Genomic DNA, 144,179 nt, shown 5'->3' on the forward strand with positions numbered 1-144,179 from the left:
GACTGCTAGTCTGTGAAGAGTGTGAAGTACTGTCTGTACTCTGATTGCTACTCACTGAGGGTGGTGAGAGTGATAATAGTAGTGTGTGACTGTTACTCTGTATAAGGTATAACAGTGATGTAAGCAGTGTGTGACTGCTAGGCTGAGAGGGGTGTGAAAACGCTATCTGGATTGTGACTGCTAATCTTAGGAGTGTGAGAGTCTTGTTGGTAGTGTGTAACAGGTAGTCTGTCAAAGGTCTGAGACTGTTGTCTGTAGTCAGCAGAGGAGAACTGAGGCTGCATGTGTGTCAAGGAAAATCAATAGTGCTATTGCAGACCGGAACTACTTTTTTAGCTTGCTCACCCACGCAAACACACAGGGCAGAATGTATAACTGCGTAAATCAACACTGAAAGTACCTCTGTGTGCTCTCTTTGTAAAAGACTGTTCACAATCTGTGCTGTTATCCCCTTTCAAATCTCCTAAGGTCTGACTAACCTGTGGTGTTCCACAGGGATCTTCCCTGTCTCCCAATCTTTCAATTTTTACATTCGTCCATTGGTGCACTCTCTAAAGAAGAGGCAAGTCAAAGTGGATGATCTGCAGTTGCTATTCACCATCATTCATTCCCCTGAAACTATGCAAATCGTTCAGAACACTATGCTGTTCATCCAAGAGTAGATGAATAGCAACCAGCTGACACTTAACTCTAATAAAATTGAGATTCTCAACACTCACAATAAGTTGGATATGTGGAGTCCCTCCTTCTGCCCCCCTATGATGGGCACCCTCCCAAAGCCCAAGAATTCTGTTAAGAGTCTCGGAGTCCTCAGTGATGGGAATCTGACTTTGAAACCCCAACTGGCAGTCGTCATGTCCTCGTGTATTGCACAGCTCTACAAAATTAAGAAAATTGACAGATTCCTCACATTTGATGCCTTGATCCAGGTCATTTTGGCCTTAGTCATCTCCAGGATGGACCATGCCAACTCTCTTTATCTTGGCCTCGCGAAAGGCCTTAATTGGAAACTTCACCTGGTCTAAAATCAGGCAGCTAGGCTTATCTTTCAACAGCCTAGATGTTGCTACATCAAGCCCTGTTCAGCAAGCACCATTGGTTACCAGTCGAGCAACAAGCTATTTTCAAGATATGCTGTATTGTCTTCAAATCCATTTATGGCACATGCCATGCTTTTTTAGCTTCTCGAATTTAAAATATACCCCCATTCGCAATCTAAGGTCCACTCACTTGAATCTCCTCATAATCCCCCAATCAAAAAGAAGAAATTAAGGGGCATCAGATTTCTGTTCTAGCCTTTCACATTTAGAGCTCTTTTTCCCAAGAGATCAGATTCACCTCCAATTACATGAGATTTCTGAAGCTGCTGAAAAATTATCTCTTTAGACTAGCCTATGACTAAGCCGTCATAATATTGTGTTCTGTCGTCTGTTGCTAATCAATGTAAATTACCAACAAGAGATTTGTTTATAGAAATACTTTTTTATTTGAACAGATTTAAAATGTCAAGTTATGACTTCGATAAAATACTTCAAAGTTATTTAGAAGAATCAATTTGCAAAAAGATATTCCTTTCAAGAAAAAAATAATTCAATGGCAGGTGCTGTAATTCGATATTTTATATTCCAAAACGTTTCAATAGAAAAAATGTGTGCAAGGTGTTAACACAGGATCAGTCTAAGATAAAAAAAAAACATATTAACCATGGTTATAATTTCACTTTCATCATTTTTCGAAACCACAAGTCAGTGTTTTTAAATGTCTAAATCCTATCCAAAGTTTGAAACTGACTCAAAAGTAGGGGTAGGCGGAATTTGCGTAGTCGCACTACGCAAAGCTCCACGAAACGGGTGAGCACGCAGAGTTCCGCGAACACGCGGAATTGCTTGTTCCGCCTGTTCTCTATGCTTTTTTCCTGTTCGCGAACGCTGTTTGCATGCTCGGTGGGAAATATATCGCGCACACACATTTTGAAAGCGCGAACAAGCAAAACATTTCGCGGATCGCTGAATTTTTGGCAATTCCGCGTTCTCCGCGGAACCCGAAATTACCCAAATTCCGCAAATTCCGCAAGAGGAACGGAATGTACCGCCCAGGCCTACTCAAAAGACTTCAGTTGCAAATAACACATATGTCAATAAATTCAAAGGCAATTGGACGCCATGTCAATGTTTAGGTCTATGTAGCAGCAAGACCAGCGAGACTATCTTTAGGGCTGCGGATATTTCAAGAGGATGTAAAAAGACCCCTCCTATAAAATGTTCAAAACATATTATAACCAACAAGGTTTATACAAATTGTGAATACTTTCAAATTTACAAGATGTACAAAATAAGTTTTAACACCTGCCGTGTTATAGAGTACTGGAGATAGCGTGGGTATAGAAAACCAATGTCCCCAGAAGGATTATAATTAATTTAAAAAGATATAAGAATATGGGGGGCGTGGCTTGCGCGCCGCTGCGTGATGGCGGTTTGTGCTTGAGCTCTGCGCTGGAGCAAGAGCCGACGGAGGTTTAGCTGTCGCTTCGGTTTGCCCCGGTCATTTCTGAAGTTGGCCTCATAGATATGAAGCTGCCAAGTATGCCATGAGGGACTTTTCCTGAACTTTGAGGCTGCCGGTGACCACATTTCGGGCGTTTTTAGGTGGCGCTCGGTGTTTTCGCGAGCGGCCGCCGGTTTGTTTTCTCAAGAGCGGGATGTTTTTTCTCCTCAGCACGACGCCGACACTGCTACGGATTTGCCAGGAATAAGGATGGACAAGAACTGGTGAAGTTGCTCACATTTCCTACGTTTATATTGTTTTTTTTTTTTTTTTTATGTATTTCCTCCTGCTGCTTTGCTGCCTATTAGGACCATATTGTTTGGTTTACTGCTGATATACCTCTAGTCAGAGCGCCGCCATTGCCCTCTTATGAGGTCTCTTTGATCGTTATTTCCCTGCTTCGTGGCTGTTTCTGGTTGTTGGATGGTGCCTTTTTTGATATCTGCAGGGCATGATATTTTTCTGAGGTGGTTCCTTTCCCTGCCCTGGAAGACGCCATTATTATTGTTCTCTTGATGTGAGCGCGCTCTCCATTTTTTGCTCGTTTCCTTTTTTTTTGCTCCTGCTGAGGTGGTGTGCTCTATGGCTGCGAATATGGGCCCGTCACCAAATGCTAAAGACGCAAAAGACTCTAAAGCGTCTCTTAAAAGGTCCAAACAGATATCCCCTACACCTGAATCTGCGCAAAAGGACCCTAGTGCCACTCTTGAGTCTTTCCTGACGCGCCTTAATGAGGTCTATGAAATTGCGCAGTCTACCAAGACTAACACAGATTTACTGCAAGTAGAGGTGTTAGCCATCAGGAATGATTTCAAGGCCCTTTCCCTTCGTGTTTCGGACACAGAAGCACGTATTAGTGGCGCAGAGGACTCCATGCAAAAGCAATCTAGATCTCTCTCACAGTTAGAGCGCTCAATGGCAGCATTGCGGAAAGACCTTACTGAGCAAGAAGATCGTAACCGCAGGTCTAATCTGCGCATTTTTGGTCTTCCGGAGGATGTTGAGTAAGATGCATCTTCTATGATTGATTTCCTCTATCAATGGATTCCTTCCACACTGCAAATTTCTTTTCAAAGGGATTTTGAACTGGAACGTGCACACCGTGTTCCCACATTTCATTCTAAGTCTGCTACGCAACCTAGAGCGATAATTTTCAAGCCACTGCGCCATCAACATACAGAGCAAATTCTGGCTCACATGCGGAAGGTTAGAGTTGTCTCTTGGAATGGCCATCGCATTTCAATTTCTCAAGACTTTGCCATAGACACGGTCATTAGGAAAAAGGGCTTTCTTAATCTCCGGAAGCGTTTAGCCGAGATGAATATTCCCTTCTCTTTTGCCGGCCCTTCAAAATTCCGCATTACTTTCAAAGGGCGCTCCAGAATTTTCGATGAACCTGCTGATTTGGCCTCGTTTCTGGATAATCAGTTGGAGTCGCAGATGGAACTTCAAATGGAGGCCTCGCCTGTTCCTGGCTCCTCTGGCACCTGATATGACTATACATACTGCAATGAGTTTTTTTTGTCTTTGCCAGGTCTATTAGGTTTACTCTCTCTTAGATCTGCGTGGTGGTCCTAATGTCCAATGTTCTGGACGTGCTGTTGTTGTCTTATGGTTTTCCCTTCCCATCGTTATAGTGTAGTGGTCTTTTATTGTCGTTAGTCCTACTGTATGATTCGTCCAATATTTCGTGGTAGTGTTTCTTGATGGTTTTATTTCACTCATGTACACTTGTCGTCCTTATTACTCTTTTCATCCCCAATTTGACCTTCTATATTGGTCCGGGTCCGTTTCTTCGCCCATTGTAGGGCTTCTTAATTTTCTTCAAACTTGTGTGTGTGATTTGGTCTTCTTTTTTTCGTTTATGGTCTCTCTGTCTGATCTTCGTCTTCGGTTGTTTCGTATATCTGGAGTACGCCATTGTTTATTAGTGTTTTGGTATATTGATTGGTTATGTATTTGATTCATAGTATGCTTTTTAGATAATTAATAATTGCTGTTATTAGGGATAATCTTTCTTTTCTGTATAATTAGTGTCTATATCTTTCTTACTGTTATATCATTGATTGTTTTGTTTAAGTATTATTATTAATTGTCTTCTTCCACTAGATTGGAGTTCTATCGTTGTATTGTGTTTGTTGGGCTTATGCTTCTTTATTTTCATGCTCATATATTTACGATATTCTCGCCTCTTTTAGTTACATTAAGTGCAACGGATTCTATGTATCAGTGGTCAGTTATTTATAAGCTTATTTATAGAGTTTACATATTTATATATAATCTCATTTCTCTTATTTATCTGCCATAGGGCTTCATTGACTGTTATACTTATCTTTACTACATTCCGTTCTCTACTATGTTTCACTTTTGTACCATATAATATTCTTTGTAATGTATTTCTTTCTCTTTATTCTTTTCTGCTCTTGGTAGTGTCCACAATGGCTTGGCTATAACTATAGTGTCGTTAGTTTTTGATTCATTTTTCACTAGCTCTTATTGAATTGAATTTTTAGATTACTGTTATGAATTTCTGTTCATATCCTTTAGATGGTTCTTCTTTTTAATTACACATAATCAGCTATGTATTGGTCTGGGGCTATATATGCTGATGGGTTTTATTCCTCCTGTTGGTTTCCTTGCTCTTTTTCCCATGTTCCCCCTGATATGAACTTGGTCTTTTTCAGACCTTCCTTTTGGGCTCTTATCTCTCTTTCTCTGTCTATTTACTTGCTTTCTTTTTCCTTTTCTTTCTCCTTTTCTTTTCGGATTTCCTCCTTGGATTCTCCTTGTTTCGTGTTGATGTCTAGTGTCTGGAGGCGTGTCTTTTTGGAAGTTGTACTTCATATATCATATATGCAATATCCTTTTTTCCTGTTGCTAGCTCTATGTCTGGTTTGAATATACTCTCCCTTAATGTTAAAGGATTAAATCACCCAGTTAAGAGGTCAAAAATTTTAGACTACTTTTTCAAGAGACAAAGGTCTCTGTCAAGGAGGCGTCATTTCTGAAGAAAGAATGGGTTTCTGATGTTGCGTGTTCAGATGCTTGTGGTAAACGTAATGGGGTAATTACTTTAGTTTCTAAACACTCTGGATTATCTATCGTTTCCTCTGAGCAGGATACAGAGGGTCGTTGGTTACTATCTAAGATATCCAATGGCAATGCTGTTCTCTTTGTCATGAATATTTATGCCCCTAACAAGGATGATCCGTCTTTTTGGAAAGCAATCACCAAAAAGCTAAATAACACTCCTCACTCTGGCAATCTTATTGTAGGGGGAGACTTTAATTTACCAATGGATCCTATTTTGGATAGGAATTCTGCCTTTACCTTTCGTCCCCCTCAGGCACATAAACAAATGATTAATATGTGCTCTCTGACCCATCTCCAGGACGTGTGGCGTCTTCATAATCCCACTGGCAGTGATTTCTCCTTTTTTTCTTCCCCCCATTCGTCTTTTTCACGCATTGATTATCTTTTGGTTCACTCCTCTCTTGTTCAATCTTCCTCTTCTCCGCTTATCCATCCTATCTTAATTTCAGACCATGCTGCGGTGACGTTCACGCTTTTGTCTTTTGCCCCTAGAGCAAGGTCTCGATCTTGGAGACTAAATACAGAAATTTTACATGATGATTCCCTGATTCGAGAGTTTTCTAATGATATTGAGACGTTTTTCCTTGAGAATGTTGGCTCAGTTAGCTCCCCTGTGGTTCTCTGGGATTCTTTTAAATGCACTTTCCGTGGTCAGGTCATTCAGTGTATGTCAAGGAGGAATGCTGCCATTAAAAAGGAACTCACGGATTTAGCAGATGAGATTAAACGTCAGGAATCTCTTTTTCGCAATTCTAAGGATAAGTCATATTTACAATCTATTAAAAATCTAAAATACACGTACAATACCATAGTTACTAAGAGAGCTCATATTGGCCTTCAGGCTCAAAAATCTAAGAAGTTGTTGTTAAAAAATCGTGCGGGCAAGATTCTTGCATCTACATTAAAGTTCCAGGAATCTTCTTATAAATCTTCCCAAATCTCTTCTATTACTGATCATCTTGGTACGAAAAAATTCCAGACTGCAGAAATTCTTGAGGTCTTTCGCGATTTCTATAATAATTTATATACCCCCTCTACTCAGGCCTCTTTTGAACGGTGTCAGGAATTCTTGAAGACGGTTCCTTTGAAAGCTGTATCAGAGGAAGATAATAATTTTTTTAATTGCCCGATTACCTCTGATGAGATCATTTCCGCGATTAAAGCTACTCGTTCTGGTAAGGCTCCGGGTCCTGATGGGTATCCTATTTTGTTTTATAAGACCTTTCTCTCCATGCTTGTCCCGAAACTTCAATTGGTCTTTGATGCTTTTATTAAGGATGGCTCGGTGTCTGGTTCTGCTGCTGATGCTACTATTGTAGTAATCCTCAAAGAAGGGAAAGATCATTCAGACCCCAAAAATTTTCGCCCTATTTCCCTTCTTAACATGGAAGCTAAGATTTTTGCTAAAATTTTAGCTAAACGCTTAGAATCCTTTATTCCTCAATTGGTTCATCCTTCCCAAACAGGTTTTGTGAAGGGTCGTCTTGCAAGTGATAATATCCGTACTTTCTGTCACATTCTCGGTGCCACCAAGCGACCAATCTTCCGGCGGCGGCCTTGGCCCTTGACGCTGAAAAGGCCTTTGATAAGGTTTCGTGGCCTTTTTTACGAGCCGTTTTATGTGCGCATAACCTTGGTGATTCCTTTATCCGTATGGTTATGTCTCTGTATTCCCGACCTCGAGCTAACATAAGAGTGAATGGAGCTACTTCGTCCTTTTTTAACCTTTGCCAGGGTACTAGGCAAGGTTGCCCTTTGTCCCCTCTTTTATTTTTGCTGTCCATTGATCCTCTTCTCAGAATGATTGATGTTCATCCAGACATTAGGGGGTTTTCTTTTGGATCTCATCAGCTTAAAACAGCTGCTTATGCTGATGACGTTCTCATTTTTTCAGAAGATATTGCACGCGCCATCCCTGCTATTTCTGATACAATTTCTCTTTTCTCAGAGGTTTCAGGGTATACCCTGAACAAAGATAAGACAGAGATGTTCGCCTTAAATGCTTACTGTTTCTCCTCTCATATGGGTTCGGCGGGTTTTAAGTGGCAATCTAAGCAATTAAAGTATTTGGGTATTTATTTTTGTTCCACTCTTTATGCTACGGTTACTTATAATGAATCTCAAACTATTATTAAGGTGCGACATCTTTTAGAAAAGTGGTCTCCGAAACATATTTCTTGGTGGGGCCGACTCCAAACTCTTAAAATGATGATAACACCTATTATTAATTTTGCTTCCTCTATGTTTCCAGTTCAGCTCTCTGATGCCTTCTTTCATGAACTTGATTTAATTACTTCCAAATTCTTATGGAATGACAAAAGGGCTAGAATTGCCTATAAATTCTTGAGGAAATCCTATGATATGGGAGGTTGTAATCTTCCTGATTGGGGGAAATATCAGTCTGCTTTTCTGGCCTCTCAGGGGGCGCTCTGGTTTTCCTCTCCCTCTATTCATGTTCCGGCTTGGTTGCTAATAGAACAGGAATTGGCCTCTCCTCTTCCGACTGCCTCTTTCTTAACCACAAATACCCTTTCTATTCCATTCTCTAGATCTATTATTCTAGACACTATTGCTGCGGTTCGCAAGGTTGATAAGAGAGTGGCGATTCCATTACATAAAACTAGATGGTCATCTATTTGGCGGAATTCCAAAATTAAAATTACTATTGATCCAGACTTGGTGTCTTATTGGTCGGGGAAAGGTATCTCACTTGTTAAACATTTATATGATTCCAATAATGATCCTCTCCCTTTCTCTTCCCTGGCTCAGCATTTCTCTTTATCTAATGTAGATTTTTATACCTTTCTTAAGATAAAGGTAGCACTTGCTAAAGTACACCTTCATCCTTCTTCCCCTACGATTACGCTTTTTCAATTATGGATTAAGTCTGGTCATGTAGCATCTAGGATTTATAAATGTTTGTCGTCCTCGACACTTCCTTCTCAAACTGTTACACAGCAAAAATGGCTCCATCATTTCGAGCATGGTGTTACAGATCATATTTCTTCAGACACTTGGCAGGATATTGGTAGGCTCTCTCTTCGTAATAAAATTGCCCCCTCTTTAATGCAGTCTAAGTTTTTCTCTATTAATCTTCTTCACTGGACTCCCACTCGTTTATATTCGTTAAATCTAAAGGAAGATAATTTATGTTGGAGTTGTGGTCTTGCACCAGGCGATTTCCAGCATATGTTCTTTGACTGTTCCCTTCTCCAACCCTTTTGGGGTTTAATTCATAAACACCTCATGCTTATCTTTAATATTAAGTTTCAACTTTCATTTCCATTAATCCTTTTAGGCCCGCTGGTGGCCTCGGTCCCATTGCCTTTAGACTCCATGGAGTAACAACTGTTGGACCTTTTACTAACCATTGCAGTCAAAGTAATTCTCATGGAGTGGAAATCTTTTTCTTCAGTCTCTTACCATACTTGGTGGGCATGGGTTTCTTTTCTACGTAGTGCTCATACTTCAGTTGATCATGCTCATCTTTCTCCGTGTATATCTTCTGGTGTGTGGTTGGCGCTAGATACGTACATGCAATTGGCCTCAGAGGGGTTGGTGGATCAATATCCTTTTGATTTGTCTAATTAATGTTGTCTTGGGTGTTCGGTGAATCCTTTGGAAATCCCTCTCTTTTCTCTCCCTTTGTCTTGTCTTTCCTCTTCTCTATCCTGTCTCTTTTCCATCTTTGCTTTTTTCCTTTCTTTCCTTTTATCCCCAAATTAATATCTGATGATGATACTTTTGATAGTCACTTCTCCCGGTTATTCATTGCTTCCTCCTTAATTAACGTATGTCTCTGATACTTTCAGAATAATGAATTTTAAGATGATATTTTTATTGGTTATTATCAACCTACCATATTGTGTATTTCAGCTGTTATCAATTGTATCATTCTTGCCTGTATATTATGCTTGCATCTAATCTTTTAAAATAATAAATTCTTTTGAAATAAAAAAAAAAGATATAAGAATATTCATGGTGAGAAAAGAAAAAGCTACCCACCTTATAAACAAATCCCAAAGTGATGCTTACTAGTGAACTTTATATAAAACAAGAATTGCTCACTTAGTTCTTCTACGACTAACCAGCAGAATTGTAATGAAAGGGCTCTCATTTGAATGACCAGTATAGAATACTGTAAAAAAATTAAAATACAAATAACTAAATATTATCAAGACGTGGTTAGTAATTCACAGGTTGTCTAGGCATGGCAAAGGATAACCTACAGTTTGAGGTAAATATTGAGTAAAAACCACAGGGACAAACTCGTATTTATAATTTAATGAGCACACATTTCTTATGGCATCTGTCAAAGAGAAACAGATTTAGAAAAATTGATGGTATATTTACCATCCAAGCAGGAAGTATAAAGAAGTATAAAGAATATTGAAAATGGAGCAATCTCTCTGTTGTTAGGTAAAAGAATGATTTAGGAGAAAGGTTAACGTGGTTTAACTCACTCGACAAATCCACATGGAAATGCCATCATTTAGATCTTGCAACAGAATTAATTTTAGCGCACTAATTAAATGCATCATTTCAGTATCTGTTGCTGGCACCCAGAAATCACCCCGGTGAACGTGCTTTTTATAAAAACCCCGTAACATAACCTAGCATACTATAAGTTTGCTAAAGGCTAGTTTGAGATTTATCATACGCAGTGAATATAGAAAAAAGTCATCATTTATCAATGTCGTCTCTTAAAAGGGAAGCCCTGAAAAATGGGGCATGACATGCAAAGGATGCTGCTTTCTGCTCTAAATTCGCATGTCTCAATATTTACCAGACATTTTTTCCCAGTATATTGGGTCAGCTGACATTTATCAGGGTAAAAATCCAAAGGTGTGACTTTTATTACACCCGGTATTTAGCGGGTGCAGTAAACAGCGCACCGGGTGCAATGGCAGTTCAAGCACAAACAGGTGTTTTTTGTGCAAGGTTTGTAAACGAATGACCCACTCGTCATCGAGGTCTCTGTATTCTGATTTTGCTATGAAATTATTTACGGCCCCAACTAAAGCTGTCTCTAGCCAGACTTAATACGGCAGCAAAGTGGTTAATGCCTACTGAGGAAGCAAGAAGTAATGTGTGGTCACTGGGACCTGCCAGGAAACTTATTACAAACAGAGCAGCGTTCTGGCATGCTACGCGGATCTTTGCACACCAGAGCAGGAAGTATATGTCAAGTTATTTAACAAAACACCGTGACACTTTATCCCCTAGGAAGGCTCATATTTACTGCTTGTTTATGTTCAGGTACCTCTCTCAGGTGTTATGTTTAGAACGTGATCCTTCTCTTATACATTTTTTTTAATGGCAATACAAATTTACTATCCTAAAAGCAAACCACTCTTTACTGAATTGTGCAACAAGGAACAGAGAGGCGAAGCTGATGACACAATCTGTACGCAGTAGTAAAATTCCCATATCAAGCAATTAAAAAAAAAGGGTTGGGCAAACGGCGCTACAAAGCAGCAGAGAGGGGTATTTACTGCGCTGTCACAGGCGTTAGGAGACAACATTCCGTTTTGCAGTGAAGCCAAACAGTCCACGCGCTCTACACCACTCTGCCAGGGTAAGGGTTTTATTCATGTTACCTATGTTTAAAAAAAAATATATTTATAATTGCGTATACATTCTGGACAGAAATGCTATGATTCACCCGCATACACTATGTTTGACTTGGTAAATATGAATAAATGTCGACGACGTGTGTAGCCTTTCAAAACCAAAGACTGCGGGCAGTTAACAAATACGTAGGTCCTGACGTCTGTCAAAAAAGTGGAGGGTGCCCCGTCCGCCTAATTTAGAATTCACAGACCTCAATGCGCTCGCTGTAAGGGGAGATTACAAGGGGGAGATTCCGGCCAGTGTCTCCACGCATATTTCCACTCCTTTTATGAGTTTTAAATTCCATATTTCCTCCTTTTATGAGTTAAATTCCATGGAATGGGAAAGAACTGTGCAGACCAAACTTTACTGTGCAGAAAGAACTCCGTGCTCTGAGTAGGGAGGGGGTAGATGTGTGCAAGCTGACTGGTGCAGGGTAGGTAGTGTTTGGGTGGGTGGGGGTTGGTGAAGAGATGCAAGATGCACAGTGCCAGATTGGCACAGAGGGAGCATAACAAGCTTGACCATGTCATCCTCAAAGCTACTTTATTCGGCTCTATTTGAGCCATAAATGTGTACACAAACTAGTTCATTTTCTTCCATTTCTATATAATGCTTAAATAAATACATATTACTTAAAAAGGGAAAATGAACATGATGCATGTTTAGTATTTACTACGTATCTTAAGTACAGTTAAAACATCGTTTAAAAAGGCATACATAATATCAGCGTTATCTAGGGATAATAAATAAGCCAGAGTTGTCTCATGATTCCTAATTTTCTCTGCTAATAGTAATGGCCGAAAGAATTGCCTTTCTGAGGAGTATAAAATGTGCAAAACAGGTCAAGTGATTAACCATGTCTTATATTGGGGTTTGGCAGGCAGGGGCCAAGGACCAGGGCTGGGCTTCATTTCAGCCCATAACTGATGTCATTTCACTGACCAGATTTTACAGCCAGTAAAATCTGATCTGGAGCTCCCGCACCTCCAAATTCAGGGTACAGGATCACCAGCCCACTTACAACGGAGCAGAGCTGAATTCAACTTGTAATTGGAGTCTTGATGGGCAAATGGGGCATCTGCTGCTTTTTGGCAGCTGTCGCACATTCGCCAAACTCTAAACCCACCCCTAAGTAAGATGAAGAGTTTTATATGTGGCACAATTCACAAAGGCCTCCCTGCAGATAAGCAACAGAATCGAGCCAGAGAACCTTTGTACCCATAGATCGAAAACCCTACAGTGAACAAGCTGCTAATGTGGAGTCTGGTCGAGAATAGTAATCCTGAAGCTACAAGGGGTATCTGGGAAATTTGTAAGACAAGGCTAATAACACTGGAAATGTTCGCAAAATTTGTTGGCATGCACACACATTTTGTATCTTTTCGCGGATCCTTTTCCAACCTGGATGTTTCTCTTGTAATAAGAAGGTGCATGCGTCTTTTTCGGGTTGGAAAGTGAGAGTAAAGTGCTTTCACATCAAGGAAAATGTTTAACCACTGTTAAATCACGTTATGTTAAGTTATTTTGATCTTATGTCAGGTTGTGTTGTGTTATGTTTATTTGTAAAGCGCACTATCACCAGCGAGGGTATCCTGGCGTCATGTAGGTGTGTGCACCTGACCCTGCATAGGATAGTTTGGTTAATTGGAAAACCAGGTCTTCAGCTATTTGTGTAATTTAAGAAGAGAAAGGTCTCATGTGGAGTGGAAGGTTGTTTTGCGCTTTAGGTAGCGATGTAAGAAAACACCCATACTCCTGATATGGTTCTGGGGCAATAAAGAAAACAAAGGGCTTTTGTAAATTTACATACAATGGAGAATCTGTTGGGTATACATTGCATACAAGATACACACCTAAAAATCTTCAGTTTGGGTATATCTCTATGAACAATATCGGTCAGTGTTATCAAATTGTAGGCCTAAGTTTCTGGGCTGAAGTTTACATGTTTTGTGACCCAAGCTTCCGACCTAAAGCTGGCCATCTCATATTCTCCAACAGTAGCCTATGCCCCAGTAAGTGTTTATGTTCTCTGATCATGTATCAGGCCTGCCAACAAGCACAGTGCTAATGTATGTCGTTGATAAAGTAATGAAACTCTGAGTAGTACATAACTTAATATTATCAAATTAAGTGCTTGCATTACTTAATTCATGCCAATTGACCTGTATTGACTTCTATTCATTTAGATGTTTATGGGTAATACACTAACCATATCTGCAGGAATAAGGCATAACTTTTCCTCTCCTCTCCCCCTAACAAGGCAGTACACACCTAGGCCGTCCAGAGGCCAGACAAGCCGGCTTATTAGTGAAGTCAGCACAATCATACAAGAGTGGGACCTCTAAAACAGACCAATATAGACTCAAGAAAACTTTTGAAAGACCCTCACCCACCAGTATTTACCAGTAGCATGCTTCATTATCGGTTTCCCACGTGGACAACTAATGTCGGGGTGGGCTCATTCTCCACCAGGAGGGAGGGCTTCTAAACTCATACTGTCTTTTCGGTGGGATCTGAAGTCATGAATAAAGGAGGATACAATTACCTCCAACGTCTCATGTTTGCTTTTGATATTGTCAGGGGTTGGGGTAAGGTTAAAAACAGTAAGTGGTATAAACAAGGGTTTGGGCAATGATCCTTTACATCTTATACACATCGTGGTCTAAATGTTTCAGCCTTTATGTGCTCCATCGGGTCATGTGGCTTTCATCAGGACCTTTTAGAAACAGATCCTTGAACTGGATATAAGAACAGTCTCCTATTGTCTATAATATCAATCTAACATTATCAAGTCAGCACAATCACTTACAGTTCCTTTAGGGGTTAACTTGTTGCCCATAACATAAGGAGTAACATGCAAAGGTATGACAAAAACATTGTATATTTTTGTTCTGCATATGATATGTTGAAGACAGGGCTGCACGTCACTCTTTATGTGCCTTATAATACCTGTTTTACGAAATAACATATGAAACAATTTCCTTTTGCAATGCCCAAGTGAGTGTTTTCATTCAAAAAGTACAGAGAACACCAACACAGAACCCGTATAGTGTTGTAGTCAGAGGCTGCACTACATGTTAGGCTTCATCTTAAAATTCACTTAACTCGTGCACCTCTATACACAGTACTCTCACCTCACTCGCCACACTACATTAACTATAACGTGCCCCTTCTCCATCCATCCTATACCCTTGCATAGTACGGAAGTGAGAGAATTTGAAATCACTGCAACAATGGCAACACTTATGACATGTCAAATTACATGATTTGCCTGAACACACTGCATTGTACAGTGGCGAGTTATAGTTAATGCATTGTGGCAAGTGAGGTGAGAAGACTGTGTACAAAGGTGCATGAGTTATGTGAATAATAAGGTGGTGCGTATGTTGACATTTTGGAATCTTACTAAAAGAAATAAAACTCTGTCAGCACATATGGTGAAAGAAAATGTATTCACGTGTAACATGGGGATAGACAGCTAGCGGCTGAGTGTCCAACAAGGGGAAGTCTCACACAAGCTTTTATTGTTGTAAACCACCAAGAAAGGGCATCATGATGTATGATATACATGTCCCTTAAATGTACAAGATTAAGACACTTTCTCAGAAATAAAGGACAGGGGCATCTCCTGCCCATCAGTAGCCTTGGCATGTTACACAAGTACAGAACACCTGGCCATTCAAAAGAGGTCAACACTGAGTGATACCTGCATGATGTAAGGTGGGAGGGCAGTTGCTACCCACATATCCTTTGCTTGTGACACTTGGGGACTTTCTGGACTAATGCAATGTACAATATACTGGAAACAGTTTCTGATGTTGTAATACTTTTCCCATCAGGAACTCACGAGCCTTCCTACCTACAAAAAAGTATGGCCTATGCGTATTGCTACACTAACCTCATGTGACATATTCGTGATGTTTTGGAACAAGACTTGCTTTCAATCAATCAATCACATAATTTGTAAAGCGCACTACATACCCGTGAGGGCTTCAAGGCGCGGGGGGGGGGGGTGCTGCTGCTATTGGTCGAAGAGCCAGGTCTTGAGTTGTCTCCTGAAGGTCAGCAGGTCACAATGCAGCTTTGCAATGGTAGGCTACTTTCAGAAAGTGAAGATTGGTTTATTCAAATCTTTTCTATGGACGTTCTACTGGCCTTCGGTAGTCATTTAGTATCTTAAAGCAAGCAGCCCAGTTATGTTAGAGAATAATTATAAAACGGCTTCCACATCCCGCCATCTGACAATAAATAACTACACCCTACTCACAACCTCCCTTCATCATCCTTTCTGCGCTTTCATTCTCCTTATCAGTCGGGAAAAGTTGTTGTTGATGTGACTTATATTTGGGCATGCAGCGCACACTCTAGATGTTACAGCTGACAAGCATGCAGGGTAAACCTGGATCATTACGCAGAGCGTGATCAACACTGCTATCCCTATTATAATCACTTCCAATATCCATGACACCGGAACCATGTCAACATTTGTTCCCGCATTCTTCCAGACTTTGCTCACCCCTGACTTAGTATCTGAAGTGTACAAGGTAAAGGGACTCCTCAGTAATCAGGGTGTTGTATCTAGTTTCTGTCTCCTTGTGCACCAAGGTTCGGTCACGGTATCCTGTACTCCCAGACTCTATATCCCTAGCCCCTCAGCTCCCTTGACCCTTGGGAGGTGCCAAGCTGCTTAGCCTGTTCCCCTGTAATACCTTGCCTTTGGCTTCTTTCAAAACCCACTAAAAGCAACTTATCCTCCTTAGTGGGTTGCAAGTGCATGCATGTTGTGGTTATAGTGCAGCGTACCCATGTTTATTATAGTTCTATTGTGCCCAGGTGAGGGGTATTGTCCTGACCATAGTGCAATCCACATTGTTGAACACTGGTAACAGGTGCGTGTGTATCTTTCAACATTTTTATGCTATGAATGTCGTGTCTGGCATAGGTGACTGTTCTACCTGGGTGAACTATTATCAATGCTGTGCAGCACTATCTGTGGTGGCCTTTGGCAATATATTGCTATGTATTACATTTTGTGATATTTGTGTCCTATGAAACCTAGTCATTCATTAGCTCCCTGTTTGGTGTGAACTTTTCTGAACCTTCCCGAACGCTATTCCTAAACATGGAAGTCTGTAACATTCTCTTCCTGACGTCTATTCTTATAAGACAGGTAATTTAACTTCCATGTAGGTTTATTTACTCTATAGTTGTAGATGATAGAATGTGATGTACCTTATTACTCTGTAAATCACTATCTACTTGGCAATGTTGGAACAGCTGTGCACAAATACTGGATTACATAATACATGTATACATTTTTATAGTATTTTCGCCTCAACGCATCTTGTACTTTTTATTCTTCTTTCTTTTCCCAAATCAGTGTTAAAAGTTCATAGTTTCAGTGTCATTCAATGTTCCTAGTAGAACTTCTTTAGATGAAATCTGCAGGCACCATGAGCGTTACGGTAGCACAAATAACTGATGGTACACATAGCCATATCTTGGCCCGCCTTGCAGAGGTGTCGGTCATTGGTGCCTTGAAGAATTGCAAAAGAAACCTTTAAAATGATTCAATGTTCCTGTACCTTTTTATTGCATCAGAGTTCACCAGTACTTGAGAAATAGGTACTCTAAAATGAAGGTGAGGTGCTCTAGAAAGGATGCTCCAGCAGAATCTTACAACCAGCAGACGATGAATGGATGAACACTTGCAACTGCCAAGCAGGTCCCACGGTCCTACTGAGGCGGACATCAGCAACTTTGGTGCTAAATTGCGATGAAATGTTAATCTTGTTGGTGGTACCGGATCCTATAGCTCGAGAGGTTTACCAGCACTTCGGCGGTTCAGGTACTGCTAACATGACAAATTACAATGATGGTGTCCTGTTGCAGCTGCTGTGAGCAGGGTGTTGGGGACGGCCTGTCATCGATGATATTCAGGGCCCGTCTGTGCATTCCATTCTCCTGGTGATGTGCAGCACGAGTAGCTCTCTCTAGCACTTGTTTGCTGCTTGGGTGGCGCGGAGGTTGCACCTGCAGGGTGCCGCTGAAGCTGCTGTTGGTGCTGTTAGTGCTTGGTGTTCTTGTTCAGGTCCTGATGTTTTTCTGGTGTGAGGGCAATGGGTCCAGGAGAACAACCCCTCATACTTGGAAGCTGGACAGGCAGTGGTGTCTGATGTGGGTGTAGGCAGTGATCTATTCTCCTTGTTGGCAGTGGTATCCAGTTGGAAGGGCTTGCTGTGTCTGATGATGAGGTATAAGCTACTGAAAGCGGAGCAATGGACAGGTGATCTGAGATGTGCACAGGCCAGCCACAACAACACTCTGTGTCGACTCACTTTGGTCACTCTTTGCATTGTATCAAACAAATGGTAGTGCATGAATCCGGAACAGCTCAGTGGATGCACAAATCTCTTTATGTTCCTTCTTTTCTCTGTACACAGGCACAGCGAGCTGTGTGTGTTTCCAAGCCCTTTGCAAAGACCTTTAATCTCTTCTTTGTAAGAAGGTGGAAACAAATACTTGTATAAATAGAGAATACCGAGTCAGCATCATAGTCCCTTAGCTCCTGAGGGTAAATGTCACAAGTGGATGGAAAACAACCTATTAGCACATATGAAAAAATAGTCACATAACTCCTCCCCTTTGTGCACAGCTTATCTTACAGCCCAAAGATAAAGCTTGTACTACATGTGCGGTATAAAGAAGTGTGGGGCATTAACGCATTCAACATGGAGTATCACTCATCTTTGAACACCTTCTGACTATTATTTGTTGGCACAACAAGACCAACAGTTGTCCAGCAATGTACCGTACATCAAGAGCACAAATGTGTGCAGTGTACATAATATCTGTATGGTACCAGGAATTTCCAAGGGCATATGCTTTTAAATCTCTTTGAAATGATCTGAGGGTCCCTCCTCCGTTCATGGCTGCATCACTTTGAAAGGAAATATTTAAAAATTAGATTAATTGGTACAAGGAAATAAATATTTTCTAATGGGTGCTTGGCGCAACAAGTGTAACAAACTATTCTACTTATAGTGGATAAGGGGATGAAGAGACATAATTTAAAACAACATTCTCCATCAATGTGCAGAACCCAAAGCATGAAGAGGTGCATAATTCCACGCACAGCAACACAGAGTTTAAGGAGAAGAACTTGATGAGTGAATGAAGAACAGCATCATGTAAAAAACAACCTTTATATTCAATGCGTTGTCTCCTGTTGTCGTTTTGGGCTGTCCCTGTCCCTGCTGGAATCTGAAGCCTGGCCAACTCTGTTTCCCGCCATCTCGCTGCTGCCGCACTGCACTGTCCCTCCCCCCCTCCCGCCGCCGTGTTTGAGAACTTCGTGGCCACAGCGTGGAGGGAGGTTGAGTGAGGACTACATCACCCAGGCTCCCCGGGTCTCACATACCGGACGCAGCGTCACCTGCCCGGCGCCCGGAGGCGCTTTAAATACAACACCATAACCGCGTCACGGGACCGCGTGCGGGCTAAGCCCGGGCAAAGGGCGGGCCGTCTTCGGCCGTCCTAGGCCGGAAAAGACCGGGCTGGTCCCTCCCTCTGTCATCCTCGAAACAGTCATCTCAAGTAAGCCCTAACAAAATTCCGTGTCTGTACCCGTATAACATTTTTACCTAGTCCAATTGTTTTACTCTGTTATATTCCCTCATAAGGCTCTGTGGGTTACTTACCATATCCCCTATCCCAGTCTGTCAGTTCCTTTTTCTAAACATCACGAATCATGAGTGTAACGGGTAAAACCCCTTTGGTAAAAAGGGTTATCAAAGGAACCTTGGACTATTTTGTCATCAGGACAATACCGGACACAGACAGGGAGGACTCTCTCGCCGAGCGGCGAGCTGACAGGCGCCGCTCGATTGAGCATATTAAGAACATGCGCACGTCCCCGCACTCAATTCAACCAAGCATGTCGGTCCATGATGGGACTCATATAATTCCAACAGTTTGTGAATCTTCTAGTATTGAAAGCACTCCACTGCTTCTCCGGGACAGATCCATTCCAATAGACTCCATTACTGACCTTATTGCCGACTCTATTAATGAATTAAGTGTCATTATCTCTACCTCTTCTTGTAACCTTCCTTCGCCTGTTGAGTCCCGGGCGCCCACTTCGTCACCTGTGGTAGAGATTGCCCAAAAAGAGAAACACACCCGGAAGTACAATCTTGATCTTTGCCAAGGTCCCCCGCCAACAAAAAGAAGGAGAAAGTGGGGAGGTACAGCGCTAAGGGGTAAATTAAGCAGGCCTATTCAAACTTTAAACCAAAATCCTGATCCTGATAATACCCCTGTACTATCCACTCCGCAATTGCACATGACATCTGCCCTGCCTACCCCTCAACCTATTCCACCTAAGGAGACCCCTATTACCAATATCACTGGGACCATTGAGCAAATAGTACGATCTCTTATTCTCCCAGTAATAGAGAGATTGAATAGAATCACTCTCCAATTAGGGTCACTAGAACAAGTACTTAGGGAGAACGTAGTAGCAAATAAGGTCCAACTTAACAGTGTCCCATCATCTGTAACGGCAGCACCGACCCCTACACCCGTCATTTTAAAGAAAGGGTTAGTACCATCCTTAACACCTGTTTCATTAAAGCCTGCCTTTGTCCCCGTGGAAAAAAGATGTGTAGTAAACAATAATCGATCTTCCCCCCCCCAAAAGGGAGGGGTAAAGAACATTAATCCTTCTAACCCAAAACCTTCTCAGCTAAGTGCGCCTCGTGTATCACGTCTAGCATCTGAGCCCAGGGTGAACATCAAACAGGGTGGTGGGAACCCTACAAACTTAAGATTTTCCCGTGATCAAGGTCCCCATTCAAAATTTGATATAATGAGAGAGCCTAGGACTAGGCTAGTAGACCTCCCCCCGGAAGCGGCTCCGTATGTAGTCATTCTGACAGGCGTTCCACCCTTAGAGGAAGGTAAGACGGAAAATTTTTACCAACTGAAAAACAAAGTGCTTTTTTGGCTTCGTCAAAATTGGCCGCTCCCTTTGTATTTGAATGGTGAAATCATTCATGTTAGGCGATTGCCATGGCTGGGCTGTCGAAGGAAAAACCTATCTGGTGACATTATTATCATTAATTTTTCAGATCGTAGAACTGTAAGACACATCCTAGGTGAATTCCAGGAAACTGAGTCAAGGGGTATCATGACACGTGATTTGATATTTTTCTACCCAAGATTTGCAGTAGAACTTACACCTAATCTGGGACTATTATCTAGCTACCCTAGTGATCGTCCTATGTTCAGCCACAACAACGGTTTGTTTAACAGTAATGGCTATAATGGTTATAATCCATTCTATTGCCCTAAACCCTTTCAAGCTCCCTATAGATTCGACCATCCATCAGGTCTGGACGCAAATGACTGACTGGTTCAATCGTTGCAGTTTTCAGTCTGTGCGACTTGTTCATTTCCTGGAAAAGAGAACCAAGTATTCCAACTACTATCCCCCAGTAGGGCCAGGGAGGAGCTTCAACCCTCATTGCAGGGTATGTCAAATTTTCAACTAGATCCAGGCTCCCCAAGGGCTATGACGAAATCCCCTGTCGAGGATTCTATAATTGGGGGGGTCCGGCTAAACCAGACCTATCCCTCAAATTAATATTCTGGAATGTCGCCAGCCTGCGCTCTAAGGCAGACCATCCATCATGGCTCTCTACCATTAGGGAACATAACATTATTTGTTTGCAAGAAACATGGTTAACTGTTCCCATCCATCTGCAAGGATATAAAACCTTTAATTCATTTGCCCAACCTTCATTATCTGGGAGAGCGAAAGGTGGCTTGGTAATATATCTTTCAAATGAACTCTTAATCATTGATACCAAAATGATTAACAGCAATCCCTATTCCCAGATCCTTAAATTAATACCTAGTAAAACACATGTGTTCTACATAGTTAATTTTTATAACAACTTGACATCAAAGGATATACTCCCAGTCTTGGAAAACATTTCCCTACTCTTAACAGAGGAGCGACTTAAACATCCTAGTACTAGTATTAGCATAGTCTGGGGTGGGGACTTCAATTTAAATCTCTGTAAGGGAGGCGTTACAAACAACTGTGGTATTGTTGATGACCTGGGTTATAACTTAACGCATTTTCCTCATACGAAACTAGGGAACACTTTGACCGAGATAATATTTAATTTAGATCTCGGCTTTGCAAATGATCTTGTTTCCCCCCCAGTTTCTTTTACTCCCACGTTTAATGGCAGGGGACTATCTAGTCTGATTGACTTTGTTTTGGTTTCACAAGCTTCTAAGGACCAGCTACGAAGCTTCCGAACAGGTACCGATCCTACCAGTGATCACTTCCCTAACACTGTAATGATCACTATTCCTGACACGCCAGAATTGCCCAGCAAGCGAACTCTCCTAATACAAGAAACATTAGAGGTAAATAAACTGAACGGGTATGCAATTAAATGGGATAAAGTAGATGCTGAAAAGATTACCTCAGCAGTGTTGAGTCGTACACTTCCACATATCGAAGTATGTTTAAACTCACAATCTGTCCCCGATCAGGTACTGGCTAGCTTTTCTGTTATTACATCCGAAATTAAGAGAGAATTGTTCCGTAAAATTAAGGGTGCAAATCAAACAAAAAAGGGTTGGTTTAATCCCGCAACAAGGAGCGCCTACCTCTTACTGAAGAAAGCTCTGACTAATACCGTAAGGGACAACGTAAAGCGTTGCTTTACGCGGATGACGCGGTGATCATGGCCAGGACCCCACGCCAACTCCAACTTCTTCTTGATAGATATTGTGAGTTCATGGCAAGCCTAGATCTAAAAGTAAACATAAAGAAAATGTTTGTCATGCACCTGGGGAAACGCCTCAAACATTCCGGCGGTATCCAGATAAATTACACCATCCTGGAGACCGCAACTTCATACCCCTATTTAGGTATTCTGATAGACAATACCTCTAGTTGGGGTCCGGCCCTTAGCTTGTGTTAAATACCGTGCAAATTATGATTTATAAAAACGACAACTCGTGATTGGGATCCAAACTGAAAGTAATAATGTGTTATATACTTGGCGTTTCTTTCATTCACATACAAGAACTTTTTCTCGATCTATATTAATTCTTTTTAAGTTTTTAAAACATTTTGTTTTTAACTTCTGTATACTTTTATGGACACAAAATTTGTATCCGAATAAAGTTTTAATTGAATTGAATTGAATCAACGCGTTGTCACCACTGTCAGCCTAAGACCCACAGCCACTCCCACTGACACAGTTAACCTAAAAGGCATTTTAAAACTGTAACACTGTTTTTTTTTAACTAAAACATCAACAAAACACATACCTAAACATAACATTACCACACATTATCCATTCTTTGTCGTCCCTAGCAAATGCACTCCATCAAAAATGCATTTTAGCGCATCCTGCTTACAGTCTAAGGGCACAATTCACAAAGGCAATCTGAGACAAAAGTCTAACTTTACGACATTTGATATTCACAGAGGTCATTTACGAATCATATCTTTACATTCGCAGTCGGACCGGAATCTCTGGCTCGGGCTGTACTCTCCAGCTTGGGCAAGATGAAGTGTAATCTATGGGCCGGAACACAATTTTTACAAAAAGGAACATTAGGAATGTGAGTTAAATGGTAGAGGAGATCATGAAAATCTGTTTAGGTAGGGAAAAGGGTGCAACTAGACACTACGTCGCATTCCAGAAAGGTTTGCTCCTTTGCATCATGGTACATGCAGTCCACAATTTACGCTCCCGTCAGTGTTGACTGTAGTGTTACAACACACTCAGTGTTGACTCCTCCATCATCTCATTTCTTACGTACAGAAGTGTGTCAATTATTCTGCCACTCATCAAAGATTGTAACGTGATCCCTGGAAGCTAATTCTAGAGAGGTTTAATTTGCACACCTGGGACAAGGGAGGTCTTTGAGCAAAGTCCTTTTGTGCTGTGCACGCGGGCCGCATACTCTGCCCATGAAACTAGCCCACACCAGACCCAGCACAGTGCCTCGGTGTGGCTTATCATGCAATCTTGCAGGTTGACTTGCTAAAAACTTGCCCCCACTATGTAATTAAGTAGCTATTAGCGCAGTGCAAAGCGATCTGTCACTCTTCAAAACAATTAATGTCTCCTGTTGTAAGGGACTCTGGGAGGTAGTTGGCCGGGGTGGGGGTCCTTGAAAAGCCGTCACTCGGTGCCCTTACTCGTTGTGTTATCTCCCCGCACTGAAAGGGGTATCAGCTGACAACAAGCACACCATGAAACAAAACATAAACAGATACATACGAAAAACAAACATCTTCTCTTTGGCGTTCTGGCACCTGAAAAATTAAAATGTGAGGAAACAAAGCACTTTTACACCAAAACGTATTAGTAAATTACAAAAATATTTACATTTCCCTTCATCCACTGCATATTAACTTTATACAAACTACAAATTTTAAGAGGATCCAAAACTATTTTATTAAAATACATCTATGTATTTTCAGTCCTTTCCATTCTCCACTACGAAGAATACATGCTTAAACCGACAACACTAACTGCGTGTTTCTGTTCTGTTCATAACCACAGGAAACTATTGCATTATGCTGATTTGTTCTTGGCACAATGCCCAGAGTCAGTGGCCAGACAGGAGTGTAAATACAAAGGCTGCCCAAAAAAGGAATTCTCATTTCCCCAACATATCTCAATATTAAAACCTTTGCTGGACAGAACTAATTTCGGCAACAGGTTCAGCAACCATTGTCAATTCAGCCCCTGACTCTTCCAGTTTAAGGAATCATCAGGTGATTCAGGAGATGTTAATTCTTGTATTTGTAATGTGGCCATTAAGATCTTGAATAAACTTCCTTAAGGTCCGTATTCGGGCCATGGCCTGTTGAAGGTCATGCAGTATTTTGTTTGAACCCCAAGCGTACATTTTGCTAGTATTAAAATAGAGCCTATCAGGCGGTGCATTATATGTATCATGCATATAGTGGTCTCCCAGTTTAAACCCAAACAATACGCCCAATCTTCTAATGTATGGCTCATAGACGCCATAGAAAACACATGAGTCCTCTACCACGCAATCACGTGCAGGGCGTAGTATTTCTATTGACTGATATTGGGAACATACGCGTGGGGGCCAGTCAGGTATTTCAACTTGCAGGTCTGTCATCTTGTCTAACATTGTAGACACAATAGCATCTGTTGTTGTGAGCAAATGTATTGGACTTGTATTTTGAAGCGTATTCTGGTCCCGTTTATTGGCCCTATCCTCATCAAGAATTGTCATTAAATCATTTTTGCATGTTCTCCATTGTCGCCCTTTAGCAGCCATTTCCAAGATGATACTATTAAGTGTAGGGGCCGTCGTTGTGGATAGGGGATATGTGTCATTGAATCTTTGAGGCCAGGAAGTTTTATGTGTTACCCAAGACAAACCTCTACACCTTTCTGCGAACACTGATGAATAACACTGATGAATAACATCGTGTAGGGCATGATATGTGTTGTCAGGTCACCTCGAGTGGTCTGAAACACATTGTCCAGTGTATCCTTGTGTATTAAAAACTGTAAATCAGAAGTGGCCAGCTCCATGCATGTCAATTGAGAGATTATTGCTCGCATATTTAAATCTGGCGCCCTTGGATAAAATGGATGTAGTGGGTGTATATTCCATTCCACCAATTTGTCTCCCTTCTTGTCTCCCGAGGTCTGTTGACTTGATCTTGGGAGAGAAGAACAGATTGGTATCGCTAATTACTCCCCTTTACATATGTTTGCCATCTATTTCAATATTCCCATTGCTTTCAGTGCAGTGTGACTCACTTCCTCATTCGCCAGAAGCATCGTCACCATTTCCCCTGCAGCAGCAAGCTGTGTGCATTCTGTGGCCGAGGCAGAGCACTGAAGGAGGTTGCCATTGGTATATATCTACCTTTCATAATATTCCCTAGCACTAGCACCTGTCCTCTGTCCCGTGACTGTGCACTTCCACAAAAAAGATTCCTCACCTCAACAGCTGTTTGAGTATCCATATCCTACCAGCTCAGGTCCCATGCCCTAAAGGGCTCTCATTACCCTAACCAAATGTTCCTCCCTCCTAGAACCAATAACGGTCATAAATATGACAACAGCGCCGTGTAATATCCGTAAGTCAATGGAAACTGTAAGTCCAGTCTGCTGGCTGTCAAAGCAAGACATTTTAGGTTGGGTTTGGATGAATACTGCTCAAGTCACTTCTGTCTCAGTGGACTTCCCAAGACGTGGTGGGTAAACAACTGATCCTGTAGCAGCTACAAACATTCAGAAATACTTTAATACAGTGACACAAAAGGAAACCGGTAGCTTAGCTCCACCAGGGGATAAGGCAAAGGAGAACAAACAATGCATTCAGTATCACACCTGGCGTTCCTTCGGCCAGCCTTTCCTGTTAATTAAAGCAGAGATCGATACACCTGGCAAGACGACAGTTCAGTTGCTACAAGTTCACCATGGAGCATTCACAAGCAAGAATTGTATAGAAGAGGGGCTATAGGTGCTTGTACTGGCAGTAACCGGCGTCCTTATGCAGCCAGAAAGAAGACAGAAAAGTTAGAAAGAAGGCAGTATTTGAATCCCCTCATGGGGCACCATTCAGAGTTTTAGTGAAATAGTGCTGAACTCTGCATACAATCCACCCATACACATTGAATACAAACTGGGGAGATGCTATCCCTGCACTGTATTCTATTGTACACTATACCCAAGTATCCGAGTCTCAGAAGGGCAATAGTGGGAACAGTAGGAGAACATTAGGGGTGTCAAGTGTGATAACTAGTACCATACAGGCGTAGGGTAACGTCCAATACAAAGTAAAAGTCAGGAGGTCTGCTAGCCAGTCCGTCATTGTTTATTAACATAACATCGTGAGATTTTAAAGTAGCATTTGGAGTAATATGGTTGGTAATCAGTCATGTGAGATCTAACAACATATGAAAGGCCAATCACAAAATAAGAAGAATCCCCATATAACAATTAAGAACAGCACATCAACAATAGCAATACTTCAAATAAATGCAGAGAACACAATACCAACCCCCTCCGTGTGTGAGTAGGTGGACACCTAGTCACAGCTGGAGACCCTCGCAGGTGTCTAACAGGAGGCAGGGTGCCAGAGCCTACTGCCCTTTTGCTACACCGAAGTAGGGTGGCAAGCGCCGCCACCAAGGTTATCACAATTCGTCATCCGGTGCCTATTATCTGTTGCAACAAAGGGGGAACTATTCCTGCTACTACCCCTACTCTATCTTCCAGCACTTATTACCTGTGCCAACCGGGGGGGCGGCTCCCGCTACAACCCTTACTCCGAAGAGGCAGTGCCACCTTCAGTAATCACCTAGTGGTGTCTTACCCAGCAATACTGACAGACCCCTTTGCTACTCACGTGCTGAAGCATTCGACCCTCGACCGGGGAGTCTCCACTGGCAACGCTGGGTGATTGAGGGTGCAGAAAGGTTCCTTCTCTGGACATCTATCATAGAGTTTTACTGTAGGCAAGGAATGAGGCAGAAGGTCGCCCTCTCTGGTACCCAGGGGCGAAGACAACAGCTCGGCAGCTAAAGCCCAAATTTAAATGAACATGAGTGAATAGAGAATGTTGTGGTTAAACAGCATGTTTGGAGGGAATAGCACAATCAAATATTATACATGAGAAGAAACCCAAACCGAGACTCGAAAGAAATTCTCCCTCCCCTTTGAAACTAGCTTGCCACCAGGTACAACCATAGGGGGGAACGCAGCGGGGCACAAAGTGTCCAGCACCTACGCAGAGACACTGCAAGGATGCAGCTCAGCGCCAAACTTAGTAAGACGAAGCGTCATTCACCCAGCGACAACAAACTGTAGCATAGAGAGGCAGCAAAGCAAAGGAAATAATGCATTCAATGCTCACAGTCTCAAACAGCACAGTCTCTGACAGTATGGTGACAGTATGGTGATATATCAAAAACATATACTATCAAAGCAACAAATACTAGGCAAATGAAAGAGACTAAGAAGCCAAAATATCTATCAGAAAGAAGGAGTGACGCCAGAAAGCATGGCAAGTGCAGTTTACAATTCAGACAGCACCCAAAAAATGACCTTGAGAAGGAGGACAGGCAGTAACGAGAAAGAGAACACGACAATATGTACCACCACCATCAATATGTGCTGAGAGAATCCTGGGGAAATGTGGAGCAGGAGCTGTCAGAGATGTGTCAACTACTCACGACCGCAGGAAGCATTCAGCCACAGAACAGAGGGAGAGAGAGAGACGTTAAAAGCAGAAAACGTTTGTGGTCAGACCTCCAAACGAGGGTGAAGGGTGCTGGACCTAGCAGAAGGCAGGGATTCTGTAGTAACGTAGACTGAAGTGTTGTTGACTGGATTGGCGGGGAATGTAGTTTAACTGCAGTAGCATACAGTATATTGTGGTACACTGCGGTGGCGTATACTGCATTTTAGTAAAATTGATTGGCGTAGAGTGGTGTAGCATACACTGGAATAGCGTACACTCCAGTAGTGTACCATAAAGCGGGGCATACTGGAGTAGCATATAGTGGAATAGCATGAAGTGGAGTTGTGTACAGTGGAATAGCGTAAAGTTGGGAACAGTATAATGTGGCAGTGGCGAGTAATGTGGCATGTATTAGAATATGATAGTGAACAGTATAATAGCATAGTGTATAGTGGTGTAAAATGTAGTGTTGTACAGTTTAGTTGGGTGGAGTAACGTACAGTGGTTTGGAGTAGAATGTAGTAACGTATAGTGGAGTGTCGTAAAGTGGTCTGGCATACTATATATAGTGCAGTGGCATAAAGTAAACTCTTACGGATTAGAGTGGTGTAAAGTGGAATGTGTAATTTGATTAAAGATACTGTAAAATTATATGAAAACAAATCAATGTTATATCTCCACAATATCAATTATAATTTTGTGGTTCTATATTTAAATAGTGTATTTGTAAACTTTGAAGGTCTATAAAACTTACTTATATATTGTGCTATATAACACTGTGTACAATTCATGGTACACCATGATACATGGGGCTTGAAACTGGTGATGTGATAGATTGATGGCTGTGTTTACCAAAGGTAACAAACAACCATGTAGTTTTATATTTTGTGTTGTGCAAAACCAAAAGGGGCATTTTGTTTAAATTTAGCAGGATTAAATATTACGTTGCTCAGATGTTTATTTTGTCCAATGAAAGTAAGCAAAATAATTATTTTGTGCTTTTTGATGTATTTAAATTTAGTGATATGTGTTATCGCTTTTGCATTGTTCCAAAACTTTTACTGTTGTTTTATTTAAATTAGTTATTATGGTCCTCAGGTTTTTATTTTGTGTAGTGCATGTAAGGAATGACATTTAAAAAAAAAAGGTTTTAATATATTTAAAGTCAGTGATATCTCTTATTGTAGTATTTTGGTGAACTCTGGGGGTAATTAGCGTTAGTAGCACAGTTCATCAGAAGTCATTATCTGATTAGGTGATCATTAGGTAATTATTGGCTTTTCAAAAGCTAATGGCAGCCATGTTATTTTTAGGTACAATTTCCCTCTGTTGTCCGATAAACCTGCCGATGTAGGTAAGTATAAGGGCCAGATGTATAAAGCATTTTACCGGTAGCGAACGGCCAATCGGGCCATTTGTGACCGGTAAAATGCATTTTCAAATGTTTCAACCTAATTTTGCAAGTCGGCAACCTATTACTGACTCAAAAAATAGGGTTTGCGAGTCACTATTAGGAAGGGGCATTCCAAAGGCATCCCTTGCTAATAGCAAGTCTGACTGGTATGTAAGAATGTTTTGTGACCGCTGATGCGGTCGCAAAGCATTCACAGTTTACCACTGATTTCAAATTGGTGGTAAGCAATTTGCAATCTAGAAGGGGTCTCAAAGGGAATCCTCGTCCTTAAAGAATGGGGGCACCAACATTTTTTCAGAACAGGCAGTTCTTGGACCACTGCCCGCTCTAAAAAAATTAAGAGAAACCTTTTCATTTTTCTTTTTAAAATGCATCCCGGGCTGCATTAAAAAAAGTCTGCTTTATTGAAAAAAGCAGTCACCGACATGGTGGTCTGCTGAACCCAGCAAGTCACCATCCCTGTTAGTGCCAGGTATTGGGTTTCAAATTGCAACCTGCTTCATGAAATTAATGAGGCAGGTCATTTACGACCCATTCGGGAATCGCTAAATGTGTCCAAGACACATTAGTACATTTGATTTTCCGAGCCTCTAAGTGCGAACCACAAAAAATTGCAATTAGAGACTTGCAAAATCAAATAGTCATACATCTGGCCCAAGGTTTGGTATTTCTGCTGTAACTATTACCACTTTAGTAAAGCGATAATAGTTAGAGCAAAATAGATATAAGTTTCAATATATATATTTTTTAAACTACATAGTAGGGCGGGTAGGTGCAGTGGTACCCCAAATTTCTTTACAAAGGTTTACATATTTGTTTCAGATTTTTCTACATTTTTATACCATTGTATGGTGAAGTGTGTTTTTTAAAAGTAGCACAGTAATATTGAGCAATTACAACGCTACTCTTTACAGTTGTATGTGCATATTTAACAATCCAAAAATGTGACAAAAAACGTTAGCACACTATAATACTAAAATATAGTGTTTTACAGTGTATTTTCAATTTCTTTTTTTTTTAGGTACTCTGGTACTCCTGCGATACTCCTTTTATTTTAATCAACATATATATAAACTTATAAATATTTTTCCCTACCTATTACCACTTTGCTAAAGTGGTAATAGGTTTGGAGAAAATAGCAAACCTAATACTTATCTCCATTGAATAGTGTAACGCAGAACACAGGGAAACTCAAGGGGACAACAAGATGGCTGCCTTCAAATTTTTTAAAGGTAGCCAATTAGCGGATGACTTGTCATCGCTATGTATCTCGGGAGTGCCCGTGATATAACGAAATGGAAAACACTTAAAAATCGGGAAATGCTTACCCTGCTTACCTGAAGTACCCCACAGAATCATCTGTGCACCATAATATACAATCCTTCCAAATTACGTCAACATTTGACAGATGGTTTTTGAACTAAGCAAAATACAAAAGTATAAAATGAATTGGATTTGACACCCCTTTTGGGATCCCCCTTTTTCCTTGCACCCCATCGACATATCGCAATGAAACTTCAAGGACTCTGAAGATGAGCTACTGCCACTCTGTAATATATATATAGATGCACCTGGTGTTTGAAGAAAATGAAATAAATACAAATTGAACTACCTTGCCGTGCAGTGGAATCCCTCTGTGCTGTGGATACTCTGGTCGGGGACACTGTCGAGTTACTCTGAAGATATATATATATATATATATATATATATATATATATATATATATATATATATATATATATATATATATATATATATATATATATATATATATATATATATATTCACTGAAAAAACCATAGGTTTCAGGCACGTTATAGTTAGGAATTAGCATTTAAAAAACCTTAGAAATTCACTGAAAAAAACATAGGTTTCAGGGGCGTTATAGTTAGCTGGACTTTTCACTTGTACAAAACCATTGAAATTCCCCCGTAATAGTTAGTTCAGCTAACTATAACTTGTGCGTCCGCAATGCACTGCTGTTGTCATCACATATTACATCACTCATGACATGGTCAGCGATATCACTCATGACATCACTGATGACATCTCAAATGACATCACTGATGACATCACTGATGACATCATCCAGTGAATGTGTGTTTTTCTGAAAATTACATATGTTTTATATATGTATATCTCAAGGTCAATGGAAGAATAAATGGGTATATAAGTGTCTAAATGGATGATTTGTTTTTGAAAAATTGATTGTATAACTGACTGATTAAGTGTATCTTAGTGAATACATGGCTTAGTGAGTAATGATTAAATATGTAAATATCTGTATCAGTCTCTCACTTTGTGTATAAGTGGCTGCATGGATTGGTGAGTAGCTACATGAGTGTCGATATAGGTTATTAGTTGGTTTTTTGAGTATCAGTATGAGTGTCTGAGTGTCTGTATGGTTCGGTGGGGGTATTACATAGTGCATAGGTGCATGAATGAGTGACTCACTGTTTGTATGTGTTGAAGACAGCATGTGTGCAGGACTGTATGGATGGATGAGTGTGTGCATGGGTGTGTTAGTGAGTGAATGACTGTATCAATAGTGTCTTTATGAGTAACTACATATGTTTTAAACTAGTATATGTGACTATTGGTGTATATAAGTGAGTATATGTGAGAGTGAGAGATTGAAAGAGTTCCTGTATGAATACGTATGTGTTTCTATAAGTGATTGTTTAAAAGACTAAGTATGAGTAAGTTTCTGTAGAAGTAAGTGTGGGGGTGTGTGTATAGCTGTATATGCAAGTAAATGGATGTTTGATTCTTTATTAGCATGAGTGACTATGTGTGTGAATAACTCTATGGATGAGTGGCGTTGTGTAACAGGATGTATAGGTGTATGAGTACATATGATGAGTGAGTACATGTATGAGTGACTGTATAGGACTGTTGGTGAATGAGTGGATGTGTATGTGGATCTTAGAATTACTGAATAGGTTGTTGTAACTGATATTGGTATGTCCATTGTTTTGAAAATTTTAGTTTCTATTTTTGAATGTGTGTATCAAAGGTTATATTAGGGGGAGAGGAGGTCTGCCACTCTATCACAAGGATGATGTCATCAGTGATGTCATTTGAGATGTCATCAGTGATGTCATGAGTGATGTCACTGACCATGTCATGAGTGATGTAATATGTGACGTCATCAGCAGTGCATTGCGGGCGCGCAAGTTATAGTTAGCTGAACTAACTATAACGGGGGAATTTCAATGGTTTTCTACAAGTGAAAAGTCCAGCTAACTATAACGCCCCTGAAACCTATGGTTTTTTCAGTGAAATTCTGAGGGTTTTTTAAATGCTAATTCCTAACTATAACGTGCCAGAAACCTATGGGTTTTCAGTGAATTTCAAAGGTTTTTTAAATGCTAATTATGCTAACTATGCCTACAGAGATAGGACATGTGAAGAGAGAAGAAAAAACGCACAGAAAGAAAAACAAGAAATGCAGAAAGAAGCAACAGAAGTCCTCAAAGACGAAGATAAGTGCAGGAAGAAGGATAACGTGCAGAAAGAACAAACAGAAGAGCAGAAAGAAGCCTTGTTGCAAAATCATCCTGTACCCTCAACTTTTTCAGACGGATACTGGTGGTAACTGAGTCTGACTAACCAGTCCTAGAGCCAGTGCTATGTTAAAAGACACTCAGAATACAGTGAAAACACCTACATACACTAGGGATCACTATGCGTTGGGGTCCCCCTGTGATCAGCATGACCTCCTCTGTAAGCCCCTAGTATATAATAGGGCAGGGGATTAAAACTACCTCTTAAAACGCGCCACAGGGCGTGTTTGCACACGTCACCTCAGGCCCCGTCCACTCACTTTCCCACTGTGTAAACACGCCCTGTGGCCGTTTTAAGTTGGGAGATTAAGTCCTCTTGAATCCTGAGGGTCCCAAGGGTCCAACTAGACCACTAGGTACCTCCAGTAAGCGCCACAGAGCTGCGTTGCAGAGAGGTGTAAAAAGTGGCACGGCCTGGACCACCTCTCTGCAACGCAGCTCAGTGGCGCTTACTGGAAGCACCTGGTGGGCTAGTTAGCCCCCAGGGGCCCTCAGGATTGAAGGGGAATTATTTCCCCAACTTAAAATGCGCCATAGGGCGTGTTTGCACACGTCACCTCAGGCCCGTCCCCTCCCTTCCCCACTGTGTAAACACGCCCTGTGGCCGTTTAGTTGGGAGATTAAGTCCTCTTGAATCCTGAGGATCCCTAGGGGCAAAATAGCCCACTAGGTATGTCCAGTAAGCGCCATTGCAGAGAGGTGTAAAAATTGGCACGGCCTGCACCACCTCTCTGCAACGCAGAGCAGTGCCGCTTACTGGAAGCACCTGGTGGGCTAGTTGGCCCCCAGGGTCCCTCAGGATTGAAAGGGAATTATTTCCCCAACTTAAAACGCGCCACAGGGCGTGTTTGCACACGTCACCTCAGGCCCCATATCCTCCCTTCACCACTGTGTAAACACGCCCTGTGGCCGTTCTAAGTTGAGAGATTAAGTCCCCTTGAATCCTAAGGGTCCCTAGAGTCAAACTTGCCCACTAGGTACCTCCAGTAAATGCCACAGAGCTGCGTTGCATAGAGGTGTAAAAAGGGGCGTGGCCTCAGAACACCTGTCTGCAACGCAGCTCCCTGGCGCATACTGGAGATACCTGTTGGGCTAGTTGGCCCTCAGGGACCCTCAGTATTGAAGGGGAATTAATTCCCCAACTTACAACTGGCCAGGGGGCGCGTTTGCAGAGTGCTGCAAGCAGGGGGCGTGGCCTCCGGCGCAATGCCGGTCTTTTATTTATTTTATGTTTTTTAAGAAGGAGTGCTGTGTGGCCCCCCTTCTTTTTCTAATTTACTGGCCCTGGGGACCCCATCCCCCAGGGCCTGCACCCTTATTTTTTTTGTTGAAAAAAATAAATTTGGCCCTCCCAAGGCCTTAATCGGCCCCGGGTCATGGCCTTTTTTTTTTTTATTCTTTAGGAGGGGGCTGCGTTGCCCCCCTCCTCAGGCCACTTATGGCCCCGGGGACCCCATCCCCCGGGGCCGGCCTTTGTTTTTTATTAAAAATATGTTTATAGAAAAACCTAGGACATGCTGGACAAACCGTATGTACCTATCACCATGACGATTTGCGTGATATTAATTAAAAGGCGACTATGCATAGAATTAATCCACATGGAATGTATTTACAACGCTAGTGAAGCTCTGACGTGTCTGACGCCCTACCGTGCCTAATACCGGCGCCCCCGCCGGTGGGTACTCTCCAAGTAGACACCCTTGTCGTTTATTTATACAAACATGGGTAGCTATTGACGGGCACATTTAATATACACGCACACCAAGCCATTCAAAGGGGATTCGACAAAAATTCGACCAAACTATGCAAGAAACCCCCCTCACGGTTAATAAAACACACATCCACCGCCGGATGTGTAATACTTTTTATTTTACTCTCTGAAAAGGAGACAAACCTCACTTGAGAGTCACAGCGTGCTCCTGGCTGAGCCCAATGCTGTGTTACACCCACCTGTGCCCGCCGAGTGCCTCACACCTCTGTGTTGTATTCCACCAGCTAGTGCGTATGCTATGACACTCTCTAGCCCATGTGCACTGTAACACCACCCCGTGAATATGTCATGCCACACTTGCCTTCGCACGGGTTATATTGCCCCATCTAATCAATCAATCAATCAATCAAGGAATTTGTATCGCGCACTACTCACCCGGAAGGGTCTCAAGGCGCTTGGGGGAGGGGGTCTGCTACTGCTCGAACAGCCAGGTCTTGAGCTGTTTCCTGAAGGCGAGGTGGTCCTGGGTCAGCCGCAGGTGGACGGGCAGGGAGTTCCATGTCTTAGCCGCCAGGTAGGAGAAGGATCTTCCTCCGGCGGTGGCTCTCTGGATGCGAGGGACGACGGCGAGGGCGAGGTTCGCGGATCGTAGCTGTCGGGTGGGCGTGTAGAAGGTCAGGCGGTCGTTGAGGTACCTTGGGCCCAGGTCGTGGAGGGATTTGTGTGCGTGGGTGAGGAGTCTGAACGTGATCCTCTTGTTGACAGGGAGCCAGTGCAGGTCTCTCAGGTGGCTCGAGATGTGGCTGCGTCGGGGGGCGTCCAGGATGAGACGGGTGGAGGCGTTCTGGATACGCTGAAGTCTTTTCTGAAGCTTGGCTGTTGTACCGGCGTAGAGGGTGTTTCCGTAGTCTAGTCTGCTGGTGACGAGGGCCTGGGTGACAGTCTTCCTGGTCTCGGTCGGGATCCATCTGAAGATCTTGCGGAGCATGCGGAGGTTGTGGAAGCAAGATGAGGAGACGGCGTTGACTTGTCTGGTCATCGATAGGGAGGAGTCCAGGATGATGCCCAAGTTGCGTGCGTGGTCCGTTGGCTTGGGTGCGGTGCCCAGGGCCGGGGGCCACCAGGAGTCATCCCATGCGGAGGGCGACGGTCCCAGGATGAGGACTTCTGTCTTGTCCGTGTTCAACTTCAGGGGGCTGATGTTCATCCATTCGGCGACATCTTTCATCCCTTCGTGTAGGTCGGCTTTGGCGGTGTCGGGGTCTCTGGTGAGGGAGAGAATCAGCTGGGTGTCATCGGCGTAGGAAATGATGTTGAGGTTGTGTTGGCGTGCGATGGCAGCGAGGGGTTTCATGTAGATGTTGAAGAGAGTGGGGCTGAGCTATGATCCTTGCGGGACGCCGCAGATGACTTCGGTGGCCTCAGAGCGGAACGGAGGGAGGCGTACTCTCTGTGTTCTGCCGGAGAGGTATGAGATGATCCATTCCAGAGCAATCCCCTGGATGCCGGTGTCGTTGAGGCGTTGGACTAGGGTGCAGTGGCAGACAGTGTCAAATGCTGCGGAGAGGTCAAGGAGGATGAGTGCCGCTGTTTCACCTTTGTCGAGCAGGGCTCGGATGTCGTCGGTGGCTGCGATGAGGGCGGTCTCGGTGCTGTGGTTGGCTCTGAATCCGGATTGCGATGGGTCGAGGGATCCGTTCGTCTCGAGGAAGGCGGCCAGCTGCTTGTTGACGACCTTCTCGATGACTTTGGCAGGGAATGGAAGGAGCGAGATAGGGCGGAAGTTCTTGAGGTCGGTCGGGTCCGCAGTTGGTTTCTTCAGTAGTGCGCTGAGCTCGGCGTGCTTCCAGCTCTCCGGGAAGGTGGCTGTATCGAAGGAGGCGTTGATGATGTCTCGGAGGTGGGGTGCGATGGTAGAGGCGGCCTTGTTGAAGACATGGTGGGGGCATGGGTCGGTCGGAGATCTGGAGTGGATGGTGTTCATCATGCGTGTCGTGTCTTCGAGGGTCACTTTGGTCCATGTCTGGAGGATAGCGGCGGGGCGCGTAGGTTCGGTCAATGGGTGCGGGGGTGGAGCGCCGAAACTGTTGTGGATGTCGGCGATCTTGCGGTGGAAGTACGAGGCGAGGGAGTCGCAGAGGTCCTGCGAGGGAGTGATGTCGTTGTTGCCGGTGCTGGGGTTGGAGAACTCCTTGACGATGTTGAAGAGCTCCTTGCTGTCATGGGCGTTCTTGTCCAGTCGTTCCTTCAAAGATTTCTTCTTGGTGGTGCGGATGAGCTGGTGATGTCTGCGGGTGGCGAGTTTGAGGGCGGTCATGTTTTCGGTGGTCTTGTCGAGGAGCCAGGCCTTCTCGAGGGTGCGGCAGGCCTTCTTGGAGTCCTTGAGTTTGTCGGTGAACCAGGGGGCCTTCTTGCTTCTGGGCCTGGTGAGTGGGTTCTTCAGTGGGGCGAGGTCGTTGGCACAGGAGGTCAGCCATTGCGTGAGGTCGAGGGCTGCTGTGTTAGGGTCCGTTGTCCTGACCGGTGGTTTCTGGCTGAGGGAGGTGGTGAGCTGGTCGACGGTGATCTTGCTTCAGTTTCTGTGGGGAACCTGCTTCGGGTGGTGCTGGACCGTGTTCTTCTTGAAGCTGAAGTGGACGCAGCTGTGGTCAGTCCAGTGGAGTCCGGTGCAGTGGCTGAAGGTGATGTGCTTGCTGGATGAGAAGAGGGGGTCGAGCGTGTGGCCGGCGTAGTGGGTGGGGGTGTTGACCAGTTGCTGGAGTCCGAGGTTGGCGAGGTTGTCCAGCAGGGTAGTCGTGTTGCGGTCGTTGTTGTTCTCCAGGTGGAAGTTGAGGTCTCCGAGGAGGATGTAGTCAGTGGAGGGGAGGGCATGAGGGCTGATGAAGTCCGTGATGTCTTCGCAGAACTGTGCACGTGGTCCCGGGGGTCTGTAGATGAGGGTGCCTCTGAGGGTAGTCTTGGGGTCGGTGTGGATCTGGAAGTGCAGGTATTCGGCGGTGTTGAATGCGTCGGTGGAGTCAGTCGAGATGCGAATGGTGCTTTTGTGAGCGATGGCGATGCCCCCTCCGGTCTGGTTGTTGCGATCCCTCCTGATGATCTTGTAGCCGTCCAGGATGGCTATGGCGATGTCAGGGGCTGAGGAGTCGTTCATCCAGGTTTCTGTGAGGAAGGCGACGTCTGGAGATGCGGTGTCGAGGAGGTTCCAGAGTTCCACGGCGTGTCTGTGGATGAAGCGGGTGTTGATCAGAATGCACTTAAGGTGGTTGCTGTTGTCCGTCTTGGTGGGCGTGGTGCTTGTTCGGAGGCAGGAGAAGTTGCAGGATTGGCAGACGAAGGGTCCATGGGTGCGTCGCGGGGACGCTTGGTAGCATCCGGGGGCTCGGGCGGTTTTGAGTGCGATGAGCGTTGCGAAGTCGTAGGTTCTGCGGGGGGGCTGGCGGGCGCGGGGGCCAGGGGGTCTGGCGCTGGGCGCGGTCCAGGCGCGGACGGGCACAGACGGGCTTACCTTTGGCGCACCTTCGGCGCTCAATCGGCGCTCCCGCTGCGCGTGTCCGCTGCGCGGTCGCTGGGGGGGCGTCATAAGTAAGGAGCCGGGAGGGAGGGTCCGCTGGGAGGCGGGAGGCTGGGTGGCCATTGGGCAGGGAGGGGAGGCGGGACTGCGGGGGGTCAGCGGCGGGAAACCAGGAAGGTGAGTGACCGGGGCAGCGGCGGCGGAGAGGAGGCGAGGAGAGTGGCCAGCAGCAGCAGGAGGAGAGCGGCGTGAAGCAGAGGTCAGCGCAGGTGAGGAGGGAGCGGCGTGAGCAGGATCGGCACCAGCAGGTAGGCGAGAGGCAGCAGCAGCAGTACGAGGTGAGCGACTGTCTGTGTGGGGCATGCCTTCCTCGATGCCTATGTTATAACGCACAGCGCTATGCCATACATATTACAATCTGGGATCCATATCTTTGTCACAGTGCATATGCAACGTTACACTCCCCAGCACATATTTTATATTACAACTTTAGAGACTTGTTAGGTTACACAACACTGCCCTGTGCATATTACACTCCAAGGCGCATATCGCATAGCACGCGCTAGTGCTTGTGCTATCTCGCGCTCTCCAATGAATCTGTCATTGCGCACAATGTATTGCATATTATATTTCACGCCCGGTTCATCTTATATCACACTTTTTGGTGCATAGTTTATACCATATACTATATCTAGTTTTTATTTTCAATCGTGCTCTCAGGACTATGTTCTATATAACACGGCGTCCACCTACCCTTTTCACGGGCATTACATTTTGCGATGGGGGGTGGAGGGTCAGGGGGTGTTCCTGAAAAGTGAGCCCGGAGTCACAGTCACAAACGTCCTCTTCTTCCTGAATAAAAGTGTGATTATGCTGCATACTTGTTCATATTTTAAGTAGTTCGCACAGACACACATTTGAAAAACAATAAAGTTCCTAATACCCACATTCTCTGAACAGTTATCATGCTGCCCCATCCACCTCCTCCCTATCCACTGTTGTCTGAATCCATGGACTAGCCTCCTCCCTCCTGCCATGCATGGTCTGATGTGCTGCCACTGCCCTCCATTAAGCATGATGTACCAGTCCACTCCTCCTGCCATCCATTGCCCATCATTGACCTCCTGCTTAGCCTCTGTGCTTAGCTTGCTGCTCCTATTCTCCTTCCCCCTGCCCTCCGATGTCTTTGTGCATGCCCCTGCTCCATCCTTTTTGCCCACCATGTTCCACGGACCTGCCACTCCTATCTACTCTGAGTGTTCTGTTGAGCTGCCCCTCCCACCTGCCTAGCATTGTCAGATGACTGTAACCTGTCCCTGCCACCTCCACCCTGCCTGTCCACATGCCATGCCCCTATCCCCTTCCTCCTGTCCTCCATGGTCCATTTTACTGCCACACCCTTCTGCCCTCCCTGGTCTGTTGTGCTGCAATTGCTCCTCCTGCCTGCCCCGTGTGGTCTGTTGTGAGGCCCCTTCCCCTGAACTCTCTTGTCTGTGCCCAGGTCCTGACCCTCCCTTCTATCCTCAATGGTCCTTTGTGCATGCCACAGCACCCTCCTTCTTGCCCATCATAGCCATTGTGCTGCCACTAACCCTCCCGCTTGCCATGCATGGTCTTCTGTGCTGTCATGGCCCCTCCCACCTTCCCTGTGTGGTCAGCTAGCTGCCCCTGACCCCCTCCTACCTTTCCTCCATGGTCTGTGTGTATGCCATCATAGTCTCATTGTTGCTCTCCATGGTGTGTCTTGTTTCTAGTGCCCATCCTGCCTGTCCTCCATGGTCATCTTGCTGCTCCTGCCCTGCCCCCTTGCCCCCAGCCCTCTGTTGCCATGTGCGGACCCCTATTCCCTCCCTCCTGGCTTGTCTGTTCCATTGTAATGCCCCTGATCCGCCCCTCCTACCCTTTATGGTCTGTTATGCTGCAGCTTTCTCTCCTGTCTGTCCATTATGGTCAGCTAGCTACCATTGCCTCTTTCCCCTCTGTTCTCTGTTGTTCATGTGCATGCTCCTGTCCCCTCCCTATTGCTTTCTATGGATTGTTGTGCTGCACTCCCGTCCCGCATGCGCTGTGTGGTGTATTGTGCTGCTGCAAACCCTGATGCCTGCCCTGTGGGGTCAGTTTGGTGCACCTCTCCATGTCCCTCCTGTACTCTGTTATCGAGTCCATGTCCCTACCCCAAGTCCTCCTGCCTACCATGATCCAATGTACCATACTTGCGAACATTTTGAACTTGGTAAGAGGGAGATTTTGAAAAAAATCTGGGGTATTGATTTTCCCCTTTGAGTTACATTAAAAAAGAGGAGATTGTAGATAGGAGACAGATCAAATAAAACCCATTTGAGCTTAAAAACATTGGATGTTTCCTGGCTGAAACGGGTCTGTTGGCATGCATGGTTGCACTACCACTGCCTCTTCCTTCTGCCCACAATGGTCTATTATATTGCCACAGCCTCTCTTGCCAGTCCTGTATTGTTCGTTTGTTGCCCCTGCCCCCCTTTCCACTGCCCTCCATAGTCTGTTGTGCTGCCACTGCCCTTCCTGCCTGTCCATTGTCGTCAAATTGTTGCATCTGCACTCTCCTACCTGCCTTCAATTTTCAGAGTCCGTGCCCCTGGCCTCTCAACAGTATCCCAATGAACAACTAGATTGCTAACATTCTATATTTATTACAAAAGTGTGGAACGCCTGATGTCATCTTGATGTAATCAAAACAGTAATACCTAGAGTAGTTCCTTTAGAAATTACATATATGAGAGGGTCTTATTTGCATCACAATTATGGTTAGTGCTCTAAAAAACTAAAATGAGGACATATTTTCTGAGTTTTCAAATAGCGACAAAGAACTTTTAAATTATTTGTAATCTTTATGTTTTTTTATCCAGTTGACCACTTGATTAAATGTTGCACCTAGGGGAGAGGATGTGGTGTTACTTCCAGAGCTGCAGACTTTGCAACTGGGGAACCAGGTTGGAGTTTCTGCTTCAGCTCAACATTCTGTGATTCTGGTCAAATCACTTAATCTCCCCATGTCTACAACCAAAATGAATTTGATCTTGTGTGATGTAACCAATGCTCATGTAAAGCACTCCAATACCTGACAAGTCTGCACTATATAAAACAGCAAATACACAAAAAAATAAGTGTTTTGCACACTTCTGTCATTGGGCTACATGTGGGCTACATCTGGGTGATATTTGGGCTACATTTAGGCTCTTTTGTCTCTGGTGGCCATCTTGGGAGATTTATTTGTTATGAAGTTTCCTAATTTCCTCATTTACTGCAGTCTCCTCATTGGGAATACTTTCAGTTTTTTATTTTGGTTCCATCAAGAAGGCATTCAGATGTGTCACACATTTTCCATAAATTCTGAATGTTAGCACTCTAGTTGCTCATTCGATCACTGTAGTAAATCTACTGCTTACCACGGAAGTCTGCTGCTGGTATTCAACGTGCATGTTTCCGTTTGCATGTCAGAATTTTTTTATGAAATAGAAGAGGATTTGGAAGTCAAAATGTGCCCTAATTTTTCTTTCTGCAGAACTAATCATAATTTCTGTGGCAAAATGAACCCCCTCGTTTTGTTCCTTTGTAAATTAAATGTTTTAAGTGTTACCACTTTATTCCAATCAAGATGGCTTCAGGTGTGCCATACTTTTGTCATAAGTAAGACTGTTAGCGCTCTAGTTGTTCGTTAGAACACTCTGGGACATTCTGTCATTGGGCTATACTTGGGCTACATCTGGGTGATATTTGGGCTACATTTGGGCTCTTTTGTCTCTGGTGGCCATCTTGGGAGATTTATTTGTTATGAAGTTTCCTAATTTCCTCATTTACTGCAGTCTCCTCAGTAGGAAATACTTTCAGTTTTTTACTTTGATTCCATCAAGAAGGCATTCAGATGTGTCACACATTTGCCATAAATTCAGAATGTTAGCACTCTAGTTGCTTATTAGATCACTGTAGTAAAGCTACTGCTCACCAGGGAAGTCTGCTGCTGGTATTGAAAGTGCATGTTTCAGTCTGCATGTCAGAATTTTTTTATGAAATAGAAGAGGATTTGAGAAGTCAAAATGTGCCCTCATTTTTCTTTCTGCAGCACTAATCATAATTGCTATGGCAAAATGAACCCCTCATTTTGTTCCTTTGTAAATTAAATGTTTTAAGTGTTACGACTTTATTTCAATCAAGATGGCTTCAGGTGTGCCATACTTTTGTCATAAGTAAGACTGTTAGCGCTCTACTTGTTCGTTAGAACACTCTGGGACATTCTGTCATTGGGCTATGCTTGGGCTACATCTGGGTGATATTTGGGCTACATTTGGGCTCTTTTGTCTCTGGTGGCCATTTTGGGAGACTTATTTGTTATGATGTTTCATAACTTCCTCATTTACTACAGTCTCCTCAGTAGGAAATACTTTCATTTTTTTACTTTGATTCCATCAAGAAGGCATTCAGATGTGTCACACATTTGCCATAAATTCAGAATGTTAGCACTCTAGTTGCTTATTAGATCACTGTAGTAAAGCTACTGCTCACCAGGGAAGTCTGCTGCTGGTATTGAAAGTGCATGTTTCAGTCTGCATGTCAGAAGTTTTTTAATGAAATATAAGAGGATTTGAGAAGTCACTCAAAATGTGCCCTAATTTTTCTTTCTGCAGCACTAATCATACTTTCTGTGGCAAAATGAACCCCCTCATTTTGTTCCTTTTTAAATTAAATGTTTTAAGAGTTACCACTTTATTCCAACCATGATGGCTTCAGGTGTGCCATATGTTTGTCATAAGTAGGCCTGTTAGCGCTCTAGTTGTTCTTTAGAACACTCTGGGAAGCTGCAGTAGAACACAAAGGAATCAACTGACAGTCTCTGCCCTTGTTGGATGTACATGTTTTACTGAGAATGTCATTCTTCCAAACCTCTATGGGATAAGCATGAAAAAATAGTTTTCTCTCAAACATGATTCATGATCTCACAGCAGAAGGCTTTTTCACATGGTAAAATCACCTTAGAACACACCACAATTCTGAAAATGAGTATGGTACCATCAACAAATGATTTATAATGTAACTAAAGTCTTAAAACCTTCTATTAACTGCAATGCTTTTTAATGAGGTGCTATCATGTATATTGGTCCCAAGATGGCTGCCAACACTTCTTGGATGAAGTGCTGACAGCCAATCAGATCTCACGATGAGATATGAGTTAGGCTCCGCCCAGATATAGATGTGATTTTACTTTTGATTTTCTCAGGAACTACTGAACGGATTCACATTATTTGAGCAAAAGGCACGAGTCTGAACTGAGGACTACCTCTTTGCCAAATTTGGTGTAATTCCGTTCAGCACTTTGGGCTCCATCCCACTAAAATCAGGATTTTGGAACTCATGCGGGCAATAGCTAATGGGGATGAGGCCTACCCAGTTCCACGCCATTTTGATAAGAAACATAAACGCAACAGGGATTTGCTTAGTTATTTCTGTCTTTATCATGTGCCTCAAAATCCATGAGGTGGAGATAGAATTTTGAGGCTAAGATGGTTGGAATCCCGTTTTATAATTGATCTCCAGACAAAGGCACCTCAGGGCCTCAATAGCAGTGAGGAGCTGGCAGTACATTTAGGAGAATGTTAAATCTGTCTCTGAGAGTAAATTTAGATAATTTTGTATGACATTCAATTACTTTTATGCTCCTTTTGTTTTCCTTCTTTTGGTTGTGTTTGGATCACGTCCTATTGATTGAAGGATAATGTAATTGTTTGATTTTTATAATGGATTGAGGTAGATTCCATCTAGGCAGGCATTGTATGCCCGTCAATAGGTTTATGTAAATAATGTTAATTTTGTATTAAATGCCTTTCCTGTACATATCCTTTAACAAATGAAATTTTCCCATGATTATCGACATTTTAATTAATTGAGGGGTGATGTCATTTCACAGAGGCCTATGCAGGGCGTAATAACTGGATTCTGGAGAATAGCACCTTGAACTGTGCCCATACAGGGTGATATTGGATGAAATGTGGCACACTCGCAATGACGGTCTGGGCGTGTTTATCAAACGTGTGCCTTTTGCATTGGTGCACACCATTTACAAATTTATTGTATTTTTCTAGGTATGTTTATTTATTTACCAAGAATATGTAGCACTTACACGATGAGTGTTTTTGTTACATCTGAAACAGTTCGAGGTACACAAAGATGGCGCTCCCTCTGCTTCACTGTAAGGGCTTATTGTGATTCCACGCATGGTCCTTTGTTAGTGTCGATAATGGGATGATGGTGGTTAAATGACAGGGAGACCGGTGTTTCCGGTAAACATAGATGAAGGCCGTTGCCGAAACGCGTCTGTTGAAGTGCCAGCGTTTCAGTGAATAAACTTATGGAAGCTGCCCCCACGAGTGCTGTCTTCCTTCGGGATTTCCCGTAAGTTGGAGGAAAGTTGGAGCTTTATATGTATATATATATATATATATATATATATATATTACCTACTGGCGGTCGCCAGTAGGTAGTTATAGTTAGGACCTCTTTTCCATAGGAAAACCTCAACATTCTATTTTGAATAACTTTGGCGCCGGTCGACGAATCCTCGCGAATTTTTCAAAATAGGTGGGGCGCTACGCTCCGCTCCTACCTTGAAAGTCTCGGGGGGATTCGTCAAGCGGGGGCTGAGATAAAAGGGGGGTCCCAAAACGCGTTTTTCCCATGCATTTTTCCATAGGACCTTTAGACACAGCTACAGCCCGAACGGCTGAACAGAATTACTTGAAATTTGGCAGAGAGGTAGTCCTCAGGTCAAGGAAGTGCCTTTTGTAGGTTTGGTGTAAATCTGTTCAGTAGAGTCTGAGAAAATAGCATTTAAATCAATATATATATCTGTGGCAGCTTACCGTGCGCTTACGGTGCGCTTACGGTAAGCTTACGGTACGCGTACGGTGCCGTGCGCGAGCGCGATTCTGATTGGCTGTTGGATCATAGTAAACATTCGAATCGGTCGAAACCAGGAAGCGGCGGCCGCCATTTTCTCACTCGCACTGTCAGGGGGGTGAATAAAAAAGGTGGATAATGTGAAAAGGGGGCAGGCTCGACAGTTCCTGACCCCCTAGCCTTGGTCAGGGGGTCCCAGAAGGACCCTCAAGGGCAAAAATGAAATTTATTTTTTTTTTCGAAAAATCGCCGTATGCGCGTAGCGTACGCGCACGGTGTAATCTGCGAAATGACGTCCAGAGCGCGTAGCGTCAGCTTACCGTACGCGTATCCTACAAGCGCGTAGCGTCAGCTTACCGTACGCGCACGGAAAAAAATGCATAAAAAAAAAACCTTTCAATAATGCAGGATATAGTACATAAATTATTATATAAAAAGGCTTACAAAAAATGACATAAAAAAAATTTGCATTTAAAAACCGTACAAATTCACTGAAAAAACCATAGGTTTCACACACGTTATAGTTAGGAATTAGCATTTAAAAAACCTTGCAAATTCACTGAAAAAACCATAGGTTTCACACATGTTATAGTTAGTGGAAATTTTACTGATAAAAAAACCAGTGAAATTGCCCCGTTATAGTTAGTGCTGGCAACTATAACTCACGCGACCGCAATCTTCTGCTGATGACATATGTGTCTTTATGAAAAAAAAATATTTGTAATATATGTATAGCTAAAAATGTATGGAAGAAGACATGGGCAAATAAGTGTCTAAATAAACTATTAGCATCAGCAGAGGATTGCGGTCGCGTGAGTTATAGTTGCCAGCACTAACTATAACGGGGCAATTTCACTGGTTTTTTATCAGTAAAATTTCCACTAACTATAACATGTGTGAAACCTATGGTTTTTTCAGTGAATATATATATATATATATATATATAATATATATGTATGTGTATATATATATATTTATATATTTTATACATATATGTTTGTGCGTGTGTGTGTGCAAGGTGTATATATATTACATACATAAATATGTGCATTTGTGAACATATATACATACAGTTGGGACATTTTAAAGATCAAGAGTTGTGTTTGCCATTTGCATTTTAATTGAAAAGCACAGAGGACGGCATTTTCACTGAAACTCTTGTGCTACAATTAAAGAGATTACTTACCCCCTGAGTGCTCCATAACTTTTTGGGATATATGTATTATGCATGAGCCTCACCTTCACGATCCTATGGATGCACCCGCCCTGAGTTCGGAACTGGAGGTGGTACTTGCTCTACTGGAATTTTTGTGATGGTGCTTTAACCACCACATTTGAAGTCATTCGCATTGCCTATGCGTCAGTTATTCAAACTGAAGGATGCCCAGTAATTGAACTGACTCCTGCAGTTAATATTTTTATATTGTGCTGCTGTGGCGAGAGGTAATTGGCACACCATATCCATGGCAGGACTATATTATTGGAGCCAGTGGAATGACACCACACAAATATGGCAGTCAAAGACAGCAACACGCAGGGATAGACGGCTTTAGACCTTCATTGCTAGCTACTATGAGAAATCCTCCAATGGGAGTAATAGTTGTTACATTTTAAAGATCAGGAGGTGTATGTGCCATTTGCATTTTAATTGAAAAGCACTGAGGAAGGCATTCTCGCTGAAACACATCTGCTACAATTTAGGAGATAACTTACCCCGTGAGTGCTCTGTAACTGCTATGCGTGAGACTCACCCTCATGATCCCACTGATAAAGTACCCCCTGCTGTACATTATAAGGATATTGCATGTCACAGAGGAATTTCATAACCATATAGAGGAATGAGACGGAAGGCCGAGCTCCTTTATATGGTTAGGGATCTCCGCGGTGACTTGCAATATCCTCATCATGTACTCCAGGTGGTACTTTATCTCATATAATACATGGTTATACCATCACCTTTCCCATAACCCACTACCATTTAAAACATTGATGCGTACCTCTTTCATATGAAAGTGCGGGCATGTTTGTAAGCAAGATTAATAAAAATAAAACCTTTAGTGCAAAATTAAACACAATCAAAAACCTGTGACATATTTGTTACAAACAGATATTAGAAATAGTACAATACAAGTCATGTGTTTTTTTGTAAAAAGCTGCAGTAGTTTGAAATTTGTACAAACATGCAGAAAGATTCTAGGTTTTCTCTAATTATCTAAGAAGTGCAAACACTTAACATATTCTTCCTGTTTGTCATTGCAAGGTAAGAAAAAAAAATCAAAGCAGAAGAATGAAAAGCAACCTTCAGTTTTCATTGCTTTAAACATCTGCTTCAGTTATACTCCGTGGCCTGACCTTCCTTTCACCTCGCCTGCTGAATCTGGCATCAGGCATTGTGATGTCAGAACTCAACTGTAATAACTTATAATAGTTGAGTTGTGACTCTTTTCTTTATCTGCGACTGGGTGAGTAACAAGTCCCTGATTATAAAATAAGGATTGACCTTTATACATGGGTTACAGAATGCCATGTATTATATGTATTTGTCAATAGCATATATCTTACTTCTCACTGGATAGCAAGAAACCATGAATTTGCCTTCTAAAAAGATTGAATTCCAATTCAAAGAATAATAGACTTATTTGTCTGGAATATAGTCTATTTCTCACTAGTGAGCAGAGGATGGGCTTCATCTGTAAAGGAAGCAGAGCTGTAGCAAGTTTGAGTTAAATGGCTTTTCTATGGTTAAGCCACTCCTGCACAAAGTAAATACACACATTTACAAAAGGTCATTATAAATCACAATTCATTCATAGTCACACTGAAAAAGATCTGTCAGCTCCTTGCGACTTGCATAAAGAAGCCACCGTGCTGAACTACTGCTGTCTTTCCTGAATATGGGGTAACTATTTGCACAGTGGAGGTTGTTCCATGGTGGTTTGCTTTGGTTTTGCTTTTAGAAGATGCCCCCAATTCACGGTAGAAGATAGTGGCCCCTGAATACTGCTGTTTGCAGTTTCTCCACAATTTGCTGCGCAATCAGGCATATGGTCCATATTCATTGGCGGGAGAGTGGTCATCATGCTCAGGCATTTAAAATTCCATTCAATTCAATACAATTCAAAATTAAAATGTTAAATGAGGTCTGATGTCCATTGCAGGTCTCCATTCTCCTCATAGCAGAGTATAAACAGTTTGTGACCTATCAGGGGTGCTGTGTGTGCCTCATGGTGCACAGACCATTTGCTCAGTATCAAATGAACATGTCAAAGGAGAAGGTTGCAAACTGGGCAACTGTGCCTGAAGCCAGGACTACACTGTGATCCGGTTAGTTATTAGAATTGGCCAGGGTGTTTTTAGTCAAATCTGCGGAGCAGGTCATAGGACTAGGCAACTGGATGATCTTGTAGCTAAGCTTCTTTTAGGATTCGTAATCTCTTTAAAATATGGGATAGTCAGTCATCTCCATTTAAAATGATTAGTGGGCATTTGAGAGATTAGTGCTATCCACAGGTGCACATACACAAAGAAAATAGCCTATTAACTGATCTGTAAAAGGATTATGAATGGGCCCAATGAAGTCACCACCCAGAATGTCTCATCTTTTAGACCACACTGTAAAACATAGGCACGTGATCTAGTCTTTTCAGTGTTATGCAGTGGTCACTAGTGGGACTAGCCACCAAGAGACCAGACATGACTTTGCTCTGAATCCGTCAACCATAACACAGAGATCTCTTAGTTATGAAATCAAACTGGCCTCCATGCCACAGGCTGGTGGAAAGCACATTTGAACAGGATGCAGCAGGCTTGTGGCAAAGGTATATTGACCCAATCCGATCCTGGACATTAGACATAAATTGGCTTGATACACTGGATCTAGCAATGTCTTTTTTAAGAAAGGCATCATAACCATGGTGTTCAAATCTCTGAGGATTTGGACATGCACACAGAGGTTGTCTTCACATATGTTTACTCCGAGCTAGTAATCTGAGCCCTAGTAGCAGGTCCTCATTTAATAGAGATGTCCACAACATACAGCAGTAATGCTGATGACATAAGACACCATGGGACATTCCATAACCTAAATTAACAGGAACTGTCACTGACAAATTTCTTATGTGAAAATTCACAAGGGAGCTACATGAATAATGGATATAAAGAAGTTTAGTTAAACCATGCGCACTCCCAGCTCAGTATGAGTTTTTGTACAGAGGTGCCCTTTGAGGTTTACGCATTTCCTAATTGTCAACTGGCTCCATATTGCAAGTGTAAATTTCAGCTTAGCCTGGTTTTTGATTAACAGCATTACCCCCGCGCCCATTACTTCGTTCCAGTCATTATTGACTGAGTTGAGTCCACTTCCCCAGACAGACACTATGTGGTTCTACTTCACTTTCTTTTATTACTATATAACTTGTATCCCTCCTAATCAGCTCAGGTGAATAAAAGGAGCATCCAAAGGGAAGACATTCTGTACTGTTTGTCTTCCAGGCAGACATTGCTGGGCCTCTATTCAGGACTGTCAGAGTTAGTTGTTGTATTTCGCTTTTATAAATTTATCATCTTGTTTTGAAATTCTCTTTTCCTTAGCAGCAATCTAGTGCAGTGCATGGGCTGCAAACATCAAGGAACTGTACATTTTTTAATCACCTCAACTACTAAGGTGCATGGGTCGTAAGGTGAGTTGATTCCACACCAAAATTGGGGTAGCGGTGCTGCTGGCTCTGCAGCACAGGCCAGAAGCTGCCGCCTGGCCCAGTCGAGTTCTTTTACCGGTGTCCATAACTTCTTCAGGAAGGTTGAGAGACTTGCGGTCTCTGTCATGCAGGTCTCCTTTTTTTAGGGCGTTTCCAGATTGTTGGTGGTCTTGAAGTTAGGTCCTTTCTTTGTACCTAATGTTCAGTCCCATTTTATTTTAACTAGGAACTAATTTTCCCTGAGTTTATACCCAACTGTTGTACCAAGAACAGGAAGTACTTCATTGTTTGGATTCAAAAAGAGCTATTGTGATTTATCTGAAGCACATGGCTTCTTGTTAACAGGTGGACTCTTTCTTTGTGAATTTTGGTAAAGCTAGGAGAGGGTTGAAGTATTCTTCAATTCTATGAGCTGGTAGACTTGTCCTGGTCGGTTTCTAAGGAAGCTGCAGTTCAGGGTGAATGATTTTTGGAGATCTGTTGCACGACAACTTAGGCAGTTTCTTCTGTTTTGTTGATCATGATTGTATCTGTTTTGTGAGGGTGTAGGATATGGTTATTTTGTGCGCAGAGTGTTTCAATTGTGTCATAGAGATTGTTGTTTTTACACATTACAGAATAACACTTTCACATATTTTGCGTCAATGAATGTTTTCCATGCGCTTGTTTGTGTCAATATTTATTGGTTGCCCGAACTGCTCTGATACTGCTTTGGCATTCCTCAATGAATAATAATTACAGTGAGACAGTGGCGTAAAAAAAGCCCCCACAGCCCCCGCGGTGCGGGGGGTCTTGGTGAGCCCTACGGCAGTGGCAGGCCCCTGACCTAAGAGCTTTGGACTAGGTCCAGAGCTTGGGAGGGGGGTGCATGGACTTTGCAGAGGGGCCCCCTTTCACTGCAGTGAGAAAGTAGACGAGCAAGGTATATTTCAATTACTTCTGACTAATTCCATTATTCAGAGTCCATTCTTCCTCATTACAGTTATTATGACTGAACCTCCCACCCATTTGGTTGCCAATTGTGGCACTTATGTTGAGGGAAGCTTAGAGACACTACAGGATGTCTTTCTGGTGGGAGTTTTTTTTAATTCATCTATGAGTTGATGAGGAGGGATACAAGTTTTGTCTTAAAAGAACGGGAGGTAGAGCAACATAGCGTCTGGGAGGGCCGGGCCTAACCTCAATGATGATAAGGGATCACTGACATAATATCGACGACAACAATATCGACCTACCAACATATTGTGTCAAGAATATCGATGGACAGAATATCGACATCCTATCTTAAAAAAGGTAAGTACAAAAATACCGAAACCAAAATATCATTGTTTAAAATATCGTTGTAGAAAATATCGTTTTTTTTTTCAAATGTCTTAAAAATAATATAAAATTAACTAAATACTAAATATAATTAATAAAAACATAGTTATAATTTTTTTAAATGATAAAAAATAATGTAACAATAAAAAAATAAACATACATATTACTAATTATTTTATTTAATTATAACATGTTAGAGACATAATACAAATTATAAATAAATATATATATATACACACACATACCTGTCATATAAATATATAAATAATATATATACATATATTAAATACAAATATTTAAATTAATAATTATTAGTAAAAAAATATTTTACACTACGTTAACTATAACAGAAATGTTGGATAGCGTAGGGGATAACATTACTTTTCCCACTCCAGAGAGTGCAACAGTAGGGAAAGTGTTGGATAGCGGGTGGATACAAATTACTATTCCCACTCCAGTGAGTGCAACAGTAGGGAAAGTGTTGGATAGCGTGTGGGTAAAAATTACTATTCCCACTCCAGCGAGTGCGCCAGTAGGGAAAGTGTTGGATAACAGGGGGGTAAAAATTACTATTCCCACTCCAGTGAGTGCAACAGTAGGGAAAATGTTGGATAGTTGGTGGATAAAAATTACTATTCCCATTCCAGTGAGTGCCACCGTAGGGAAAGTGGGGGATAGCGGGTGGGTAAAAATTACTATTCCTACTCCAGCGAGTGCAACAGTAGGGAAAGTGTTGGATAGCGGGTGGAAATAATTTACTATTCCCACTCCACCAAGTGTAACAGTAGGGAAAGTGTTGGATAGTGTAGGGGAATTATTTACTATTCCCACTCCAGCAAATAGAGCAGTAGGGAAAGTGTTGGATAGCGGAGGGGAATAATGTATTACTCCCACTCCTGCAAAATAATTAATATAAATGACCAAATAATTAATTTTTCAAAAATTATTTACCTCCCACCATATTCTCCTATAAGCGACACCACCAATATTGGTAAATATAACACAGTTAACATGATTAATTAACAATTAATTAATTTACTAATAACAAATACCAAGCAATTTAAAAACCATCAAAAATAAATTTGCTCACACAATTAACACTATAAAATAACTTTCAACAAATATTATATATAAAAATGAATAACATTTTCATTATAATTAAATTACTTCCCACCCTACTCCCCTATCAACACACAACCCGCTCCTAAAAAAAATCACACAATTAACATATTTACCAATTGACTATCAATGATTAATATCCAATTAATAACTAATTAATACGATTTTTTAACACAATTAACAATATAAAATAATTACATAAATGTTAATTATTAAAAATATTAATTAATTATTTATATTTAAATTACTTCCCACCCTACTCCCCTATCAACCCACCCCTAAAACAATTACACAATTAATATATTTACCAATTACATATTAATAATTCATATCTAATTAATAGCTGATTAACAACATGTGTTAACACAATTAACAATATAAATATTAATTACATAAAGACTAATTATTGAAAAAAGTAAATAATTGTAATTAAATTACTCCCTACCCTACTCCCCTATCAACCCACAACTCGCTCCTAAAACAATTACACAATTCACATATTTATTGATTAATTATTAATAACCAGTTCATTAATAATAAAAGACTAACACAATTAACAATATAAACTATTAAATTCAAAAATTGTAATTAATAAAATGATTTTTTAATTAATTTCAATTACCTTACTTCCCACCCTATTCCCCTATAAACCCACAACACACTATGGAACTAAAACGCAATATTTTATTTAAAAAAAAAATTAATAATAACTTCTAAAAAATTAATGATAAATATATTATAATTAAATTACTTCCCACCGTATTCCCCTATAAACCCACAACCCGCTACGGAACTAAAATACGCAAAAATTAATTAACATAAAATAAATTATTTCTAAAACTTCTAACATACATTAAAAAATAAGCTATACTTTTAACACATATACTAACATACACAACACTAAAAAAATGTCGACATTATAAACAACAATATTTTTACTAACGATATTACTAACTTTGATATTCAGTGAAATGATATTTCTTACCTGCATGTCGATATTCTTGTTGACGATATTCTTGCAGGTGGATATTCTGTCATGTCGAGATTTAAACTTCGATATTTTGGTATATCGATATTTAAAACTCGATATTATGCCAATGATAACAGGAACAAGGAAGGAATGACTCAGAGTAAGGTAATTACTGGTAAGTAATTGAAACATTACTTATGCTGAATTTTGCAGATTCTATATTCCTTTAAAAAAATATTGGTCTTTAGTTCTCAACTTGTTCAGTGCTGCTGGGTGAGTTAGCGCTTTCTATAAATAACTTACCAAAGGGCCGATTGGGTGGAACAGGGCCATGTGAGTCCCAAAGTACGAGGGTCCAAGGCAAATAAAGAAAACCTACACAAGACAACATTCAAAATCTAAGCCATGAAGGTTTATTTAAAATTAAGAATCATTACAGAAAGAAAAAATGTCAATTAGTAATTTCAGATCAGCATATAGAATCAACAAAAGGACCACACTGGAGTCTGCCTCTACAGAATAGACAAAAAGTTATTTCAAAAATATTCCTAGTACAGAATTTAAACTGTAAACTGACATGGAAACCTCTTGGTAAGAAAGCAAGGACAGGTCTGGCACACCAAAGTAGCACATTTTAGAGGTTTTTAAGCATTGAAAGTCACACTCATGACAACGTGTGAATAAAGTAATAATGACAAAAACCAACAGAGTTTCACAAACATATGATCCATTACTGCAACATTGCTAGAGACACCTTTGGATTTCAAAATGAATGCTAACCTCTAACCTATAGACAAGAGAATGACTACGTCTTTTCATGTTTTAAATACAATACCTGTTGGTACAGTAATGCTTCAGAGGACGTTACAAAAGAAATTGCATTTCATTTCAGCACAACACTACAGAACAGATCCCATTTGCACTTTTAAAAGCCACCTTGTCGTCAGATGTAAATGTAAAATAAGAGATGGCAGGTAGATTTGTTTTTCAAGGCCTGGTTATGCTAACTTAAACATACAAAATGAATATTTGAAGTTGAACCTTTAAATCTGCTCTCACAGCTGTAAAACAAAGGGGCATATGTACTATGAAGTGGCGGAGCATGTCGTTAGCCTCCTTGGCTTAGCGACACACTCCGCCACTTCGGAAACGCAAGGTTGCACAATATTTACAAGAATGTGGTGCAGCCTTGCATTTCCCCCTGCGATGGCGCTAAGTTTCACAACTTAGTGCCAACGCAGGCACCCTTGCTCCACAGTGCAAGGGTGTCTGTGTGCAGGGGAGGTTTGTTTATGTACAGGAAAGTGTCCCTTCCTGTACATAAACATAACTAAAATGCCATTTTGTAACTTTAATGTGTGCTGCTTCGTGCAGCACACATGAAAGTTACAAAATGGCATTTTAAAAAAAGGTTTGTTTATGTACAGGAAGGGACACCTTCCTGTACATAAACAAACCATGGCATTTTGCTGCCCTGTGTAGCACACATGGAAAAAGCAAAAAAGAGAGGAGAAATAATGCATTTCTCCTCTTTTTGCCATCTTAAAACCAGGATTTTCCTGGTCTTAATTTTGTGACTGCCTCCTATGTGCGCCATCCTTGTACATAGAGGGCAGCAGCAAATACAATGGGTGTTGCGGTGGAACACCCACCGCAACACCCACTTCACTCCCCTTTAACGCTAACAATAGCGTGAAAGGGTGTCTTATGTACAAGGCCGCGTTAAGCCACGTTAAGTGGCTTAACGCTGCCTTGTACATAAGGCAAGGCCCCTATCGCCACCCCAAAAAAGTGACGTTACCGTGGCGATAGGGGCTTGTACATATGCCCCTAAGACTGTCTAAAAGGCACCCTCCTGACCTGGAGTCATTTGAGATCTACTATCTGAATAATCAAATAAGGGAAATTGAGGTGAGGAGTGCAAGAGACAAGCTAGAGGAAGGGATTGACTTGGAGAATGAGACCAGAATTCAGTAATGTCATTGACACCAAACCTTTGCTTAGAATAACATTGACACAATCATAAAATTCAACTGATTGTTATTTTTGATTCTCCAAATTTCTGTACTCTGCCATAGAGAGTAGGTTGGGGATTATCATCTTTTCACTTTTGTTGCTAATGCACCACAGCATTGCAGGAACAACTCAACATGAAGATTATGATGCGGAAAAATGATGCACGGAGTAGGGGAGCAAAAGCCAAAGCACTACAAGTGCAAGGGTTGGAGTGGGGAAATTTGGGCCACACGAAAATAAAAAGAAAACAGAGAGGGGAAATGGGCTGTAGTTTGAGGTGAGAGTTTTCTTGTAAGAAATGCAAAACTGAGTGAAGAAAACATTAAAAGATAAACAAGAGAGCCACAAAAACCAAAAATTCAGGAATGTGATCAGTATATTTGCCAGCCCACATTTTCCAACCATTCTTTTCACACATAACCAAATAAAACAGGATAGGGGGTTGGTGATGTGATCTCACAAGTAGAGGTTCAGCAAGAGATTATCATTTTGGTGGAGGGCAGGGGCAGCTCCCCAGCTATGGCAGAGGATTGTCGCCCATCTGCCGAAAGGCTGCAGACCGAAGAAAAATAAAATTACAATAAAACTATTTTATTGTCATTTTATTTTTCACTTCCTGTCCACAGAGTCTAGGGCGGGGCCATGCTGCAGCATCCACAGGAGGGGGAGGAGTTGTGGTAGGCACTGAAAGCACATGCCGGTTTGGCTGTCCGTCTTAGGACAGCCAAACCAACATTGTCACTTGGATATCTCCAGGCGCTTCCTTGGAGATATCAGCAGTGCTCAGGGGCATAAGCTCCTAGTCCCCGATGGAGCATGAAACCGGCCCGCTCTGCCCAATCTCAGTGCTTCTCTCATACTGGGAGTAATAGCATGAGAGCAACGTTGTGATTTCGTGTGGAGTCTGGGAGCCTGTGCTCATGGGGATTGCAGTACCGGAAGCAGAAGATCATGGAGGCGGTGGCCAGCAGTGAAAGGTAAGTGTACATTTATTTATTTATTTTCATATTTTTCACCGCGCTGCCCCCACACATCGGATTAGCAGCAGCTGCCCATGGTAAAGGGCTGAAGTGAACAGAGAAACCAACAACCATTTTGGTCCTGATTATAAGGGGTTTGTTGTTTTCCGACCCCTGAACAAACTCTTCTTGGAGCAGTGGCCTGAGTTCCGAGTTCGGTTTTATTTCAAACATCAAGTAATCACTGGATGCTTTAAATACCTCATCCTTTGGTAGATGCCAACAGATTAAAATTTAACAGGTTAAAGGTGTATAATATTTACCTTACCATGCGGATTTTGGTGTGTTAAACACTCAAATCTGCACATTATTTATCAAAACCTCAGGATAGGCGCTATTTATCATACCAGTTAAATAACATAACCTGAGATATCATTTTTTAGAAGGTGTGATAAATATAACCTCGATTCCAATGAACACGTAATCGGGGCCTAAGAGGGGAAATTTTAATGATAAATACAGGAAATACTATCTTGGAGGCCCATTAAGTGGCCGATTCCGATCTCGGTCGGAAGGGCACCGAATCGGGTTCAGCCGGAAAAACTACGAGCCGTATGCGTGTTTTCCGGCCGACTCGTACAGCTGTACGAACGAGCAAGTACGATGCGAGCTACATGAAATTCACCGACCGAGTCGTTTCCGGGTCCGGACCGCTCCGTACGTCCCGGTCGGAAGCTAACCGTGGCGTGCAATGGATGCAAATTACAACCGAGCCAGTACGATGCACGCGTCGCACAGCCTGTGCGAGCCGGAGTGTCCGGCCCACAAAAGCTCCCGGAGTCGGACTATGGGGGTCCGCGTCGGACCCCCTGACACCCGCAGCCCTATGACTCGAACACAGGGGGAGACCTATGGGTCTCCCCAACACAGGCATGTACGGTGCGGGTGGCACCGACGCGTACCCACTGTAGTGGGCGCACTTGTTCGAGACGTACCCATTCAGTCAATGGGAGCCCATGGACGCGTCGTACGACCGGCTCCCATTGACTTCTATGGGAGTCCGACCGAACCGAGTCCGACAGCATACGTGTGCATCATGCGCGGTCGGACTGTAGGGGTCCGGCTCGGTCGGAAAACACTCCGGATCCGACTCGGTCAGAGTGCTTTCCGACCCGGATCGGAATCGGCCCCTAGGTGTAAATTCGGCATCTGTCATTTGACTCTGGGCCTCGTGCTTCTCCAAGGATGTGATATCACACAGGTACACAGTAGCAATGAAAAATCATGTAAAGTCCCACAATTTACACATTCCTACAACAGTAAGTGACAATTTGAGCAACTAAAGGTGACACACGTGTGGTAAAAATGAAAAAAAAATCTATTTTTGCCAAGCTTTTTCACAAAGAAAGATAATAAAATAATTCTTGCAAAAATTCATATGAACACCTTCCAACTATTTCTACAAAGTCATAACAGCGACTGATCAATGGCTTTCCAAGAGCTTAGCTTGCTACAATAAACCCATTCTCAAAAACATCCCACATTGTTATGTGTCTTTTATCCAGCAATACTATCCATCTTCACTAATGCCAACTCTTTCTAAGAGTTTACCTTGCAATGTTTTTCTTAAAAAAAGTTTGTTCATACACACAAACACACACCATACCTTCCTAAGAACTTCTCTATCAATGCCTGCCCTTTTAAGAATTCACGTACCGGTGCTGCGCGCCTCAAACTGAAGATCTCATCCGCCACCAGTGCCGTGTATTGCCAACTGCTTCAGTACCAAAGCTCATGCACCAGCAATGTCCTGCTCCTTTAGAAGTTTGTACACCACTTCTATGTCTACTTCTCCAACAATGACATGAACCTCAAAGCGAATGCTTCATCCACCACTAGGACGCCAGAGTGCTTCTCCAATGACAAGACTCAATAGGAACTCACCCAGTAATGCCAGGTGTAAGCGCTGGCCCAATGGCAAGTCTTTCTTACAGCTCATCCACATGCCTAAGTGCTTTACCAATGACGAGCCTCTCTAACAGCACATTCACCAATGACATGTTCAAGTGCTTCATTAATGACACCCCTCTGTAGCAGATCATGCCCAAGAGCTTCACCAGTAACAGGCTTAATAGCTCATGCACCAATGATATGTCTGAAGACTTTGCCACTAACAAGAATATCTAACAGCTCATCCACATGTCTGAGTGGTTCACCAATAACAAGCCTCTCTAACAGCATATTCACCAATGATATGTGTAAGCGCGTCACCAATGGTAAGCATCTGTAACTGCTCATCCACCAATGACATGCCCGAGTTCTTCACCAAAGGTAAGCCAAAGAGATCATCCACAAATACACTGTTTTTCTATGAGCGTCCTATTTCTTTTAGAGCTCATCAACCGCAACCAGTGACAAGCGGTTCTGAGAGACCATCGCCTAAAACCATGTTTCTCTGAGAGCTCACTCACATCTATGCTGTGTCTTTTAGAGCTTGTCCAGGTCGAGTGACATGCCTTTCTAACAGCTCGTCCTTAAATATCATGTGCTTCGAAGACTGATTCACCTTCACCAATCACCCATAAGAGCTCATCTGCAATTTATTCTGTTTCTGCCACAAAAATTTTTGCCAGTTCACATGAACCCTAGTTTTAGTTGCTCTTTTTAAAGGATTAGGCAACATGAGACTGGAATTAAACAGTTTTAAGGGCTTCTGTGAACGTCAAGTACTTTGCAATACTTATTGATCGTTTTAGAAGGCATTTTTTATATTGCGCCCCAAGGTGAAACTCGCTGCCCCAACCCCACTGCAACAAATCCCAAGGAGATAGACAAATGTCATTAATGTAGTTTAACTAGGGGCGTAGCCTTTTATTCACATAGTCACATCGCAACAGTGAGGAATAATAGCCATAGTTAAGCATACATTATTGTTATGAGATCAAAGGACATAAGATCGGCCAAAGACATTATTGTTATGAGAATACAGGGCGTATGATCAGCAAAACAGCTCAAATATTGTACAAGCAATAAAACAGTTGGCAACACTTCGGAATGAAAAAGTGCAAGCAGGCCCCTTTTCCATATCCATCGGCCACGCCCTCAACCAAGGGCATCTGGGGCATAACTTAGTGACAACTTCCCCTCTATCACTCAGAGGGATGGGCAATACCCCCAGTTCCATATTCACCAGGGCACCGCATAGTGCTTCGTCCATGCTGGGGTACCTGTCACCAGGCAAACCCTCCACAATGTTCAACTGCAGGCACCCCAGGGTAGGGCAGAAAGGTCCAGGACCACCAGCAAGTCAGTCCCCCCTCCTGCCTGCCCAGTGCCCGCACAAAACAACATTCCTCCAACATTTAAGTTCAGTAAATCAGTCCAAATTTTGGGTAGCCCCCTTTTTCAGCTGCAAGAAATCCCGCCACAAGGCGAAGAGGTCCCTAGTGATCTCGTCCTCCCCCTAGCCACCGCCGGAGGGCCTCAGTAATCACCCCTAAGATAGTGCAACTGCCAATGCATCCTTAATCTGACCTGACTTGCCCTGTGTCTCCGTCTACCCCTTGAGAATTGTCAGAACAGGAATATTAATTGCTCCTGGGGCTGAGGGAACGTTGGGGGCGTGGGGTGGAGAGAAAGAAAAGGCTGATCCCTCATCTCGCGATGCTTTATAGGTTGCTGCTTCGGGAAGCCCCAGATGATGTCACTAGTACCCTCATCCTGTTAAAACAGACGAGGGACTCCCTGCTTCGGGTCTTGCTCATGGGCGACTAAGGGCATCCTCCTGCTATTTGCAGGAGGCGCCTGGTCAGGATCTTTGGATCAGCAAAAACTGTACCAGAGCTGCACCCAGTCCTGTATGCTTTTGAATCTTTTAAGAATATATTTTAATGTTAAATGCATGCTCGCTTACACTTTAATGTAATTATTTTGAATTTATTTCAGTGTTCCTAGATTTTAAAGTAGAATTTGGACATCCTGTTTTGTTGTGAAGATACGTAAGGAGTGTTGCAGCTAGAAATTAGAGCTTTAACGAACTGCAAAGGGAAGAAAAGAAGGAAACTTTGTGCATCCTTTCCTCAGCACTCCCTCATCCCCAGGAAATTAGTTGTAGATGTACAGAAAGGCGACCATTTGATCTTCCACATTTCCAATTCTCATCCACTGCCCTTTGACCTTTGGAGTGTTTTTTCACAGTAATGGGCCTTCCCACCCCTCTCATTATATTTTTAGCAATATTTGGTGTTGTTTTCTTCCTAGCAGGAATATATACTGTGGTCCAATGTTGGTGCAGAAGGAGCACATCTGAAAGATATCGACAGCAGTACATCAATACTGTGGCTGCTGGGCCCAACACAGTTCCAAATATAAACGCACAATTTAACCACCCGATAGCGGCACCGACACACACCTTTGCACCTGCAGCAAATTATTCAATGGATCCTGGTCTTCAGTATCCCGTTAACCCGACTCCTCATCCTTATCAGCAGCACCACCAGAATTTCAACAGTGGCGCCGTCAGCACCTACACGTCATCACCCATGACGCAGCCCACGCCTCAGCCTAATGCGCCTCCCAGATATTCCGAAGTCGTAGGTCACCCATAATAGGAAGATTGTTCAAAGCGTGATTGCTATTTGGAGAGAACTGAACCTCGTTGAATGCACTTCAGCTAAAATGTGATCTCTAGCATACTTACCCACATGCCATATCCTGAAGATAGAAGCTGATATTTTTAAAATTTGAAAAAATGTTGTGCGACGACAGTAACGCAAAGTAGCAGCAAGAGACGTGGACAGGCGCTTGAGTTGCTGACCTTTGAACCGACAAAACAGTGGTTTGTAAACTGTGCTTCAGGACTGGACAAAACAATCTTGGCAAATAACACTATAAACCTGTGACTCAAACTGTAAACTTGTTGAAAAATAAGTGTGTTGTCTATTAATGTCTCAATGACAGGTGTCAATCATCCATGGCATTCTGCTTTCAACATATGGGTTTCAACTGGACCTGAATCCTAGGTTGTCTACATAGAAAGAATTCATGATCGATATGCACATGCTGCAACACCAAATACAGACAAAGACAATGGGTTTGATTTTTGTATAGTGCAAACACTCAAACAAAACACAGGAAACATGCTCACAAAACAAACCCACCTACAGGCAGCCACTTCCACAATAGGCACACAGATCAATATCAACAGCGGAGCTCATGGATTGCCAACGTGAAGCAGTCTGCACATGGTGGTGTGCATTCAGGGGGCACTGGGTGATTGCAGAAGGTAAGGTTTGGGTGATGTGCACAAGGAGGCAGTAGTGTTGCACCTCAGGGATGAAGTGGGTGATGCACCTCATCGGGGCACTGGGAGAATCCACCTCACAGGAGTACTGAATGATGTGCCTCCGTGGAGCCCTGGGTCACGTACATCACATGAGAAGTGTAATGTAAAAATGTAACAATCCATTTGTAGAGCGCAAACTGTCACTCCAAGAAGCATCATGGCGCTGAACGGAATCCAGAGGTGGGAAACTCAAAAACCTGGTTGACTGCTAATAGTCTGAGAGGGACCTCAGATCAGAGTTTTGCAAAGACAGTCAGATGCGCTGAAAATCCAGCTTTTTAGGACTTTCCTGAAATGGAACTCAGATGTAATCTGGCAAAGCTGTGGAGGAAGTTTGTTCCATGCCTTTGAGCCTAACACTGTGAGTGATTTTCCTCCCTTCGTTGCCAATCTGAAAGCTGGTATTTTTAGCAGATTGGCCTTTGATGATCTTAAACTTCGGGAGGGAATGTGTCGCTTAAAGCGTGTGTGAAGATATTGAGGGCCCAAGGAGTGGAAAGCCCTAAAAGTAAGGAGGAGGACCTTAAAAAGAACACGTTTGTGAATTGGCAGCCTGTGAAGTGTGTTTAGAGTCGCCAATGCTGATGACTTCCTGGGCCACCTCAGTACTAGTCGTGCATGTTCTGCATCAGCAGAGCAGTGGAGACAATGGATTGACGCCAAAGAGGTTTTCAAGCTGTTTTATGGCAGGCGTAATCTGTTTGCCAAGTCCTATGCTTTTTTTCTCTGCCTCCTGGGATCTGAAGCACTTTCCCATTTATAAATACAGAAGTGAAAGAAATGGAAGGAAAAGAAACGAACATCAGGACCGAATAAAACAACTCATGCCTGACATTTTGTAAGCAAGGCCACTGAAATTATGTGGCAGGAGAGGGCCAAATTATGTGGCAGGGTTCAGTAAATTATGTCAAGAAAAGCCTACTTATGCGGCATATTTTCTGATACTATTACTTGATTATTTTGTCATGTTAACACTGTCTGGGCATTGAATGCACATCATTAGTATCAGTTTAACGCTCAAACATGGCATAAGCAACAGAAAGGTGACCAATCGAACTTTTCAAAGGTCCTCCCATTGCACAGCAATGCGTCACTGCGTTTTTTGCAACTTTTGAACCATTTTGAGATAGAAACACATTTTGGTTGTTGTTAAAATTTACAGATAATGCAGCAAATTTTGGATTGTGTGGCAAATGCAGCAAATCTACAAGTATACAAAAAACGCTGCAGCCGCACAATTGCATAATTCCAGTGGCCCTGGTTAAAGCAGAGTATTTTAGCCTTTATTTAGCACATATAGTGATTCCTTTATAGAAGCCGGAATCTCTGGGTAGATTTCTAAAATGGACTGCTTTGAACAGGCACCCATTTTGAACACAACATACAGACATGCACAACTCACAAATAGGCACAGATGTACACCTCTTGTAGCTGCGACAGGTCTCAAGTTATGCGAGGCACCTCAGCTAGAACCCAAAGTTCCAGAATGCAACTTGATCACTTGGTCGCTATGGACATGGATAGATAGAACATTAGATTTTCTTTTAATGATTTTATTAAATCAACTTGTTTTTAGTTTGTTGCTATAAAGTGTTCTCTTTTTCATCTGTGCCCGTTTCCTCAGCAAAATATCCTTTATCAAAGTGAATAGGCCTTCTGTGTTCAGGTACATTAGTTCATACAATTCGTAATTTATTTTTATGTTGTAATATTTTTAGTTGTGCATGATCAAAATTAGAAGGCCACTAAAAGGTGAAGTAAGGACTTGTTTCCATAAAAAAGTAATACATAATTCAACAGTGTATTATAGAAGAGTACCTTTTGTAAGGTTATCCAGAGAGAAATGGAAATGCATTTTAAATTGATATATAAACTTCCATGGATACCATGTACCCAGTGAACAAAAGGAAAACATTCTTAAGAGAAATATACAACCTTGATGTAATATAGGGTTAGATAGTTTCTAAAATGTTTCTATACATGCTCGACGAGTGAGGGCAGTTAGTTCATGACCAGGATGGAGGTATTAAAGAAACACTCCATCAATCCCCAGTTTAATATTTGTAATCTCTCCTGATGTTTGTGACCATCAGGAGAAATGTAAAGAAAAGCTAACAAACTTGATGACGTGGGAATGCCCGATACTTCAGAACTTCTGGTCAGCCGTTATTGCCATACTTAAAACAGTATTGGGGCATTCCCTCCCTGGTGGAGGTTTGTCCTTTTGGGTTGTTTCCCAGGCCCAGGGCGTGAAGGGTTAGCACCAGATTTATAGATCTCGCCTTGATCGTGGGAAGGCGAGGCATAACCCTGAGATGGAAGAATGGGTTGGGTCACACACTGTGCCGACACAGGAGGGAGATGTTGACATCTGGGCTAGGATGGAGGAGAGGGCCCTACAGCGGGTAGAAACCAGAGGTGTGCCGCACTGGACATTGGCAGAGCTATGGGCGGAGGTGCTTCATGCATGGGATGCCCGCCACGTCACATCAACCACTGCATCGACATAGGATGTATCGGTGCAGATTGACTGATGAATGTCCTTGGCAGGAAGTGGGCCACCCCCGCTGACCCACCAGGGTGGAGCCTTTGCACGTATTGGGGTAGACCCCCCCTCTGCTCCCCCCGGCCGCTAGCTGGATTGCTGTGCTGCCGGGGCCGGATATCCGGTACTGACCCTTTCACCCTCCTACCTATGAGACAACCAGGTGACTTGTTTGTTAGTTGTTACTTTGAGGCATCATTTATCATATGACTTGTTATGTACACATGTATGGGGTTCTCTTTGCTTGAAATATTATATTTACTGACTGAGGGATCACAACCCTGACTTCCGCATATTTAAAGTGTTATAGAACTACATGAGGTATAACTATTTGCTGGTGGGCAGCGCGAAACGGGAACTAATTTCACCATTCTACTGCTCATTGTTCATAAATGCCCTTTGGTAGGTTTTTAATATGTATGTGACTTGGAAAACTTTGCAGTGCCATGGTTGTGTTAAAACATATTGCAGCGTTTGTTATATAAACTCTGCTCTCAATGTACATTGTTGTATTGTATTATGTAAATGTCAATAAAAAGATATATTTTTTAAAAAGCTAAGAGATGTGGCTTACATTTTAAGTTATAAAACAGACCTAATGGCTTGCCAATGTTGCGGGTAGAGGGTAGGCAGAGTCACACACGTAGGCTGCAGTGGGTTGGAGGCACATAGAAGGGGTGGGTTGAGGGGTGAAACAGGATGGCACATAGGTAGGCTGAAGAGTGGGTGGAGCTGGATTTGCAGAGTGACAGGAAGGGGCAGGTGCACACCCACAGGCTGCCTAGCAAGCAGTGGCAAATAGAGGGGCTCCGGGGAGAGAGTGGTACACAGAGGAGCTACAGGGGGCCAGCGGCACATAAAAAGGATGCTGATTACACACAGAAGGGCTGCAATGGGCAAAGGGCACATTAGGCTGAAGGAGTTAGGCTGGGTAGCAAAAAGATGGACTGGTGCGGAGTAGCAGGTACACAGAGGGCTCCAGTGCTACTGGGGACACACAAAGGGACTACAGGGGGCATGTAATCACACAAAGAGTAAGCAGCATAACACAGGAGCTGCAGGGAACATGAGCACACATTGGGGTTGCAGTGACGTGAGATGCAGAAAGAGGGACAGGGTAGGGAGGAACACAACATGTACAGGCAGGCATGAGACGCTCTGTGGGGCAGTAGGGATCTGTGGGCACATAGATGGGGTGGGCAGTAGGGGCCTGTGAGCACATAGATGGGCTTTGGTGTTGGGTGCAGCAGATAGAGGGGCTTTCTGAGATGGGACACACAGAGGTTGTATGGAGATTACTAGAGCACAGAGGGCCTACAGTAAGGTGATTGTGGGTAGGTATTGGAGAAACAGAGAACAGAGAGACAGCAGAGGGGTAAAACACACCCATCATCATAAGTCCACACAACCAATGTCCTAAACAAACATACCCAACATAACACATCCCTGCAGCCAATATCATATGATTACGATAGAGTTACTGGAGACCTGGAGGGGCATCATCCCAAGCAACATCACCTAACACAACCACGCAACCATCATCAGATACCATCACATTCACTATCATACTTACAGGCATCTAGCATCTCACACAAACATGCTCACAATCATACATGCACACAACCCACATAACAAAATACAGATAAAAACCCACAAAATTACAGAGTCAAGACTGATTTGCATATGGCTGGGTCCAAACTGGAATGGCGTGGCTTGCAAAAAAACGATGGTTTTAACTCAGATCTGGTGACTGGGGGTGAATGTTTGATTGATTCAGTATTCCGTCCATCTTCTGTTCTTTTTGCATTTGTCGCCCTAAGTGGGAAGGGTATGCCCAGACGTGGGTTCCGTGCTCGCTATTCCACCAGATTCAGGCTATCCTGGCTGATGAGGGGTGAATCCCCGAAAACTGTCCTAGGATGCTTGTTTCTGGTCCAGGGAGGACCTGGCCTGGCAGTTCTGGCTGGACTGTTCCCATGGGGAACAGAGTCCAGGCTGATTTGCATATGGCTGGGTCTAATCTGGAATGGCGTGGCTTGCAAAAAAACAATGGATTTAACCCAGATCTGTGACTGGGGATGAATGTTTGATTGATTCAGCATTTCGTCCATCATTTGTTCTTTTCAGAATCATACAGACACACAACCCAAGTAGAAAATACAGAGAAAATCCCACAAAATTACCTAACAAAGGCTAAACTTGAATAGGAGTTTTAGGTTCACCAAAATGGTGAACACTGTCTTTTTCTATAAACCTACAAAATCATGAAATTCGTAAGTTATGATGCCACCTTCAATTTATGTTCCAACTACATCGTCGGACGTTTTCAAATAAGCACAGTACGCAATATGAACCATAAACTACAGTATGCTACCCTCTGTCATATATATGTGCACACTATCAACATCATATGTCAACAAACCCACTATAATATGCCAGCACACCCACCTTCATACGTGCATTCAACACTATAATAAAACACCTCACCCATACTCTAGGTGCTCTGGTGTCATTTACAAATCACTTGACCCTCAGTTTTGTGGTTTAAATGTCACTAAACCTCTTCATAGCAATATAAGTCATGTGACACAGTTACCTATAATTATCATTTACATATTGCACACTGCCTATAGCTAGTGTGTAGTGGTAAATAGGTCACAATTTCCATTGAAAAAACATTTTTTGTTTGTGTATTAACTTTGACGCAGTTCAACTAATCTAATAATATTTGCTCAAAACAAACACATTCATCCAATTTAGACTAGCATGGCAGATTTCGTAAAGATCCTGGGTGGGGAGTGCAGGGAGAGAGGTGGCTAAGAGCGGTCAGATAGTGCCAATTCCTATTTTAACTCCCATAGGATACTTTACTTTCCAATACAGAAAAACTTGTCATAAAAGTAAAACTTTACTCAAGAAAAGTAGTTTTGATTATCTATCTATCTATCTATCTATCTATCTATCTACCTATCTATCTATCTATCTATCTATCTATCTATCTATCTATCTATCTATCTATCTATCTATCTATCTATCTATCTATCTATCTATCTATCTATCTATCTATCTATCTATCTATCTATCTATCTATCTATCTATCTATCTATCTATCTATCTATCTATCTATCTATCTATCTATCTATCCATCACGAGATGCCCCAAACATCAGCTCATCAATAAATAGCTTTACACAGTATGAGTCCCGACACACTCCAGATCAATGCTATAACCTTGATTGAATCAAAACGTCCTCCAGTTTCGTCCAAGACTCACAGTCGGGGGCACCTCATTTTAACAAACCCTAGCATGTGAAGGATGTGTACAGCTTCAAAGTGTTGTGCCTGAGGCGATATATTGTCGTGAAGAGACCCACAGGAACTAGAGGTGGGTCAAAATATTGACACTGAACCAGGGGTTGTCTAAGTGCATTAACTTATGCAGAATTTAGGATTACTACTGAACTGTGCAACTTCAAACATTGATGAACATACTTGTTGTATATATGTATCATATTTTATTGTTCACTTCATATGCACCCATGAGCACTGCACTGTCTGCAGCAATGTGAATAACGTTACATCTGTTTGCGGAATTGTTGGCATTGAGGAAGACTTATTGTAATATTTTAATTATACCTTCATGGGGTTACACGAACGAGACCTGCAGAACTGTTGCGCTGACTCTCGTCTACACCTCAAAATGGACAAACCTGTGCAATGCCAACCTTAGTGGAAAATATTCATAGGAAATACCGTAAAGGGACTTGCAGTGCTGGTCAGAGCTTCCAGCCTACCAAAACCATAACCTGCACGCTTATCTTTCACCCTTCTTCACCTACCACACTGCTAAGCGGTGCATCCCACAACCTGATAACTGCACATCAGTGATTATCACACATGACATAGAAATATTTTGCACGCAGGATCAAAACAAATGCAACACTGTTCCAACCACACACCCTATAGAGTGTATCATGCTACCCATGTAGGCAAGCGCTTCAGTGTGAGCGCTATACAAAGGCACATTGCAATACAATACATTAAACGCAGAGGAACAGATCATGATTACGAGAGATACTACATGGTGCCTAGGAACACTATAGCACCAAATGGGGCATTTTGCTGAGGAGTGCATGAAATATATTGTGATTTATTTATTTGATATTTGCAAAGCTTAAGTGTATTTTGAAACTTTTTTTTAACATATTATGGTTGATAGATTTAAATTGTAGCTACAAATATAGGGCCCGATTCACAGAACTAACTTAAGACAAAATCCTAAACTTACTACCATTTTGGTATTCACAGAAGGCACTTACTCATTTTGGTATTCACAGAAGGCACTTACTCATTTCGATATTCACAGAAGGCACTTACTCATTTCGGTATTCACAGAAGTTAGGAGTACTAACTTTCGGACTCCTAAATGCCTTCTGTGAATACCGAAAGCCTTAAAATTAGGATTTTTCTCAGTTTAGTAGTAATATAGTTAGGACTCCTAACTTTAGGACTCCTAAATGCCTTCTGTGAATACCGAAAGTCTTAAAATTAGGATTTTTCCCAATTTATTAGTAGTAAAGTTAGGACTCCTAACTTTAGGACTCCTAAACTGAAAAAAATCCTAATTTTAAGACTTTCGGTATTCACAGAAGGCATTTAGGAGTCCTAAAGTTAGGACTCCTAACTTCTGTGAATACCGAAGTGAGTAAGTGTCTTCTGTGAATACCAAAATTAGTAAGTGCCTTCTGTGAATACGATAATGGTCGTAAGTTTAGGATTTTGTCTTAAGTTAGTTCTGTGAATCGGGCCCATAGTGTCTGTAAAGCGAGTTTTCGCATTTCAATTAGATATTGCCTTGAATTTTGTCCTACCACAATCCAAATCTCTGACTGTTTTTGTATGAAAGTTGTGTAAAGAACTGGCTATTACAATGGTAGCAGTGACTAAAGATTCCTGCACACCTTTTGCAGCATGCAGCCGTATGAAGAAACAGTGTTAGTATTAAAAAAAGAGTAGTATGAGCAAAGTTGACTAGCTCTCACAATTCACACCACCGTGCTACCTAAGGTGTTAGATGTGGGTTACCCCAGATTGGGGGTCCACTACAGGCAAATACACAAAGAAGGTTTGAGCACACGGCAAGGTAAGTTTTTACAGTAGTTACAAAAGTAGTCAAAAGTTTGTCTTAGGCGTGTTGTTAGGGTCATTAACTATGATTATTGTTCTTCAGAGGGTATCACATTTCCAAGGTTGAAGATACTAGCTGGTTTATTCTCATGGGCCCATGATAAGCCAATCTGTATATGTGAGTCGCAGTCATCTAATCGTGCGTTGTCTTGTGTGAAAAGGTAGATGACGTGACTCGCACAAACCAATTGGCTTATCATGGCTGCATGTTAAAAATAATCAAGCTCTACAGCTACACTACAACAACTCAGAGAATCTTAGGATTCACCCGATGAAATGTGTATCTCAGTTTCATGAGTGGGTTTACTACGCATCTTTTCAATATGTGGTTTCTGCATCAATCATAATTTATTTGCAGATTCTGGGCATGAAGTTGCTGGCCTTTCCTTTTGACAATAAACAAACTAGTATCTTCAGCCTTGATAAAGTCCGGTTAGGATTAAACATGTGTCGACTCTTCTTGACTGTTCAACTTTTGCATTTATAACAACATCACAACTGTATAATCATGACGACCTCTGAAGAACAATAAACTGAGTTAATCGACTTAATGAGAAGCCTGAGACAAACATTGGACTACTTTTGTAACTACTGTAAAGACATACCTTGGCGTGTGCTCCAACCTTGTTCGTGTAAATCAATGAACAAGGAAAAAGAGCCTAACATGGAATGAGGTAAAGAGACCACAAGATGGAGGGAAGATAAAGTTAAATCTCCTAAGGTCATTTTAAAGTACTAAAGTGGTGCCACCTTAACACTGTATTGACCATTTATATTTATTACATGCAATCCAGTTATATGTTGTCTCTCAGCAGTTTAATTACAGTATAACCGTTTGCCATTCTAGTGATGTGTATAGAATCAAAATGTATTTGACATGAGGCTGACCTGGCATTGTCCTTATCCAAAGCTTGCCTAGAATTAAAAATGAAATTAGCCTACACTGTAGAGGACTGCCTCCCGAAAAAGCACTGTCCCATCTTTACCCTCCCTACTCACAACCATTTATGTCCCCTCAGCCTTTTTATGTAGCTAAAACAAGGTATTCAGGCACTAGCCAACTATGAGTAGCTTGACCAGGCCCAGTTTGTGACTCCCTACACCTAATACAAAAGACAGCTCTTGCTGCGGAAAACTTTGCTTTATATTTCTGGCAGAACCTGTGAAAGAGTTTTAACTGCAGTAGGTAAAAGCATCTATTAGCAGGCCAATTTGGAAAGTGGAAATATGATCCTCTTGCACACAATATCTTTATTACTCCTAAGGTGCCCCAACTATCATTCTGCACATACATATATATTTAGAAGTATGTTATTAATGCTGTCCCAGGCAAAGGGTCTATAGGATAATATCGGTGCTTATGAAGTTCGAATACAGATGCTAGCAGACCCATAGGATATATTTTAAACTGTACATGGTTTTTATATTGCCAAAATATTGAGCCCAATTGTAATAAATGTATAAATTCATTTGAATGGTTATAATTTACCATCAAATATAGGGTTATTTCACACATACATAAACCCATATTCACGCTAACTTTCCCTGTTTAGATTTCAACAGCTTGCCATTTTCACTACAAGCTTTGTATATTCACATTATTTTCCTTTTTTTTAAAAACTTCCTCTTCCCTAAACGTTCGTCCAGTTTAATTTAATTGAGGAGCAAATAAAGTCTGCTCTATCTCCAACAAAATATCCCTCTTATCTGCTACCAATTGGTAGCACACATGCAAGTTGAAGTCCCTCTCATATTTTATCATCCCACCACGCCTCCATCTCCCTCCTTCATCCCCAAAACTGCCACAGCTGTAGGTTAAGCAAGGAAAAGTCAGGAACACCAGAAGATATATCTGCAGCTGCAGCCCAACAGCTCTTCATCTGCAACTAAGCACAAGAGCTCCTGTTATTAGCCCATGGATTTCGTAACCTCAGTTAACCACTTAATTCACCAAAAAAAGAAGAAAATCGAGAGGGAAGGATTCCAAAAAATAGTCCTGCAGTCCAGAGCATTCTCACCTACTTATCTTCCACCAGAATTCAGACGAGCCAGATAGCAGCAGCCACACTGATCTTCACTCTGCCATCGAGGACCCACATCACCCAGCACCTAAAAGATCTCCTCTCGCTCCCCATCCAGAAAAGATGCCAATTCAAACTCCTGACCCAAGCCTACAAACCCCTCCATGACCAAGGACCCGCCTACATGAACCATGGCCTGAATTTCAACTTACCTCCCAGGAACCTCCACTTTACTCATCTAGCCCTAACACAGGTAACACACATCCGCCGCTGCCACCCCAGAGCGATACCAAAGGGGATGATGGACAGAGCGTTAGAGCAAATCAAACACTCACCCCCAGTCAACTGATCTGGGTTTAATCCATCATCATTCTTTAGCTCACTCAACCACCCCAGTTCAGACATGGCCATATGCAATTCAGTCTGACCCTGTGCCTCATGGGAACAGTCCAGCCCGAACTGCCAAGGACCGGAAACAAGCATCCTGGGACCGGTTTCGGGTTCATAACCCTCATCAGCCATGCTATCTTGAATCCAGTGGCAAAGTGAGCAAAGGACCCACGTCTGGGCATACCCTGCAAACATAGGGCGAACAAAGTGATACCAAAGGGGATGATGGACAGAGCGTTAGAGCAAATCAAACACTCACCCCCAGTCAACTGATCTGGGTTTAATCCATCATCATTCTTTAGCTCACTCCCCCACCCCAGTTCAGACATGGCCATATGCAATTCAGACTGACCATGTGCCTCATGGGAACAGTCCAGACCGAACTGCCAAGCCATGTCTTCCCTGGACCGGAAACAAGCATCCTGGTGGAGTGGGAATAGGACATTATTCCCACCCGCTATCCACACTTTCCCTACTGCTGCACTCACTGGAGTGGGAATAGTAATTTTTAACCAATCGCTATCCAACACTTTACCTAGTGTTGCACTCACTGGAGTGGGAATAGTAATTTTTACCCTCCCACTATCCAATACTTTCCCTACTGCTGCACTCACTGGAGTGGGAATAGTAATTTTTACCCACCCGCTATCCAACACTTTCCCTACTGTACCACTCGCTGGAGTGGGAATAGTAATTTTATCCCCTACGCTATGCAACATTTTCAGTATTGTTATATTTAATGTAGTGTAAAATATTATTTTAGAAAAAAATATTTATTTTAATGTTTTTATTTATTATATAAAATGTATTTTCATACTTATATTATATATATATATATATATATATATATATGTAATTATATTTGAAATTATGTTTTTAACATTTAGGGGCCGATTCCGATCCGGGTCGGAAGGCACTCCGACCGAGTCGGATCCGGAGTGTTTTCCGACTGAGCCGGACACCTACACTCCGACAGAGCGAGTATGATGCGCACGTATGCTGTCAGACTCGGTTCGGTCGGACTCCCATAGAAGTCAATGGGAGCCAGTTGTACGACGCGTACATGCGCTCCCATTGACTGAATGGGTACGTCTCAAACAAGTGCACCCCCTACAGTGGGTACGCGTTGGTGCCATCCGCACCGTACATGCCTGTGTTGGGGAGACCCATAGGTCTCCCCCTGTGACCGAGTCGCAGGGCTGCGGGTGTCAGGGGGTCCGACGCGGACCCATGAAGTCCGACTCCGGGAGCTTTTGCGAGCCGGACACTCCGGCTCGCACAGGCTGTCCGACAAGTGCATCATACTGGCTCGGTTGTAAATCGCATCCATTGTATGCCACGGTTAACTTCCGACCGAGACGTACGGAGCGGTTCGGACCCGGAAACGACTCGGTCGGTGAATCTCAAATAGCTCGCATCGTACTTGCTCGCTCGTACAGCTGTGCGAGTCATCCGGAAAACACGCGTACAGCTCGTAGTTTTTCCGGTCAAATCGCGTTCGGTGCCCTTCCGACCCGGATCGGAATCGGCCCCTTAATAATTAAAAATATTCATTATTTTGTAATATTATTAAGTTAATATATATGAAAAATGCATGCTTATTTCTTTTACATTACATTTATTATTTATTAATTTTAATGTTTTTGAATTATTTTTAAGTATGTTTTACTTAATTATATTTATTATTTAATTAATTTTATATTATTTTTAAGACATTTAAAAAAGTCTATATTTTAGCAAACTTTGTTATTAACAACGATATTTAGGATTCAATATTTTTATACTTCCCTGTTTGTAGATAGGAAGTCGATATTCTGTCACTCGATATTTTTACCTCGATATTGTGGGAGCTCGATATTCTTCTCCTTGATATTTTGTCAGTGATCCGTCTCAGCCCCGGTCAAAGGTAATTGGTCTAATTTTTCAATGTGCAACAAGGTATATTTCACAGCTCTACATGCCATTGTTATCTGTCTTTCAGTTAGATCGTATGCAGAAAAGAGACTTGTACTGTTGATGTAACGCCATGGCACGTGGGCAGAATGTAATGTTTGTAACGTCCAGCTCAGTATTACTATTGTCCGCAATTGTGACTGTCCCTGTTGTAATATAGACATGTCTTGTTGCATTTCATCAATTGCGGAAGACACTATGTTGCCTAGTGAATATATTCTGGATGATAATGCGGTCATACCGTTGTCATCCACAGCTGAAGCCTTTTCTAAGTTAACCCTATCTATCTCGTGTAATCTTTCAGTAGCTTTCTGTTAAAAAAATCTTCTATAGCTCATTGTACATTCCATACAAAAGCGCTTTTGAGGTGGATTTCGGGGGCCTAATAAAAAATCTTGAGACCCATGTCATCAGAAAGAAGGAACAAGTGTTTCACCTGGGAGAGTGTTGAGGTTTGTAGCCAATCTAGGGATAACTTCCCAATACTATATGATGTTACCGCCTGATTGTACTGTTTGTACTTATCGTTGATCAGGCCTATGGATCCTAACCCTTTGGTGTTACCCAGGAATCCAGATGACACCCATTTGTGTCCACAGGCCAAAACAACCAACCCTTCCAATTGGGGTCTGATGCAAGGGTCTTTACACTACCTTTCGGCGTTGTTGGGCAGTGTTCCCATTGTGTGTAGTTTTAAACAGCACATGGGATACTAGCTTTATGTAAAAAAATAGTGAGCATAATGCTGGTAACAGAACATGTCTCTAAAATGACTTGTACCATCATACAATTTACCATTAGAAAATGTAGCTGAGTGCTCTATATCAGAAAGCAAATTATGCACTTTCAGTGTCTCAATCATCAGACAAAGTACTAGAGGTGATGCTGTCAAACTGGAACTGCTGTAATGTTCACCAAGGACAAGTCCCCTAGTTAACGGTGTGTTGATGCATGTGGTTTAAGAACACGAGTTGTACTGCAGAGTGTTCTGGAAGAAAGTGTCCATTCAGAAGTAGAAAAAAGACAGTCACTATACCAATCCAAAGTACCAAGAAAATTAATACAATTGTAATCCAGAGATGTATCCAGAAAACAATGAAGTAAGGGGGCCATTAGCATGGCGGGCGGATCATCACCGCCCGACCAGCGGTGACAATCCGCCCGCCAAAACACCCCTCCGGATGGCCTGTTACCCCCCGCCACATGAGCATGGAGGGGGGTACCGCTGTAGACGGAAAGACCATCCGCCGCTTTTCCGCCGGTAGGCAATCGTCCCGATTGCCTACCGGGCGGAAAAGGCCCATGATATGGTGGAGGTGCCTTGCAGACATCACCATCCATATTATGATGTGGCATTTTCAATGCCTTTCCATGGCGGAGACTCCGCCATTGAAAGGTATGCGGAGTTCCCATTGGGGGCCAGTTGTGGGCTCCCAGGGGGGTGGAGGGGTGGGGGGGCTGCACTTGGGGGTACCCATGGTACCACTCAACATTGGCATGCACAAGGTGGCAGGCACCATGAGGTGCCTGTCACGTTGTGCACGCTAATGCACAACATGCATATATTGCATTGTGGTGAGTGCTGCTTACAGCACCGCCCGCCACAATTCAATATATGCGGGATGCCACCACCACCGTAGTGGTGGCATCCTAATTGCCAGCGCCGGGCCGCCGCACAACTGGTGGCGGGTCCCAGCACCGCTAGGGTGGCGGGCGGACTGAAGACTGCTACCATCCTAATGGGCCCCTAAATCTTGTTCAGCCAAAGATAGAATGGATATACTCGTAGCTTGAAAGGGAGAGGCGGTGTTGGCAGTTCAGGTTCACTTGGAAATGATGGGAAAATTGTCATAATGCACGAAGTGGCCATCCAGTCTATTCTTGGCAGCTCAGCAGGTTTTGTAGAACTGGTAGATGACTCGATCTGTGGCATGTTTACTAGGGGTGGGCCACATTTTCCGTTCCGCTCGCGGAAATTGCGACATTGACATTTTCGCGTTCCGCGCGGAACGTGAAAATGTCGAAACTTTCGCGATCCGCGGCAGGAAGGAACATATGCAGGTGCAGGACAGGATTCATTCTGGCACGATGCTCCTGTCATAAAAATTAAACCTCAACAGGAAGCACTTACAGATATAAATAAAGCAGGGGACTTAGTTGAAGCTCAAATTCAGTAACGCATTAATCAACACAAAACATTCGGGAGCTAGGTCAAGGCTGGGCAGGTGTGCTTTTCTCCCCACATCTACCGTCAAAAATTAGCTGTGATCCTTGATGGAGCTCTGTGCATCCACGACTTTCTCGAGCGCAATCCCCGTGTAGCTCCTGATGCCAGGAGGTTCTGTCTCCTCATCTGCTGCTCTGAACGGTCTCTGGCCCTTTACAAACAAGAGGCATGTGAACTGCGATGGACAGCTGACTCGAGGGACCCCGGGGCCCGTCGGCGTGGTGGCAACGTTAAAGACACACATGGTCACTTCCTGCACAGTAGCGAGAGGAGAGCGGTGCCTACTGTTGAGAATTAGCCACATAGTGGGGTTTGATCAGATCAATTGAGACAAACCTCTTGTCTTGGCGACCGGCAAGTAGCAGAAGAAGTACAATTCTGGTACCTTCGACAGCCAAGACAGGTACAGGCAATCTGTAAGATGGCTCAAATTCTTTTTTGCCCACAATATTTTCTCTTACTAGGTCCCCAATCTTCAGGACTCAGGCAGGTCTTACCGGTACTTATTTCACTTCGCCAGTGGCGATGTGAAATGGATGGTGCTTTGTAAAGCTCAGTATTCTTTAATGTCCTGTAAAACATCAAGCGGTCAATGATGTCAGCAGGGATCTGAAATTCCTATAGCCAGACACCCAGGACATATTGTTTGAGGTCAAGAGCAACACGTTTTCATGTGTATTTTGTCCTTGGGACAGGTAGGCCCAACCCCCTGCAGCACAAACCCTTTGGCTGCCAGTTTGGAGTACCACAATATGATCAGGGAAGGGCACTGTCTGCAGTTAAGGTAATATTTTTGTCCACGTGTTAATGTTGTTCAAACTTGTAGTTATGGTTCATTAATTGAATGCTTTTATTATTAGGGTAAGTGTTGTAAGCTCTGACTGCACTACTGACAGTGGTTCCAGTATAAAAATGTGTTCTCACATTTTCAAAGTTTAGCATTATGAGGCTATGTATAATGCTTCCAGAATGTTCTCTGATTTGATACAAATATTTGCAGAAGCTTGAAAGCAAGATTGATGATTCTTTGCTTTCAAAATAAAATGCTCATAAAAAAATGAAAGCAGTAAAAAAACATTTCACTAAACTACTGTAAACTTTCAGGTACCATTTCTTTGCAGCATCGTTTAGTAACATTTGCTGATGCATGCTAGTATTTCCCAAGATAATTCATAATGGAAAATCAGTGTAACCAGTTCCAATAAGATTATGGAAAACAAAAATAAACAATCATTGGCAAAGCCAGTAGGTCTCAAATTGGTAGTTAGCTTTTTAGTTTTTTCAATGTGTGAATTGTTTTGCCATGGTTTTTGTAAATGATTTGTGTGGGAGCTGCCAGGCCATCACCATTATAACAAACATTCGCAAAAGCAAAAATAGTTTTTGGCTCAAAAAGCAAACACTGCCACAGTAGTTACTGGTACTGAACAAAACTACTCTGAGTGTTTGCAAGCTCACTTTCCCTCCAACCACTTTTTTCCCAACTCTGGGGCCGATTCCGATCCGGGTCGGAAGGGCACCGAACGCGATCCGGCCGGAAAAATTACAAGCCGTACACGTGTTTTCCGCCCGACTCATACAGCTGAACGAGCGAGCCAGTACGATGCGAGCTACATGAAATTCATCGACCTAGTAGTTTCCGGGTCCGAACCGCTCCGTAGGTCTTGGTTGTAAGCTAACTGTGGCGTGCAATGGATGCGATTCACGACCGAGCCAGTATGATGCACGCATCGGACAGCCTGTGCGAGCGGAGTGTCCGGCTCACAAAAGCTCCCGGAGTCGGATTTCGGGGGTCCGCGTCGGACCCCCCGACCCCAGCAGCTATACGACTCGCACACAGGGGGAGATACATGGGTCCCCCCCACATAGGCATGTACGGCGCAGATGGCACCAACGCGTACCCACTGTAGGGGGCGCACTTGTTCGAGACGTACCCATTCAGTCAATGGGAGCGCATGTACGTGTCGTACAACTGGCTCCCATTGACTTCTATGGGAGTCTGACCGAACCGAGTCTGACAGTATACGTGCGCATCGTACCCGCTCGGTCGGACTGTAGGGGTCCGGCTCAGTCAGAAAACACTCTGGATCTGACTCGGTCGGAGTGCTTTCCGACCCGGATCGGAATCGGCACCTCTGTTATGTTATGTTATGTTAAATGTATTTATAGAGCGCACGTACACCCAGCGGTTTCATGGCGCTATGAAAATGACGTACTAGATCAGGAAGTTACTGGTAGGCTTGAATGAATAGAAAAGTTTTGAGAAAGGATCTAAAGTGTGGCAAAGATGTTTCGAGTCTGAGTTCCAAGGGAAGGGAATTCCACATTTGAGGTGCCAGAAAAGAGAAACTGAGTCCGCCGTGTTTTTTCCGGTTAAAACGAAAGGGAGTGATGAGGTTAGCATGTGACGAGCGAAGTGCGCGAGTAGGAATGTAACGAGAAGTTAAGGAAGAAATAAAGACAGGCCCCAGACCTGTGAGGGCTTTGAAAATAGTACAGCCCAGTTTAAACAGGCAGCGTTTGGCTACTGGGAGCCAATGAAGATGTTTCAGTAAGGGGCGGACGTGTTGAGTGCGTGGTTGATGAGCAATGAGACGTGCGGCCTGGTTCTGGACCAGCTGAAGGCGATGGAGTTCATAGACAGGAATGCCAACATACAGAGAGTTGGCATAGTCTATCCGGGAAATGACCAAGGCCATGAGAACCACAGTAAGGGCCTCGGTGGTCAAGAATCTTGCGATTTTACGAATTCTGCACCGATCTGAGGCTTCATGGACAAGTCATTGCAGATTGTAACTCCAAGGCTTTTGACTGATTTGGAGGGTATGGGAGGGTTTCCTAGCGAAGAGGGCCAAAAATTATTGTTCCAGGGATTAGAGGAGCCGGTCAGCACCAGCTCTGTCTTATCTGGATTGAGCTTAAGATGGCTGGTGTTCATCCAGTCCCTGATAAAGCATAGAGTGGCCTGAAAACTGGAAATAGACGCAGTGGTAGAGTCAATGTTGAATACAAGTTGAAGATCGTCCGCATAGTTGAAGCAGGCTACCTCAAAGTGACGAAGTGAATAGATTAAAGGGACCATGTATAGATTGAATAGTAAGGGAGAGAGAGAAGAGCCCTGTGGTACACCGCAGGTGAGGGTGGTCTTTTTGACGGAAAAGGAGGCAAGTCGGACGGCCTGCGAGCGGTCCCCCAAAAAAGAGGAGATCCATTTTAGGGCTATGCCCTGAATGCCTGCATCCCTGACACGGTCGATCAAGAGTTTATAATCGACCATGTCAAAGGCGGCCGAGAGATCCAGAAGGACAAGGGCTTGCGAAAGATTGTTATCAGCCCCCCTGCGGAGCTCGTTCATCACGGCAAGTATGACCAGCTCAGTCGAATGGGCAGGCCTAAAGCCGGCCTGATGGGGGTCGAGAAAAGATGAACGTTCGATAAAAGAGCTGAGACATTGCGTGACATGGGCTTCCAAGATCTTACTCAGGTAGGGAAGGAGGGAAATGGAGCGATAGTTAGTGAAATTGGTGGGATCAGCGTGAGGTTTCTTCAAGATGGGTATGACCTCTGCTACTTTAAAGGAAGCGGGGACAATTCCTGTTTTTAGTGAGTTATTGAGAAGCGCAAGCGGCGGATCGGGGCAGGAAAGAAAGGCTTCTTGAAGGAATAAGGGACAGGGATCTGAAGGGGAGCCCGAGCTGACCTCTGTGAGAAGGTTTACGTCTGCCATTGTCAGGAGTACATTTCCAACATTTCTCAGTATGGGAAAAGATTAGATAAGAGTTGTTGAAAGCCCTTAAAACATGCAAGTTAGTAGGTTTGCACAGACTCAAAAGGGCATTCTAACCCTGGAACTATTGCTTATCACTACCTTCAGCCCCAGTATGTAGATCTGCGAAAACGTGGGAACATAAGGGGATTGCAAACACTACTATGGTATGAGCCCTGGCATAATTAGAGAGGCTACAGGAGAGCTCTTATATAATGAGATTGCTGCCATAATTTGTCACTGCACTACATGGCACCAAATGGACAAGTGGATTTTATTACAGGACAAGTAGATTTATGAAGCACCCTGCCCAATGGACGAGTAGATATTTTATTAAATTCCACACCCCTGCTGTCAAATGGTGTTTCAGCCACCACCGTGCCAATACTATCGAGGTCAGGTACCCACAACGTCACCCCAAACAGGAGTTCATAAGGTGTCCGACCAGGGTCGGACTGGCTACCGGGCGTTTTGGTGTTCTGCCAAGCTGGGGGCTGATTTTGGGGACCTGCGTGTACTTAAAACCAATCATTTTGCTTTGTTTATTTAGAAGCACACGCAGGTTCCCATCAATGAAATCATCCCCCACCGCAGAGAAATCAGCCCCCAGCTTGACATCACACCAAAACACCCAGTAGCCAGTCCGGCCCTGTGTACGATGCACCAGGGATTTTATTGGCATGTTGTTAAGTGCCCTCTGGACTCCCAACTGCTACCGAGCCTAATACCCTCGCTGTCAAGGATTGCTTTAAGTCACAGTTTTTCCTCTCGACAACCGAATTTCCCTCGGCATGGTATGGGGAAAAGTACCGCAAGGCCAGACCCAAACTTCCCATGGCTTGTTTTTAAGCCCAAGAGCTAAACCCAGACCCTGGTCAGAATGTAGCGTGCCAATTGCATATGTACTGATAAAGACTCGCAAATCCTATATAACAATTCCAGCATCAGCCGTGCACTGAGGCCGAACCCACTGGAATCTGGAACATGAATCCACTGCCACCAAGATGTACTTGTAAGCCCCATCTGCGTATAAGGGGCCGCTGTGATCCAAATATACACATGCAAAGGTTTGTCTGAGATCAATAAAGGTGTTTGTGGTAGACGTCTGCTGGCAGATGTCGAATTTGAGAACATAGTCCTTGGTCTGGTTAGTAAGACCTGGCCACCAATAGCGCTGCTTTAGTAGTGAAACAGTGATCCCTGCCTGAGCTGAACCCAGATGCTCGTGTGCATTTAGTATCAATCCCAATCTGCGATCAGTGTTTGGTATTGCTCTATCCCCCACTCCTGGAATCCAAGCATGCAGAATTTTTTGTGCATCTAACTTGTAGGAGTAACTTTCGGCAGGGCTGAGCTGTTGCGTGTGGCATTGACAGCTATCATAGTTGTCCCTTCTATCCTCTTACTAGAGCTAGGTATTGCAGCAACGGCAGCAGTACATACTGCTTTTTGGCAGATGTTGCACTTTTGCTTAACTCTAAATGCATCCCTTAGTAAGATGAAAAGTGTTATATTTAGCACAATTCACAAAGGTCACCCTGCAGATAAGCAACAGAATCACGCCAGGGAACATTTGCACCCATAGATTGAATAACTACAGTGGACAAGTTGCTGATATGGAGTCTTGTCAAGAAAAGTAATCCGGAGGCTACAGGTGGTATCTGGGAAATTTCTAAGGCAAGGCTGATAACTCTGGGAATGCTCGTTAGCATACACACACATTTTGTAGCATTTTATAGATCCTTTTCCAACCTGGAACCTTCTCTTGTAATGAGAATGTGTATGATCCTTTTTGGGGTTGGAAAGGAAAGGACATATCTCAGTGGATGTGAGAGTAAAGCGCTTTCAACTCAAGGAAAATGTTTCATCACCGTGATATGTTCTGTTATACCATGTTGTGTTGTGTTATGTGTATTTGTAAAGCGCACTATAACCGACGAGGGTATCCTGGCGTTGAGTAGCTGTGTGCACCTAACCCTGCATAAGATAGTTTGGTTAATTGGAAAACCAGGTCTTCAGCTACTTGTGTAAATTAAGAAGAGAAGAGAAGGTCACAAGTGGAGTGGAAGGTTGTTTCCTGCTTTTAGGCAGCAATGTAAGAGAACACCCATCCTCCTGATCTGGCTCTGGGGCAATAAAGAAAAAAAAGTGCTTTTGTAAATTTCCATCAAATGGAGAATCTGTTGGGTATGCATTGCATACAGTATAGACACCTAAAAATCTTCGGTTTTCATATATTTCTATGCATAATATTGTTAAGTGTTATCAAATTGTAGGCCTATGTTTATGGTTCATAACTTTATATTTTTTGTGACTCAGGCTTCCAACCTAAAGCTGGCCATCTAATATTCTCCAACAATAGCCTATGCTGTAAGTGTTTATGTTCTCAGATCATGTTTCAGGCCTGCCAACAAGCACAGTGCTAATGTACGTCGTTTATAAGGTAATGAAACTCTGAGTATTACATAACTTAATATTATCAAATTAAGTGCTTGCCTTACTTGATTCATGCCAATTGACTTGTATTGACTTCTATTCATTTAGATGTTTATGGGTAATACACTAACCATATCTGCCAGATCAACGCAAAACATTTTCTCTCCTCCCCAACTAAAAATGTAGTACACACCTAGGCCTTCCAGAGGCCAGACAAGCAGGCCTGTTAGTGAAGTCAGCACAATCATACAAGAGTGGGACTTCTAAAACAGACCAATATAGTATCAGGAAAATGTTCAAAAGACCCTCACCCACCAGTATTTACCAGTGACATGCTTCATCATCGGGTCGCCACCCCGAACAACTAATTTGTCGAGGTGGGCTCGTTCTCAACCAGGAGGAAGTGGTTATAAACTTTTAAGTGGGATCTGAAGTCAAGTGAAAAAAGAGGTTAAAATTAACTCCAACTCCTTGTGTTAGCTTTTAATATTGTCAAGATTGGGGTAAGGTTAAAAACAGTAAGTGGTATAAACGAGGAGTAGGTCAATGTTCGCTTAATCTTATACACAACGTGGTCATATGGCTTTCATCAGGACCTTAAAGAAACAGATCCCTGAACTGGATATAAGGACAGTTTCCTACTGTCTGTAATATCAATATAACTCTGTTAAGTAAGCGCAATCACTTACAGTTCTTCAGGGGTAAACATGTTCCCCATAGCCTAAGGAAAAACATGGGAAGGCATGACAAAAATGTTGCATATTTTCGTGCTGCATATCTTATGTTGAAGACAGGTCTGCATGTCACCCTTTGTTTGCCTATAATACCTGTTTTACGAAATAACAATTTCCTTTTGCAATGCTCAAGTTAGCGTTTAATAACGGTCAGAGAACACCAACACAGTAACCGTATAGTGTTGTAGTCATAGGCTCCATTACATGTTAGGCTTCACCTTAAAATTCACATAACTCGTGCACCTCTATACACAGTCTCCGCACCTCAATTGCCCTACTACATTAACTATAACTTGCCCCTTCCCCATCCACTATCTATACCCTTGCGTAGCACAGAAGTTAGAAAATGTGAAATCATTGGATTAATAACAACACTTTTAACATGTCAAATTACATACTGCGTGGTACAGTGGTGAGCTATAGTTAATGTAGTGTGGTGAGCGAGAACACTGTGTACAGAGGTGCGAGAGTTATGTGAATTTGACGGTGGAGCGTAAGTTGAAATGTGACTTATAAGTATGATAGATATTAGTGTGAAAGTGGTCCTTAAATGATATATTTAGGATAGAACTATCACTGTAAAAGTTCTAATGTTTGTGTAGTTCAAGTTGGGTTTGTATAGTAAACATAAATAACATTTGCCTTACTATAATGTATGTTTAACCTTTGTTTTTTGTGTGAATTTCAATGGTTTTTGTAATGTTGGTAACAAATGTGTAATATTTGTACAGTTTACAGTTCTGGATTAAAGTATTATAAGGTGGAGTGTGATACAATATAGTGGTGGATAGTGTTGTAAAGTCAACTGTGGTACAGTATATTTTGGTATACTGGCCTGGAATTAATTGGAATGGGATTGATTGGAGGGGCTTAAACTAGAATGGCATACAGCGAAGTGGCGTAGAGTGGATTTGCATACAGTGCAGTGGTGTACACTGAAGTTGGATACAGTAGAGAGCTGTATATTGCAGTGGTATAAAGCTGAACAGCATATTGTGTAGTGTTATACAGTGAGATAGCATAAAGTGGAGTGTGGTAAAGTTCTGTAAATACTGTATAGTGTATGCACATACAGTGGAGTGATATAGAGTGGAGTGTTGTATGCTGTAGGGGCTTATATTGGAATATCGTATACTAAAATAGCATGCAGTCGAGTGCCGTACAGTAAAGTGTGGTAGAGTGGAGTAACGTAAACTGGAATAGCGTAGACTGCAATGGTGCAGAGTGGAGTGCCATGCAGTGCAGTGGTGTGCAGCTAAGCAGTGTACGGTGGGCTTGCATAAAGTTGAATGTGGTATAGTGTAGTGTTGTAAATTAAAATTGTGTAAAGTGTAGTGGTGTATATTGCTGTGCCGTACAGTGCAGTAGTGCAGAGTGGAACAGAGTACACTACATTGGGGTACAGTGTGTGCAGTACAATGGCGTAAGTGGAGTATCATAAAGTGTTTAGTGCCGTACAGTGTAGTAATTATTCAGTGAAGTAGTGTTTACTGTTAGAATAAAGAGTTTACTTGTGTTAAGTTTCGAGACGTACATTGCAGTGGCATATAGTGTTGTAGAATTAAATAGGGATAATGATTGAAGCGCAGTGTCTCGTAACATAGACTGAAGTGTTGTTGACTGGAGTAGCTCAGAATGTAAATTTGAACTGCAATAACACACAGTATATTGAGGTACACTATAGTGGCGTTTACTGCATTTTAGTTAAATTGATTGCCGTACACTGGAATAGTGTTGACTCCAGTAGTGTACCATAAAGCGGGGCATACTGGAGTAGCATATAGTGGAACAGCGTAAAGTGGAGTTGCGTAAAGTGCAATAGCATACAGTTAGGAGCAGTATAGTGTAGGGGTGGTGAATAAAATGGCATGTAATAGAATACGGTACTGAACAGTATAATACCATAGAGTAAAGTGGTGTAAACTGCAGTGGTGTACAGTGTAGTTGGGTGGAGTAAAATGGAGTAACGTTCAGTAGTCTAAAGTAGAATATGGCAACGTATAGTGGCCTGGCATACTGTAAATAGCATAGAGTGCAGTGGCATAAAGTCAACTCTTATAGATTGGAGTGGCGTAAAATGAAGTGTGTAAATTAAATAAAAGGTACCGTAAAATTCTATGAAAACAAATCAATGTTATATATCCACAATCTAAATTATAATATGTAAATTTTAATTTTGTGACTGTATATTTAAATAGTGTAAGTATTTGTAAACTTAGAAGTTCTATAAAACATACTAATACATTGTGCATTATAGTACTGTGTACAGTTCACGCTATACCACGATACATGCTATACCAAGTCATTGAAAACGTTAAATTAGAGTTGCTGTCCCTTGCAGGTCTCCATCCTTGCTTTCGCACATTCTACACAATTTGTGACCTATCAGGGGTGCTGTGTGTACCTCATGGTGTGCAAACCATTTGCTCAGTACCAAATGCACACAACAAAGGAGAAGGTTGCAAACTTGGCAACTGTGCTTGAAGCCAGGACTACACTGTGGCCAGGTTAGTTATTAGAATTGCCCAGGGTGTTTTTAGTAAAACCCTATTCATTGATCTGAAAAGTTAGGATTATGAATGGGCCCAATGAAGTCACCACCCGGAATGTCTCTTCTTTTAGACCGCACTGTAAAAGATAGGCACGTGATCTAGTTTTTTCAGTGTTATGCAGTGGTCACTAGTGGCACTAGCCACCAAGAGACCAGAAATTACTTTGCTCTGAATCCGTCAACATCAACCATAACACAGAGATCTCTTAGTTATGAAATCAAACTGGCCTCCATGCCACAGGCTGTAGGAAAGCACATTTGAACAGGATACAGCAGGCCTGTGGCAAAGGTATAATGACCCAATCCGATCCTGGACATTAGACAAACATCGGCCTGAAATGCTGGATCTAGCAATGTCCTTTTAAGAAAGGCATTATAACCATGGTGTTCAAATCTCTGAGAATGTGGACATGCACAGAGAGGTTGCCTTCACACATGTTTACTCCTAACTAGTAATCCAAGCTCTGGTAGCAGCTCCTCGTTTAATAGAGATGTTCACAACACCCAGCAGTTATGCTGATGACACGAGGCACCTTGGAAAATTCCATAACATAAAATAACAGGAATTGTCGCTGGTGAATTCTTCATGTGAAGATTCACAAGGGAGCTACATGAATAAAGGATGCAGAAGTTTAGTTAAAACTTGCCCAGTCCCAGCTCAGTATCAGTCTTTGTACAGATGTCCCCTTTGAGTTTTGCACATTTCCAAATTGTCACCTGGCTCCATATTGCAAGTGTAACTTTCAGCTTAACCTGGTTTATGATCAACAGCATAGCTTCCTCGTCGATTTCCTCGTTCCAGTCATTGCAAATTGAGTTGAGTCTATCTCTCCAGACAGACACTATGGGGCATATGTATCAAGCAAATTTTTAGTCGCAAACGCTGCGATTCGCAAAATACAGCGTTTGCGATTAAAAATTCGCAAAACGGGATGTATTAGGCAAATTCCCAACGCAAATTTAAGGAATCGCTAATTTTGCGATTTCTTAAGTTTGCGTGAGCATTTAAGAAATCGCAAATTGCGATTTCTTAAATGAAATGTAACACTCACCAAAGGATTGCGATTAATCCTTAAGAATTTGCAAATTACCACCAACTACTAGTTGGTGTTAATTTGCGATTTCTTTTAAAAATGCACGTTTTGTAATTTTACAAAGTGCCACGTGACGCACATACATGCCCTTAGGGCATGTATGTGCGCCATATGACCACACATGCTAATTTCAGGGGTGTATCAGGGTGTCATCTTGACACCCTTGCACCTTTGAAATTATTCTCAAATTGCGATTAGCAAATTGCGATTCGCAATTTGAGAATTACTTCCCATACATTCCTATGGGTCTCCTGGCCCATAGGAATGAATGGGCAGGTATTCCTTAATTGAGATTTCGCAATTTGCTAATCGGAATTAAGGAATTTTAAGAAATCGCAAAAAGTTTGCAATTTTTTAAATACATCCTGTTTTGCAATTCTCAAATAGCGATTCCTTAAAAATCGCTATTTGAGAATCGCAAATGGTGATGTTGATACATATGCCCCTATGTCATTCTACTTCACTTTCTTTTATTATAAAACTCGTATCCTTCCTCATCTGGTGAATAAAAGTAGCACCCAAAGGGAACACATTCTGTATTGTTTGTCTTCCAGGCAGACATCGTTGGACTGTCAGGGTTATTTGTTTTATTTTGCTTTTTTTAATGTATCTTCATGTTTTGAAGTTCTCTTTTGCTTAGCAGCAGTCTACTGTGGTGCATGGGCAGCGGACATTAAGTAACTATATATTTTATATCAATAACCGAGGTGCATGAGTGATAAGGTTAGTCAATTCCATATCAAAATTGAGCTAGCGGCGCTGCGTCGCAGGCCAGAAGCTGCTGCTAGCCCATTCAATGAGTCCTTTTACTCGTATCGATATCTTTTGCAGGAAGGTTGAGAGACTTGCAGTCTCTGTGATGCAGGTCTCCTTTTCTGAGGGGAATTCCAGAGTCTGGGTGGTTTTGAAGCTAGGTCCTTCCTTTGAAGCTAATGTTCAGTCCTTTTTATTTGAACCAGGAACTGATTTTCCCTGAGTTTATGGCTAACTGTTGTACTACAGAAAAGGAAGCACTTCATTGTTTAGATGCAACAAAGAGCTATTTTGATTTATCTTGAGTATGTGGCTTCTTTCTGACAGGATGTGGTCTCGCGGCTGGACTGCCGACTTTGGAGCCTAGGGGCCAACTCCACATCCTGTGATTCTGGGCAAATCACTTAATCTCCCAGTGCCTACCAAAAAACATGAATGTGTCCTTTTGTAACGTAATTGGTGCACGTGTAAAGCGCTCCAATACCTTCAGGTCGAGTTCGCGCTATATAAAAACCCGCAAAAAAAAAAGAAAATGAAGTCTGCCTTTTACAGAATGGACAAAAATCTCTTTCAAAAATATTCCTAGTACAGAATATAAACTATAAACGGACATAGAACCCCTTGGTAAGAAAGCAAGGATAGGTCTGGCACACAAAAGTAGCACATTATAGAGGTTTTTAAGCAGTGAAAGTCACACTCATGACAAGGTGTGGAATTAAGCAATAACCTATAGATTTTCACAAACATGTTCCATTACTGCAACATTGCTAGATACGCCTTCAGAATGCAAAATTAATGCTAACCTCTAACCTAAAAACAAGGTTATGACTACATCTTTTCATGTATTAACTACAATGCCCCAGGAACAGGAAACGTCCTTGAGTTCTTCCAAACGTTGGTACAGTACAGCCTCAGTGGAAGCTACAAAAGAAATTATATTGCATTTCAGCACAGCGCTACAGAACAGATCCCATTTCAAATATTTAATTAAAAGAGATGCACTGTAGAGAGAAAAACATGCACACGGAAAACTTTCCATTGCACTTTTAAAAGCCATCTTGTCTTCACATGTAAATGTAAAATGGGAAAATTTAAAGTTTATCCATTAAATCTGCTCTCACAGCTGCAGAACTAAGACTGTCTAAAAGGCACACTCTTGACCTGGAGCCATGTAAGATCTACTGTCTAAAAAATCAAATATGGGAAAGTGAGGTGAGGAGTGCAAGAGGCAAGCTAGAGTGAGGGGTTGACTAGGAGATTGAGACCGCATTCAGTGATGTCATTGACACCAAAACTTTGCTTAGAATAACATTGACGCAATCATTTAATTCAACTAATTGCTATTTTTGATTCTCTAAATTTCTGTCCTTTGCCATAGAGAGTTTCACTTTTGTTGCTAATGCACCACAGCATTGCAGTAACAACTGAACATAATTATTATGATGTGGAAAATTGATGCACGGAGTAGAGGAGCAAGAGCTGGAGTTCTACAAGTGCAAGGTTTGGAGTGGGAAATTTGGGCGATGCGAAAACAGAGAAATAAAGAGGGGAAATTGGCTGTAGTTTGAGGTTTTTTTTTTATTGTAAGAAATGCAAAACTGAGTGAAGAAAACATCAAAAGATAAACAAGGCAGCCAAAAAAAACAAAAATTCAGGTATGTGACTTTATGCGATCAGTAGATTTGCTAGCCCATATTTTCCAACCATTCTTTTTACACACAACCAAATAAAACAGGACAGGGTTTCAGTGACATGATCTCACAAGTGGGTGTCCAGGAAGAGATGATCATTATAGTGGAGGGTTATGGCAAAGGATCGTCGCCCCACTGATGAAAGGCTGCAGACAGAAGAAAAATAAAATGACAATAAAACTATTTTGTCATTTTATTTTTCACTTCAAGTCCGCAGAGTATAGGGCGGGCGGGGTCATGTTGCAGCATCAGCAGCAGGGGAGGAAGAGCGGTAGGCAGTCAAATTGCTCATGTCAGTTTGTCCGGCTGTCTTAGGACGTCCAAACTGGTATGCGCACTTGGATATCTCCAGGCGGTTCCTTGGCGATATCAGCAGTGCTCAGGTGCACAAGCTACCACTCCCTGCTTGAGCGTGAAACCAGACTGCTCCGCCCAATCCCAGTGCTTTTCTCATGCTGGGAGTAATAGCATAAGAGCAACATTGGGATTGCGTGGAGAGTCCCGGAGCCTGTGCTCATCAGGACTGCAGTTCCGGAAGCAGAAGATCACAGAGGTGGTGGCCGGCAGTGAAAGATAAGTCTACATTTATTTTACATTTTTCACCACACTGCCCCCACTCATCGGATTGGGAGCAGCTGCCACTGGTAAAGGGCTGAGGTGAACAGAGAAACCAACACATATTTTGGTCATGATTATAAGGGGTTTGTTGTTTTCTGACCCCTGAAGAAACTCTTGTTTGAGCTGTGGCATGAGTTCTGAGTTGGGTGTTATTTAAAGCATCCAGTAATCACTGGATGCTTTAAATACCTAATCCTTTGGTAGATCCCAAATGGAGCAAATTTTAATAGGGTTAAAGTGTATTATACTTACCTTACCGTGTGGATTTTGGTGTGTGAAATACACAAATCTGCACATTATTCACCCAAACCTCATGATAGGCACTATTTATCATACCCGATATATAACATAGCCATGAGTATCATTATTTAGGAGGTGCGATAAATAGCACCTTTATTCCGATGAACTCATAATCGGGGCCTAAGAGGGGACATTTTAATAGGAAATACTATCTTACAAAACCACTAAGTGGTAATTTGGCATATGTCAGTGGACTCTGGGCCTGGTGCTTTCACAAGGATATGATGTCACACAGGTACAACGTAGCAATGAAAAATCATGTAAAGGTCCAACAATTTACATATTCCTTCAACAGTGACAATCTGAGCAACTAGAGGTGACACACCTGTGGTCAAAATGAAATAAAATCAATTTTTTCTAAGCTTTTTATCACAAACAAAGATAATGAAATAATTCTTGCAAAAATTCATATGAGCACCTACCAACTGTTCCTATAAAGTCATAGTAGCGACTGATCAATGGCTTTCCAGAGCTTAGCCTGTGACAATAAACCCAACCTCAAAAACATCCCACATTGATATGTGTCTTATATCCAGCAGTACTATCCATCTTCCCTCATGCCAACCCTCTCTAAGAGTTTACGCTGCAATGTTTTACTTCAAAAAAGTTTGTTCATACACACACACATCATACCTTTCTAAGAACTTCTCTATCAATGCCTACCCTTTTAAGATCTCACTTAAAGCTGCATGTCTCAAACTGAAGATCTCATCCGCCACCAGTTCTGTTTATTGCCAACTGCTTCAGTACCAAAGTTCATGTACCAGCAATGTTCTGCTCCTTTAGTAGTCTGTACACCACTTCTATGTCTGCTTATCCAACAATGACATGCACCTCAAAGTGAATGTTTCATCCACCAGCAGAACGCCAGAGTGCTTCACCAATGACAAGACTCAATAGGAACTCATCCACTAATGCCAGGTGTAAGCGCTGGCCCAATGGCAAGCCTTTCTTACAGCTCATCCACATGCCTAAGTGCTTTACCAATGACAAGCCTCTCTAGCAACACATTCACCAATGACATTCTAAAGTGCTTCTTTAATGACAACCCTCTGTAACACCTCATGCCCAAGAGCTTCACCTGTAACAAGCCTAAGAGCTCATGCGCCAATGACATGTCTGAAGACTTTGCCACCAACAAGAATCTCTAACAGCTCATCCACATGTCTGAGTGGTTCACCAATAACAAGCCTCTCTAACAGCATATTCACCAATGATATGTGTAAGTGCTTTACCAATGGTAAGCATGTGTAACAGCTCGTCCACCAATGACATGCCCAAGTTGTTCACCAAACAGATCATCCATGAATGCCCTGCTATTCTGTGAGCATTCTATGTCTTTTAGAGCTTATCAACCTCAACCAGTGGCAAGCGCTTCCGAGAGCCCATCGCCTATAACCTTGTTTCTCTAAGAGCTCACTCACTTCTATGCTGTGTCTCTTAGAGCTTGCCTTTCTAGCAGCTCATCCGCAAATATCATGTTCCTTCACCTGCACCAAGCATCCATAAGAGCTCATCTGCAATTTATTCTGTTTCTGCCATGAAAAATGTTACCAGTTCACATGAACCATGGTTTTAGTTGCTCTTGTTAAGGGACTGGCAACATGAAACTGGAATTACACAGTTTTAAGCGGTTCTATGACCGTCAAGCACTTTGCAATACTTATTGATCATTTTAGAAGGCATTTTGTAAAGAACGTGAGTGACATTTTCTAGGATCTATCTATCACCAAAAACTGTTCCGGAGCTGCACCCAGTCCTGTAGAATGGGGTCCTCTTAGGGTCTTTTGAATCTTTAAAAAAATATATTTTAATATTAAATGCATGCTGCTTAATCTTTAATGTCATGTTTTTCATTTATTTCAGTGTTCCTAGATTTTAAAGGCGAACTCGGACACCCTATTTTATTCTGAAGATTAAGTAAGGAGGTCCGGAATCACCTGGGCTAAAGCCTTCATTAACTGCAAGGAGTAGAAAAGAAGGAAACTTTGTGCATCCTTTACTGAGACATCCCTAATCCCCAAGAACATACCGTGCCACTAGTTGTAGCTGTACAGAAAGGCGACCATTTGATCCTCCACATTTCCAATTCTCATCTCACTGCCCTGTGACCTTTCAGAGTGTTTTTCCTCAGTGATGGACTTCACCAATGCTCCTGTTATTTTTGGAGCAATATTTGGTGTTTTTTTCCTACTCATATTAATATGCGCTGTAGCCCAATTTTGCAACAGAAAGAGCAGATCTGAAAGATATCGACAGCAATATATCAATACCGTGGCTGCCGGGCCCAACGCAGTTCCAAATATAAATGCGCAATTTAACCACCCGATAGCGGCACCGACACACACCTTAGCACCTGCAGCAAATTATCCAATGGGTCCCGGGCACCAGTATCCCGCTAACCTGGCTCCTCATCATTATCAGCAGCACCACCAGAATTTCAACAGTGGTGCCGTCAGCACCTACACGGCATCAACCATGCCGCAGCCCACGCCTCAGTTTGATGCTCCGCCCAGCTACTCTGAAGTCGTTGGTCAGCCTTAATAGGAGAGTGTGCTGAGATTGTTGAAATCGTGATTGTTATTTGAAAGGAACTGAACCTCTTTGAATGCACTTCAACTAGAATTTGATCTGTAGCATACTTACCTACATGCCATATCCGGATGATAGAAACTGATATTTTTAAAAATTGGAAAAATGTTGTGCGACGACAGTAACACAAAGTGGCAGCAGGAGACGCCGCAAACAACGGTTTGTAAACTGTGCTTCAGGACTGGACAAAACAATCTTGGCAAATAACACTACAAACCTTTGACTCAAACTGTAAACCTGTTGAAAAGTAAGTGCGTTGTCTATTAATGCCTCAATGACAAGTGTCAATCATCCATGGCATTCTGCTTTCAACATACTGGTTTCGACTGGACTTGAATCCAAGGTTGTCTACATAGTAAATATTCATGATCGATTTGCACCTGCCACAACAATAAATACTGACAAAGACAATAGGTTTGATTTTTGTATAGTGCAAACACTCAGACAAAACACAGGAACACAGGAAACATGATCACAAACCAACACACACCTACGGGCAGCCAGTTCCACTGAGACACACATACACTCATTGCATGCAGACCAATATCACCATCAATGCGCACAGACATGCATACCCTGTGAAGCAGGTGGCACATTGTGGTGAAATGGGTGATTGCAGCAGATAAGTATTGGGTGATGTGCACAAGGCGGCAGTAGTGTTGCAGCTCAGGGATGAAGTGGGTGATGTACCTTATTGGAGCACTGGGAGAAACACCTGACAGGAGTACTGAGTGATGTGCCTCCGTGGAGCCCTGGGTGACGAACCTCACATGAGAAGTGGGTGTTCTGCGTCAGCAGAGCAGTAGCGGCAATAGACTGACTCCAAAGAGGTTTCAAGCTGTTCTATGTCAGGTGTAATCTGTTTGCCAAGTCCTGTGATTTTTTTTCTTTGCCTCCTGGGACCTGAAGCACTTTCCCACTTACAAACACAGAAGTGACAGAAACAGAAGGAAAAGAATAGAATATTGAGACCGAATAAACAGCTCATGCCTGACATTTTGTAACTTTAAGGCAGGACCACTAAAATTATGTGGCCGGAGAGGGCTAAGTTTTGTGGCAGGGTTCAGTAAATTATGCGTCAAGAAAAGCCAATTTATGTGGCATAATGCGGCACATTTTGTGATAGTATTACTTCTTTATTTTGTCAAGTTAACACTACCTGGTCATTAATTGCACATCATTAATATCAGCTTAACACCCAAACATAGCCATTAGCAACAGAAAGGTGACCACTCGACATTTGCAAAGGGCCTCCCGCTGTACGGCAAACATGTGTTGCTGTGTTTTTAGTAACTTTTGAACTGTTTGAGGTAGAAACAAATAGTTTTGCTGTTAAAATTTGCAGATTATGCAGCAAAGTTTGGATTATGTGGAAAATGCGGCAAATCTATAATTATACAAAAAATGCTGTAGCCGCACAATTGCATAATTCCAGTGGCCCTGGTTAAAGCAGAGTATTTTAGCCTTTATTTAGCACATCTAATGATCCCTTTATAGGAGCAGGAATCTGTGGGTAGATTTCTAAAATGGACAGGTTTGTAAAGGCACCCATATTGGACACAAATGGTGCACAGGGACACACATACAGACATGAACAACTCACAAATAAGCACAGATGTACACCTCTCGTATCTGCAACAGGCTACAAGTTATGCTAGGCACCTCAGCTAGACCTGAGTGTTCAGCCAATATGATCAAAGCAAAACCACAAGTTCCAGAATGCTAATTAATCACTTGCCTGCTATGCACATGGATGGATGGAAAATTAGATTTTCTTTTAATGATTGTATTAATTCAACTTGTTTTTAGTTTGTTTTGTCTTTTTCATCTGTGCCCTTTTCCTCAACAAAATCGCCTTTATTAAAGTGAATAGTTCTGAATGTGTTTAGGTACATTAGTTTATACAATTTGTAATTTATTTTTGTGTTGCAATATTTTTACTTATGCATGATCATAATGAGAAGGGCACTAAAAGTTAAAGTAAGGACTTGTTTCTATAAAAATGTAATACATAAGCCAACAGTTTATTATAGAAGGACGTATTTTTTAAGGTTATCTAGATAGAAATGGAAATGCATTTTATGTTTAATTAGCTTTATTGAATTGATGACAATTATAAAGAATAAGCCATGAACTTAACATATTAACATCGGAATGGCAAAAAGGAAAAGATAGGCAGTAAAATAGAGTAGAATGCTATTTACATTTTGACAATATCATAGGGGGTGGGGGGGAAGGGAACATAATATAAATCAACAACTGTAGATCGAGTATCAATATCAATACAAACTACCGAAGAAGAAAGAAATAATCAAAATAATCAAAATACCTAAAAAACGATCCAATTATGGAAAATAGTGTAAAAGAAAAAGCAGAGCTAGTAGTAGTCTATGGAGGTTGAACATTTTCAGAACTAGTACGTGATACACAAATTGTTGTAACCTTATTTAAATAATTAGTTAAAGGTGACCAAAAAAATCCCTGTTTACAACTGGTTTAAAAGAGGAAGTAAAAGCAAAATCCAATCTGTGATAGTGACAAACATTATTCTACAAAGACTTAACTGAGAGTTTAATGGAACATTTCCAGTTTAGTGTAATTTGCTGAAAGGCTAAAGCTAACATCAGGTCAAATAATTCCTTTTCATGTAAAAGTGATCCCAACGACTCTGATAAACTTCCTGTAAATAGAATAACATTTGATAGAGGAATATGCAAATTAAAGATAATTGAGATATGAGACCAGATTTCTTCCAAAAGGAGGCTACAGCAGGGCAAGAGATACATCAAACCGGCCAAGGGAAAATCACAAGTCCAACAAGTCTTATTATTATTGTGTGTGAAGTTAGCTATGGATAGTGGAGTAAAATATAATCTATAATATAGAAAAAACATGGATTGAGTGGTAAATACGGATCTAGAGACCTTCAAAGATCTAGCCCAGATCTTGTTCCAGAAATCAGCACTCCAAACACAACCCAAATCCGTCTCCCAGGTAAGTTCCAATTTAGATTTAGGACGGTCAGAGGGTGGGGTAAGAAGAAACGTATAAATCAGGGATGCTTTGGGAAGTACCCTTAAAATTCTGAGAAGCGTATCCTCTGCAGGTGTAGAAACATCTGAAGGAAGAGTATAAAAACACATAGAATTATGCCCTTAAGGACTGAGAATTTTTGCCAAAACGAGTGAGGACACTTAAAGGTAGCCTGAAACTGAGGGAAAGTACAAGGAGTTATACGATCAAACATATCTTGGACCAAAACAATTCCCCTAGAGATCCAGGATTCCCAATAAAGAGGTCTATTGTTAATAGTAATGAGACAATTGTACCAAAGAGGAGACTGTAAGAAGAAGTCTCTAGAAATGATCTTCAACTGGCAATGAGGCCTTAATACTGAACAAGTATGTCTGTGGGAGGGAAGTAATATTGATCTTTGTAATAAAGGCAAGAACGTACTTTATAGAGAAAGGTGCAAGTAGGGAACGTTCAATGGTGACCCATACAGGTGTTAAGGGGGAGGAGCCAGCAAGAAGCCATAAGACAGACGGCCTTGTTATAGAGCCGAAGGTTGGGAAAATTCACTCCTCCATTAGATTTAGGTTTCTTAAGCTGTGACAGGGAAAATCTGGATTTTTTATTATTTCATGAAAATTTGGAGAGGCGGTAATCAATTTTCTTAAAATAAATAAACTGAATGGGAATCATAGAAAAGATATACTGCAGAAAGGGAGTAATCATCATATTAATAGAATCAAGACAACCCCACCATGATAGAAAAAGAGGATTCCAGGAAGAAAGGAGTTTTGAAATATGATCTAGTCATTCTTTCATGTTAATTTTAGCTGAATCCGATATGGAATTGTTGAACCAAATGTCTAAGTACTTGATTCTAAAACTGTTTCTTCGGAATTTAGTTGAATCAAAATGATGCTTTAAACAAAATTTGGTAATGGCAAGGATTTCTTTCTTTTATGAATTTATTTTACAACCTGAAACTAGGGACAAATCTGAGATTTCTTGCAATAAAGGAGGAATAGAAGTTACTAGATATAAAAAAAGCAAAATATTGTCCGCATAAGCAGATAATTTCAAATGTTGATCACCCTAAAGAAATCCATAAATAGAGGTATTCTGGCGGATATGAGATAGAAGGGTTCAAGTGATAAAATAAATAAAAGAGGAGATAAAGGGCAACCTTGACATACACCTCGTTGCAATAGAAAGAACTGAGAGAGAAGGCCATTAACTTTTACAGAAACTAGGTATCGTATACAGTAAAGAGATAAGAGGAATACATTTAAGACCAAAACCGTGCCAATGAAAAGCTTTAAATAAAAAGAACCAACCTACTCTATCAAAAGCTTTCTCCAAATTAATAGAAACTGCAGCTAAAGAATAAAAAAGGGTTGGAGCCTTATTTAAAACATTAAGTTGTAACCGGGTATTATCTGATGTTATTCTACCTTTGACAAAGCCACACTGTTCTAGACCAATTTAATTTAGCAGGAGAGATTCAAGACGTAGAGCGAGTAATTTGGCAAACATTTTAAAATCAACATTTACAAGGGATATAGGGCGATAATTCTTACATTGCCTAGGATCACGACCATCTTTATGAATTAGGCATATTGTAGCTTCTAAAAGGTGCCATCCGCCTTACCAGTAATACAAAAGTATTGAAAAAGATGCAAGAGTTTTGGAAGTAGTAGGTTTGAAAAGTGAAGGTAAAATACTACTGTAAACGCATCTGGGCCCGGGATTTTATCTTTTTTAAGGAGACTTAAAGATTTAGATAATTCCAGAATTGATAAATAAGATTCTAGAGATGCAAAATCAAGATTTGCATGAGAGGGTGGGGAAACGCGACTAAGATAAGTATCAATAGAAGAGACAGAAGTAGAGTATTTCGGAGTGTATAGTTTTTTATAGTATTTCATAAATTCATCTAGGATGTCCTGATCTTTGAAAAGATGCTTCCCATCCGATGAGTGAATGGAGTCTATCAGCACAAGCTGTTTCTGAGATTTGAAATAATTAGCCAAAAGTTTGCAAACTTTTTTTCATCCACTATAGTAATGAGCACTATTACGAAGGAGAATAGATGAGGCATTATCCGTAGTGATTTTGTTAAAATCCAACTTCGCTTGAACAAGCTCCTGTAAGGCAGAATCAGATGAAGAAGTCTAAAACTGATGTTCTAGGCGTTTAATGTTAGCTAATAGAATTCTATGATGATCAAGTGATTGTTTCTTTTTTTTGGAATCAAAGTCTATAATAAAGCCACAAGCAGTAGCGTTAAATGCATCCCATATCAATAAAGGGGAGGTACCCGGATCTGTGTTCAAAGAAATAAATTCCTCAGCAAAGAGATAAAAGAGGAAGAAAAAAATGGATCATGCAAAAGAGAGTTATTAAATCTCCATCTAGAGGACCTGTGTTGTAGACGAATCAATAACCGGGGCATGATCAGAGATCACAATCAGTTCAATTGAGGAGGAAATAAGATTATGAGTCGAAGACTTAGAAAGAAAAATCTAATGTAACTGGGTCAGGGAACCATGCAGGAGAAAAAGAAAGAAAATTCTGTTATATCTGGATTACATAGTCTCCAGGCATCCACCAAGTGAGTCTGGTGATTGTACTTTGGAATTGCTTATGAGTCTTGTGAGGGACAAAACAAATGTGGGATTGGCAGTCAATAAATTGGTCAATAATCTGTTTACAATAACCTCCTAGGATAACAAATAAATCTTTATATTGAATACATATTTTTGTACCATTAGACCAAAAAGAAAGAGAAATAACAGAACATTTCAACTTTTATGACATAAAATAATTACACAATTTTTCTTAGTGGTCGTAGGAGACACTAAGACTAAACCAACCCAATTCTGTTTGAGTTTGAGCCTCTGTCGCCGACAAATGGGTTTCTTTCAACAGAACTAAGTCAGGATGTATGAGGCTAAATGGGATAATATTTTCTGCCTCTTATAGGGTTAATAAAACCTTTCAAATTCAACAATAGAACTCTGAATGTAGAGAAGAAGAACTAGAATAAAAACAACACGATCAATAGTAATGAAAAAAGAGGAATAAAATAGTGAGGGGAAGAGAGTATAGGAGAAAAAATACAGTAAGAACAATGAGAGAAAAGTTACAGAAGAGGAGTAGGAAAGAGAGAAAGAGAAGACAGTACATGTCAAAAAGAAATTAACGACTGTGATACGTAACTTCAAAAGGAAACAAGCATAAACAAGGACTGGCAACAGACAGTAAAGATGGCACAGCTGACAGAGGGAAAAAACGTACCACGTCAGGAAGTGTAGACAAAACAGGAATGGGTATGCAAGAAATACAGATGATCTGCAATGATGATAGGAAAAAAGAAAAACAAATAGAGACGACTTAATAGTTAATACAAAAACAACCATCAACATATAACCTGTAAAGAAAGCAAAAAGTGAAAATCAGGATGAAATTATCAAAGGCTGTCACACAAGAGCCAAGTTATAAAGGAAGGACCAGCAGTATCCATGGAGGCCACAAAGTATGAATAAAGACTTTTCTGAAGGTATGCAGGATTTTTAAATGTAGAGGTTCTGGAGAGTCACCTAAAACAAGCATGGATGAAATAATCCATAGCGCACCTAAGGCATGCAAAGCTTGTTGAAACTCAAGGTATTCTTTGCGTCATTTTGCAGTTACTGTGGAAACGTCTTAGGACAAAAACAATTTAGCTCCAGACCAAATTAAAAGATAAGTACATTTCAAAAATAGGAAGATTACGCCACAGGACTTTGAATGAGCAGATGAAGAAGACAGGCAGAGACCCAGTCTATGGGTGCACTGGATATTCAAAGATGCTGATGCAGGAAGGTCCAGAAGTTTCGGAAGAAAGGAGAGGAAGAAGGTCACAGGGTCATCTCTATCAATTCATTCTGGAAGACCATACAAGCGAAGGTTGTTGCGCCTGTTTCTGTTTTCAAGATCGTCAGCTGACTTTTTTAAGAGCAAAACATCCTTCTCCAGAGATAAAATCTTTGCAGAGACATCCTGTATATCACTTAAATGTTGTTCCACTAGTGATACCCTGGAATCAAGTGAAGAATACTGAGAATCTAGAACCTGTAGATGAGTTCTGGTTTCCTCAATAAATGGTCTCAAAGCATGTATTTCCTCCAAAACAGTGTCCAAAGATACAGGCAAAACAGATTTCACAGAGAAGGAGGGTCTTGCTTAAGCCTTTTGTTATCAGAAGAGGGTAATTGCATTTTTGATGGCGCAATGGACACAGACGCTGATCTAGAAAAACCAGATTGAGCCATATTGACAGTATTATGAAAATCAACCATAGAGGGCTCTAGGGAGGAAGAGCCCGACACAGGCAGGCCAGCAGTAGGTCTCCTACTTGAATTAAATAAATGTTTACTTCTGCCCATGTGTTAAATGAAGCATTCAGTCCAGCATGAGCTCAAAGAATCAGTAAAAGTCTCCTCCCAATAAAATAAAATAGCCCAATGATTAAAAACTTTAGTTTTAAATGAAAGGAATACAAAAACTACTGAAAAAGATCCCACCATTAATAGATAAAGTGTGGATAAACAGTACAGCAGCAGAAAGGAATAACACCAGTCGGGAAGTGATTCAAAATGGCGGCCAGTAAGCAGCTACCAGTGTCCCTTGACGTTATAGGGAACCAGAAGCATAAAACACATTTAAAATGCAGCCTCATGTTTAGATGTTATTCCACTACATGAATTTCCTCATTTCAAAAGAAAAACAGCACGGGGACCACAGCAACTGATGCAGAATTTCCCGACGTGTTGAGGACCTTCGTGATTAGATGGCCATCTGGAAAGACGCCGCGCGCACATCCCTGAAGTGCATTTTAAATTGAAATATAAACTCCCATGGATACCATGAACCCAGTAAAAAAATGAAAATATTCTTAAGAAAAATGTATAACCTTGATGTGATATAGGGTAATAGTTGCCGCTTGTTATCCCTTTACATAAGATAGTTTGTAAGATGCTTCCATACACGCAAGCGCTAGGCATATTGTTTTAAACAATCAGCGTATATAACTGACATTCTACAAAAGAAAGCACAGAGACGCAACACAGAAGTAAAACAGCATAAATGCTAAACAAGAACAAGATCTCTCTGGACTCTTCAATGACATTAATCAAGTTTTTTAATGGTTGCTTGATTTAAGACAGCGAAGCACCGATGCAGCCAACGCATTTCATCCTGAATAGGGCTTCCTCAGGGCTGCAAACACAACATGTATCCAGTCAAACAACAATAAAGAACAAAACATACAAATCTTACAGACATAACATTACAAATCAATATTTAGTGATCTTGTGCGTCTCAATATTCAAACTAAGTGCATTCCAAACCAACCATTTGGTTTGGCAACAAACTACCTTTGATCAGAAGAACTGGGAAAAGAGAGAAAAGAAACCAACCACCCAACATCATCGTGGAACATTCCAAGGAAGAGCCAAGACAAAGAAAACACAAGTGGAAACAAGGGAAAAAAAAACAACGAAAAAAATGTCCTGAGATCAGACACCACCAGATACAGTGAAAATCTCTAGAAGACGAGTCAATTACCACATGTTCTCAAGTGACTCATTTTGCCAAAAAAGTCCACCACCAAGATATACTCCAGACTCCGAAATTGCTCCTCACCAATAAAAAACTGTACTGCAATTAGTAGTATATTTTCATTGCTACGCAGATGGTGAAGAGATCCGTAGAACCTGTACAAACACACCAGAATTAAAAAATATAGCCAACCTCTAAACAAAAACAAACATAGTTTGCCACGCTAAACAGTGTGAGCATGAGACCAAGAAGGGACAATACTTATCATTACCTCAAATTGAGGAAGTTGAATCACACATAGTGTGTCCCACTCGTCCAGTCCAGATCAACAATAAAATGTTCACAACGGTAAGTTGATCAATAGTAGCTAGAACACAAAACAGGTTTTCTCAAAAAGTAAGAAAATCAAAATGAGAGCTATATAATCAATCAAGTGGCTACTCGTGCGTGGAGGAAAAGGTAATACTACCTCCACTGTGTAATACTTCACCCACACATTAAGTGAACTCTAGGCACAGGCACTTTGGTGGTTTAACAACACTAATCTTAAACTTGCGTTGTTCGTCAAATCGATAATTTGTTATATCTAAAACTGTGCTCAGGCACCCAACATATTTAAATAGAAAGTGCACAGGTCCATAGGGAGGCAAAGTTGACGCCACTACCCGCTAAACTGTACACGTGGTAGTTTAAACCTGGGATTACATGAACGTGAATGATCTCGTGAAGCCCCATATGTATGAGCGCAGGATTCATCTCACTCTTTAACTTCTATTTTAGCTGAGGCACACACGCAAGCTGACTGGCAGCGCCACGCTAGTAACAACCAAATCGCCCCCCTTCCCCCGAGAAGCATATTTTGATATAGGTTACAACAACAGTGCACGCTTGTGTATTGCGGTGGGGGCGTGATCGAGGTTAAAGTCCCCGTCGTGCGGACCCATCTACCCGGGCATAAAATAAGGCTCACATTGCCATAATACGTGTTTAGTGAGAAACGCAAATGCCACCCGATAGTAATGCGGTGGTCCAAATACAATATATAACAGCGTTATTTTCTCCAGAAAACCGTACCTCCGTTAACTAACCGGGGGGCATATCAACAAGGAGCTGCGATAATCATCGCAAAGCGCGATTAGCGCTGTTTTGAATATCGCCGGCTATCGCTGCATTTCATCGTGGAGATATTGCGTTATTATCAATGCTTATCTCCAAGGCGATAAATAATGCAGCGATAGTGGGGAAATGCGGGCTTATCGCTAGAAATCCAGCGATAACACTACAGCGATAGGGAATCCATTGTTGATACGCCATGGTGGTCGTAGGCAGACAATCCACCTCCCTTTATACACATAGCTAAGTCTGAAATTTAGCAGACGTTAGCTGACGGCGTTAACCCCGGTTAGCGCTGATTTGTATGTCGCAATAGGTTTCAGGGTCCGGCTTGTTGATGCAGCGATGTGCGGTTAGCGACTTTTTCACTGTTGTTTTCAGAGGGAACACCTTCTTTGCATCTCATTAGAGATGTGATGCAAGGCGTTAGTGAAACGGCGGCTGACACCAGGAAACACGCGCTGATGCCTATTAGCGTGTCCTTGCTAATACTGAGGTAATTCAATCACCGCTTTCCAGCTGTAAAAGGCCATTAAAGCAGCATTGTTGGCCTTGATGATATGCCCCCGGGTCCCCATTCGAAGCGGCCATATCTCCCTTAACTAGCCGAGTCCCCATTTCAAACAACCCCTTCTCACGTTTGTATTCCAAATGTAGGAAGTGTGCGGGCAAGTTCCGTGGGACGCGATCTTTCACGCTCCCACCATCGATGAAGTAGCAAGCAAAGCCATCGCGTATCACATGGCTTAATAAAGCCTATCACCATGTCCATGTTACGGAGCGCGTAAAGCACGTCAGTAAGCCAAATTCCAGAAGTGTCAAAGCTATTAAAGCTTTATTGACACTCCTGCATCATTCCCTATTGCCTGCGCTCATCCCAATACTAAAACTTAAGTGTCAAAGTAATAATGAAATTTATCAGCACTAATACTCATGCACTCATATCCACGTGTATTTTAATATACATATGAATGCAACGCCAGATTAAAAAAATTCAAATATTTAATACACAAATTAGATGAAAACTTCATGTTATAAATGTGGCATTCTTATACAGCCCTGCCTTAAAAATAGCCTAACATTAACAGGTCAGTATGTTAAATCCTGTCCTGGAATTAACACAATGAACTTACATCAACCACCTTGTGCGAGATCATATATCAACGTGCGTTTATGCCCCTCTTACTGGATTGTGCACTCAGACATACATTCCTGTAAGGTGCACACCGATAATACGGCTCCATTTCCGCATTTGATCGCCAATAGTAATATAGTGCTACTAAGCCCAATCATAGCAGCATATATACATATGGCCAAATCAATACATGTCTCACTGCCACTTAGTTTTGACAAAGAAAGCAAAGAAGAGAAGAACACCAAAGTGTAAAAAAACAAGTTTGGCATACTGAAATAAATCAAAGCACTAGTACAATTCATTAATATCACGTTCAAATTAATACATATGTTTTACATCTTAGTGGTCCTATATTTTTTCTAAAAACACTCTAAGAATGGTCTAAAATGCGTTTATACTGCACCTATAAGTGCAGTTAATCTAAAAGGAAGCAAGAGAGAGGAAGAAGACACTTCTTAAGCAGACAACATTTCTTATCATGGAGGACAAATGTACCCCCTTGTAAAATCACACAATGGTGAATTCAACAAACATATTACTCAGGATTGAAACCTATTCCATGTATTGTATGATGACCATACGCCACCAACGTTATAGTTATTTAACAGACTGTTCCTATCAAAGAAATCTAGAGTCTTTCCTTAAGCACATACAAAACAAACAGTCATTAATTAATACAAAAATGACCTACTCAATCGGCAGGTACAGCGAGCCCATTTGTGAACTATTTATTTTTAAAATATTTTGATATAGCGCCTACAGTGCCCATGAGTGAAAAAGTGCTATACGTAAAAAAGTGTAAATATGAAGAAAAAAAAATCAAGATGGGTGACAGTGGTATTAAGTGGAAGGTCTAGGTACACATATTTACAATTCTACTATACATTACATTACACAATGTGGAACACTTTCTAGAAGATACACCTATCTTCAGCAGATCAATATATTCAGCCCAAAACTTGAAAGAGACCAGTACTGCATGGAAGTGAGAGAAGGAAATAAAGATTGAGCAGGAACTGAGTTAACTGCTCTATGATTGAAGGTGATGAGGAAATAGTGCTTCTAGAAGGCAGAGTAGAGTGCTAGAATTGGGTGCAAAGCCTGAGAAATACTCATTTAAGATATGTTTTCTGCTAAAGACAGGCATTGCAAGTAGAAAGGTGTCAGAGCTGTGAGGATGACGAGATCCTCCTGAGATCTGCAACTCCTTGGCCAATAAATAGGAGTGTTCAAAATGTAGACGTTTGGAGATTACGCACACAATTTCATAGGTAGGTCTATCCTCAGTAGAGAGATAGCTAAAGCAGAAAGAGGGACTGGTATGGGTGTAGTAGATACATAGAGAGCTCCAGTGCTATTGGGGGCACACAAAGGGACTACAGGGGTTGTATAATCACACAAAGAGCAAGCAGCTTACACAGGAGAAGCAGGGAACGTGAACATACATTGGAGTTGCAGTGGTGTGAGGAGCACAGAGAGGGGATGAAGAGGCGGGAGGACATGCAGAGGGACAGAAGGGGGATGGAAGGAGCTTCAGTTCGGCTACAGGGACAGGTTAGGGAGGCACGTACCTGCTGCTGCAGGCAGGCTGGAGGGACTCTGTGGGGCAGCAGGGGTCTGTGGACACATGGGTGGGCTTTCGTGTTGGGTGCGGCAACAAGAGGGGCTTTAAGAGATGTGACACACAGAGGTTGCAGGGAGAATACAAGAACACAGAGGACTGCAGTGAGGTAGAGCACAAGGAGGTGATTGTGGCAGGTGTGGGAAATACAGAAAAAAGAGAGACAGCAGGGGGTAGAACACACCCATCATCATACCTCTATACAACCAACATCCTAAACAAATACACGCAACATCATACATCCCTACAGCTAATATCATACAAATACGATGGAGTTACTGGACACATGGAATGACCATCAACTCAAGCAACATCACCTGTTCACACAACCACCATCAGAATTCCACACACCCACTATCAGAAATAATCACATTCACCATCATACTTCCACGCATCTAACATATCAAACACACCCACAATCATACATCAACACAACCCACATAAAAAATACCAAAACAAGCGAGACAAAATTGACTAACAAAGACTAAACTTTAGTGGGAGTTTTAGGTTGACCAATATGGCAACACTGTTTTCTCTATAAAACTACAAAAGCATGACATTTGTAAGTTATGATGCCACCTTCAACTCATGTCTTTACCACATCGTCAGACGTTTTCAAACAAAAAGAAACACACTACACAATATAAACCATAAACCCCATTATACACCCAACCTCTCCATATCAATATAGGCATTGTGACAGTTACCTAAAATTATCCTTTAGATACATGCATATTGCACACTGGCTACAGCCAGTGTGTAGTTGTAAATGGGTTCCAATTTCCATTGGAATTTTTGTTTTTGTTTTTGTATTAACTTTGATGCAGTTCAACATATCTGCATAATATTTTGTGAAACTAATTAATCCAATTTAGTCTGGCATGGCAAATTTCACACAGGTCCAGAGTGTGGGTGCGGGGGGGCCTAACAGTGGTCAAAAAGTGACACTTTACATTTTAACTCCCACAGAAGTCTTTGCTTTCTGATGCATAAAAACGTGGCATAAAAGTAGAACTTTACTCAAGGCAGTAGTTTTGATTGGTTTGGTTTAAATCTATTGAGTAGGTCTGGGGAAATTTCTGTTGAAATAATGTGGACTTGAAAAAGTTAAAAAGCTCAATTACTAGTCTTGTTTCAATTCCAATGTACCCAGTAAATTATGTTACCATCTTCAAAGAAATGACATGATCTTCTGTAAATCTATTGACCAATTTTCTCTTCGGTTGGTGAAAACATTTGAAATGACGGGCTGAAATTCGAGGTGATAATGTGGAATTGGGACCTGAATTACTTCTAATCCCCATAATCCCCATTTCTATTGGGACCATCAAGGTCCCACTTGTGCTCCTCCAGTGAGGGCAGAGTTAGTGGACACTTGGAATGAGCATCACAGTGATCTGAAAAGCATGTTTCATAGCTGCTATTGGAGTTATGCATTTCACGTACATGCTAAATAGCAATCATGTGTTTATTAATGCCTAGTATAGTGATTCATTCTATGCAGTATGCAGCATGGTTGCAAAACTGAGATTATCACCTCCACATTGCTCACTATTTAGCTGGTTGAGTTTCACATTTGGGGGCATATTATCAAGTCCTGGCGATAAATATCGCCAGTGCCATTTAGCGGGAGTTTTTTTATCCCCTTCTTTCCCTGATAATTATCGCCTTGACAATGACGTATTATCAACATGTCGGTAACAGGCGATAGTGTCAGGGAACGGCGTAGAAAACTCCTTCTAACTTCTTAGCGATGGCGATAGAGAACCCGGCGATCGCGGACGGAATCTAGTGAAAAGGCCATTAGGGGCAGAAAAGTCCCTTCTACCCTTCTGGCGATAAGTCTGTGATAATATGCCCAAAAGAGTGAGACGTGCAGACAGAGGTACTGACAGGCAGGTGATGCTGACAGATGGGCTGACAGGCAGATGATACATGTATTCATATATATTTCTAGGGATTCAATATAGCATGAGACAAGCCCTGAGGGGCATCAGGGTGCTTTACAGAGAGCATGAGGGTTTCTGCACAGATTGGTGCTGGGTGTGGGCCAAGAGGAAACCAGACACAATTCGGACAAACTCTGATGCTGTTCACGGAAATCTAATGTATCATTGGAGGCATGCCGGTTTAAAGTAGTTTGTCTAGAATCACAAGATTTTACGTCAAGTGTTGAAGCTGGGATTAGAACCCTGGTCAGCAGGATTCATCTTCAACAACTTGTTCATGGAGAAATGAAGAGATAAATCAATATAGAGCAATGCCCCAGAGAGAGAGAGAGCTGGAGGGACAAGGATTGAATGGATACAGGGTCAGGCAAAGGGAGAGACTGTCAGGTAGACCGTAAATAGACAGAATAGATAGAGGGCAACATGATCCAAAGAAAGATCGAGAGAGAGCAAAGAGGTAGAAGACAGGACGACACATAGGAACATGAAACGATTAGCTACATGGTCGACTGGCAGAGAGAACTGACTGGATGGATGGATGGATGGACTGACATAAGCATGTTGGATTTGTTAGCTGGCTAGGTCGGTGTATGAATGCGTGGTTAAATGGTGGATGGAGGGATGCTCAGATGTATGTTGGCTGGGTGGATAGTGAGTGGACGGGAGCACAGATAGATGAATGGATCAATACGGTAGAGAGGGAAAATGATGGATGGACTGAAAGAAACTAAGAGATCGACAGGGTGAATGATGGGTGGAAAGGTGGATAATGGGTGGGTGAACAGAGGGTCCTAGAGACAGGGAACGCAACAGGTTGGGTGGGTGCATGGATAGAAAAGTAGAGAGAAAGGCAGGTAGACCAACTGGGTGGATAGTTGGAAGGCAGGGCCAAGGGACAGAGATGAACTGGATAGATGGATGGATGGACGGACGGCTGAAATGCAGACCAACAGGATGGATAGCTGGGTGGTGAACCAGGAGACAGGCAGTCCGACTGGATAGATGGCCGAACGGCTGAGATGCAGACCAACAAGATAGATAGCTGGGTGGATGAGCCAGGAGAATGGCAGACGAGGGCGGCCCTGCAGAGGCCTGACTGCTGTCAGTCTTATGATGCATGCTTCAGATGCACTGCCCAGGCAGGGCTGTGCGCTAAGCAGGGCTTTAGGGGGATGAAAAAGCTCATGGGGGTGGGGGAGGGTCTCTCAAAGGGACGTGGCAGTTGTAATTAAGGGCGTGGTTTCAAAACAAAATAGCTAAAAATCTGTTCTTAGCATAGCATAGTGTGCCACCCCACTGGTATTTTGCTTCTTCTGTCATTGCAGACAGATGTATAATACAAGTAACAGTACACCTACAACAAGCCAAGACTATTGGCTTTGTCAATGGTTGTTAGTTGCGTAAGATAAATAGGCCTTAAGTATAGATTTGTTGTTTATAATATTGAAAATGCTTCCGTCCTTAAATGATGAAACTGAAAGAACTATAACGAGTCTCGTTGATGTTACAGTAAAGGCAGTGAAGGGGGGTGTGCTGAAGTGTTTGAAGGAGCCATTGCGCCCAATTGGTTACTGATTTTACTACAGACTTGGGGAGCAGAGGAGTCTATTTTCCTTCTATAAATTATTGGAGACATTCTTGCTACGACACTGACCCCATTGGTTTACGTGGCCATGATAACAGGATTCTGAAATATTAAAGTGACAAAATCCAAAAATGAACACACAGAGCTAGCAAACCACAGTTAAATACTTACACCACATAGAAATATATTCATAGGTGCTCTTCCGTTCTGGTGTCATCTAAATGTGACCTACAGAGCTTCTTTGCTTAACACAGAGGGTTATAGTAAATTATCCATATGTGAAGTTCCATTGAAGCAGATGGAGCAGAGGGACACCAAGGTATGAGACTCATGTGAAACTTGCAATCTCAACAAGACTGACTGCACTGCAGCAGAGTTCTCTAGTTACAAAGAATCACTTTGGTTTCAAAAACAAATGTTAAATACATACAGATGAAGAGGGACTTTAACCAGTAAACAAGCACTTGCAATGCCAAACGTTTAGTCCAGAGATAGTGCATTTTGCAAGGTAAATCTGGGGCTTGTGGCAAAGAAGATTGTAAAGGTTCTGGTTGAGAGAGGTATTTGGGACCTTGAAATAAGAGGTCATTGTTATCTTGGCTCAGGACACACTGACCTCGGGAGGAGCTCCTGTTACACACAACCTAGATCGGAGTGGATGCAAAGCCCTAAGGAGAAATATAGCCTTTCTGGACATAATGGTAATCTTGCCCCGCTGGACCTGCGTCTGGAGCTTGGATGCCTCGCTGGACCTGCGTCTGGAACATGGATGCCCCGCTGGACCTGCGTCTGGAACCTGGATGCCCCACTGGCCCTGCGTCTGGAACCTGGAGTGGGATGTGGAGGAGCTGTGGAGTCGATGAGCCGTGGCGGGAGACATTGATGCGCGACGATCGCCTGTACCTGGTGGTGAAGTCTGGCAGGTCGCATGGAGACTCCTTGCTGACCTGTGTGAGAAGACCACCTTGCGCACCAACGTTGTGAGGTCCGCATCGCATACTACGATCCACCACTACACCGGTGTGCACGGAGGGGATTACCAATGGTGTGTGCCGTCTCCCTGCATCACAGGCCAGATGATGTTGGGCTGGCCGTATGCTGTGGAGGCTGAAGCACCTGTGCAACAGCGCACTTGTGTGGCATGAGCGCTGCGCCTTCACGGCTAAGGGGGCAATGCTGCTTCAACTTCATCGGGAGGTCCACCAGCGTACTAGGCGGCCACTGCTGTACCCAGCTAAGTGAGATCACTCCTGGCTGAGGCTCCTGCTGGCTGAGTCACAGATTTGGAGAGAGTGCAGTGGATTGCGCCACAGGGTCAATGACCAGGTAAGGAGAAGGTGGGACACGTAGCGCAGGAGGGCCGTGGGTGAGTCGCTCATGCCTAACACACATAAATGACACACTCTCAGTGGCGGCTCTTCCGCTATGACTGAAGAGCGTTGCCCCACCGCCTAAAGCAGTGCAGAAGAGGAACATCATCACATGATGATAACTCAATCAATGAAACAATCAGGGGGATTGTAAGCGTGCTACTCACCCGTGAGGGTATCAAGGAGCTGAGGGGGGGGTGCAGAACTATTAGATGAAGAGCGAGGTCTTGAGGGTCTTCCTGAAGGTGTTCAGGGAGGGGGCATGTCTGATATCTGCCGGCAGCTCGTTCCAGGTCTTGGATGCAATGTGGGAAGAGGATCTTCCGCCTGCTCTGGCTCTGTGGATGCGCGGGGTTTCGGCCAGTGGGAGTTTGGAAGATCGGATGTCTCTGTTGGGTACGTGGAAGTTGATTTTGTCGTTGAGGTATTTGGGTCCATTGTTGTGTAGGCCTTTCTAGGTGTGAGTGAGGATTTTGAAGTTTACTCTTTTCTCCACAGGGAGCCAGTGGAGTCTACGTAGGTGTTGGCTGATGTGTTCGTGCTGGGGATGCTGAGGACGAGCCTGGCGGCGGTGTTCTGTAATCTCTGGAGTTTGCGGAGTAGGGACTTGTAAATGGTGGAGTAGAGTGCTTTTCATTAGTCCAGTCTGCTGGTGATGAGTGCATGGGTGACTGCCTTCCTTTACTCTGGGGGGCTCCATTTAAGGTCTTGCGGAGCATGCGGAGGGTGTTGAAGCAGCTGGAGGTGACGGCGTAGACCTGTCAGTTCATGGTGAGGGTCCGAGGGGGTAGGTGGGCTTCCGAGGGCAGCGGACACCAGTTGTCCCATGCTGAAGGGGTGGTTCCAAGGACGAGGTCAACTGTCTTCTCGGTGTTGAGCTACAGGAAGCTGCTGGTCATCCAGACTTTCAACATCATGCATTCCTTTCTGGAAGTTGAGTCTGGCAGTGGTGGGGTCTTTGGTGAGGTAGAGGATGAGCTGGGTGTCATCAGCGTAGGATAATATGTTGAGGCCATGTTGTCGGATGATGGCGGCGAGGAGGGCCATGTAGATGTTGAAGAGGGTCGGGCTCAGAGATGACCCCTGTAGGACTCAGCAGGTGATTTACTTGGGATCGGAGAGGAAGGGTGGCAGTCTGATCTTTTGGCTTTTTCCGGTGAGGAATGATCGGATCCAGTCTAGGGCTGTTCCTTGTATGCCGGCGTTGTGTAGTCTGCCGACTAGTGTGCGGTGGGAGACTGTGTTGAAGGCCACTGAAATGTTGAGTAGGACGAGAGATGCGGAGTGGCCTTGGTCCAGGAGGATGCGTATGTCAACTGTGTCGGTGAGTAGGGTGATCTCGGTGCTGTGGTAGATGTGAGGATTGCAGGGGTCGATGGAGGCCCCCGAGTGGATTCCTTTCATGGTCAAGGCGGTGTATTCTGCTCTGACCGGCGTCCAGGTGGAGAGATGGGCTCGGTGGTGTGTCGGGGCGGCGGGGAGCCGGCTGTGGCGTTTGGTGGATGGTCGGCGAAGTTGTTGTAGAGTTTTTTGATCTTGAGGTGGAAGTAGGTTCCACGCTTATCGCAGAGGTCTTGAGATGGGGTGATGTCTGTTGCATTGCTGCGTGGGTTGGTGAATCATGAATGACCTTGAAGAGTTGCTTGTAGTTGGTGGAGTTTTTGAGGATTTGGTCATGGTAGTCCGTCATGGCGTCCTTGTAGGTGGTGTAGATTTCGGGTGCTTTGGTGTTTCTCCAGTTCTTCTCCAGGCATCTGCAGGTACGTCTTGCTTCTTGGAGATTGGTGGTGAACCAGGCGGCTTTCCTGGGGCTGTTTGTCAGACTTACGTAGCGGGGCGAGCATGTATGCATAGTTGGAGATTCAAGTGTGGAGCTGTCTGGCTGCAACACGGGCGTCAGATGTGTTGGAGGCCGGGGTGGGGGTTAAGTCTGGCAGCAGTGGAGGAAGGAGAACTGGCCATGGGTGATGTTTGGTGAGTCCTGTTGTCAGTCTCTGAGTTTTCTGTGGTTGAGTGCATGGAGGCTGGCTGAGCTGTAGCAGTGGCTGGCTCGAGATCCAGGGATCTGACGTTGGTCGCGGTTGGGTCACGGACGGACCCAGACGGGTTTGGCTTAGGCGTGCCTTCTGCGCGCCAGTGGCGCACATCTGCTATTTAGTAGGGGATGAACAATCAGCTGGGAGGCGGCAATGGGCAAGGACAGGGGTGCAGGGCCACAGGGGCAGGAGCGTCGGGAAGCGGGAAGTGCGGGCTCCGAGAAGCCAAAAAAAACAGATCAAAAGTTAAAAAGAAGGGATAACTAACTGATGCAATCATCCTATGTATCCTCAGGGGGTGGGAGGGTGAGTAGGACTGCTCCAAACACAGAGCAGGGCATGGACGGATTGGCATGCCCACTCAAGTGTGCAATGACTGTTTGGTCGGCCCACTTAGGCCACCCAAAGCAGTCATGCGCTCTTCCCTGTTCACAATGCAGGCTGCATTACAGCCTGCATGGAGAACATGGCCACCCCTCCGGCCCCTGGCTGCATGACATGTCCCGTTGCAGATTACCAATCCCACCGCTGTGATTGACTCTTTAAAACAATTTTTTTTATTTTTTACTATTTTGCCTTTATTTCACGGACATCATATGTAACTACATTAGCTGCGCACATGACTTGCCGACTCTGGATATATCCAGGTAAACAACTCACTTGTTTCTCAGCCAGTTTATCTGCCCCCATTCTTCAGCCGACACTGAGAGGGACTGCCTACACTGGGACTCAGCTCGACAGCCCTCCTCCCTAGTGGGGCTGCGATTTAGCGAGCGCACAATGCCTCATATACCGTTCTCTGGCACGAGGAGTATCCATTGAGTAAGTACCTGCTTCTGCTCAACTGCACACTACTAAATAAATATGAACCTCTAATTTTATTCAAACTACCTAGCCCCACCATCCCTCCTCCATTTGTTGAAAGACCCCTCGGGATGCTCACGTCAGGCGTGAAAATTTACCTGTCTGCACACTTATAATGGCCGCTCCAGTCGGCTTCTGGGCTCATGGTTGCTAATATTTGATCACGCCCGGCGCATCAGCTGCCCAGACCTCACCTGCATTAATCTGTTCCACTCTCCCTGGCTACCTTCATTACTGCTAATCACTGCCACCTCCTTCACCCTCTCCCAGAGAGGCCTCCCCACAACTTGCTACCAAGACTACCTGCCTATGCTATTAATTGTGCAATCTATACTGTCATTTTATTTTGACTACTGCCTAACTATTCTTCCATAGTGGAACTACTGACTTCCTTAATGATAGTTTGAACCCTATGTGCTCGTTTGTACTGTTTCTCATTTATGGTTTACTTCTATTGTCTATGATTGTAAGTTACTACTGTGGTTTACTTCTATTGGTTATGATTGAAAGTTATCACCTGCTTTACATATTGCTCACTATTTGTTAACACTTATCCCCCTTAGTTTTTCACAAAATCAGCAATGTCTCTTTCTGTCCCTCTTTGATTATACCTTTTCTCCTCTCCCCTTGCTCCGATCCGTCTTACTTTCCCTTATTCCTACCTGCTCCTAAACTTGTTCAGGTCTTCCTACATGTGTATTGACTGATTAGCCCACCTGACACCTGTCTCCGATTTACGATCCCTCTTCCTTCCCCTTATTCCTACCTGCTCCTACACTTGTCCAGGTTTTCCTATATGTGTATTGACTGATTAGCAAACCTGACACCTGACTCTGACTTACCGCATCTCCTCCTTCCAATACTATCCTCCTACTCCATTCCCCCTCTGGTTTCTTACTCTATTCGCTCACTATCATCCTGCTATTACTCCACCCCCAAACATCTCTATGCCCCACATCTAGTCTTCCCCATTCTCTTTCCCCATCCCCTAGCCTCCTTAATCCAACTACCATGCCCCCCGCACGCACACCCCATCATAACAGACCACAGAATCAATCCACAGGACTCACCCATCACTAGACATGGCCCGAATTTATGGTCCATCCTCTACCCACCCAATCTCTCCAAAAACGCTAAGAAAAACTTTAAACACAAACTACTTATTGGTCACCATGAAACCCTATGTGTCGATAACTACCTTAGCCTATCCTCCATAATAAAAATCAACTACATTTTTTACTCCAAACGTCCCTCCAAATGGAAAAGCATCTTTCTCCACCACGTCCCCATTACTAAATCATGCAAAATCCCGTATGGTTTAAAATTGTCCACCTCCCCTTCCACTGCTTTCCTCAGCGAAATAGACATTTCCATCTTCAAATCCAGTAGCATCCTAATCGAAGCTTCTGAAAATCATCTCGCCATCTTTGAACAACATTTCAGCACCTTATCCTACCTACACTCCATCCCACCTACAAACACTTCACCCTCTCAACAGATTGACGTCCTCTCACCCTCCCCTTCTTTGTCCCCAACCCCTCACCCTGCAGGCACTTATTCTATGTGCGATGACTCTCAAACCCAATACTCCAATTACCCCCCCCTTGCTAGCAACCCTCCCTCATCCGGCCATCTCAACAGCATGCCCAGTTTTCCAAACCCTTTCTCTCTCTTATGACTTCTCCCCACCCACCACTAGACACATCCCCTCCCTCACTTCTCCCTTCCAGCACCCTCCTCCCTATATTCCTATTATTCGACTGCCTGTACCTATTTCACCGTCTCCTAACTGCCTCCCCCCCCTTAGCCAAGATGTTATTAGCCAGGATGTTAATTCCCCTCTCCCCCCTCAAGACCGCTTACCATCTCAGAACACCCATTATGACTCCATGCACTTCCTTTCTGAATACACGGACCTCCCTCCATCTACCAACCTGAGAACGCCTCTCCACCACCCCCCTGACCTCCCAACCCACACACTCCACAGACCACTCTCCCCAGATAACTCTGATCCTAATTTAGCGCAGACCCTAGCTAACATCGAAAGCTATCTTCTGACCTTGTCATCTGAATTCTCCCAGCTCAGGAAAGATCTTTCCTTGTCATCTAAACTCTCTCAACTCAGGAAAGATTTTAACTCCCTCTCCTCTGAAATCCTCCTTAACTGCGCGATCTCCCCAAGCCCTGATGCACAAAACAACTCGAACAGTGGAAAACCTTCCCCCGCTGCAACTGTTCCCATCGACCCCCCATGCCCTGAGCCATCTCTCCCCCTCTGACCTCCTTGACCTTTGTAACTCCTACCTCCCTAAATATCAAATTGAACACCCACCTCCACACTACCATTCCTGTGATCCTGGGGACGAGCAGAATCCCTTCCTCCCCGTCTCCCCCAGACCCCCAACACAACTTACCACTATCCAAACATGCCCTCCCCCCATAAACAACCCAAAACCCCTCACATGCATGCTGGTCAATTGCCCCTCAGCTGTCAGGCATGTGACTGAAATAGCTGAAACCATTCTCACCGAAGACATTGACATTGCCTTCCTTACGGTAACGTGGCTCAAGGCCCACTCTACATCTATCCTTGACTTACTCCCCCCCCCCCCGGTTACTCCATACTTAGAAAAGATAGACTAGATAAAATTGGAGGTGGCTTAGCTATCATCTTTAAAAACAAACTTCAACTCTCACTTGTCAAGAACTATGACCCTGCCACCTTTAAATACCTCAGAGCTGAACTTAAAATTCAGGGCGCCCCACCGATTTGCCTACACAATATCTACCACCCCACTGGCAAATCCCTTCCTTTCGCTGAGGAACTTTCCGACCTCCTCACCCAATCCTCACTTTTCAACTCTAAAAATCTCTTCCTTGGAGACTTCAACCTCCTCTGGAATTATATCAAAGACCCTGCTGTTAATCTCCTCACAAATCTTCTGGAGATCAGTGACCTTAAACAAATTTGCCACTCTCCAACTCACACCAAAGGGGCTACTCTTGATGCCATTATCACTAATAATGATTTGGCCTCCCTTTCCAACATCATCCCCATCGACTGGTCCGACCATCATCTCATCCTCTTCACAATCACCACTACCGCCCCCATCCGAGCCAAAAACATCAAACACAAGAAATTTACCAGAAACCTCCATCTTATCTCCCCGGCGAGCTAGAAACGAAGCTCAAAGCCCATTTCCTGCTAACTCCCCTCTCCCAAAATGCTAACACCCTCACCGAGCATTATAATAAATCAGTTACCGAGGTCCTAGACCAAGTGACCCCTCCCAAACTAAAAGCCCAAAGAAACATACCTTCCAAATCCTGGTTCAACTCTGATCTTAACAACAAAAGACGCTCTCTTAGACAGACCGAAAGAACCTGGAGACAACACCCGTCCCCCTCCCATCTAGCCCTCCTCCGATCTGCTAGGTCCAACTACAAAAAACACTTCCTCAATGAAAAGGCCTCCTTCTTCCGCACACAGCTTGATACGGCCACAAATAGACCTAGAGAACTATTCAGCATCGTCATAAACCAAACATCCTCTGCCCCCTTAAGCTGATAACCACGAACGAGAAATATGAAGAAATAGCAAATTTCTTCTCTGATAAAATCACCAAAATTGATCAATCCTTCCTCTTAAATTACCCCTCCCCAAACCCACTACTTTCTTATGACCTTTTTCCTGAATCTCCATCCTCTTCTAATCCTCCCCAGGTCCCTTCCAGTCTCTCATCCGTTACCTTCCCACCTGAATCCAACCATTTTCTCCCACAGCAACAAAAAAACAATACCTCCTGGCATAATTTTCACACTGCACGGAACATGAAGACTATAGCATCATCTCTAAGCTTAAACCATCCTTTCACACCAAAGACCCTATGCCCTCTAACCTTGTCCAACACTCTTAAAGTCCGCTTTGGCCTCAATGGCCATGTCCTCAACTGGTTCACCTCCTTTCTCCAACACAGAACCAAACAAATCAAAATTGAGAACTGTCTTTCCAACCCCACTCCAGTCTCCCTTGGTGTCCCCCGGGGATCCATTCTCTCTCCCGCGCTCTTCACCACTCACCCTCATTCTCAAACAAGCAGGAATCAATTACCACCTCTATGCCGATGACACTCAACTTTACTATAAGATTAAATCCCACTCTCATGTCCTACACCTCAATGACACCCTGACCAATCATGGTTCCACCACAGTCATCCCAAAATCTACCCTAAAAAAACTGAAATTATTCTCTTCTCCCCTAATCACAACCCTCTCCCCATACAAGACTGGATATTCGACCTTAATGCCCTCAACTGCTCTCTCACCACTTCCAATTCAGTTAAATCTCTAGGCATTACCATTGATAATAACCTTGCTCTTACCTCCCACATAAAAGCCACAGCCAAAGGAGCGCCCTTCAATCTCCGCCATCTCAAGAAAATTAAACCCTTCATCCCGGCCGATGACTTTCAAAACTGTTGTCCAATCGCTGGTCCTGTCTAGAATAGACTATGGTGACGCTATCCTCGCTGAAACACCTAAAGTCCATCTTGCACCTCTCAAATCTGTGCTCAACCTACCTGCGAGACTTATCTTTGACTATAAACGGTTCAACCACATCTCACCCGCACTTAAAACACTCAAATGGCTTCCCATCAATGGCAGATCCACCTATAAGATTGCATGTATCACGCACAAAGCCCTTCACAAAAACTCTCCACATTACCTCTCAGACAAACTCCACAAAGCGGGCTGCACCCGACCAACAAGGAGTACCAACGCCCTCATACTTATCCCCCCTCTGTTTAAAAAGAAAAGCACACAGGCTCGATCCTTCTCTGGAAACACTCCTTCCACCTGGAACTCCCTGCCTAAAGAACTACGCTGTAACACTTCCTACATCAACTTCAAAAGAGACCTCAAATTGTACCTCCTTAACAAATATTGGGGTCAATATTACCTACCTCAGACACCATCTCCCACTCTTCGCCCCATCAGGCTCCCCCCTTTTGCCCTCCAACTCTCTCTCCTCCCCTTTCTCCCTCTTATCTCCCCTCCCTCACGCTACTACTTCCCCTCCCCCAACCTCCCTCCCTGCTCCTACCTTTAATTATGACATCTAGACTCAAGCAAGACCTCCCACGGATCTCCCATTCCCCTATTCCTCTAACTCCCACTCTCCCTATCCCCCTCCTTTATCTTCTCTTTTTCACTTCCTCACACCCACCCTAATCTAATTACCCTCTACCCACGTGAGCTTATCATTGTACTCTTGTAAATAGCACTCGTATTTATCTGCTTTCCCTGTTTATATTGGTTGGTATGGCAAAGTTTTTGACCAAATGTATCAATTACTGTACCTCCTCGCACTCCTGTAAAGCACTCTGATACCCCTGGGTCTAGCTAGCTCTATATAAAACCTTTAAATCAAATAAATAAAGAAATAAATTGACTCAGGGGAGGGAGCCTGGCTGTCTACTTCCTTTTCCTGGAAGCAGACGCAGGAGAGCAGGAGCTGCAAAGACACGGGACACAGCTTCAAGGTAAGACTTCCCTCAATAAATTCTTAACAACACACACTCACAAATACATCCCCGTGTCCATGTACTATCCAATTTATTTCCAGTGTTTACCATCGCACAGCTGTCCAGCCCCCCGCACTTCTCAATGGTGGCCGCTGTGCGCCCATGCACAGCGGGCTTACCGCTCGTATGTGCCAAAGGCACATACGTAGTTGTGACGCATGCCATCACCTCGCATTCCATTCCAATGCATACTAATACCAGGCACATTGCAACAGTAGAGTGGGTGTTGCATAGTGCAGACCTAAAGATCACTGTTCCCACTTCAGCGCGTACAACACAAAACTAGCCTTTGCACCACAAACCCAACCGTGAACCCTGGAATTCCTTTTTGGAGCCCCCAAAACACACACAAAAATCACTTTTGAGGCAGATGCACACCCCATTTGTCATATTTTACCCCAACAAACACCCCATTTTTCATATCTTACCCCCAAAAATGGCCCATTTTTCATATTTTACCCCAATAGTCACCCCATTTTTCATATTGTACCCCAACAAACACCCCATTTTTCATATTTTACCACACAAAACACCCCATTTCTCATATTTACCAGAACAAACACCCCCATTTTTCATATTTTACCCCATCAAACACCCCATGTTTCATATTTTACCACAAAAAACACCTAATTCTTCATATTTTACCACAAAAAACACCCCATTTTTCATATTGCACCGCAAAAAAACAGTACATTTACAAATGTTATCCCAAAACCCATACACATCTGAGAAACTTTATATTATCCCATTACTGACCTCACAATGCGTTGTGATAAAATGCGATGTTAAGGCACCCGCGTTGTCGTAAATGCGTTGTTAACGATGTACTGCGTGCGTTGTCATGGTCGTCCCCCGTGCCAAAGTCAACCCATAGGCTATTCCGTTTGCGTCCGTCTGACCCTGGACTGTGCTCAGCACCAAGGAGCATTCCTCTTGCACACTTCCCTGCTACGATGCCAGCACCCTCCTCGCCATTAACCTTGGACACCACCTCGCCTGCCAGGACCAACCTCTGCTCCATGCCGGACATCGCCTTCGCCATCATTGATGGCTGCAGTAGCACCCACAAGTAGGACCCCGACCATCAAGGAGGAGGCATTGCCGTCACCTACAGAAGCACACTCCAACTGACAATGCATTCTAATGTGCCAAGGGTGACCATGGACCACGTCAACTCCCAGATCTGGAACATTGTCTGCGTCACCCTCATGTGCAGGCCCCCCGGGCCATGGCTCCCCCATTCTCCAATGCCATTGTAGACCTCATTGCACCCCAGGGTCTCCCATCCACCGATGACATTCAACTCGGTGTACTCAAATTTCACCTGGACAACCCCAGTAACCAGAGCACCAACCCCTCCTGAGGAGGGTCACCGACATCAGACGCAAGCAGCAAGTCACCTCAACAGGCCACATAGCAGGACACATGGTCAAGCACGTCACCTCCGCCAGCGGGTACTCCAACTACAGCCACAACACCGGACTCTCCTGGACCGACCATCATTGGTAACATCACGTCTTCACCTTGCCGACCGGATGCCACCGCCATCATCGCACCACCTTGCAGCCGGATCAAGGCCAGCGAAGAACATCTTGTCTACTCCCTCTGCACCAACACTCCACCAATGCTTCCAAACGATGACAGTGCAGGCAGAAGATACTGACACTGCAGTGCGCAACCACCACCGATGGATCTCCAACAGCGCCGACATTCGGGCACCCCTCATGAACACCACCAGTTTACCAAGACTGATCTGCATATAGCTGTGTCTGAACTGCGGTGGCAAAGTGAGCTAAAGAATGATGATGGATTCATCCCAGATCTGTGACTGGGGGTGAGTGTTTGAAAAGTTTCAGCACTCCGTCCATCATCTCCTTGTGTTTGCGTTGATCGCCCTAAGTTGGCAGGGTATGCCCAGACGTGGGTCCCTTGCTCACTGTGCCACTGGATTCAAGCTAGCCTGGCTGAAGAGGACTGTTAGCCCGAAACCGGTCCCAGGATGCTTGTTTCAGGTCCAGGGAAGACACGGCTTGGAAATTCGGGCTGGACTGTTCCCATGAGGCACAGGGTCAAGACTGATCTGCATATAGCTGTGTCTGAACTGGGGTGGCAAAGTGAGCTAAAGAATGATGATGGATCCAACCCAGATCTGTGAATGGGGGTGAGTGTTTGAAAAGTTTCAGCACTCCGTCCATCATTGTAGTATGGGTTAACCACGCCCTATGTACAACGCTAAGTTAGCATAACCTCGATGGCTGTTAGAAAGCCAGCTTGCTGCTTCTGCTGCTTTTGCGCGCGACACTGTTGTTACATGTTATTCATTCGAGAACTGCTGACTCGATTTTGCTTCACATGAGAACCGTCTGTTGTTTAACATCCTTAACAGCGAGCTGTGACCTTGGTCTGTACACCGTGTAAGAACGAGTCTGGGTCACTAGACGGGGCAGGTTGTTGTGTTCAGGTTGATCGTACCACTTCTTAGCCATAACATACATACAGCTGGCAATACCTGAAAGACGAGCCCTTTAAAATTACAGAGCAGCATGTTTTCTGTTACATTCGAAACGAAGAGCTGTTGCAGGAGAGAGCCTAGCTGATCCTGTGATGTGATTCCACTAAGCTGATCTATAAGGTATGGGGTCCCCCATGCAAGCCTAAGAGACCTTCTATTAGTCTAATAATACCTTATTATTTGCTAGAGAAAGGAGGGTGGTTGTGTTCCACGGTCATTATTATTATGATTGCTCCTTTCATTTTCTATGGTATTGTAACAATGCTGATGGTGCTGATCCTAACCATTTGTCTGCTTGTGTTAGCCAAAGAACTGCATCTTAGGACGCAAGGTTTATAAAATAAACTCTTTAAACTTTACTGTGTCTTTGTTATTCTGTTGTGGGCTGATATATAGCTACCAACGGGTATTTTGGGTTCCCACCACTCCTGAGAGTATCTAAGTCGCTTGTTCTGGGTTGTCTATACATTGGGACCGCCGAGCTAAATCTCGGATAACGAATGTGACACTAAGATAGTCAGATAGGGGTTCTTAGTTCTGAGGGGAGTTTCTGGTACACCACAATTCTCTGAGGTCCTGGTTTCCTGCGCATAGTTCTGTGCATAAGCAGAATCCCTGCAACATCATCTCCTTGTGTTTGCTTTGTTCGCCCTAAGTTGGCAGGGTATGCCCAGACGTGGGTCCCTTGCTCACTTTGCCACTGGAGTCAAGCTAGCCTGGCTGAAGAGGACTGTTAGCCCGAAACAGGTCCCAGGATGCTTGTTTCCGGTCCAGGGAAGACACGGCTTGGCAGTTTGGGCTGGACTGTTCCCATGAGGCACAGGGTCAAGACTGATCTGCATATCGCTGTGTCTGAACTGGGGTGGCAATGTCAGGTCCCCAACTAAGAGGTCTCACATCAGGAAAGGAATGATGGTTGCCGTGTTGTCCAAACTGTGTAAAAAGCATTGGGTGCAAGGGCGATTGCATAATGGTGGCTGTGTGTTCCATAATAGGAAACGGGTCAGCGCTCTAGTCAGATTGGCAGATTAGAGAGTTACCGGTGAGGCGCGCGGAGAGCTGCGCACTTCACCTGAACTGTAGGAGGAGTAGGAGGTGTCTTCATCGCGTCGCGTTAGTTTAGGGAAAAGAAGCTACGCGTCGCGAGAGTCCTGAGGAAATATTTGAGTTCGTGTACAGCCAGCTATCCTAAGTAAGACAATTCCAATTTTACCTGAGAAACGGTCCGTTAAAACTGGTAACAACGCATGCTTGCCAGAAGCTCCTGAGGAAATATTTGAGTTCGTGAACAGTCAGCAATCCTAAGTAAGACAATTCCTATTTACCCGAAAAGCGGTCCGTTAAATTGGTAACAGCGCATGCTTGCCAGAAGCTCCGCTTCCTAAGGGCGAGTGCGCAGTTTCTTCTGAAGTAGATTTCAAGTGCGAGTTTAGAGTCAGCTCAAGTCTTGAACAAAAATAGTACTAGGTAATTCAACGTGGGTTCTGAGAGGCGACGGCTTTTTCGTTTGAAGCTAATGCCGTTTCCTAACAGTTTTTTCACACAACTTAGCGAGTAGAAACCCGCATGAGATAGAAACCATATGACAACGAAAAAGTGAGAGAATATAATACCACAGCGAAGCAGCAGAAGATACATAATAAGATATACATACACATAGGTGAAGAAGAAAGAGTATACTTAACGAGGCTTCAGTTCTCTGTCCTGTAAGTGAGCACCAGTGCAGAGAAATTGAGATTAGAGATAAGAGAAAGAATAACCAATAACACAAGCCCATTATATTACAGTGAATAATACTAAGAACAGAAGAACAAGTAGCCTAAGAAGAGAAGCAAAGGCACACAGCTCCTGGGTGGGTTATCAAGCGAATGAGAAGAATAAGATTAGAAGGAGAAGAGGAGTCAGAGAGTGATTTACATGTAATTTATTTTTCAGCATACAAGAACAGTAGAGCAGAAGAAAAGAATAGACAACATAAGAAGAAGAAGAAAGGAAGACTACACATGTGTGCATTCTCTTCTCTGTCCAATTCCCCTTTTCCCCTTGGGGCTTTTCTGGCTACGCATTTAAGACTGTGCGTGGATGGGGAGTTTGGAGGAGGAATTGGGAGCTTACGTCGTTCTGCTCCTGTGTCACCCACCAGCGAAAGAGAAGAGCTGGTTCAGACAGAGTGAAGTGCCCACGAGGTATAGGCACCCAAGCAGAATGGCGGAAGGTTTGGATTTAAAGAAGTTGGGGAACATTTTGGATGAGATACAATGAGAATTAATTACAGTTAGAGAAGAAAATAGAGAACTCAAAAAATATACCACAGAACTGGCACAAAGAATAGGGAGTTTAGTTTCGGAAGAGGGGTTTAAGATATCTTCCCCAGTTTTGGGTTCATTTGGGGAATCAGCTTCATCCCCGTCAAAAGTAAACACACAAGTTATACATTCACTATCTCCGGTGATTCCCCTAGCACCCCCAGAACGCTTTAGTGGAGACCCCCAGAAGGCTCAAGTCTTTTTAACACAATGTTCCTTGCACTTTATGTGCAGACCTGCCCTGTTTCCTGCTGCACAGTCTTGTGTGGCATTTATCCTATCTTACCTAAGTGGGGATGCCGCAGCTTGGTCAATGCCCTTGGTCACCAGAACTAACCCTGTGCTATTTAATTTAGATGACTTCAAGAAAGAGTTCATGCGAATTTTTGATCGTCGAAAGGTGTCTCAAGCTACAGATAATGAACTTTTGGAGATCCGACAAGGAAACAGAGAGTTAGTGGCATACTTGGCACAATTCAACAAGTTGGTGTCTGAGACGGAATGGCCAGAGAACAAACGAGCAGCAGTATTTTATCGGGGGCTAAAGGATGAATTAAAGGATGCCTTAGCGCACGTTCCCAATCGTCCTACTGACATCTCCGCTTTGGTGGATCTATTATTGGAGATTGATTTTCGACAGAGCGAGAGAAGGGGCAAGAAGAAACGAGATTATCGACCCTGTGTTCCGCGTTTTGATAGAGCCAGATATGAACCTCACAAAGAACATGATTCCAATCATGGAATCGAGCCCATGCAAATAGGAACTATTCGTGGACCTCTTACAAAGGAGGAGAAGGAAAAGAGGCGGAACAATAAATTGTGTCTCTATTGTGGAGGAAGCGGGCATTTTGTTCGGGATTGCCCCAAAAAGCCCAAGACACAGTCGGCGGAAAACGCCACGCGCCACCAGTAGATGGAGTTGGACTGGTGGTTGCCGAAACAAATTCAGCTCCAAAGAATCATGCTTTGCCGAATACCTTGCAAGCAGCCGCTCCTCATTTGGTGATATCTGTAACTCTGAGCTATCGAGTAAATGGAGGGAAACAGGTTGCTGTGATGATAGATTCTGGAGCAACGGGTAATTTCTGCGATTTACGATTTGCTGAGAGAATTGGATTACAAGCAATCCAGAAAGAGAAGAGTGAGCCAGTCAGAGCCGTAGACGGTACCAATCTGTCATCAGGCCCCATCGTGAGTCACACAGAACCAGTGCAACTAGAAACTACTGAAGGTCATCGCGAAATTTTACAATTCAATTTAATTGACGCCCCACAGTTTCAAATGATCTTAGGGTTACCTTGGCTCACCGAGCATAACCCCACCATAGATTGGGCAGCAAGAACGATAACCTTGAGCTCAAACTACTGCAAGGAAAATTGTCTCAAAGACTGTAAAATCAGAACAGATAAACCTCCTGCCTATCATTTAAGTGAAAATGAAAATTCGGTCTGTCTGATAGACACGGTAACCTTTCCTGAAAAGTATCAAGAATACCAGGATGTCTTTAATGAAGTCGAAGCAAAGAAATTACCTCCTCACAGGGCGTATGGTTGTAAAATAGATTTGGAACCTGGAGAGAATTTACCCTGCAGTAGAATCTATGCTTTGACCGAACAAGAGGATACACATTTAAAGGATTATCTGGCAGAATATCTAGAGAATGGTTTCATTCGGCCTTCGCAGTCTCCAGTGTTTTCCTCCTTGTTTTTTATTCCAAAGAAAAGTGGAAACTTACGCACGTGCATAGAATACAGGGCAATAAACCGGATAACAATCAAGAACCGTTACCCTTTACCTCTGATTTCCACTCTTCTGGACCAGGTGAAAGAAGCTAAAATCTATACAAAACTTGATTTGCGAGGAGCAAACCACCTGGTCCGAATCAGAGAAGGAGATAAGTGGAAGACGGCATTTAGAACTAAGCAAGGTTTATTTGAATACCAGGTGATGCCGTATGGGCTATGCAATGCACCAGCAGCATTTCGACATTTTAAAAATGATGTGTTGAAGGATTGCATAGATCAGATAACGATTGTATATATTGATGATATCCTGATTTACTCGACGGAAGTAAAGACACATGAAGAACATGTCAAGAAAGTACTATAAAGACTTCATGAGAATGGGTTATTTGTCAAATTGGACAAATGCGCCTTTGATGTAACCTCAGTCGAGTTTTTGGGATTTGTACTTGCTCCTGGAGGAATCACCATGGATGAACACAAGATAAAGGCGGTGATTGAGTGGAAGTCCCCTACATCAGTTAAGGAAATCAAAAGTTTCATAGGATTTGCCAACTTCAATAGGAGATTTATCCAAGACTTCTCAAAAAAGTTAATCCCAATCACACGTTTATTGAAGAAGGGAGTTCCTCTCCAGTGGAATGCGGAAGCTGAGGCAGCATTTGTGCGATTAAAAAAGAATTTCACCACAGCGCCTATTCTGTTGCATCCAGATCCTGCGGAACCATTCTTTGTTGAAACGGATGCATCGAATCTGGCCTTGGGAGGAGTGTTATCACAGAGACACAAAACTACGGGCCAACTCCATCCAGTGGCCTTCCGCTCTCGAAAATTAACACCCCCAGAAATTAATTATAATATCACAGAAAAAGAATTACTGGCCATTAAGGATGCTTTCAAGGAATGGAGGCATTATCCGATGGGAGCTCGGCATATAGTAACAGTGTATACTGATCACCGAAATTTGAAATTTTTAAAATCAGCCAGAACTTTAACTCCCAGACATCTACGCTGGTCCTTGTATTTCTCTGAATATGACTTTGTAATTACTTATCGACCCGGAACCCAGAATGGAAAGGCGGATGCCCTATCCAGATTAGAGACGGAAGGAGTTACGGAAAAGATTCTAGATCAGGCAATTATTCTAGCAGAAAAGGTCATCAACGCCGTATTACAAGAAACAGTAGAGAATCGAGAGAAAACTGATAATCTGAGTTGTGAAGAAATGAGGAGTTGGTTAAAGGAAGATTCCAGGAGAGAAATTCGAGAAGGTTACCCTATCACAATGGAGCATTATACTTGCCCACTCCAGAGATGCAATTAAAGGCCTTAAAAGAATGTCATGATAGTATCCTAGCAGGACACAAAGGCATAAACAAGACTAAGGAATTGGTGCGCAGACGATTCTGGTGGCCAAACATGATCAAGGACATACATCAGTATGTGGCAACTTGTGAGACTTGCGCAAGAGGAAAATCAGAAAGAAGACATCCACAAGGCCTGTTACAGCCTTTACCCACCCCTCCGTTTCCTTGGCACACTGTAACCTTAGATCTCATAGTAGATTTACCCTCTAGCCATGGTTATGATACCATTTTAGTTTGTGTGGACGCCTTTACAAAGATGGCGCATTTTGTACCTTTAAAGGGGGTGCCATCTGCCAAGATTTTAGCGGATGCTTTCAGCCAGCATGTAGTTCACGCACATAGCATACCTAAGGTTTTGGTGTCAGATAGGGGCTCTCAGTTTCTGTCACATTTCTGGAAGGCATTCACTAAGCGTTTGAACATAGAGAACAGGTACACCACTAGTTTCTACCCAGAGTCTGATGGACAAACAGAACGCACCAATCAGGAACTGGAACATTATCTAAGAATGTGTCTATTAGAACAGGAATGAGACTGGCCAGATTATCTATGGGCAGCAGAATTTGCACATAATAACACTACAAATGCTTCTACTGGTTACACTCCGTTCTTCCTGAATGCTGGTAGACACCCACAACATTCATTAAACTTTCAAGAAGTTGATGTTCCCGCAGTATCTGATTTGGTAGAACAACTGACACAAGTACATAGTAGAGCTATCCAAAATTTAACTGTAGCAAAGGCAAATTACAAACACTATGCAGACAAAAAGAGAAGAAAAGAACCTGAGTTGGTAGTGGGAGACAAAGTTTGGTTAAATACAAGAAATCTCAGACTAAAAGGGGTTAGAAAGTTTCAACCACGATTTATTGGACCTTATCCAATAGAGAAAAAGTTAAGCACATTAAATTATCAGTTAAAATTACCCAAGAGGTTTGTAAACTGTGCTTCAGGACTGGACAAAACAATCTTGGCAAATAACACTACAAACCTTTGACTCAAACTGTAAACCTGTTGAAAAGTAAGTGCGTTGTCTATTAATGCCTCAATGACAAGTGTCAATCATCCATGGCATTCTGCTTTCAACATACTGGTTTCGACTGGACTTGAATCCAAGGTTGTCTACATAGTAAATATTCATGATCGATTTGCACCTGCCACAACAATAAATACTGACAAAGACAATAGGTTTGATTTTTGTATAGTGCAAACACTCAGACAAAACACAGGAACACAGGAAACATGATCACAAACCAACACACACCTACGGGCAGCCAGTTCCACTGAGACACACATACACTCATTGCATGCAGACCAATATCACCATCAATGCGCACAGACATGCATACCCTGTGAAGCAGGTGGCACATTGTGGTGAAATGGGTGATTGCAGCAGATAAGTATTGGGTGATGTGCACAAGGCGGCAGTAGTGTTGCAGCTCAGGGATGAAGTGGGTGATGTACCTTATTGGAGCACTGGGAGAAACACCTGACAGGAGTACTGAGTGATGTGCCTCCGTGGAGCCCTGGGTGACGAACCTCACATGAGAAGTGGGTGTTCTGCGTCAGCAGAGCAGTAGCGGCAATAGACTGACTCCAAAGAGGTTTCAAGCTGTTCTATGTCAGGTGTAATCTGTTTGCCAAGTCCTGTGATTTTTTTTCTTTGCCTCCTGGGACCTGAAGCACTTTCCCACTTACAAACACAGAAGTGACAGAAACAGAAGGAAAAGAATAGAATATTGAGACCGAATAAACAGCTCATGCCTGACATTTTGTAACTTTAAGGCAGGACCACTAAAATTATGTGGCCGGAGAGGGCTAAGTTTTGTGGCAGGGTTCAGTAAATTATGCGTCAAGAAAAGCCAATTTATGTGGCATAATGCGGCACATTTTGTGATAGTATTACTTCTTTATTTTGTCAAGTTAACACTACCTGGTCATTAATTGCACATCATTAATATCAGCTTAACACCCAAACATAGCCATTAGCAACAGAAAGGTGACCACTCGACATTTGCAAAGGGCCTCCCGCTGTACGGCAAACATGTGTTGCTGTGTTTTTAGTAACTTTTGAACTGTTTGAGGTAGAAACAAATAGTTTTGCTGTTAAAATTTGCAGATTATGCAGCAAAGTTTGGATTATGTGGAAAATGCGGCAAATCTATAATTATACAAAAAATGCTGTAGCCGCACAATTGCATAATTCCAGTGGCCCTGGTTAAAGCAGAGTATTTTAGCCTTTATTTAGCACATCTAATGATCCCTTTATAGGAGCAGGAATCTGTGGGTAGATTTCTAAAATGGACAGGTTTGTACAGGCACCCATATTGGACACAAATGGTGCACAGGGACACACATACAGACATGAACAACTCACAAATAAGCACAGATGTACACCTCTCGTATCTGCAACAGGCTACAAGTTATGCTAGGCACCTCAGCTAGACCTGAGTGTTCAGCCAATATGATCAAAGCAAAACCACAAGTTCCAGAATGCTAATTAATCACTTGCCTGCTATGCACATGGATGGATGGAAAATTAGATTTTCTTTTAATGATTGTATTAATTCAACTTGTTTTTAGTTTGTTTTGTCTTTTTCATCTGTGCCCTTTTCCTCAACAAAATCGCCTTTATTAAAGTGAATAGTTCTGAATGTGTTTAGGTACATTAGTTTATACAATTTGTAATTTATTTTTGTGTTGCAATATTTTTACTTATGCATGATCATAATGAGAAGGGCACTAAAAGTTAAAGTAAGGACTTGTTTCTATAAAAATGTAATACATAAGCCAACAGTTTATTATAGAAGGACGTATTTTTTAAGGTTATCTAGATAGAAATGGAAATGCATTTTATGTTTAATTAGCTTTATTGAATTGATGACAATTATAAAGAATAAGCCATGAACTTAACATATTAACATCGGAATGGCAAAAAGGAAAAGATAGGCAGTAAAATAGAGTAGAATGCTATTTACATTTTGACAATATCATAGGGGGTGGGGGGGAAGGGAACATAATATAAATCAACAACTGTAGATCGAGTATCAATATCAATACAAACTACCGAAGAAGAAAGAAATAATCAAAATAATCAAAATACCTAAAAAACGATCCAATTATGGAAAATAGTGTAAAAGAAAAAGCAGAGCTAGTAGTAGTCTATGGAGGTTGAACATTTTCAGAACTAGTACGTGATACACAAATTGTTGTAACCTTATTTAAATAATTAGTTAAAGGTGACCAAAAAAATCCCTGTTTACAACTGGTTTAAAAGAGGAAGTAAAAGCAAAATCCAATCTGTGATAGTGACAAACATTATTCTACAAAGACTTAACTGAGAGTTTAATGGAACATTTCCAGTTTAGTGTAATTTGCTGAAAGGCTAAAGCTAACATCAGGTCAAATAATTCCTTTTCATGTAAAAGTGATCCCAACGACTCTGATAAACTTCCTGTAAATAGAATAACATTTGATAGAGGAATATGCAAATTAAAGATAATTGAGATATGAGACCAGATTTCTTCCAAAAGGAGGCTACAGCAGGGCAAGAGATACATCAAACCGGCCAAGGGAAAATCACAAGTCCAACAAGTCTTATTATTATTGTGTGTGAAGTTAGCTATGGATAGTGGAGTAAAATATAATCTATAATATAGAAAAAACATGGATTGAGTGGTAAATACGGATCTAGAGACCTTCAAAGATCTAGCCCAGATCTTGTTCCAGAAATCAGCACTCCAAACACAACCCAAATCCGTCTCCCAGGTAAGTTCCAATTTAGATTTAGGACGGTCAGAGGGTGGGGTAAGAAGAAACGTATAAATCAGGGATGCTTTGGGAAGTACCCTTAAAATTCTGAGAAGCGTATCCTCTGCAGGTGTAGAAACATCTGAAGGAAGAGTATAAAAACACATAGAATTATGCCCTTAAGGACTGAGAATTTTTGCCAAAACGAGTGAGGACACTTAAAGGTAGCCTGAAACTGAGGGAAAGTACAAGGAGTTATACGATCAAACATATCTTGGACCAAAACAATTCCCCTAGAGATCCAGGATTCCCAATAAAGAGGTCTATTGTTAATAGTAATGAGACAATTGTACCAAAGAGGAGACTGTAAGAAGGAGTCTCTAGAAATGATCTTCAACTGGCAATGAGGCCTTAATACTGAACAAGTATGTCTGTGGGAGGGAAGTAATATTGATCTTTGTAATAAAGGCAAGAACGTACTTTATAGAGAAAGGTGCAAGTAGGGAACATTCAATGGTGACCCATACAGGTGTTAAGGGGGAGGAGCCAGCAAGAAGCCATAAGACAGACGGCCTTGTTATAGAGCCGAAGGTTGGGAAAATTCACTCCTCCATTAGATTTAGGTTTCTTAAGCTGTGACAGGGAAAATCTGGATTTTTTATTATTTCATGAAAATTTGGAGAGGCGGTAATCAATTTTCTTAAAATAAATAAACTGAATGGGAATCATAGAAAAGATATACTGCAGAAAGGGAGTAATCATCATATTAATAGAATCAAGACAACCCCACCATGATAGAAAAAGAGGATTCCAGGAAGAAAGGAGTTTTGAAATATGATCTAGTCATTCTTTCATGTTAATTTTAGCTGAATCCGATATGGAATTGTTGAACCAAATGTCTAAGTACTTGATTCTAAAACTGTTTCTTCGGAATTTAGTTGAATCAAAATGATGCTTTAAACAAAATTTGGTAATGGCAAGGATTTCTTTCTTTTATGAATTTATTTTACAACCTGAAACTAGGGACAAATCTGAGATTTCTTGCAATAAAGGAGGAATAGAAGTTACTAGATATAAAAAAAGCAAAATATTGTCCGCATAAGCAGATAATTTCAAATGTTGATCACCCTAAAGAAATCCATAAATAGAGGTATTCTGGCGGATATGAGATAGAAGGGTTCAAGTGATAAAATAAATAAAAGAGGAGATAAAGGGCAACCTTGACATACACCTCGTTGCAATAGAAAGAACTGAGAGAGAAGGCCATTAACTTTTACAGAAACTAGGTATCGTATACAGTAAAGAGATAAGAGGAATACATTTAAGACCAAAACCGTGCCAATGAAAAGCTTTAAATAAAAAGAACCAACCTACTCTATCAAAAGCTTTCTCCAAATTAATAGAAACTGCAGCTAAAGAATAAAAAAGGGTTGGAGCCTTATTTAAAACATTAAGTTGTAACCGGGTATTATCTGATGTTATTCTACCTTTGACAAAGCCACACTGTTCTAGACCAATTTAATTTAGCAGGAGAGATTCAAGACGTAGAGCGAGTAATTTGGCAAACATTTTAAAATCAACATTTACAAGGGATATAGGGCGATAATTCTTACATTGCCTAGGATCACGACCATCTTTATGAATTAGGCATATTGTAGCTTCTAAAAGGTGCCATCCGCCTTACCAGTAATACAAAAGTATTGAAAAAGATGCAAGAGTTTTGGAAGTAGTAGGTTTGAAAAGTGAAGGTAAAATACTACTGTAAACGCATCTGGGCCCGGGATTTTATCTTTTTTAAGGAGACTTAAAGATTTAGATAATTCCAGAATTGATAAATAAGATTCTAGAGATGCAAAATCAAGATTTGCATGAGAGGGTGGGGAAACGCGACTAAGATAAGTATCAATAGAAGAGACAGAAGTAGAGTATTTCGGAGTGTATAGTTTTTTATAGTATTTCATAAATTCATCTAGGATGTCCTGATCTTTGAAAAGATGCTTCCCATCCGATGAGTGAATGGAGTCTATCAGCACAAGCTGTTTCTGAGATTTGAAATAATTAGCCAAAAGTTTGCAAACTTTTTTTCATCCACTATAGTAATGAGCACTATTACGAAGGAGAATAGATGAGGCATTATCCGTAGTGATTTTGTTAAAATCCAACTTCGCTTGAACAAGCTCCTGTAAGGCAGAATCAGATGAAGAAGTCTAAAACTGATGTTCTAGGCGTTTAATGTTAGCTAATAGAATTCTATGATGATCAAGTGATTGTTTCTTTTTTTTGGAATCAAAGTCTATAATAAAGCCACAAGCAGTAGCGTTAAATGCATCCCATATCAATAAAGGGGAGGTACCCGGATCTGTGTTCAAAGAAATAAATTCCTCAGCAAAGAGATAAAAGAGGAAGAAAAAAATGGATCATGCAAAAGAGAGTTATTAAATCTCCATCTAGAGGACCTGTGTTGTAGACGAATCAATAACCGGGGCATGATCAGAGATCACAATCAGTTCAATTGAGGAGGAAATAAGATTATGAGTCGAAGACTTAGAAAGAAAAATCTAATGTAACTGGGTCAGGGAACCATGCAGGAGAAAAAGAAAGAAAATTCTGTTATATCTGGATTACATAGTCTCCAGGCATCCACCAAGTGAGTCTGGTGATTGTACTTTGGAATTGCTTATGAGTCTTGTGAGGGACAAAACAAATGTGGGATTGGCAGTCAATAAATTGGTCAATAATCTGTTTACAATAACCTCCTAGGATAACAAATAAATCTTTATATTGAATACATATTTTTGTACCATTAGACCAAAAAGAAAGAGAAATAACAGAACATTTCAACTTTTATGACATAAAATAATTACACAATTTTTCTTAGTGGTCGTAGGAGACACTAAGACTAAACCAACCCAATTCTGTTTGAGTTTGAGCCTCTGTCGCCGACAAATGGGTTTCTTTCAACAGAACTAAGTCAGGATGTATGAGGCTAAATGGGATAATATTTTCTGCCTCTTATAGGGTTAATAAAACCTTTCAAATTCAACAATAGAACTCTGAATGTAGAGAAGAAGAACTAGAATAAAAACAACACGATCAATAGTAATGAAAAAAGAGGAATAAAATAGTGAGGGGAAGAGAGTATAGGAGAAAAAATACAGTAAGAACAATGAGAGAAAAGTTACAGAAGAGGAGTAGGAAAGAGAGAAAGAGAAGACAGTACATGTCAAAAAGAAATTAACGACTGTGATACGTAACTTCAAAAGGAAACAAGCATAAACAAGGACTGGCAACAGACAGTAAAGATGGCACAGCTGACAGAGGGAAAAAACGTACCACGTCAGGAAGTGTAGACAAAACAGGAATGGGTATGCAAGAAATACAGATGATCTGCAATGATGATAGGAAAAAAGAAAAACAAATAGAGACGACTTAATAGTTAATACAAAAACAACCATCAACATATAACCTGTAAAGAAAGCAAAAAGTGAAAATCAGGATGAAATTATCAAAGGCTGTCACACAAGAGCCAAGTTATAAAGGAAGGACCAGCAGTATCCATGGAGGCCACAAAGTATGAATAAAGACTTTTCTGAAGGTATGCAGGATTTTTAAATGTAGAGGTTCTGGAGAGTCACCTAAAACAAGCATGGATGAAATAATCCATAGCGCACCTAAGGCATGCAAAGCTTGTTGAAACTCAAGGTATTCTTTGCGTCATTTTGCAGTTACTGTGGAAACGTCTTAGGACAAAAACAATTTAGCTCCAGACCAAATTAAAAGATAAGTACATTTCAAAAATAGGAAGATTACGCCACAGGACTTTGAATGAGCAGATGAAGAAGACAGGCAGAGACCCAGTCTATGGGTGCACTGGATATTCAAAGATGCTGATGCAGGAAGGTCCAGAAGTTTCGGAAGAAAGGAGAGGAAGAAGGTCACAGGGTCATCTCTATCAATTCATTCTGGAAGACCATACAAGCGAAGGTTGTTGCGCCTGTTTCTGTTTTCAAGATCGTCAGCTGACTTTTTTAAGAGCAAAACATCCTTCTCCAGAGATAAAATCTTTGCAGAGACATCCTGTATATCACTTAAATGTTGTTCCACTAGTGATACCCTGGAATCAAGTGAAGAATACTGAGAATCTAGAACCTGTAGATGAGTTCTGGTTTCCTCAATAAATGGTCTCAAAGCATGTATTTCCTCCAAAACAGTGTCCAAAGATACAGGCAAAACAGATTTCACAGAGAAGGAGGGTCTTGCTTAAGCCTTTTGTTATCAGAAGAGGGTAATTGCATTTTTGATGGCGCAATGGACACAGACGCTGATCTAGAAAAACCAGATTGAGCCATATTGACAGTATTATGAAAATCAACCATAGAGGGCTCTAGGGAGGAAGAGCCCGACACAGGCAGGCCAGCAGTAGGTCTCCTACTTGAATTAAATAAATGTTTACTTCTGCCCATGTGTTAAATGAAGCATTCAGTCCAGCATGAGCTCAAAGAATCAGTAAAAGTCTCCTCCCAATAAAATAAAATAGCCCAATGATTAAAAACTTTAGTTTTAAATGAAAGGAATACAAAAACTACTGAAAAAGATCCCACCATTAATAGATAAAGTGTGGATAAACAGTACAGCAGCAGAAAGGAATAACACCAGTCGGGAAGTGATTCAAAATGGCGGCCAGTAAGCAGCTACCAGTGTCCCTTGACGTTATAGGGAACCAGAAGCATAAAACACATTTAAAATGCAGCCTCATGTTTAGATGTTATTCCACTACATGAATTTCCTCATTTCAAAAGAAAAACAGCACGGGGACCACAGCAACTGATGCAGAATTTCCCGACGTGTTGAGGACCTTCGTGATTAGATGGCCATCTGGAAAGACGCCGCGCGCACATCCCTGAAGTGCATTTTAAATTGAAATATAAACTCCCATGGATACCATGAACCCAGTAAAAAAATGAAAATATTCTTAAGAAAAATGTATAACCTTGATGTGATATAGGGTAATAGTTGCCGCTTGTTATCCCTTTACATAAGATAGTTTGTAAGATGCTTCCATACACGCAAGCGCTAGGCATATTGTTTTAAACAATCAGCGTATATAACTGACATTCTACAAAAGAAAGCACAGAGACGCAACACAGAAGTAAAACAGCATAAATGCTAAACAAGAACAAGATCTCTCTGGACTCTTCAATGACATTAATCAAGTTTTTTAATGGTTGCTTGATTTAAGACAGCGAAGCACCGATGCAGCCAACGCATTTCATCCTGAATAGGGCTTCCTCAGGGCTGCAAACACAACATGTATCCAGTCAAACAACAATAAAGAACAAAACATACAAATCTTACAGACATAACATTACAAATCAATATTTAGTGATCTTGTGCGTCTCAATATTCAAACTAAGTGCATTCCAAACCAACCATTTGGTTTGGCAACAAACTACCTTTGATCAGAAGAACTGGGAAAAGAGAGAAAAGAAACCAACCACCCAACATCATCGTGGAACATTCCAAGGAAGAGCCAAGACAAAGAAAACACAAGTGGAAACAAGGGAAAAAAAAACAACGAAAAAAATGTCCTGAGATCAGACACCACCAGATACAGTGAAAATCTCTAGAAGACGAGTCAATTACCACATGTTCTCAAGTGACTCATTTTGCCAAAAAAGTCCACCACCAAGATATACTCCAGACTCCGAAATTGCTCCTCACCAATAAAAAACTGTACTGCAATTAGTAGTATATTTTCATTGCTACGCAGATGGTGAAGAGATCCGTAGAACCTGTACAAACACACCAGAATTAAAAAATATAGCCAACCTCTAAACAAAAACAAACATAGTTTGCCACGCTAAACAGTGTGAGCATGAGACCAAGAAGGGACAATACTTATCATTACCTCAAATTGAGGAAGTTGAATCACACATAGTGTGTCCCACTCGTCCAGTCCAGATCAACAATAAAATGTTCACAACGGTAAGTTGATCAATAGTAGCTAGAACACAAAACAGGTTTTCTCAAAAAGTAAGAAAATCAAAATGAGAGCTATATAATCAATCAAGTGGCTACTCGTGCGTGGAGGAAAAGGTAATACTACCTCCACTGTGTAATACTTCACCCACACATTAAGTGAACTCTAGGCACAGGCACTTTGGTGGTTTAACAACACTAATCTTAAACTTGCGTTGTTCGTCAAATCGATAATTTGTTATATCTAAAACTGTGCTCAGGCACCCAACATATTTAAATAGAAAGTGCACAGGTCCATAGGGAGGCAAAGTTGACGCCACTACCCGCTAAACTGTACACGTGGTAGTTTAAACCTGGGATTACATGAACGTGAATGATCTCGTGAAGCCCCATATGTATGAGCGCAGGATTCATCTCACTCTTTAACTTCTATTTTAGCTGAGGCACACACGCAAGCTGACTGGCAGCGCCACGCTAGTAACAACCAAATCGCCCCCCTTCCCCCGAGAAGCATATTTTGATATAGGTTACAACAACAGTGCACGCTTGTGTATTGCGGTGGGGGCGTGATCGAGGTTAAAGTCCCCGTCGTGCGGACCCATCTACCCGGGCATAAAATAAGGCTCACATTGCCATAATACGTGTTTAGTGAGAAACGCAAATGCCACCCGATAGTAATGCGGTGGTCCAAATACAATATATAACAGCGTTATTTTCTCCAGAAAACCGTACCTCCGTTAACTAACCGGGGGGCATATCAACAAGGAGCTGCGATAATCATCGCAAAGCGCGATTAGCGCTGTTTTGAATATCGCCGGCTATCGCTGCATTTCATCGTGGAGATATTGCGTTATTATCAATGCTTATCTCCAAGGCGATAAATAATGCAGCGATAGTGGGGAAATGCGGGCTTATCGCTAGAAATCCAGCGATAACACTACAGCGATAGGGAATCCATTGTTGATACGCCATGGTGGTCGTAGGCAGACAATCCACCTCCCTTTATACACATAGCTAAGTCTGAAATTTAGCAGACGTTAGCTGACGGCGTTAACCCCGGTTAGCGCTGATTTGTATGTCGCAATAGGTTTCAGGGTCCGGCTTGTTGATGCAGCGATGTGCGGTTAGCGACTTTTTCACTGTTGTTTTCAGAGGGAACACCTTCTTTGCATCTCATTAGAGATGTGATGCAAGGCGTTAGTGAAACGGCGGCTGACACCAGGAAACACGCGCTGATGCCTATTAGCGTGTCCTTGCTAATACTGAGGTAATTCAATCACCGCTTTCCAGCTGTAAAAGGCCATTAAAGCAGCATTGTTGGCCTTGATGATATGCCCCCGGGTCCCCATTCGAAGCGGCCATATCTCCCTTAACTAGCCGAGTCCCCATTTCAAACAACCCCTTCTCACGTTTGTATTCCAAATGTAGGAAGTGTGCGGGCAAGTTCCGTGGGACGCGATCTTTCACGCTCCCACCATCGATGAAGTAGCAAGCAAAGCCATCGCGTATCACATGGCTTAATAAAGCCTATCACCATGTCCATGTTACGGAGCGCGTAAAGCACGTCAGTAAGCCAAATTCCAGAAGTGTCAAAGCTATTAAAGCTTTATTGACACTCCTGCATCATTCCCTATTGCCTGCGCTCATCCCAATACTAAAACTTAAGTGTCAAAGTAATAATGAAATTTATCAGCACTAATACTCATGCACTCATATCCACGTGTATTTTAATATACATATGAATGCAACGCCAGATTAAAAAAATTCAAATATTTAATACACAAATTAGATGAAAACTTCATGTTATAAATGTGGCATTCTTATACAGCCCTGCCTTAAAAATAGCCTAACATTAACAGGTCAGTATGTTAAATCCTGTCCTGGAATTAACACAATGAACTTACATCAACCACCTTGTGCGAGATCATATATCAACGTGCGTTTATGCCCCTCTTACTGGATTGTGCACTCAGACATACATTCCTGTAAGGTGCACACCGATAATACGGCTCCATTTCCGCATTTGATCGCCAATAGTAATATAGTGCTACTAAGCCCAATCATAGCAGCATATATACATATGGCCAAATCAATACATGTCTCACTGCCACTTAGTTTTGACAAAGAAAGCAAAGAAGAGAAGAACACCAAAGTGTAAAAAAACAAGTTTGGCATACTGAAATAAATCAAAGCACTAGTACAATTCATTAATATCACGTTCAAATTAATACATATGTTTTACATCTTAGTGGTCCTATATTTTTTCTAAAAACACTCTAAGAATGGTCTAAAATGCGTTTATACTGCACCTATAAGTGCAGTTAATCTAAAAGGAAGCAAGAGAGAGGAAGAAGACACTTCTTAAGCAGACAACATTTCTTATCATGGAGGACAAATGTACCCCCTTGTAAAATCACACAATGGTGAATTCAACAAACATATTACTCAGGATTGAAACCTATTCCATGTATTGTATGATGACCATACGCCACCAACGTTATAGTTATTTAACAGACTGTTCCTATCAAAGAAATCTAGAGTCTTTCCTTAAGCACATACAAAACAAACAGTCATTAATTAATACAAAAATGACCTACTCAATCGGCAGGTACAGCGAGCCCATTTGTGAACTATTTATTTTTAAAATATTTTGATATAGCGCCTACAGTGCCCATGAGTGAAAAAGTGCTATACGTAAAAAAGTGTAAATATGAAGAAAAAAAAATCAAGATGGGTGACAGTGGTATTAAGTGGAAGGTCTAGGTACACATATTTACAATTCTACTATACATTACATTACACAATGTGGAACACTTTCTAGAAGATACACCTATCTTCAGCAGATCAATATATTCAGCCCAAAACTTGAAAGAGACCAGTACTGCATGGAAGTGAGAGAAGGAAATAAAGATTGAGCAGGAACTGAGTTAACTGCTCTATGATTGAAGGTGATGAGGAAATAGTGCTTCTAGAAGGCAGAGTAGAGTGCTAGAATTGGGTGCAAAGCCTGAGAAATACTCATTTAAGATATGTTTTCTGCTAAAGACAGGCATTGCAAGTAGAAAGGTGTCAGAGCTGTGAGGATGACGAGATCCTCCTGAGATCTGCAACTCCTTGGCCAATAAATAGGAGTGTTCAAAATGTAGACGTTTGGAGATTACGCACACAATTTCATAGGTAGGTCTATCCTCAGTAGAGAGATAGCTAAAGCAGAAAGAGGGACTGGTATGGGTGTAGTAGATACATAGAGAGCTCCAGTGCTATTGGGGGCACACAAAGGGACTACAGGGGTTGTATAATCACACAAAGAGCAAGCAGCTTACACAGGAGAAGCAGGGAACGTGAACATACATTGGAGTTGCAGTGGTGTGAGGAGCACAGAGAGGGGATGAAGAGGCGGGAGGACATGCAGAGGGACAGAAGGGGGATGGAAGGAGCTTCAGTTCGGCTACAGGGACAGGTTAGGGAGGCACGTACCTGCTGCTGCAGGCAGGCTGGAGGGACTCTGTGGGGCAGCAGGGGTCTGTGGACACATGGGTGGGCTTTCGTGTTGGGTGCGGCAACAAGAGGGGCTTTAAGAGATGTGACACACAGAGGTTGCAGGGAGAATACAAGAACACAGAGGACTGCAGTGAGGTAGAGCACAAGGAGGTGATTGTGGCAGGTGTGGGAAATACAGAAAAAAGAGAGACAGCAGGGGGTAGAACACACCCATCATCATACCTCTATACAACCAACATCCTAAACAAATACACGCAACATCATACATCCCTACAGCTAATATCATACAAATACGATGGAGTTACTGGACACATGGAATGACCATCAACTCAAGCAACATCACCTGTTCACACAACCACCATCAGAATTCCACACACCCACTATCAGAAATAATCACATTCACCATCATACTTCCACGCATCTAACATATCAAACACACCCACAATCATACATCAACACAACCCACATAAAAAATACCAAAACAAGCGAGACAAAATTGACTAACAAAGACTAAACTTTAGTGGGAGTTTTAGGTTGACCAATATGGCAACACTGTTTTCTCTATAAAACTACAAAAGCATGACATTTGTAAGTTATGATGCCACCTTCAACTCATGTCTTTACCACATCGTCAGACGTTTTCAAACAAAAAGAAACACACTACACAATATAAACCATAAACCCCATTATACACCCAACCTCTCCATATCAATATAGGCATTGTGACAGTTACCTAAAATTATCCTTTAGATACATGCATATTGCACACTGGCTACAGCCAGTGTGTAGTTGTAAATGGGTTCCAATTTCCATTGGAATTTTTGTTTTTGTTTTTGTATTAACTTTGATGCAGTTCAACATATCTGCATAATATTTTGTGAAACTAATTAATCCAATTTAGTCTGGCATGGCAAATTTCACACAGGTCCAGAGTGTGGGTGCGGGGGGGCCTAACAGTGGTCAAAAAGTGACACTTTACATTTTAACTCCCACAGAAGTCTTTGCTTTCTGATGCATAAAAACGTGGCATAAAAGTAGAACTTTACTCAAGGCAGTAGTTTTGATTGGTTTGGTTTAAATCTATTGAGTAGGTCTGGGGAAATTTCTGTTGAAATAATGTGGACTTGAAAAAGTTAAAAAGCTCAATTACTAGTCTTGTTTCAATTCCAATGTACCCAGTAAATTATGTTACCATCTTCAAAGAAATGACATGATCTTCTGTAAATCTATTGACCAATTTTCTCTTCGGTTGGTGAAAACATTTGAAATGACGGGCTGAAATTCGAGGTGATAATGTGGAATTGGGACCTGAATTACTTCTAATCCCCATAATCCCCATTTCTATTGGGACCATCAAGGTCCCACTTGTGCTCCTCCAGTGAGGGCAGAGTTAATGGACACTTGGAATGAGCATCACAGTGATCTGAAAAGCATGTTTCATAGCTGCTATTGGAGTTATGCATTTCACGTACATGCTAAATAGCAATCATGTGTTTATTAATGCCTAGTATAGTGATTCATTCTATGCAGTATGCAGCATGGTTGCAAAACTGAGATTATCACCTCCACATTGCTCACTATTTAGCTGGTTGAGTTTCACATTTGGGGGCATATTATCAAGTCCTGGCGATAAATATCGCCAGTGCCATTTAGCGGGAGTTTTTTTATCCCCTTCTTTCCCTGATAATTATCGCCTTGACAATGACGTATTATCAACATGTCGGTAACAGGCGATAGTGTCAGGGAACGGCGTAGAAAACTCCTTCTAACTTCTTAGCGATGGCGATAGAGAACCCGGCGATCGCGGACGGAATCTAGTGAAAAGGCCATTAGGGGCAGAAAAGTCCCTTCTACCCTTCTGGCGATAAGTCTGTGATAATATGCCCAAAAGAGTGAGACGTGCAGACAGAGGTACTGACAGGCAGGTGATGCTGACAGATGGGCTGACAGGCAGATGATACATGTATTCATATATATTTCTAGGGATTCAATATAGCATGAGACAAGCCCTGAGGGGCATCAGGGTGCTTTACAGAGAGCATGAGGGTTTCTGCACAGATTGGTGCTGGGTGTGGGCCAAGAGGAAACCAGACACAATTCGGACAAACTCTGATGCTGTTCACGGAAATCTAATGTATCATTGGAGGCATGCCGGTTTAAAGTAGTTTGTCTAGAATCACAAGATTTTACGTCAAGTGTTGAAGCTGGGATTAGAACCCTGGTCAGCAGGATTCATCTTCAACAACTTGTTCATGGAGAAATGAAGAGATAAATCAATATAGAGCAATGCCCCAGAGAGAGAGAGAGCTGGAGGGACAAGGATTGAATGGATACAGGGTCAGGCAAAGGGAGAGACTGTCAGGTAGACCGTAAATAGACAGAATAGATAGAGGGCAACATGATCCAAAGAAAGATCGAGAGAGAGCAAAGAGGTAGAAGACAGGACGACACATAGGAACATGAAACGATTAGCTACATGGTCGACTGGCAGAGAGAACTGACTGGATGGATGGATGGATGGACTGACATAAGCATGTTGGATTTGTTAGCTGGCTAGGTCGGTGTATGAATGCGTGGTTAAATGGTGGATGGAGGGATGCTCAGATGTATGTTGGCTGGGTGGATAGTGAGTGGACGGGAGCACAGATAGATGAATGGATCAATACGGTAGAGAGGGAAAATGATGGATGGACTGAAAGAAACTAAGAGATCGACAGGGTGAATGATGGGTGGAAAGGTGGATAATGGGTGGGTGAACAGAGGGTCCTAGAGACAGGGAACGCAACAGGTTGGGTGGGTGCATGGATAGAAAAGTAGAGAGAAAGGCAGGTAGACCAACTGGGTGGATAGTTGGAAGGCAGGGCCAAGGGACAGAGATGAACTGGATAGATGGATGGATGGACGGACGGCTGAAATGCAGACCAACAGGATGGATAGCTGGGTGGTGAACCAGGAGACAGGCAGTCCGACTGGATAGATGGCCGAACGGCTGAGATGCAGACCAACAAGATAGATAGCTGGGTGGATGAGCCAGGAGAATGGCAGACGAGGGCGGCCCTGCAGAGGCCTGACTGCTGTCAGTCTTATGATGCATGCTTCAGATGCACTGCCCAGGCAGGGCTGTGCGCTAAGCAGGGCTTTAGGGGGATGAAAAAGCTCATGGGGGTGGGGGAGGGTCTCTCAAAGGGACGTGGCAGTTGTAATTAAGGGCGTGGTTTCAAAACAAAATAGCTAAAAATCTGTTCTTAGCATAGCATAGTGTGCCACCCCACTGGTATTTTGCTTCTTCTGTCATTGCAGACAGATGTATAATACAAGTAACAGTACACCTACAACAAGCCAAGACTATTGGCTTTGTCAATGGTTGTTAGTTGCGTAAGATAAATAGGCCTTAAGTATAGATTTGTTGTTTATAATATTGAAAATGCTTCCGTCCTTAAATGATGAAACTGAAAGAACTATAACGAGTCTCGTTGATGTTACAGTAAAGGCAGTGAAGGGGGGTGTGCTGAAGTGTTTGAAGGAGCCATTGCGCCCAATTGGTTACTGATTTTACTACAGACTTGGGGAGCAGAGGAGTCTATTTTCCTTCTATAAATTATTGGAGACATTCTTGCTACGACACTGACCCCATTGGTTTACGTGGCCATGATAACAGGATTCTGAAATATTAAAGTGACAAAATCCAAAAATGAACACACAGAGCTAGCAAACCACAGTTAAATACTTACACCACATAGAAATATATTCATAGGTGCTCTTCCGTTCTGGTGTCATCTAAATGTGACCTACAGAGCTTCTTTGCTTAACACAGAGGGTTATAGTAAATTATCCATATGTGAAGTTCCATTGAAGCAGATGGAGCAGAGGGACACCAAGGTATGAGACTCATGTGAAACTTGCAATCTCAACAAGACTGACTGCACTGCAGCAGAGTTCTCTAGTTACAAAGAATCACTTTGGTTTCAAAAACAAATGTTAAATACATACAGATGAAGAGGGACTTTAACCAGTAAACAAGCACTTGCAATGCCAAACGTTTAGTCCAGAGATAGTGCATTTTGCAAGGTAAATCTGGGGCTTGTGGCAAAGAAGATTGTAAAGGTTCTGGTTGAGAGAGGTATTTGGGACCTTGAAATAAGAGGTCATTGTTATCTTGGCTCAGGACACACTGACCTCGGGAGGAGCTCCTGTTACACACAACCTAGATCGGAGTGGATGCAAAGCCCTAAGGAGAAATATAGCCTTTCTGGACATAATGGTAATCTTGCCCCGCTGGACCTGCGTCTGGAGCTTGGATGCCTCGCTGGACCTGCGTCTGGAACATGGATGCCCCGCTGGACCTGCGTCTGGAACCTGGATGCCCCACTGGCCCTGCGTCTGGAACCTGGAGTGGGATGTGGAGGAGCTGTGGAGTCGATGAGCCGTGGCGGGAGACATTGATGCGCGACGATCGCCTGTACCTGGTGGTGAAGTCTGGCAGGTCGCATGGAGACTCCTTGCTGACCTGTGTGAGAAGACCACCTTGCGCACCAACGTTGTGAGGTCCGCATCGCATACTACGATCCACCACTACACCGGTGTGCACGGAGGGGATTACCAATGGTGTGTGCCGTCTCCCTGCATCACAGGCCAGATGATGTTGGGCTGGCCGTATGCTGTGGAGGCTGAAGCACCTGTGCAACAGCGCACTTGTGTGGCATGAGCGCTGCGCCTTCACGGCTAAGGGGGCAATGCTGCTTCAACTTCATCGGGAGGTCCACCAGCGTACTAGGCGGCCACTGCTGTACCCAGCTAAGTGAGATCACTCCTGGCTGAGGCTCCTGCTGGCTGAGTCACAGATTTGGAGAGAGTGCAGTGGATTGCGCCACAGGGTCAATGACCAGGTAAGGAGAAGGTGGGACACGTAGCGCAGGAGGGCCGTGGGTGAGTCGCTCATGCCTAACACACATAAATGACACACTCTCAGTGGCGGCTCTTCCGCTATGACTGAAGAGCGTTGCCCCACCGCCTAAAGCAGTGCAGAAGAGGAACATCATCACATGATGATAACTCAATCAATGAAACAATCAGGGGGATTGTAAGCGTGCTACTCACCCGTGAGGGTATCAAGGAGCTGAGGGGGGGGGTGCAGAACTATTAGATGAAGAGCGAGGTCTTGAGGGTCTTCCTGAAGGTGTTCAGGGAGGGGGCATGTCTGATATCTGCCGGC

General features: G+C 42.6%; 1 long non-coding RNA gene across 1 annotated transcript; it reads left to right on the forward strand.

Annotated features, from left to right (window-relative positions):
* Positions 1–11,114: 11,114 nt before the first annotated feature.
* On the forward strand, positions 11,115–93,823 carry LOC146862112 (uncharacterized). Its single transcript, XR_014978099.1, has 2 exons — positions 11,115–11,215; positions 91,214–93,823. It is a non-coding gene; the product is annotated as an uncharacterized LOC146862112 (long non-coding RNA).
* Positions 93,824–144,179: the final 50,356 nt, after the last annotated feature.

The sequence above is a fragment of the Triturus cristatus genome, chromosome 2_2, assembly GCF_964204655.1.
Source record: "Triturus cristatus chromosome 2_2, aTriCri1.1, whole genome shotgun sequence".
Classification (NCBI taxonomy): Eukaryota; Metazoa; Chordata; class Amphibia; order Caudata; family Salamandridae; genus Triturus; species Triturus cristatus.